Source organism: Coregonus lavaretus (genome assembly GCF_964263955.1).
Source record: "Coregonus lavaretus genome assembly, chromosome: 4".
Classification (NCBI taxonomy): Eukaryota; Metazoa; Chordata; class Actinopteri; order Salmoniformes; family Salmonidae; genus Coregonus; species Coregonus lavaretus.
In genome coordinates, this window is record NC_139991.1 from 8,211,824 (window position 1) to 8,356,002 (window position 144,179).

At 42.2% G+C, this 144,179-nt stretch overlaps 4 protein-coding genes and 1 pseudogene across 5 annotated transcripts in view; 3 read left to right on the plus strand and 2 right to left on the minus strand.

Moving 5' to 3' along the window:
- Positions 1 to 2,266, minus strand: part of LOC311128560 (transcription factor 12-like) — a gene marked incomplete at its 3' end in the record, with an annotated part of 82,697 nt that extends 80,431 nt beyond the window's left edge. Inside the window, exons 1-3 of the mRNA XM_084160747.1 lie at positions 2,104 to 2,266; positions 1,160 to 1,248; positions 874 to 946 (exon numbers count right to left, since the gene is read on the minus strand). Of these exons, the coding sequence (XP_084016873.1) occupies positions 874 to 946; positions 1,160 to 1,231 (145 nt within the window). The 5' untranslated portion in view covers positions 1,232 to 1,248; positions 2,104 to 2,266. The remainder of the gene's footprint in view (positions 1 to 873; positions 947 to 1,159; positions 1,249 to 2,103) is intronic.
- An 11,001-nt stretch (positions 2,267 to 13,267) lies between these two features.
- On the plus strand, positions 13,268 to 35,709 carry LOC311127336 (zinc finger protein 280C-like; the record flags this gene model as incomplete). Its single annotated transcript, XM_084159164.1, has 29 exons — positions 13,268 to 13,319; positions 13,444 to 13,616; positions 13,824 to 14,044; positions 14,234 to 14,333; positions 14,545 to 14,793; positions 14,947 to 15,015; positions 15,128 to 15,237; positions 16,900 to 17,099; positions 18,483 to 18,640; positions 19,201 to 19,301; positions 19,499 to 19,645; positions 20,313 to 20,447; positions 20,638 to 20,864; positions 22,008 to 22,148; positions 22,832 to 22,894; positions 23,089 to 23,207; positions 23,311 to 23,344; positions 24,171 to 24,213; positions 25,901 to 25,947; positions 26,065 to 26,137; positions 32,718 to 32,942; positions 33,071 to 33,198; positions 33,769 to 33,871; positions 33,979 to 34,208; positions 34,310 to 34,526; positions 34,675 to 34,782; positions 34,869 to 35,126; positions 35,299 to 35,424; positions 35,599 to 35,709. Exons 2-29 carry the CDS (start codon positions 13,451 to 13,453, stop codon positions 35,707 to 35,709), a joined length of 3,909 nt encoding a protein of 1,302 aa, XP_084015290.1. The 5' UTR covers positions 13,268 to 13,319; positions 13,444 to 13,450.
- A 449-nt stretch (positions 35,710 to 36,158) lies between these two features.
- On the minus strand, positions 36,159 to 43,804 carry LOC311127340 (testis-expressed protein 9-like; annotated as a pseudogene). Its single transcript has 13 exons — positions 43,761 to 43,804; positions 43,341 to 43,502; positions 42,369 to 42,493; positions 42,196 to 42,259; positions 41,976 to 42,061; positions 41,844 to 41,889; positions 41,487 to 41,560; positions 41,116 to 41,282; positions 40,793 to 40,875; positions 40,541 to 40,714; positions 36,654 to 36,788; positions 36,347 to 36,481; positions 36,159 to 36,252 (listed from the first exon to the last, which is right to left on the minus strand). The product of its transcript is annotated as a testis-expressed protein 9-like (transcript).
- Positions 43,805 to 45,319: 1,515 nt separating this feature from the next.
- Positions 45,320 to 81,342, plus strand: LOC311127341 (DNA-binding protein RFX7-like). Its single transcript, XM_084159168.1, has 10 exons — positions 45,320 to 45,743; positions 59,386 to 59,419; positions 69,115 to 69,197; positions 71,692 to 71,730; positions 71,880 to 72,005; positions 72,815 to 72,931; positions 74,377 to 74,461; positions 74,702 to 74,909; positions 76,856 to 77,154; positions 77,355 to 81,342. Exons 1-10 carry the CDS (start codon positions 45,613 to 45,615, stop codon positions 80,715 to 80,717), a joined length of 4,485 nt encoding a protein of 1,494 aa, XP_084015294.1. The 5' UTR covers positions 45,320 to 45,612; the 3' UTR covers positions 80,718 to 81,342.
- An 11,860-nt stretch (positions 81,343 to 93,202) lies between these two features.
- LOC311128140 (E3 ubiquitin-protein ligase NEDD4-like) lies at positions 93,203 to 138,494 on the plus strand. Its single transcript, XM_084160121.1, has 29 exons — positions 93,203 to 93,423; positions 94,638 to 94,711; positions 96,170 to 96,248; positions 96,343 to 96,381; positions 100,785 to 100,838; positions 124,818 to 124,868; positions 126,921 to 126,982; positions 127,453 to 127,549; positions 128,129 to 128,292; positions 128,603 to 128,723; positions 131,202 to 131,360; positions 131,808 to 131,897; positions 132,180 to 132,299; positions 132,506 to 132,709; positions 132,945 to 133,022; positions 133,178 to 133,232; positions 133,316 to 133,374; positions 133,506 to 133,571; positions 133,824 to 134,053; positions 134,232 to 134,353; positions 134,546 to 134,616; positions 134,758 to 134,853; positions 134,992 to 135,065; positions 135,308 to 135,368; positions 135,463 to 135,522; positions 135,619 to 135,726; positions 136,133 to 136,229; positions 136,394 to 136,466; positions 136,575 to 138,494. Exons 1-29 carry the CDS (start codon positions 93,376 to 93,378, stop codon positions 136,675 to 136,677), a joined length of 2,715 nt encoding a protein of 904 aa, XP_084016247.1. The 5' UTR covers positions 93,203 to 93,375; the 3' UTR covers positions 136,678 to 138,494.
- The last annotated feature ends 5,685 nt before the right edge of the window (positions 138,495 to 144,179 follow it).

Consider the following 144,179-nt stretch of genomic DNA (forward strand, 5'->3'; position numbering starts at 1 on the left):
AGCCCACTTCTGCATGAGAAATGCTCCCGGCTAAAGGTACACTACATCAGATCCTCTAGTCATTGAGCCTGTGAGATAGATGTTTGAAGGCCACATGAATGGCCAGGCCTTTAGGGACCTGGGGCTGAGGAACTCACTGCCTTTTTCAAACAGCTCAGCACTAGAAGACGGACACATGCATATGAAACACCACTTGATGAACAGGAAGTAACCCCATACCGTACTTACTACACAACTGATAGACATTGGATATCTTTGGTACAGCTTTTATATGGTGCACAAATCTAGGGAACATTGAATCACAAACGCAATCAATGCCCCACTGTCAATATGAGCAAAATTGATCTTGTGTCATAATCAATAGAAAATGGATATGCGAACAAGCCACCGAGATCTTTTTGCACACAAAACACAAGGAAGGGTTATAAAGTAGTGCTAATTACAATTGTATTACACTGTCAGAGCTGTTAGGTCAATAAGCATTATTTCACATATGTCAAATAAGCCTAAACCATTCCTTATTTCCACATCTTTACAGCAGTCAGTCTACGATAATTCCAGGTGGAGGTGGCATGTTTCAGACACCAGATGTGCAGAGTGCACACACACACAGACACACACACACACACACACCGCTGAGGTGGGAAATGAATAGTAATACTATGTTGAATATGAAACCCTCCTCCTTTGGCTTTTCACAAAATTAATAACCCAAATATCCAAAATACAGTGGAAAACATCAGGAACACTCGTATGAACTGATTTCAAACAGCTGTGGTTAGACAAGACACAACAGGGGGAGAGACAGGACCAGGGCTATAACAGAACAGAACAGAGGACATATTAAAATAGGTTTCTGGGATTAAATCCTACCTGGTGCACTGAACTGGCTGCTTCCAAGGGTGGTTGGCCTGTTTTTCCCACTATTTACAGGTGGAGAAAACATCTAACAGAAGAAAAGAAATGGTCTGAAAAATGTGAAGCTGAGACAAATTCATATTTTGCCTTTGATAATCATGCATCTGTTACAAGCTGTTAAGACTTCCTGTGTTTCATAATCAATTTCTTCACTGGAGAGACATTGACTGATAGAGAATAAACTGGGCTAAACAACAACAAATAAAATATTATAAAAAGATAGATAAGATAACTGTCCTACCGCGCTAAAATCCAGCAAGTCACTCAATTCCTTGTCTGTTCCGATAGCGCCAATCCGCTGTTGAGGATTCATCCTGCCAATCTTTACACCTAGAGAAGAAACAGATTGTTTGCTTAGGTCCAACTTTGATTTTTTTAAAATTGTCCTAATTCCTTGATTTAAATGTGTTTTTTTCTCCATTCAATAACGAACTTCAGTAAAGCGCAACCTCATTCTATAATCCTACTGGAGTTGACAAGGAATATTCCCAGAACACCTCGGTTCCGAAAATAAATCTGTACAGTGACCCTTGACATTGCTGTGCGAGTTATTTGATCAAAGGTAGGCTACTGCAACAACCGATGAAAGTAATTGTAAATTACCCCTTGTCATCCAAGGTTCCACGCTCCCTTTTAGAAAATGTTATTGTACATTATGACATCTGAACAGAATGAAAAGGAAAAGGTAGCCAATACGTGGTAAGGAAATTCCATCTAACGTTATTTGGAATGGTACAGGCACACTGAAAATTATTGGCGCTGCGTGTGACACTAGTGACACACTGAGACCTGCAGCATCGTTTTTCAACTGTATATCTGACTCCCCAAACGCTACATTTGTATCAATCTTCCGCGACAGACTTAGTTACAAAATAACTAGCCTACTGTAGATTTTCAACTCACGGACTAATGATAGGCTATGCAATATGTTGCTTTGCAATAGTCAATGATGAGCCACGAATTCGATGTGTCACTATTTAGAAAGTGTATAAGCATGGAAAACAAAAAGGAAGATCCACCAATATGCTATAGGCTACAGATTTAAGCTGAGTAAAACGCCCTTTCAAGTAAAAGTAGTAAAGCAAATGCCAACCCTTTACTCCATACCAGCTCCAGTCTCTTGTATCCCAACTTCTTTCACCCAGTCCGAAACCTTTTTTGATTAAACTCACTACAATATTTTACCTTTTCCCCTTTAAAATTCCAACTAGGGCGATCGGGTGTGGCAGTATGGAGCCTCGTTTTCCTGTAACGCGTCTCAAATACTGTAAAATAGTGGTTTAGATTGTAATAGTTAGTAAAATATCCCCTATATGTCACTTGCGAGTTAACCTTAGGCAGACAGACATTTTTGCTTCGCAAAAACCTCAGCACCACAATGGCATTCGGTGTTATATCCTTCCGCTGAAAACAGTGAAACGATATCCCCGGCCTAGCCTACTACAGACACCACGCGGAGTGGTAGGAGATGACAGTCGTTGAGAGGACCCATCATATTACATTTAGCCTATCTTAATCAATCATTAGGCAAAATTATGTGAGACTAGTAAAAAGAGATCGAATCCAGATTTTGTATGTTGTGTCAATCAGAGCATTGGTGTAATGAAAGGTATTGGTGGAGGAGTCTGGGGATATTTGAGACCTCTGAATTCGCTACACTGGTGTCAGAAGTGGGATAATGAATAAATGAGTAGCCTTTGAATGCATATGGACCGAGACATGCATATATATATATATATATATATATATATATATATATATATATATATATATATAGAGAGAGAGAGAGAGAGAGAGAGAGAGAGAGAGAGAGAGATCACTTTAAGGTGGTTGCAACTAATTGGAATTCTGGCCCAGAGTAGGCCTAGTTTCTTTAAAAATACTTTTGAGTATCACAGTTATAACCTGTTTGTCCCTATGTAGGCTAGCCTTATGAATTGAGTCCGTCTAAAAGACAGCGAGCATTGTGTGCTGCAGTGTCATGTCTATCATGGTTTGAGCACACTCAAAAAGAAATCAAACTGTTCAATCTATTTTTCTCGTGGCGAACATATTTTTATGAACAGCACAATATGTCGGGACTACTTTTTCCTCCGCTCCGCTAAGGCAACAGGAAAAAAGGAAAGAAAGTGGTGTGAAAAAATGTATCGACATTATATATAATTATTCAAAAACAGCTTGATCGGATTTGGTAAAATGTTAATAGTGGTAATATCCTACCACTTCGGCTGCATGCTTCTTCAGCCATCGGTGTCGAATGGGCTCAGAAAACAATAGAGTTGGGCAAGGGCCAAAACTCTAATGCAGGGGTTCTCAAAGTGCGGTCCGAGGTACTGCAGAGGGTCTGCGGCCAGATAAAACATTTATAAAAAATGTATACATAATAGTTTTTACATACGTTTTTTAACATTACTATTACTAACAAAAACAGATTTAACTAATTTTGGCCAAGGGATCCATGGAATAGGTTTAGTGTGAAGTACAATAAAATGTAATATTATTCAGCTACAATTTATGTACTTAACCCTGGGCAACATGGGCCTGGGAGGCTCACAGGGATATTGGTATCCACCAATTATAAATGTTTCAACTCAATACTTCTTGTATTTTTTATATAAATGGACTGTAATTTAAGCTTTTAAAATGCAACGTTTTCTCTCTGCCTTATGGAACAATGTGTTAGAATTGCAGGATATTAGAAGATGCAACAACAAAAAATATCTCTGCCCAATGACAAAATGTGTAGAATTACAGGAAATTAGCTTGAAAACTGCAATATATTTTCTCTGATGCCAAGAGGCGGGCCTTTAAAATACTACTTCCCAGGGCCCGAGACTTGGTTCATCCATCCATGCATGCACTGCAGAAGTCATAGTAAAACTCCTTGTATGCTATTATTTTCTCATTCGAGTTGTGTTCTGATTATGAATGGGTCCCTGATGAATTTGCTATCACAAAAGGGGTCCCCGGCCACAAAAAGTTTGAGAACCCCACTTCTAATGAACAAAGGTTTGGTGTGGGATCAAAATGATTTCCAACAGTAAGAAAAGTCAAGAGAAGAGACATGACACTTATGGATAATAGAAAATATTGATGAATATTGAAAATATCAAATCTCTGTAGCCAGTGATCATCAGTAGCATATGCATACTGGATGTACAGTTGAAGTCGGAAGTTTACATACACCTTAGCCAAATACATTTAAACTCAGTTTTTCACAATTCCTTACATTTAATCCTAGTAAAAATTCCCTGTCTTAGGTCAGTTAGGATCACCACTTTATTTTAAGAATGTGAAATGTCAGAATAATAGTAGTGAGAATGAATTATTTCAGCTTTTATTTCTTTCATCACATTCCCAGTGGGTCAGAAGTTTACATACACTCAATTAGTATTTGGTAGCATTGCCTTTCAATTGTTTAACTTGGGTCAAACATTTCAGTTAGCCTTCCACAAGCTTCCCACAATAAGTTGGGTGAATTTTGGCCCATTCCTCCTGACAGAGCTGGTGTAACTGAGTCAAGTTTGTAGGCCTCCTTGCTCGCACACACTTTTTCAGTTCTGCCCACAAATGTTCTATAGGGCTTTGTGATGGCCACTCCAATACCTTGACTTTGTTGTCCTTAAGCCATTTTGCCACAACTTTGGAAGTATGCTTGGGGTCATTGTCCATTTGGAAGACCCATTTGCGACCAAGCTTTAACTTCCTGACTGATGTCTTGAGATGTTGCTTCAATATATCCACATAATCTTCCTTCCTCATGATGCCATCTATTTTGTGAAGTGCACCAGTCCCTCCTGCAGCAAAGTACCCCCACAGCATGATGCTGCCACCCCCGTGCTTCACGGTTGGGATGGTGTTCTTCGGCTTGCAAGGAACCCCCTTTTTCCTCCAAACATAACGATGGTCATTATGGCCAAACAGTTCTATTTTTGTTTCATCAGACCAGAGGACATTTCTCCAAAAAGTACGATCTTTGTCCCCATGTGCAGTTGCAAACCGTAGTCTGGCTTTTTTATGGCGGTTTTGGAGCAGTGGCTTCTTCCTTGCTGAGCGGTCCTTCAGGTTATGTTGATGTAGGACTCGTTTTACTGTGGATATAGATACTTTTGTACCTGTTTCCTCCAGCATCTTCACAAGGTCCTTTGCTGTTGTTCTGGGATTAATTTGAACTTTTCGCACCAAAGTATGTTCATCACTAGGAGACAGAACGCGTCTCCTTCCTGTGCGGTATGACAGCTGTGTGGTCCCATGGTGTTTATACTTGCGTACTATTGTTTGTACAGATGAACGTGGTACGTTCAGGCGTTTGGAAATTGCTCCCAAGGATGAACCAGACTTGGCTGATTTCTTTTGATTTTCCCATGATGTCAAGCAAAGAGGCACTGAGTTTGAAGGAAGGCCTTGAAATACATCCACATGTACATCTCCAATTGACTCAAATGATGTCAATTAGCCTATCAGAAGCTTCTAAAGCCATGACATCATTTTCAGGAATTTTCCAAGCTGTTTAAAGGCACAGTCAACTTAGTGTATGTACATTTCTGACCAACTGGAATTGTGATACAGTGAATTATAAGTGAAATAATCTGTCTGTAAAAAATTGTTGGAAAAATAACTTGTGTCATGCACAAGAAATTGTTAACAATAAATTTGTGGAGTGGTTGAAAAACGAATTTTAATGACTCCAACCTAAGTGTATGTAAACTTCCGACTTCAACTTCTACTTTGGTATTATACAGTTGAACATATTTATGCAATTTTGTACATTTTGTGAATCCTTCTACGCTTACATTTTTTCCCGGTAGAATAGTAGTATTTGCCTGGCTGCAGTCTGATAGGCCTACATCACCAGGTATATCTATATAGTTATATATCTTATCTATATAATCACAGTGAAATCATGTTGGGAAAATGCATACATTTTTGTGCAGTTTGGTAAGACACTGCATCTAGGTTTAAAAATACCCCCAAACAAGGCAAACACTACTTGTTTGGATATGGCCATTGTCCACTCAATGGGCCTCTACTGTAATCCACTTATGACTTTTCTGAAATCCAGACTGCCACCTGTTGGACAAACTAACCATAGTCGACTATGCTACTCATCTCCAATGTGTATAATGTATAATTGAATGTAGCTCTCATTAATGACGTTTGTAGACCTATTTAATGGGCCTACGTGGCAACTGGCAATATGTGTGAATATTTTATAAAAATAACAGGAAACCCAAAGTTTATAAGAGGCTAAAATGGATAATGTCAGAGTGTTGTTGTTGCTAATCCATACCTTGTCATAGATCATATTCAGACCTTGAGATTTTTCACCTACCAGTGCGTCAATGCAAACTTGCATGGAGTGCATCAATTCTTGTTTTATGTCAATTAGATTATAAATATGGGACCCCATCATGCTTGCCTCAGAACCAGAGAAACCTGGGTTGGAGCCCCAGCTGGGTTAACCCCGGATGTGCTACACTAGTGGGCGGCAGGCCTAATGAAAACAATCATGCATCACATTACCAGATATTCTTTGGTATTATGCAGAAAGCATCCATTAACCCATTAAATGAGTGCTCTGACATTCAATTGGACATTAGTTTTGACATATTCTGCAACTATTCATACAATATACCACTTTGAGACCCCGAACTGTTATGATATTTGAACATGCAGATTTAATGTAGCCTAGCCCATTCAAACCACGGGTTATAGGCCCATTTATATGGAAACAGTCAGTCACAAAATGTGAAATAAGTCAAGGGGAATGAAGTCACAGTGCCTTCAGAAAGTATTTATACCCCTTGACTTATTCCACATTTTGTTGTGTTACAGCCTGAATTCAAAATATTTTTTCTCTCACCCATCTACACACAATACCCCATAATGACAAAGTGAAAACATGTTTTTAGAAATTGTAGTAAATTAATTGAAAATGAAATACAGAAATATTTCATTTACATAAGTATTCACACACCTTTGCTATGCCACTCCAAATTGAGCTCAGGTGCATCCAATTTCCTTTGATCATCCTTGAGATGTCGCTACAACTTGATTGGAGTCCACCTGTGGCCAATTCAATTGTTTGGACATGATTTAGAAAGAAACACACCTGTCTATATAAAGGTCCCACAGTTAATGTCAGAAGGAGATAGTTTGGATCATCAGATGATCCAGCAGAGGAGCAAGTGTGGGAACACAGGGGGAAGTGTTGAGATGGCGGAAGCAGAAGTGTTGTTTGAAGATGAAAGCACGTTGAGTACGGTTAGTGAGAAAGATGAGTGGACAACAGTTTAGCCCAAGGATGGAACAAAAAGGGCTAAAAATGTTGTGGAAAATGAGTCTGATGAATCGTTGATTGTTGGAATAGGTTTTTTGGATTACGATGTTCATTTGGGAAACTCTTTTGAAGTCACGAGGATGGTGAAGAAGGTGTTGGGAAAAGTGGATGCAGTCAAAGTAACCAGGAGTGGTATGGTGTTGATATCAAAGTAACCAGGAGTGGTATGGTGTTGATATCAAAGTAACCAGGAGTGGTATGGTGTTGATATCAAAGTAACCAGGAGTGGTATGGTGTTGATATCAAAGTAACCAGGAGTGGTATGGTGTTGATATCAAAGTAACCAGGAGTGGTATGGTGTTGATATCAAAGTAACCAGGAGTGGTATGGTGTTGATATCGTGTGTATCTAAAGAGCAAAAAGGAGTGTGCATTGTGGCTCATGAAATTATCGACGCATGAAGTGGACAGCTTTGATTTTTAAAGCAGGGCACCGGTAAAAGGTGTTATCTCTGGCGTTCCTTTGGACATTGATAGTCAATATCTTCGGCAAAAGAAATCCAGGAGTAGTTAATGGATGTCGCTTGACCCATATGGAGGATGGGGAAAAAGGAGCAAAGTTGATCTGTATTATTGATGTTTGATGAAGAGTATCTACCACCCTATGTAACGCTGTGATATATAAGAGCGTTCGTGCAAAACCCGATGCAAGAAATGTAAAAAGTTTGGCCACGTGTCAAGTGTTTGCAGACGGAAGGAATACGTTTTTGAAGAGTCTGTGAATGTAAAATGTTACAACTGTGGTGGGGATCATATTTCCGAATTCCCAGAGTGCCCTGTTACGGTGAAAGATTTTGAGGTGTCAAGGATCAGGGCTGTACAGCAAATCTCGAATGTGGAGAAGGTGAAGAGAGTTGAAGGGGCAAGAGGCCACAGTTCTGAAGAAGATATGGCGGTGGATGCACCGCAACCAGTTGCAAATGTTATACGTCAATCAAGTGATCTGGATGCACTTATTGTGAAGAAGGTGGATTTTGTAGCATTTATAGCCACAGTAATTAATTGTACTGCACAAGTGTCCAAGAAGTCCAAGAAGCTGGACATCATATCTGTAGCTGAGAAGTTTTTGGGCCTCCAAGACTTCATGGGAGAAGCACTGCAAGGACTACTGTCACCAGAAAATGTCAGACCCTCACAGGATCCTTCTGAGCCTGTGTAGGGACCTGATTAGAACAGAAAAGAAGACTGATTTAGTTTAATAACATTTTTGTTATTGATAGTTTGTATAGATTATTTTTTTTATATGTATTTTATTTTTACCCCACATTATTTCCTTTTTGGGATCTTTACTATCCACCTGTAAAGTAGGTTGCGGAATGCACATATAACTGCTGCAAACACAATTATACAGAAGAAGAAGTGCAGGTCAGAAAGCATGTGAATGGTTTGTGTCTGGAGTGTATGGTCGATAAAACGGTGGAGCATGTGTTGTTATATTGTTGTAAGTATATTGAAGAGAGGGAAAGATTGAAGCGTAGGGTTATTGAGGTTGGATGGGTTTGGAAGGGATTTTGGGGAGGGTCTATTAGAAGTTAGTAGGGCTCTTTTTAAATTTTCACAGAAGTACTGAGTTAGGTAGGAGGGTTTATACATATTGTAAACTGTGATTGACCACACACTCCAGCACAGTAGGTGGCGGCATGCACCTTTAACGTTTGTTTGCGGACCGTCATTACATCATAGAAGACGAAGAAGAAGAAGAAGAAGAAGAAGAAGAAGAAGTGCATGTCAGAGCAGAAACTATACCATGAAGTCCAAGGAACTGTCCGTAGATCTTCGAGATAGAATTGTGATGAGACATATCTGGGGAAGGGTATTAAATAATTTCTAGAGTGTTGAAAGTTTCCAAGAGCACAGTGGTCTCCATCATTGGGAAATTGAAAAAATATGGAACTACCCAGACTCTGCCTGGAGCTGGTTGTCTGACATAACTGAGCAAGAAGGACCTTGGTCAGGGAGGTGACCAAGAACCAAATGACCACTGACAGAACTACAGAGTTCCTTGGCTGAGATTGGAGAACCTTCCAGAAGGACAACGGTCTCTACAGCACTTTACCAATCTGGGCTTCATGTGAGAGTTGTCAGATGGAAGCCACTCCTGAGAAAAAGGCACATGACAGCATGCAAAAAGGCACATGAAAGACTGTATTGAACTATTTGGCCTGAATGCAAAGCGCTATGTTTGGAGAAAACCAGGCACAGCTCATCACCCGTCTAACACCATCCCTACCGTGAAGCATGGTGGTGGTAGCATCATGCTATGTGGATGCTTTTCAGCGGCAGGGACTGGGAGACTGGTAAGGATAGAGGGAACAATGAAGCCAAATACAGGCAAATCCTTGATGAGAACCTGCTTCAGAGTGCAAACGACCTTAGACTTGGGGCAAATATTTACGTTCCAACAGAACAATAACCCCAAGCATACAGTCAAAGCAACACTGGAATGGCTTCAGCACAAGAATTTGAAAGTCCTTGAGTGGCCCAGCCAAAGCCCAGACTTGAATCCCATTGAAAATCTGTGGAAGACTTGAAGATTGCTGTTCACCACCCCTCCCTATCTAACTTAACAGAGCTTGAGAAAATCTGCAAGGAAAAATGGGAGAAAATCCTCAAATCCAGATGTGCAAAGCTGATACAGACATACCCAACATAACTCAAAGCTGAAATCGCTGCCAAAGGTGCATCTACAAAGTATTGACTCAGGGGTATGAATACTTATGTAAATGAAATTTCTGTATTTCATTTTCAATTCATTTGCAAACATTTCTAAACTTGTTTTCACTTTGTCATTATGGGGTATTTTGTATAGATTGGTGAGAAAAAAATATTTTGAATATAGGCTGTAACACAACAAAATGTGTTATAAGTCCAGGGGTATGAATACTTTCCGAAGGCACTGTGTATATAGAAATATAAACGCAACATGCAACAATTTCAAAGATTTTACTGAGTTACAGTTCATAGAACGAAATCAGTTAATTTAAATAAGTTCATTAGACCCTAATTTATGGATTTCACATGACTGGGCAGGGGCGCAGCCATGGGTGGGCCTGGGAGGACATAAGCCCACCCACTGGGGAGCCAGGCCCAGCCAATCAAAATGAGTTTTTTCCCACTAAAGGGCTTTATTACAGACAGAAATGCCTGTAATGCCAGGAGAACGCTACCTTCCCCAATGCATAGTGTCAACTGTAAAGTTTGTTGGAGGAGGAATAATGATCTGGGGCTGTTTTTCATGGTTCAGTCTAGGCCCCTTAATTCCAGTGAAGGGAAATCTTAACGCTACAGCATACAATGTGTTTCCAACTTTGTGGCAACAGTTTGGGGAAGGCCCTTTCCTGTTTCAGCATGACAATGCCCCCATGCACAAAGCGAGGGCCATACATAAATGGTTTGTCGAGATCGGTGAGGAAGAACTTGATTGGCCTGCACAGAGCCCTGACCTCAACCACATCAAACACCTTTGGGATTAATTGGAACGTTGATTGCGAGCCAGGTGTAATCGCCCAACATCAGTGCCCGACCTCACTAAGGCACTTGTGGCTGAATGGAAGAGTGAAAGCTGTTATAGCATCAAAGGGGGGACCAACTCCATATTAATGCCCATGATTTTGGAATGAGATGTTCGACGAGCAGGTGTCCACATACTTTTGGTCATGTAGTGTGTGTGTATGTATATATATATTAGTGCCTTTGGAAAGTATTCAGACCCCTTGACTTTTTCCACATTTTGTTACGTTACAGCCTTTTTCTAAAATGGATTAAATTGTTTTTTCCCCCCCCTCATCAATCTACACACAATACCCCATAATGACAAAGCAAAAAGTGGTTTTTAGAAATGTTTGCAAATGTATTACAAATAAAAAACTGATATTACATTTACATAAGTATTCAGACCCTTTACTCAGTACTTTGTTGAAGCACCTTTGGCAGCGATTACAGCATCGAGTCTTCTTGAGTATGACGCTACAAGCTTGGCACACCTGTATTTGGGGAGTTTCTTCCATTCTTCTCTGCAGATCCTCTCAAGCTCTGTCAGGTTGGATGGGGAGCGTTGCTGCAAAGCTATTTTCAGGTCTCTCCAGAGATGTTAGATCGGGTTCAAGTCTGGGCTCTGGCTGGGCCACTCTAGGACATTCAGAGACTTGTTCCGAAGCCACTCCTACGTTGTCTTGGCTGTGTGCTTAGGGTTGTTGTCCTGTTGGAAGGTGAACCTTCGGCCCCGTCTGAGGTCCTGAGCACTTTGGAGCAGGTTTTCATCAAGGATCTCTCTGTACTTTGATCCGTTTTTCTTTCCCTCGATCCTGGCTAGTCTTCCAGTCCCTGCCGCTGAAAAACATCCCCACAGCATGATGCTGCCATCACCATGCTTCACCATAGGGATGGTGCCAGGTTTCCTCCAGATTTACAATTGGCATTCAGGCCAAAGAGTTCAATCTTGGTTTCATCAGACCAGAGAATCTTGTTTCTCCTGGTCTGAGAGTCTTTAGGTACCATAAAGGCCTGATTGGTGGAGTGCTGCAGAGATGGTCGTCCTTCTGGAAGTTTGTCCCATCTCCACAGAGGAACTCTAGAGCTCTGTCAGAGTGACCATCGGGTCCTTGGTCACCTCCCTGACCAAGGCCCTTCTCCCCCGATTGCTCTAGAGCGGCCAGCTCTGGGAAGAGCCTTGGTGGTTCCAATCTTCTTCCATTTAAGAATGATGAAGGCCACTGTGTTCTTGACGTCAGTTTAATAATACTTTCCTGTGGATATTTTGTCTCAAATTTCTACCCACAAAAGGACAAAATCAGTGGACAACAGGTAGAGTAAGTGAAATAACATTTGAATTCAATATTCGCGACAGACAGGGGACGTATAGGTTTTCGTCAATACAAATATAATAATAATAATAATAATAATATGCCATTTAGCAGACGCTTTTATCCAAAGCGACATACAGTCATATATGTGACTTAGTTGTCAAAGGGACAGCATAGGAACGTCGGGACTAAGTGCTACAGTGCTTTCACAGGCTTTGTTAGGTAGTTGCCGACCGAGTTCACAACTGACCAAAAGTATGTGACCAAAAGTAGTGTAAAAGTGGTAAAGTTTTAATGGGTGTAGGGTTAGTTGGTAGGCGGAAACACAGGGCTAGATAAGATAAATAGATGGCCTCACACTCCAGTACAGTAGGTGGCGGTGTATGCACCTTTCACTTGGTTGCGATCCGCCAATGCACATTTCAAGAAGAAGAATTAAGCCGATCTGCTTAAAACGTGGACAGATTTTGGGCGGTGTTTGTTTGCGGACCGCCATTATACCAGAGAAGAAGAAGACGATTTTGGGCGGAGTAAACCCTTTCGCTTCGCCTCTTCCTCAGTTCGTCACTAGTTACCACTTCCACAAAGTCATAAAGCCTGCCTATTTCTACTATTGACCTTATTAAAATGTGATAAACATAACCACACTGCTAACCCTAACTAATTGTTGTTTTCACGATGTAGCTAATTTTTATTTTGTGCTGTCGTAACCTTCCTCTCAGTAAACCCCACATTTCCCATCAGCCACCACGATATTCACAGGCGCTCCATAGAAGGTATCTTTAATTTTGTACTAAGGACTAATCACCCAGTTAAACGTTAGATTAAAAGGTAAGTGGACTCTGAACTTGACCACTGGTATACTTTGAATGTTTGTATTGTTGAATAGCATTCAAACATCCCTTAGTACTACTGCATCAGGGAAAATGAAGTTGGAACAAAGAGATCGATGTTGTGTTGTCGCGCCAGACGCCATGATTGGTTGTTCACACTGTAATGGCTGGCTAGCAGAGTTAGCTAGCTACTGTAGTGAGCTAAAATAAATGGCAACTGGACGTTTTGTAGATAACGTTAGTATAGCTAGCTAACTATGTGGTGTTCTGCATTGCATTTCCAGCCTTTTGATATAGCTAGCTATGGTTTTTCGACGGGATATAAGCAAGAGGTCCATTAACTAAATAGTCGCGTGGGCGCACGGTGATGAGGAAGCAACGTTTCCAATTTCCGAGCTTTTCCTACTAACGTTAGCTAGTTAGCCAGGTATGCAAAACATGGTAGCTAACGTTAGCTACGTTTTCAGTTAGCTGCGGGATAACTTATTTTGACTAGTTAACACATAGTTTGTTTCTAGCGAACATTAACGTACCTCTCATCCATTTTTCAGCTTCACGATGTCCGAGCTTTTTATGGAATGTGAGGAAGAGGAGCTGGAGCCATGGCAGAGACAGACACCAGAAGTTAATTTGTTGGACGACGGTAATCATGATGACGACGACGATGAACCTATATTTGTTGGGGAGCTTAGTACTTCAAAGGGCACCATTAACACCAGATCAAGTATGTTTTCTTCTCTTGGTTAATATTACGTCTCCCAGACTGTTGGCTGTTTTCTCTCGTTTGGATAGTTTGCTTACACAAGATATTCTTCCATTGGAGGCTTTCACCTTAGTTGCTCTACAAAGTTGGTAAATATGGTTATCAATATATATTTTATTGCTTTGATAATTAACCACTCTTGTTTATGTACATGTCCTGTCTTTGAAGCGAACAACCAAAGAAATGTCAAGACCACCCCAGTTCAGAGTGGTGGAGTTGGAAGACCAGCAGCCCCTAGGATGACAATGACACAACACTCCCCCCAAGCTCATCTCACTAACGTTAGGGGTCCAGTTCCCCAAAACATCATAATTCCTGGGAAAGGGTTGAACAATGCACCTCGAACCTTAACAGCAGTACCTCCACAGCCCATCATTATCAACAACCAGGTATATTGTTTTGCTTTAGCTATATCCCTTATTTCTCTTTGCTATACATTGCAAAGAACACACATTACATTTTAGTCATTTAGCAGACACTCTTATCCAGAGCATCTGTTTAGTTATAGCGATGTAACTTTTGGCTGTAATGGTGTTGGAGCGATGTTTTAAGAAAAAACTGTTTGCCTTTTTTCTTAGGGTTACATTATGACCTCACCACAGTTATCGGCCAACTCAGCTTTCCTCGCTTCCCTTGGGAAACAGTATCCCCCTGGGACATCTTTCACTGTGGTTCCAGGTAAAAATAGAAATATTACGTCGTAACTTGATACCAGGCAAGCAACAAACCGAAACATAAGACACATTTTTATATTTCAGAGCAGACATATAATTGGAAATTCATTTAGTGAATCTATGCTCTCAAGTAAACGTATGGATTCCCTATACAACTACAGCGCACACATACTGCTGTTTTCCATGTTTCATATTTGTGATGTGTGTTTTTTCAGCAGGCCAGCAGCACATTCTGCAGCAGATGACTCCAGCAGCAGGCCAGCAGCACATTCTACAGCAGGTGACTCCAAGGAAGCCTTTACCTGGGGTTATCCACAGGCCTCAAGTGCACATGATACACAACAACGTAGTGACCTTGTCCAATGTGCAGGGCCCCGCTGCATTGTCTTCCCAGCCCAACCGCTCAAATTCTACCAACCTCCAGATTGTGTCCCCAGTTATTCAAGCCAAAGGCAACAGCTGGGGTAAGCCAAAATATCTTACTTGTTTGGCCCAGAGATATTCCTGGCCAGGTCACGTGGTCAGGAAAACTCCTGGCCGTCTGTGTGGCCTCATTATCTGAAGATTGCATGTGACTTGTGATAATAAGTATTCATCTATTTTCTCCCCTCTAACAGACTATGGCAAACGAGGTTTACCTCAAGACCAAAACAACAGCACAGCTAAAAAAGCAAAGAATGATATAGGTAGGGGTTTCCTTACATCAGTTGCATGTTGTGTTATTAGCTAGATTCATTAGCACTGTTACTTTGTTATTTTTAAAGCTGAAATTTAGTTTTTTTTCTTTCGTTTTTGCAGGATCTCCCCACGCCCAGGAGATATTAGAAAATGGGGCACGTTTTTGTAAAAAATGTCCAAAGTGTAAATTTGATTTCTACCAACAAGTTGTCATGAAAGATCACATGGGGGTGAGTTTACTTCAGTCATTCAAAAAATTAATGCCTTTAGCTGTGCCAATTGTTTTACATAAATATTCTATAACGTTACTATTCAGGGCTTGACATTACTTTTTTTTTGCCATTTGTCCTTCGGACAAGTAGGACAGATTATTATTTTGATTTTTTTACTTGTCCAAAAGCTCAAGTCACTTGTCCAAAAAAAAAGGCTAACACCATTTTTACACCATTGTATGATGCAAGGAACCACTTTGCAAAATATATATATATATATTTTAAAACAATTTTAAGAAATCAGATTAAAATGTAGCTAGGCTACACTCTGCCTATTGGCTTCTTTGCATATTCATGCCTGTCTCAAAATACAACACTGCCCCTTTAAGGCTCTCCTGGAGGATAGTTGGCCACCCTTGGTAGCCTATAAAATATTGCAACATTACAAATACAACCAAATACTTTTTGTCTTTATATATTAAAGGGCGTCCCGTCGTCCCTGGGACGATAAAACATGTATACGGTTCAAAACAGACTCTGGGACAGTTCTGAGATCTAAAGATGTATAAACTGGCATGGTTTACTAATATGACTAATATTATGCCTTTGGCTGTTGGACAGTTAAATTATTGTTGAGTTTTGAAAACCAATGGAACATGAGAAAATTGCTGGTTTCAATGGCAATTTAAGTGTTCATAAAATAATTCCCTTTTCTATGGTCATATTTTGCTTAGGCTAGACTACTTTGAAACATGGTAAGACATGCTTAACTGTTTAAAACCTGGACATGAAACTTCCAGGTTTTAAACAATTAAGTTTACATTTACATTTTTACATTTTTAGTCATTTAGCAGACGCTCTTATCCAGAGCGACTTACAGGAGCAATTAGGGTTAAGTGCCTTGCTCAAGGGCACATCGACAGATTTTTCACCTAGTCGGCTCTGGGATTAGAACCAGCGACCTTTCGGTTACTGGCACAACGCTCTTACCCACTAAGCTACCTGCCGCCCGTATTAAATCGTTTCAAAATGTTGACCGCCTTCGCTCAGATTCAAGGTGGGTGATGTGCGGTGTGCAACAGGCACTGTCCTTCACTCTCCGGTCTTGTGACCATTTGATCTGAACGAAGCGTGCCTTGAGTATGTCGACAGAATCAAGCCTTTAGACGTTAATGTTAATTATCCTTCATTATATTTGTCAAAAATGACTGGCGTTTAGCCTATTTATGTAATTAAAATTCTCATTGATGTTTGGCTACATTTTCTGCCGCCTCACTCATGTCAGCAACAGTTTGGACATGAGGCTGTTGCCAATATGCATATCACCTACACTTTGACGTGCATGCTTTTTTATTTATGAACTTGAATAATAGATTTAAATATTATTTCAGTGTTGGCTTCTAAGATCCAATTCTGATGGGAGTAATTGTTTGATATTTTTAGTTATTTTGTAAAAAAAAAAAAAATTACTTGTCCATTAGGACAACTTACATCTATATTCTTCTTGTCCAAATATTTGTGTTACTTGTCCCGGACAAGAGGACAAGCGTTAATGTTGAGCCTTGCTATTAGTGCATGTATGAACCAGAGCCTAATATAGAGGCACTTTATGCAATACAATATCAACTCTGCAGGTTGTAATTTGTCAGCCTATTTTAATTTAAATTACTTTAATTCCAGAAATGTTGTCCTCACCTGTTGGAGTGTGTCTTCCCCTCAACCCCAAAGTCTACTTACCTTTTTGCAAGCAAGCGCATCATGCTTGTCACAGACTTCTACTATGGTAGATTTGAGGGAGACAAACCGAAATCGCAGCAGCAGAAGACCCCATTTACCTATAAGTGCCAGAGCTGTTTGAAAGTACTCAAGAACAACGTCAGGTAACTACAGCAGGCTTTGCTTGCTATGCAGCTCTGCTTTTGTTGTTTTCTATAAGCCACTGTATTCCTGAATAATACTATTATTTGTGGTGAAAAAAGGGTGTCAAGTGTGTACTGCACAAAATGTGTTAGTTTAAACAGAAGGTCATTTTCTAATCTAAAGAACTAATCTATATCCTATTTGTCCAGTGGCATAATGAAAACAATACATTTTGCATTTAACATGTTTACATAATGCACACACAACACAATTACTGCCACCAATAAGCAGATTGGTGGACATATCTTCTATATTTATATAAACGGCTCAATGTTATTGGTAATGGATGGATACATCAACCAGCCTTTCGTCAATACGTCACCCCAAGTGGAAATGGTGTTCATGAACAAGTGTTAAATGAGCCCTCTGCCCATGGAGAGTGATTAACTTCGATGTGAAGAGGCAATCCAACATGTTTCAGCCCTCATCACAGTTTTCTCCCCCAGATGGATGACGTTATCAACCCATATTCCCACTTGGGGCCAGAGATGAATAATGGCTGCTAGTTTGGATGGTGTAAGAACTGCTCCTTTGATTAAATAACTTTGCTTCAGAACGTTGCAAGAAAAGCCTCTGTAAGCTTCTTTTAATGGGCAGATGCGTTTGTACTGAACCCAGTCTGGCAGCAGAGGTCATAGTTTGTCTGCATAAAAATCCCTATTAGGGGAGCTGAGGTAACAGACTGCTGGCTGAAAAATGGGCCTTGCCTGCCTTGTCAGGGCAGCGGTTGCATGTAGAGGTAGTGCGGCTGCTGCAGCCGTGGAGCACCACATCATTAAGCAAAACAAAAAGTTGTGTGTAATTGGCGGTATTATAATGGCCATTATGCATGCTTAGGACGCGAGGTGCAAGAAGTGGTTGCTAATTTATCTTTTTTTAAACCATTGGGATCCGAAGCGCAGGTTTGGTGTTGCACATAGGCCACGATCTGTTGAAGTGTTATTGAATACGGCTTCACTGTAATTTGGCTCAATACATTAAGTTAGTTTTTCCAAATGGGGGTTAAAGCTGAAGTAGGGTAGTTAGTTATTTATGCATGTATGCATATATTTCTTTAATTATTTACAGAAACGTTTGACTAAAAAGCTAATTAGTTTTTTTACATGAACATAACATTTTTAATGAAATGTGCTTTGGTGGACTGGATTGTAGTTACACATTTTTCTCTTGTTTTTAATAGGTTGTTTAAAAATAACATCACAGTTTACCAACAAAAAAAGGCAAAAGAAATTGAAAAGATAAACGGCAAAGCTCACACCTATCTTCGTTGCGTTGGCATTTGTGGTTTCTGATGCTACATTGCTATTGATGTCTTATCTTGCACTTTGCGGTGACTCTTGTAGGTTCATGAACCACATGAAGCACCACCTGGAGCTGGAGAAGCAGAACAGTGAGAGCTGGGAAAGCCACACTACCTGCCAACACTGCTACCGGCAGTACTCAACCCCGTTCCAGCTGCAGTGCCACGTCGAGAGCGCCCACAGCATGGTCGAATCTTCAAGTAGGCATACCAGTCAATAGCAACCAACATGAAACTTCAATGTTCCACCTTAACGTATTGAACACTGTCTCAAGCGATCAAACATTATTGTACATAACTTTACGTGTATATATAACTACACTACCGGTTAAAAGTTTTAGAACACCTACTCATTCAAGGGTTTTTCTTTATTTTTACTATTTTCTACATTGTAGAATAATAGTGAAGACATCAAAAGTATGAAATACCACACATGGAATCATGTAGGAACCAAAAACGTGGTAAACAAATGCCAAGAGTGTGCAAAGCTGTCATCAAGGCAAAGGGTGGCTATTTGAAGAATCTCAAATATAACATGTATTTTGATTTGTTTAACACTTTTTTTGTTTACTACATGATTCCATATGTGTCATTTCATAGTTTTGATGTCTTCACTATTATTCTACAATATAGAAAATAGTAAAAATAAAGAAAACCCTTGAATGAGTAGGTGTTTTAAAACTTTTGACCGGTAGTGTATAATCAACCTGTCTTTAACAAGTTGGGCCCATTTTAGTAATTTGTTCTTGTTTGTTTTGTAGCCAATTGCAAGATATGTGAATTAGCCTTTGAGTCTGAGCAAGTGCTCCTGGAACACATGAAGGATAATCACAAGCCTGGGGAGATGCCTTATGTCTGCCAGGTACATTTTGTTTATTGTACATGTTTTTATATTAGTCTGTGTTCACAAAGAAAAGTTATTCAAAGTTGATAGTAGAGATGCCCTGGCACTACAATCAGGAATTGCAACATTTAATTCAAGTTATTGAAGAGATTTGAGTTGTACTCCTGACCCTTACTTTTATTATTCACACTAATACTTGAATTGTCTCCTTGCAGGTCTGCAACTACAGGTCTTCATTCTTTACCGATGTGGACACACACTTCCGTACGGTGCATGAAAACACAAAGGATCTCCTTTGTCCTTTCTGCCTTAAAGTTCTTAAAAGTGGTCATGTCTACATGCAGCACTATATGAAGCATCAGGTAAGAGGCGGAATTATATTGGAAACGTTTCTATTGTTAAATATGTGCAACAATCCATGATCCATAATTATGTTGATTGGGTCATTTTTAATTGATTGGGCTCATGTTCTGACTGACCTGGCACACATTGTATTTTCATGTCATTTTCCTGATGGTTCAACCTCTTAATAAAGCAGTGAATGCTGCAAATAGTTTTCTCTGAGTTTGAGTTTTAAAGCTAGCTGGCTGATTTCAATTCAGCAAAAAATTGAACACGCTTGTGAGTTGCCCTACTGGCTTTCATTCTGAGGTTGGATTGATTTGGTTGTCTGCTGAACACCTTGCTGTAATACATAACTGTCTTACAGTAATGTCTGCTTCCTTTCACCCTGCCTACCGGGCGCTCTCTGGCAAAAACTAACCAGATCAACTGCACAAATCACTGTATGTAGCCATAGAACAAAGCCAACAGAAATGTTAGTCCAATACCAAGCCAGCCAATGGTGTAAGAATAAAAAAGGACTCAATGACCCCATTAGCTGTGCCAACCAACAAAACACAGAAATTACCCCTTGTCCTGAAATCATACCTTTTACTAAGGATAGCTGAACCTATTATTTATCTATATGCAGTCTCTTGTTGTCTTGACTCTTGCTTTTCTATTGTACTCGTTTTGTCAATTCACCAGAAAAAAGGAATAAATCGTTGTGGGAAATGCAGGCTGAATTTCCTCACCTACAAGGAGAGAGTGGATCACAAGACTCAGCACCATAAGACTTTCCAAAAACCCAAAGCTCTGGAGGGCCTTCCTCCTGGAACCAAGGTTTGCTCTTCTTATTTAGTCTAGGCCTACATCTCAATACCACTGTGCCAATTATCTAGAATATAGAAAATCAAAAGCAACTGCAATAAACCCTACATTTAAAAGCATGTTCTAATACAAATGTTAAAATAACGGCATGAATTCAGAGAATCGTACGTTTATGATCTGTTTTTTTAAATACATATTTCAGGTGACTATCCGGGCCTCTCTGACCGGGCCATCACCCAGTTCCGCCCGTGCTGCTGACAAATCCAGTGTCAGTGTCATACCAGAGGTCTCAGGCAAAAAGGCAGCCAATGTAAAAGCTCAGAGCAGTACATCTGCCACACAGGGCAGCAGTGGGGGGAAAGGCAAGGCCACAGTGAGCAAGAAGCTCCTCAAGCAGCAGAAGAACAACCATGTGTTGCAGAGTCTCAGGTCGGTCCATCACTCAGTCAATTTGTTTGTTTCCACATGATGCAAACTACATATTTCTACATATTACAGGAACTAAACTATGGTCAGGGCTGATTTGTTAAATTATTGTTTTTTATATATATTTTTTTTCCCCTTGGTTGGTTATGAACAGGGCTCTAAATTCAAATGTTTCATTGGTAGCACTGGTGATCTCAACTTAAAGTTAGGAGATAATGAGGTTACATGACTGAACAACATGTAAACAAATGCCTGCGAGTGGTTTTGGAACAGCCTGTGAAATGGTTCATAAATGTATAACCAATTCGCAATAGGATATTGCGCAGGTAATATGGGTCATATCTTTTTACCAGTTTGTGCTAGAAACAATACGTTTTCGCTGTAGTGATGGTATAACCATGACAGTAATGAATCTGTGCTCGCTTTTATGTTTAGGGCACTCGAAAACAATGGTACAGCGAAGCCTAATCATTACAACAATTATTATCTGGGAAATTTGTTTTCATAGTCGCACAGTGCTCCCAAAATAAAATGTCAGGTCGCACAGCAAAATATTTAGGAGCATATGCGACCAAAATAGTCGCACTTCAGAGCCCTGGGCCCAGATTCACAAAACCTTCTTAAGAAGAAATGTCTGCTTAACTGACATTTTTTCCTTAACTATAGACTTAAGAAAGTTAAGCAAAGTTGCTATTCCTCATGAAGGTTCTTGGCAATGTTCTTGCGCTATTTCTTATGTTTCTCCTTAGGAAAAAGTTTTTGATTCTTGAAAATAAAGTTATTGGAAATGTTCTTAATTCCAAGATAGCTAAACCCTAATTAATGCAATTGAACATGTTTAATTCACTCACAAACTTCATCTGATAGCTAGCTAAAACGGTTGCCTAGCAACACATCTTCAGAAGATTTCTAAGAGTTATTTGAGATTTGTAAGAAAATCATTAAATCTTAAGATATTAATTTATTTTTCTTCTTAAGAAGCTTCTGAAGTTTTTCCGTAAAGTGGTTTGTGAATCTGGGCCCTGGTTATCAATAGATTACACCAATCAAGTAACTTGTATGTTTAATAATGCACCTCGGAAGTAATAGTACTTTAAATATAAAGGATGTAATGATGCTCTAATTTAGTTTTCTCTACCTTTTTAGTATTGGCGAAAGACGACACACCTGCATTGAGTGCTACTCAGAGATTGATGACTTCTATAGTCACTATCCTATGGTTGCAATTTGTGGTGCATGCAAGTATCGGACAAGTTGCAAAACATCATTTGGAAACCATATGATAAGGTAAAAGCTCCTTGAGTATCAGATTCATAACATATATATATATTTACACACACACACACTGTGTACAAAACTTTAGGAACACCCCTACAAGGTGTCAAACGATCCACAGGGACTCCAATGCTTCCCACAGTTGTGTGAAGTTGGCTGGATGTCCTTTGGGTGGTGGACCATTCTTGATACACACGGGAAACTGAGCGTGAAAAACCCAGCAGCATGCAGTTCTTGACACACTCAAACTGGTGCGCCTGGCACCTACTACCATACCCCGTTCAAAGGCACTTAAATCTTTTGTCTTGCCCGTTCACCCTCTGAATGGCACACATACACAATCCATGTCTCAATTGTCTAAGCTTAAAAGTCATTCTTTAACCCATCTCCTCCCCTTCATCTACACTGTTTGAAGTGGATTTAACAAGTGACATCAATAAGGGATCATAGCTTTCACCTGGATTTACATGGTCAGTCTGTCATGGAAAGAGCAGGTGTTCCTAATGTTTTGTACACAGTGTATATGCACATTTTTACAATTTAGTCATTTAGTAGACAGTCTTATTCAGAGCGACTTAAAGGAGCAATTAGGGGTACGTGCCTTGCTCGAGCACATCGGCAGATGTTTCACCTAGTCGGCTCAGGGAAGATGTTTTATTGTTCATATTAAATGTATAAAAAAATATATTTGTCAGGTTCCATAGTGCCATCTCAAAAGAGCGATTCCGGAAAATGAGGAAAATCCCAGTTGTCCTAAGGTAGGTGTCCCTAACTAAACAAATATGGTCTCAAATCAAGTATTTAATGTTGCCATTGTTCTGCACTGTAGTTTTTGGTAATTACTTATGTAGTGTTGCATTTTCACCAAACATGGATCATAATTAAGGACCATGCAAGTTTATTCTATTCCATTAGGTTCATTCTGAATCAAATTTAACCTACGGTCTTGCAGGAATTTAACCCTTGTCTGTCTGAACTGTGACTTCCTGGCGGATGCGCATGGAACTGACCTCATGAGCAAACATTTGATTGACAGACCACACCACGTCTGTAAGGTCATACTAGAGAAAGGTATGAGGTTTATCGCATTCTTCACAACCAGATGCTTGGGCGCCGCATTTTGTTTATATAATAATAAAACCTGTCTGCATGTCACGTATTTCTTCTCTTGCAGGAGAAGGTGGTGCTGTAGATGATGGCATTAGAGGGTGAGTAGCTACCCTCCCAATGCAGCAGATAACGAGAACATCCTAAAAGTAACATGTCTCATAGTGTTGTAATGAGAATCTCAGAATTTGATAAAGTACTTGTGAGACTTCCAACTCCCTGACCTATGAGGTGTTTGGAAGCATCCATTATTTAGAGAAATCTTTACCATATACTTTTTACATTAAGCTAATTGGGATGCATATTAAGTGGATTTTTTAAAAGACCTTGGCAAATGCAAATGGAAGCTTTGGCCTTAATACCAGAGAACATTGCTTAATTAATGTGTGCCAAAAGTAAAGGTCGTTTTGAGTCATTGGGAAGTTGCTGAAATGAAGGGTCATTGTAGAATCTCTTTTGCAAGAATACCTTCATGTCTTAATTTGTTGTATTCCTTTGAGAAGCCAAACACACTAATAATACACATGAGATCCCAAGTTCATATGTAATCATTTCATAAATGTTGTTCCTCCTGAGATTTTAATATGCACAATTCAATGCTAATTGATATTTGTGCTAAATGTCTGTTCTGTTTGAAGAATGATTGTCTGGACAAGGACATTGGTCCTTTTGCTTCATGATTTTAATATAACATTGTTTAAATTTTAAAAAAAAAATACTATTTGGATACTAATGCTGTGCTGATAACCAGCCTTAATTATGCTCTGAAAATGAATGTTAAATTAAGTTTCATTACCATATTCTAATGCTATTGGAGAATTTGTCTACATGCCATGTCAACAAGTAGTTGTATTAATAGTTTTATTAAAAGGGCTCTACGTTTGATGGATTTGTCGTGATTTTCTGTCTTTTGTTCTGTTCTTTCAGAAATAAGCAAGGGATGTCTGCTGTGATGTTCACTGATATCCAGGTATACTACTCTAGCCTGATTGTACCTGAGGAAAACACGACATACAGTGCCTTCGGGAAAGTATTCAGACCCCTTGACTTTTTCCACATTTTGTTACGTTACAGCCTTATTCTAAAATTGATTGAATTCAAATGTCACACAATACACACAATACCCTATAATGACAAAACGAAAACAGGTTTTTAGAAATGTTAGCAAATGTATTAAAAATAAAAACGGATACCTTATTTACATAAGTATTCAGACCTTTTGCGATGAGACTTGAAATTGAGCTCAGGCGCATCCTGTTTCCATTGATCATCCTTGAAATGTTTCTACAACTTGATTGGAGTCCACCTGTGGTCAATTTCAGTTGATTGGACATGATTTGGAAAGGCACACACCTGTCTATATAAGGTCCCACAGTTGACAGTGCATGTCAGAGCAAAAACTAAGCCATGAGGTTGAAGGAATTGTCCGTAGAGCTCCAAGACAGGATTGTGTCAAGGCACATATCTGGGGAAGGGTACCAAAACAGTTCTGCAGCATTGAAGGTCCCTAAGAACACAGTGGCCTCCATTATTCTTAAATGGAAGATGTTTGGAACCAACCAGACTCTTCCTAGAGCTGGCCGCCCAGCCAAACTGAGCAATCGGGGGAGAAGGGCCTTGGTCAGGAAGGTGACCAAGAACCCAATGGTCACTGACAGAGCTCAAGAGTTCCTCTGTGGAGATGGGAGAACCTTCCAGAAGGACAACCATCTCTGCAGCACTCCACTAATCAGGCCTTTATGGTAGAGTGGCCAGACGGAAGCCACTCCTCAGTAAAGGCACATGACAGCCCGGTTGGAGTTTGCCAAAAGACTCTCAGACCATGAGAAACACATTTTCTCTGGTCTGATGAAACCAAGATTGAACTCCTTTGGCCTGAATGCCAAGCATCACATCTGGAGGAAACCTGGCACCATCCCTACGGTGAAGCGTGGTGGCATCATCATGCTGTGGGAATGTTTATCAGTGGCAGGGACTGGGAGACTAGTCAGGATCGAGGAAAAGATGAACGGAGCAAAGTACAGAGAGATCCTTGATGAAAACCTGCTCCAGAGCACAAAGGACCTCAGACTGGGGCGAACATACACCTTCCAACAGGACAACCACCCTAAGCACACAGCCAAGACAACAGAGGAGTGGCTTCGGGACAAGTCTCTGAATGGCCCAGCCAGAGCCCGGACTTGAACCTGATTGAACATCTCTGGAGAGACCTGAAAATAGCTCTGCAGCGACGCTCCCCATCCAACTTGACAGAGCTTGAGGATCTGCAGAGAAGAATGGGAGAAACTCTCCAAATACAGGTGTGACATGCTTGTAGCGTCATACGCAAGAAGACTCAAAGCTGTAATCGCTGCCAAAGGTGCTTCAACAAAGTACTGAGTAAAGGGTCTGGATACTTATGTAAATGTGATATTTCCTGTTTTTTTTATGTGTGTGTGTGCAACATTTTATAAACCTGTTTTTGCTTTGTCATTATGGGGTATTGTGTGTACATTGAGGGGGGGAAAAAAACGATTTAATCCATTTTAGAATAAGGCTATAACATAACATGTGGAAAAGGTCAAGGGGTCTGAATACTTTCCGAAGGCACTGTATGTTTGATTTTGAACTGTTTGCTCAACTCAGCACCTTTTTTTTATTACTCTTTTTTTACATAGAATGTTGAAACTGCCACTGTGAGTGGAGCTTTTGACCAATTCCACAGGTAATTAAGGGATGTTCCATACAAAATAGAACCTAAAAATATGTTTTCCCTCTTGGATGGAGTCGATTTAGATTTGATTTGGTACGTTTTTTTCTTCTTCTCCCTTTTAATTCACAGCGTTCCTAGATTGGAGGAGACCTCCGATGTCTTGTGTATCACCTCAGTTGCTGAAAGGGAGGATGGGCCAGAGGTAATGCATGTTCAGACCCAAGAGTCAGGAAGAGGTGACATTATTCGACTAGACAACGATGATGCAGCCGTTAACCAGCTAGGAGAGGCAGAAGTGCAAGAGCTTCCACAGATATCTTTAGTGGATCAGAGCCAGGGAGTCACACAGGCTACAGAGCTAGAAACACCCATGGAACGTTCAGTCGAGGAAGACCAGTCTTTGCAGTCAGCGCCCATGGATAGAGAAACAACCTTAGGAAGCTCAGTCGAAGGGGAGTGGAGAGAGGAGCAGTCTTTGCAGTCAGGCCCCATGGAAAGCTCAGTCGAGGGGGAGCTGAGGGAGGAGCGGTCTTTGCAGTCAGTGACCAGGTCCCCCTCTAGTTCTGTGGCCTGTGAGTTAGATGGGGAGGCAGCGCGTTTGCATGAGTCATTAAGCAAACCGGAATCTGTGAGCTGTGACGACAGTGAGCAGGTCTGCGTTTCCCTGGAGACCATCCCCTTAAAGGTTGTAGACCAAGAGGTGAAATATATTGTGGCATCAAAGGACATCTCCTCGTCTTCTCAAAGTCCAGCTGAAGGTCCGCATCAGAGGGCAGACGACAACGACATTCCCTCCAGTCCTGAAACACTGAAGGAATCGGCAGCCTCGGAGTAGAGGAGAAAAGTGTACCGAATGTATTTTTAAGAATACTGCATACTATTGAAATGTATTTCTCTTCCCCATTTTCTTAGTTTACTGTCCTTGACCAGATTGAGATAAAATTAGATGTGTTATGTGTTTATTAGATTTGGCAATTGGAAAAACATGTATCATTTTTTTCTAACATCAGTGCAAGATTTTACTTCTGTCAAACTTCCAATTTGGTTGTAAGCTTTCAATGAAAGTGAAAATAGTACACAATGTGAATAATTTGACTTTCTGTAGTTTGTAAGAAAAAATATATACAAAATCTGAATGTTTATGCTTTCCTTGATCTATGAACCTGTACTCAAGTGTGAAAAATCCTTGAAATATCTTCTTGACTATCCTTCCACTAGTAGATATAGGCCTTTGTTTATTTTGGATACCTCCTCTACATCCATTGACATTTCATAGGTGCTTTTGTGTATTTTTAATATACTATAATCCATCACTTTCTCTTTGATAAGCTGTATGTGTCTGTAGTTTGATAGCAAGCCAATGGACTTGAATCATTGAGGGAGTTTGATTCAAATGAACCGCGGTGCACCGGGCTATGGCCCGTCACGTGAACGGGCAAAAGCAGTGATGGCGGAGCGCCCTTCTCAAATCGAACAGTAGTTTGCGCCACTCGGTCATGTTGTCAACAGGGCAGCATGGTGCATCCTCCAGAAACACTTTGCCATAAAATGTTTGAATTTTCAAACTAGTTTTCATTGGGAAGGCAGATAAAGCGTTTTGATCAAAAGCAATCACCTTTTCATTTGAAACCAGAATCCTACTCATTACTCCACTTGCTTAACCTACGTCACTTTTGTTTCGAGCCGACTTTGCCGTCAGCCAGAGTGGGGCACCTGGCTCAAAAATTAATGCAATCATTTTCACCCGGCGCAAACTCCTCCCACCGGGGGCAACTGGGCCAGGTAATCGAATCCCCTCAGTGTTTCCATTGCAGTTGTGCTAACATGTAAATAAACTTTGGTAATACAGCATGAAATCTGCTATTGAGACTTGATTAAGAACTGACTATCCATGTTCATTATGGTTGAGAGAGGTGATCAGCTGTGTGTAGGCTCATCACTGCCCATCTTTCATTGATTACCCACTTACCTCACAAATAGTTGTCATAGATTACAAGCATCTTGATAGGAGTGTTGCTTGGCACTGAAATGTCTTTACCTTTGCAATGAATGTGATCATTGTGCCATCTTGTGTTAGTTTAGTGCATTTTCATCTGATGGGGAGCTTGAGAATCCAAAAAGCTTGAGGGAGAATGGTGACATCAGTTGATGCATAAACAAGCTAGAGATGGATTGAATTTTTTTGACAGGTGACAGCAAATGTGTCGCTCTTGGCCAGCATGTGCAGATAATACATACAGAATTAGCCCAAGCAGTAAAGCTAGACTGTTTTCTTGCATCCTTAAAATAGACAAGAACAGGGAAGTAATCATGTCTATCTAATGATTCTGTTTATTATATACTGTGTGTAACATCAATTCACCAGAATTGCTTGATAGTTTGTCTTGTGATCAATAGATTGTACTGTACCAGTAATAGAGGACATGACAGTGCAAAAAGGGTACACTACTACATTAATAGTAAACTAAAACCTAGATTTATCCATTGTTTCCTTTGTGGGATCCTCCAGACTGCATGTCACTGTTCAAAATCTTTATTCACATTCTTGAGAGGAAAATTAAAACAAAAGAAACAAAACAATGAGAGCAGAGACCAAATTCTGTCATATATATTTTTTTCAGCATCTCCTTTACTAGCGGGGCACAGTAGGCCTAAATACAATACTCAGTTGTCACCTCAGGCTAAGTCGTTTGAAGATTTACAGATGAGGTCACAGAGGGAGGCACACTTCTGTCAAGAAATTTCAGGGCACCTTGAGGAGCATTGCCACCTTGTGAAGTGAGAACACCTCACGTATGCACAGCCCCCACCCCCAGTCATTTCTATCTGTATTTGTTTGCAAGTGTTCCAAATGTCAGCTAATGATGCTCAATGGGAACAAGCTTCATAGAATGGCTGTCAACTATGGCTGACAGTGTGTGACAGTTTCAACCAAGGAGCATGAGACTTTGGAAAGTTAAACTCAAATATTGTGTCTCCCATTTGACTTCTATGCATATGCAAATCCTGTAAAACCTTCAAAGTCAAATCTGGAGGTCGAAGCCAGTTCCACTGCATTTTTTCATTGTTCCCCTCTAATCAGGGACTGATTTAGACCTGGGACACCAGGTGGGTGCAATTAATTATCAGGTAGAACAGAAAACCAACAGGCTCTGTTCCTCATAGAGTAAGAATTGAATACCCCTGCTGTAAAGGCAAGATTAAAAGAAAATGACAGGCTTCTGAGAGTTTGTGTTTGTTTATTATGGTCCCTGCATCATTGTGAAAGGGATCAAAATGAATTTTTTTTGCCTTTGGATCACCTGAAATCAAGTGATATCATGGCCCCATCATTTTTCAGGCTTCAAGGAGATGGTCCAATATACCTTCAGAAAGTATACCCCTTGACTTATTCCACATTTGGTTGTTTTACAGCCTGAATTCAAAATTGATTAAATACTTTTTTTTCTCACCCATCTACACACAATACTTAATAATGACAAAGTGAAAACATGTTTTTAGATTTTTTTGCATATTTATTAAATGAAATACAGAAATATCTCATTTACATGAGTAATCACACCCCTGAGTCAATACTTTGTAGAAGCACATTTGGCAGTGAGTACAGCTGTGAGCCTTTCTGGGTAAGTCTAAGAGCTTTCCACACCTGGATTGTGCAACATTTGCCCATTTATTATTTTCTAAATTCTTCAAGCTCTGTCAAATTGGTTGTTAATCATTGCTAGACAACCAATTTCAGGTCTTGCCATAGATTTTAAAGTAGATTTAAGTCAAAACTGTAACTCGGCCACTCAGGAACATTCACTGTCTTCTTGGTAAGCAACTCCAGTGTAAATCTGACTTTGTGTTTTAGATTATTGTCCTGCTGAAAGGTGAATTAATCTCCCAGTGTCTGGTGGAAAGCAGATTGAAGCAGGGTTTCTCTAGGATTTTGCCTGTGCTTAGCTCCATTCCGTTTCTTTTTTATCCTGAAAAACTCCCCAGTCCTTACCGATTACAAGCATACCCATAACATGGTGCAGCCACCACTATTCTTGAAAATATGGAGAGTGGTCCTCAGTAAAGTGTTGTATTTGATTTGCCCCAAACATAACACTTTGTATTCAGGATGAAAGTTAATTGCTCTGCCACATTTTTTGTAGTATTACTTTAGTGCCTTGTTGCAAACAGGATGCATGTTTTGGACTATTTGTATTCTGTACAGGCTTCCTTCTTTTCACTCTGTCAATTAGGTTAGTATTGTGGAGTAACTACAATGTTGTTGATCCATCCTCAGTTCTCATATCACAGCCATTCGACTCTGTAACTCTTTTAAAGTCACCACTGGCCTCATGGTGAAATCCCTGATCGGTTTCCTTCCTCTCCGTCAACTGAGTTAGGAAGGACGCCTGTATCTTTGTAGTGACTGGGTCTATTGATACACCATCCAAATTGTAATTAATAACTTCACCATGCTCAAAGGTATATTCAGTGTCTGTTTTTTTTACCCATCTACCAAAAGGTGCCCTTCTTTGCAAGGAATTGGAAAACATCCCTGGTATTTGTGGTTGAATCTGTTTTTGAAATTCACTGCTAGACTGAGGGACCTTACATATAATTGTATGTGTGTGAAGTACAGAGATAAGGTAGTGATTAAAAAATCACATTCAAACAAAAATCATGTTTAAACATTTTTATTGCACACAGAGTGAGGCCATGCAACTTATTATGTGACTTGTTAAGCATATTTTTACTCCTGAACTGGTTTAGTCTTGCCATAACAAAGGGATGGAATACTTATTGACTCAAGACCTTTTACCTTTTCATTTTTTATTAATTTGTAAAATTATCGAAAAACATAATTCCACTTTCATATTATGGGAAATTGTGTGTAGGCCAGTGACAAAAAAATCTAAATGTAATCTATTTTAAATTCAGGCTGTAACACAACAACATTTGGAAAAAGTCTAGGGGTGTGAATACTTTCTGAAGGCACTGTAATATAATACTTTCAGACAGCTTTACTGACAATATATCTGTCCCCAGCATCGATCAAAAGGGTCAAGTATCTATTATATACCGAAGAGTAAATTATAACTTTTATATACCAGTAATCTGAAATCAAGTAATATCAGTCCCACCCTTAGGGACCTGCCAATTGAATACTTTTCTAAGATAATTTTTCCAGTTTTTAACTGGACCGGGGTAGTCCTATTATTCATGTCCATCGTTTAAAAAAAATTTAAACTACAAAATACATAGATGTCCATTGTACAACAATATTGTATTTAGATATTTTGGAGGGGGTGTCATAGCATGGGAGGGAATTGGGAGTTGTAAACTATGTATGTGTGTGGATGGGTGGGTGATATGTTTTTGAATAACTATTGTGTCAATAACTGCTACTTATTCTGCGCAGCATCTGTACTTTGGGGAAGACGGGAGACCAAGCAGACTTTTTAACCAATTACATTCGAGTTTATTGTTAGGCACAAAAGGCGCGATGTTACCAAGACGACTGGAAGCAAAACAAATTGATCAAAGTGGCAGATGAAGAAGAAGCTTTCATTAAATTTCTTCCTGGTGAAACATACAAATCAACGAGAGGCTTGCAACAGCTCCACCCAATGATGGTAAATTACTCGGCTGTCGATTATGTTTAATTGTGTTTTCCATGAAAATGATCTAGCTATTCGGTGGTTAACGTCGTTAGCTCGTTTTCTCAGCTAGCTACTGACGTTAGTTAACTTTTAGTTAATTTACCTAGCTAGCGCAGAGGTTCCCAAACTTCAAACTTGTTTGCGTCGGGGACCACATTTGTGATAGCCCCCTCAGAATATCATAACACAACTCCTATTTAAAGTGCGAAAAAAAAAAAAAAAAAAAGGATACAAGCAGTTTTACTATGACTGCAGTGCACGGACGGACTACCCAAATATCGGGCACTGGGAAATAACATTTTAAAGGCTCTCTTGGCATCAGATAAAATGTTGACGTTTTAAAGTACATTTCCTGCAATTCTACACATTTTGCCTTGGGGCAGAGAGAATATTTCACAGTTTTAAAGCTTAAATTACATTTTACATTTACATTTTAGTCATTTAGCAGACGCTCTTATCCAGAGCGACATACAGTTAGTGAGTGCATACATTATTTTTATTTTATTTTTCATACTGGCCCCCCGTGGGAATCGAACCCACAACCCTGGCGTTGCAAACGCCATGCTCTACCAACTGAGCTACATCCCTGCCGGCCATTCCCTCCCCTACCCTGGACGACGCTGGGCCAATTGTGCGCCGCTCCATGGGTCTTCCGGTCGCGGCCAGCTACGACAGAGCCTGGAAATTACAGTGCATTATGTTCAAAACAACATTTTTGAGGAATACAAGAAGAATTCAGTTCAACAAATTGATCATTGATGGAGCACTCTGTGGATACCATATCCCTGTGCCTCCCAGGCACGTGCATCTGGTTTAAGAACATCAATAGCGATGAATGATATTACAGTGTATTGTATTGCACCCTCTAAACTTCCACAGATCCCTTGTCTAAAATTGGTTGATTCTGTTGGTGCTAGCAATATTCATAATAAAAAAATACTAAATTGTAATAATAATAATAATATTTTGATCGGGTCCGCAGACCCCACTTTGAAAACCCCTGACCTAGCTGTTAGTGCTAAGTAAACCAAGCTTGAGTGGTACTCCAGAGATTATTTATCTTTGATTATTCCCACTGGTAGTAACCGGTATGTATTTGCTTGATACATTGACCAAAATTAACTAATGCCGTCTTTCCTCAAGGCTTCAATGAGCCAGCGGCGCAACATGACGCACAGTCAGCAGCAGAGGGTGACCTCTGAATTTCGACAGCAGGAGGAGCAACGAGAAGACCAGACAAAACGCATCACTAAGGACAGACAGATGCAAGCCAATCTAATGAGTGAGGAGAGACTTGAAAAGAAGCGATACCTACGCAAGGTGCAAGACGAGCTGCACGAAAGCCAAATTGAGGATGCTCTCATCAAGGTATGCATGCAAGGTATCGCTTTCACACAACATTCATGAAAAGCACCTGCTTAAAGGACAACTAGGCTTCATCTGTGTCTGGGAAACGGGCCCTAAAAGTAATTGCTTGCTTCACCTGACTCTTACAGGCAGAGGAGGAGAGAATATACAAGGAAAAGCAACTAGAACAAGAGGAGAGAATGGCACAAGAACTGGCCCGCATCAGCTATGAAAAGCTTAGAGATGAAAAAATTAGGCAATATATAAAAGAGAACAGGTAAGTCTCAAAATGAGGGGGTTGGCAGGGATTCACATTAAGGGCTGCCCTCCTATTGCTTGGGTCAAGTGAACTGAACAGTCACACCTGCTCTGAGGTTGCCCCTGCTCTGAGGTTGCCCCATTGGGCAGGTAATTTAAAAACAAGAAGTGAAAATAACCAAACTGCAAAGAATTCCAGGAGCCTAAAACAGATTATTCTGGTTCTTTCCCATTGTTTAAGTGAAAGACAGTCAATTTATGGCAGTCAGACAAGTTGAGCCTGCTCTGAGATTATTTATTTGACTGATAACAACCAAAATACAACAAATTCCAGTACCGATCTTTCTGATTCCTTCCCTATGTGTAGATGAAAGACAGGCAATATATGGAACTGCTCATTTAAATTTTCAGGCAAGTGATCATAATCTTTGGGCAACCCAAAAATACTCCTGACTTGCCCGACGGGACGGGAAAATGCCTTTCAGACTTTAATATAAATCCCTGGGTTAGTGTATCAACAAGAACCTGTCCATAGTTGTTGCAGGATAGATGTTTTATGTTGCTGTTAATGTTTCCTTTGTCATTTTAGTGTTGAACTCCGTGAGTTAGAGGGGAAGCTCAAGTCTGCATACCTAAACCGGGAGAGGGCCGCACAGATTGCTGAAAAGGAGTCTATGAGATATGAGACAGTGGTAAGTTCATAAATGTCCTTTCCCGGGGTAGAAGGGACATCTGAGACTTGAACCAAAACACTTGTTGGTTGTGCTTTTTGTTAATCCATATTTTTCTCTGACATTAGCGGCAGGAGGCTGATATTGCTCGTAAGATGAAGAGCGAGCATGAGCGGGCCTCTGTGGAGCAGGAGAAGCAAGACCATAAGCGCTACGAGGAGGTGGTGCAGTACCAGCAGGAGCTGGAGCAGCAGCTGGAGGATAAAGAGCACAAGAGACAGGAGGCTTATGAGGAGTTCCTCAAGGAGAAACTCATGGTCGACGAAATCGTCAGGAAGATCTATGAGGAGGATCAAATGTGAGTGGACAGTGGCAGTGTGTTTTCACAATTTGTCTAAGTTTCCTGCTTGATCAAGTGATCAGCATATAATTAAATCTAATGACCTTTCTTATTTGCAGGGAGAGGCAGTTAAGACTGGAGAAGATAACAGCCACTCAAAGGTACATAGAGGAGTTCAAAAGCCAGCAGACGGAGTGGAGACTGATGGAGCGGGAGAAGATGGAGGCTGAGAACAGACGCATCCTGGAATTTGCCAGTTACCAGCAGCTTAAGGAGAAGAACAGAATGGAGAAAGTCAGAGAACGAGAGCAGGCAAAAGAACATCTTCACCAGATGGTAAGAGGGAGAAAACTCACTTTGCAAAACTCTTGGCTATATTCATAGTTAAGAATATGTTTGTCTTTTTTTGTGTACAAAGTGAGAAATTATTTCAACAATATTGATGGCTGTTGAGGAAGTATGTATGTATGTGTCTTTCTTCTAGCTCACTGAGAAGATTGAAATGGAGAGGCAGCAGCGTGACGAGATGGAGCGTGTTCGTGAAGAGCTTTGTCTGGAGGAGCAAGCCGAGGCTGCAAGGCAGAAACAAATCGTAATCAAGCATACCCTTATTTTAAAATTTCCAAAACACCTTTAGAGGATTCAACCCTTTTTTAAATGTTTTAAATGGCTTAACAGGAGGAGATGGAGAAGAGAATCAGACAGAGGCTGGAGTTGCAGCAGACCTGCCAAGAGCAAATAGCCTTCAAGGAAATGCGGAGGCAGGCTGAGAAGGAGGAGGAGGAGGCCTTCAGGCAGATGATGATGGCCAAGTTTGCTGAGGACGACCGCATAGAGCAGATGAATGCCCAGAAACGCCGCATGAAGCAGCTTGAGCACAAGAGGGCTGTGGAGAAACTGCTGGAGGACAGGAGACAGCAGTACCTGGCTGACAAGGTACAGTATATTGCTCTCATCATGAACACACTTGTGCACTCTTTATCAACATCAAAGTGGTGTTATTGTAACTGAAGCTTTTCTGTTTAACACGGTTTTGTCTGCCTCAGAGGTATTCTGTAGGTACCTTAAGGAACATTTGTTGAATGTAAGTTTGACCTCTCTTCCCAAGGAACGTGAGGCTGAAGAAAGAGCAATTGAACAGGAGAGGGAGGCATTGCGTCGACAGATCATTGAGGAGGAAAGGCAAAGACTTCTCAAACTCCATGCCACAAAACTGCTGGGCTATCTACCTAAGGTAAGGGAGAAGAGGTTGCCTTAGTTTTTAGTTCTACTGCAAGTGCTTTCTTTGTGTTTTTCTTTAAACTCTTGTCATTGGCTGTCCAAATTCTTTAAAAAAAAACTTTTGATGCAATGTTGCTCCAGCAAGATCCCACTTTTGAAACTGACTATATTATTCTCAAATGTTAAGGGCATATTCCGGGAAGATGACCTTGAACACTTTGATGAGGACTTCAGAAGCAATTTCCAAAAGCGACAGGCCGACATCTTTGATGAAGAGAGCTGGGGAGATGATGAATAACCACTTTCTATACTACACCACTAGATGGCAGTATTGGGTAGATGCCGTGTAGTGTTTGTTTTGTTGTATCAAATGATGGATTTCTTATGGCGATGGTGTACTCAAAAATGTATTAAGTTGCAATGACACATTTGTATTCCACTAGCTGCATATCACATATAAATCCTATCATGGAGGTGCATCAATTTTCAGGTGAAGTCATTTGGTAATTTAAAAAACTACACAATTTCCTTTATTAGGTGATGATGCAACTACAGTTTAAATTGTTTTAACCCATTATTCTAATAAAATGCTAAACTTTTCAAATCCAACTGCATTACAAATATATTCTGTATAAATGAAAAATGCATACAGACTATATAACGTCCACACAATGTTAAAGGCCACATAATCAATGTTGTAGCTAACCATAAGAATAAATTCAAGGCAAGCAGGATTGTATTACATACATTTTTCAGCATTGCTTTATGATTTCCCCCAGTCAAGAGCTTTCATGAATTCCTCTTCTGTAAACGACAACATCTTGGCAGCTTCAAAATGCATCTGCTCAAGCAAGGGGAAAAATGTCAGTTTAAGGAGAAATATCAGTAATGATACAGTCTTTTAATAATTACTTGCATTTAATATGAAGACTTACTTTTTGCCTTTTCAGTATATCAATCAGTTTGAGCTGTTTTTTAAAACCCACTATCAGTTCTGCTTTTTGCTTTTCCAGCTTCTTGTTTTCGGCTTTTAAGGTTTCTATTTTTTTATGCGCCTGGTCCGCTGTGTCCTTATGGAAAGGATAGACATAAAACAAGTCTATTTAACCTGGGTTATACAACAAGTGACAGAAGCCTAACTTGAATACCAAAATCTGAACTATACTAATAGCATGGCACTATTTGTAGTGTAAATGATGATTGATGTGATCACTAAATGCACTGATAGGTGGTTTAATTTACCTTGCTCATCTGCTTGATCTTGCTCAGTTGTGTCTTGGACCTCTCAACTTCCTCCAAGGCTCTGTTCAGTCTTACCTCTACGGCACTGTGATTGGTTGCTGCCTGTTTTTGTGCTCTCTTCAAACCCTCGATTTCCTTTGTTAAACACACGGGGGGCAAGCTAATTCAGTAAAAGCATTTTGTGTAATGTTTTTATACCGCACCTACACACATTTTCAAAGGCACTGTAATGATAATGGTAATATTTGATTAGATAGCTACAACAACTGACTGTCATCACAGTTACTTATTAACTTCATATTTCTGAAATGAAATGCTAATAGTTATTCATTTAAACAAATAATTGTGACTACTAAGCATTAGGAAGCCATCAACCATTAATTTGTATTTTCTTTGGGTGTGGACATACACTGAGTGTACAAAACATTAGGAACACCTGCTCTTTCCATGACAGACTAACCAGGTGAATCCATGTGAAAGCTATGATCCCTAATTAATGTAACTTGTTAAATCCACTTCAATCAGTGTAGATGAAGGGGAGGAGACCGGTTAAAGAAGGATTTTTAAGCCTTGCGACAATAGAGACATTGAAAGCGTGAATGGGAAAGACAAAATATGTAAGTGCTTTTGGACAGGGTCTGGTAGTAGGTGCCAGGCGCACCGGTTTGACTGTGTCAAGAACTGCAACGCTGCTGGGTTTTACACGCTCAACAGTTTCCCGTGTGTATCAAGAATGGTCCACCAGCCAAAGGATATCCAGCCAACTTGACACAACTGTGGGAAGCATTGGCGTCAACATGGGCCAGCATCCCTGTGGAACGTATTTCGACACCTTGTAGAGTCCATGCCCTGACGAGTTGAGGCTGTTCTGAGGGCAAAAGGGGGAGCAACTCAATATTAGGAAGGTGCTCCTAATATTTTGTACACTCAGTGTATGTCTCTGTTGTGATCCCTCCCAGTGGGAAATATTATACAACCATGTTTCACCCCACCCCTGGTCAAGGCGAGGGCAATGTCGCTGGGGGATTTCTCTGAATTCCAAAGATATCTGTCACATGGGCGCCGCACAACCACCAGCTGCAGGAGAGGTTCACCTTACAGGCTAATCATGTTAATGAGGCCATGCCAGGCATTCCCCTGTTGAGGGGTTGATTTCATCCTTTATTAACCTCTTAAGGATCTGACCCTTTTTTTAAATTTTGGCCTAAAATGACATACCCAAATCTAACTGCCTGTAGCTCAGGACCTGAAGCAAGGATACAGTGGGGGAAAAAAGTATTTAGTCAGCCACCAATTGTGCAAGTTCTCCCACTTAAAAAGATGAGAGAGGCCTGTAATTTTCATCATAGGTACACGTCAACTATGACAGACAAATTGAGGTAAAAAAATCCAGAAAATCACATTGTAGGATTTTTAATTTATTTATTTGCAAATTATGGTGGAAAATAAGTATTTGGTCACCTACAAACAAGCAAGATTTATGGCTCTCACAGACCTGTAACTTCTTCTTTAAGAGGCTCCTCTGTCCTCCACTCGTTACCTGTATTAATGGCACCTGTTTGAACTTGTTATCAGTATAAAAGACACCTGTCCACAACCTCAAACAGTCACACTCCAAACTCCACTATGGCCAAGACCAAAGAGCTGTCAAAGGACACCAGAAACAAAATTGTAGACCTGCACCAGGCTGGGAAGACTGAATCTGCAATAGGTAAGCAGCTTGGTTTGAAGAAATCAACTGTGGGAGCAATTATTAGGAAATGGAAGACATACAAGACCACTGATAATCTCCCTCGATCTGGGGCTCCACGCAAGATCTCACCCCGTGGGGTCAAAATGATCACAAGAACGGTGAGCAAAAATCCCAGAACCACACGGGGGGGACCTAGTGAATGACCTGCAGAGAGCTGGGACCAAAGTAACAAAGCCTACCATCAGTAACACACTACGCCGCCAGGGACTCAAATCCTGCAGTGCCAGACGTGTACCCCTGCTTAAGCCAGTACATGTCCAGGCCCGTCTGAAGTTTGCTAGAGTGCATTTGGATGATCCAGAAGAGGATTGGGAGAATGTCATATGGTCAGATGAAACCAAAATATAACTTTTTGGTAAAAACTCAACTCGTCGTGTTTGGAGGACAAAGAATTCTGAGTTGCATCCAAAGAACACCATGCTTTGGGGCTGTTTTTCTGCAAAGGGACCAGGACGACTGATCCGTGTAAAGGAAAGAATGAATGGGGCCATGTATCGTGAGATTTTGAGTGAAAACCTCCTTCCATCAGCAAGGGCATTGAAGATGAAACGTGGCTGGGTCTTTCAGCATGACAATGATCCCAAACACACCGCCCGGGCAACGAAGGAGTGGCTTCGTAAGAAGCATTTCAAGGTCCTGGAGTGGCCTAGCCAGTCTCCAGATCTCAACCCCATAGAAAATCTTTGGAGGGAGTTGAAAGTCCGTGTTGCCCAGCGACAGCCCCAAAACATCACTGCTCTAGAGGAGATCTGCATGGAGGAATGGGCCAAAATACCAGCAACAGTGTGTGAAAACCTTGTGAAGACTTACAGAAAACGTTTGACCTGTGTCATTGCCAACAAAGGGTATACAACAAAGTATTGAGAAACTTTTGTTATTGACCAAACACTTATTTTCCACCATAATTTGCAAATAAATTCATTAAAAATCCTACAATGTGATTTTCAGGATTTTTTTTCTCATTTTGTCTGTCATAGTTGACGTGTACCTATGATGAAAATTACAGGCCTCTCTCATCTTTTTAAGTGGGAGAACTTGCACAATTTGTGGCTGACTAAATACTTTTTTCCCCCACTGTATGCATATTCTTGATACCATTTGAAAGGAAAAACTGAAGTTTGTGGAAATATGAAATTAATGTAGGAGAATATATCACATTAGATAAAAGATAATACAAACAAAAAAACATGCGTTTTCTATTTTTTGTTTTGTTCCATCATCTTTGAAATGCAAGAAATGCCACAATATAATATTGCAGTTTAGGTGCAATCTAGATTTTGGCCACTAGATGGCAGCAGTGTGTGTGCAAAGTTTCAGATTGATCCAGTGAAGCATTGCAATACTGGACTATTTTGTATCAAGTCTGCCCAAATGTGCCGACTTGGTCAATCGATACATTTTCAAGTACATAACTATAGAGAACATACAAAAATGATATGGTAATACAAAATGTAAGTTTACACACTCCCAGGAATGTCATACATGATGGATTATTTGCTTATACACTAACTTTCACACATCTAGATGGCCGGGCGGGGTGGGTATGGAGCCAGAGACAGCAAGGGTTCAAACTGTAGAACCCAGTTCCAACATTTGAATATAAAAATTGATTTTATCAAACAAAACTGCTACATTTTATCTCTGGGACCCTCAGGTTGACAAATCAGAGCAAGATTACTGAATGTAAGTACATTATTTACCTTCAGAGGTGAATGTATCAAACCAGTTGCTGTAATAAGTTTGTTGTTGTGCACTCTCCTCAAACCATAGCATGGTATTTTTTCACTGTAATAGCTACTGTAAATTGGACGGTGCAGTTAGATTAACAAGAATTTAAGCTTTCTGCCCATATAAGACATGTTTATGTCCTGGAAAGTTTGCTGTTACTTACAACAGTCATGCTAATCACATTAGAGCACGTTAGCTCAACCATCCCATATACCGATCCCGTAGAGGTCTAAGCTGTACAATGCCCCCCTGCCCATTCAGCAATAAGACCGGTCTATAAACGTCTTGGTTTCTCTCAGTCACTGTTCATGGACTTCATGATTACAATATGTGCTGTTTATAATATTACCAAAAGACTAACTAGAAAGAGAATCAATGTAATAACTGTTTTATCCTTGACACCCACCTTCTGTAGAGCAGTTACTTCTTGCTGGAGCCCATCACATTTTCTGTTTGACTCCTCCGCTAAAGTTCTGTGTTTCTCTATCTGGGTTTGCTGAATGTTTGTGGTCTTCTGTAGTCTGGTTCGATCCTCCTCTATCCCCTTTATGTTGGTGCTTAAACTACTGTTTGCATCATCCTATAACAAATACATGTTTTATACTTGTTTCAATGTTACTCCAAAAATATACCTAATCTCTCATATTTCTATCATTACCTTCTTGTTGCACTCATATGCTAGCCGGTTTAATTCTTCTTGCATTACACAAAGTTTTGCTTTGAGAAAACGGATCTGAGCATCTAAAACACAGCACACAAAAAAAAGATACTATAGTTACATAAAGAATGATATAATTTTAAGGATATGCGAGAAGCTCGATGAACAGAAGGCTGAAACAATTGATATTCTGGAACTCTGATAAATAACTTAATTTTTTGTAATGTCATGTTTTTGCAAAGACCCATTCTTGTGCTCCAGATGTGATATTGTGAATGTGTGAGAATGCCACAGAAAGTGTAATACATGAAATCAGAATTCACCTGATCCCATCTCATCCCCAACACTGGGCATGACGTCTTCCATAAGATTGTCATGAGTATCTCCATCATCCAGCTTCCCCTCAATGTTACGTATTGTTTTAGTCAAGGAAAAATCCACAAAATCTTCAAGAACTGCAACATCCTCAACTGCAGATGCCTTTGTTGTTCTGAAATAAAATAACAAATAAACAAAATACAACTCAAACAAAAAGTTAAAAAAGTCATAACAAACATGAGGAACTGAAGATCCACAATGATGGACACTCATTAAGCCATAACCTTTCACATTAATCTTCCAGTGTTTCCAATAGATATTTGTGTGAACATTTGTGACAAGGATAAAAAAAAAAAAAAAAGGATAACATTCTTACTGTGCCTTTCTCAGGTTTGCAGGAGGTCTGTTTTGTGAATTGGATTTTGAAGTGACCCTTTTCTTTGTCACTACCTGAGCAAGGGAAATATGACTTAGGGAGAATTTCAATTGCATTTCCTTGATTCCTCACATCCACTCACCTCGCCTCCTTCTCAAAACCCATTGGATGAGAAGGTCAGAGGTACCTCCCCTCTGACCTTCTCATCCAATGGGTTTTGAAAAGGAGGTGAGGGGAGAGGACACAAGGACTCAAGGAAATGCAATTGAGATTCTCACCTAGTTTTACTAAGTGATTACATTACCTTTGCCTCTCTGAGATTACATTTTACATATCAAACTGAATTGAATACTGCACCTTAGCAGTGGGCTTCCTAACTGAAGATTCCAGCATGTTCACATTCCTAAAGACAAATACAAATACATATATTCTTATCCAGTCTACTACACTGAAATGGTATACGTTTTGAGCAATGCAATATTGTATTACCTGAAATCCTCCTCCTCATCCTCATCCTCAATGTCAACATCAAGGTGGAAAGAGATTGGCTTTGACAAGACTTCATTTTGGTCACTCTGAAAAAAAAGAAGAAAAAAAAACACTAATCAGGACAAAAAGTTTAAATAAAACAAATATGATGTCTAAAAATGAATGTTTTATGTTGTTCTGAAGAGTGTCAATTGGTCAGGTAGCTAGCTAAACCACTTACCATAACCTGTTCCGCTTGCCTTACTAGTTCAGCTGTTTTTGCCTCCAGCTCTGCATTTATACGTCTGGAATGGGAGAAATATGCTCTTTTTTTATGCTATCTTCATCTGGTTACAGCATCTCATATGATACAGTCTACATTGACTCAACAGATGTTTGGGCAAGGAACCTTACTTGTATTCCTCCTCTTTAGCAAGTAGGTCTATCGTGGATGGTTTCTTTGAGGGGACAGAGGCTGGACGTCTCACAGATCTTCCTCCTTGAGACCTTTCTGCCTTGGATAACATGGGTATTTTGGGCTAAATAAACAAATGTAGTAAGTTAGGTAGCTCATAAAAATACAGTAGTTGTTGGTTCTTTTAGCCAACAGGCATATAACATTTCAAAGGAACAACACGTTCATTGAAAGTCAGTCTGCGTATAATGTACAGTTATTCACATAACCTACGATCTATCTCTGAGTTAGGCTAGTTTTAGCGATATCAAAGATATTGATAGGGTTTCCCCATAGACTTAAATAGACATCGCATCATTGTATCTGTCCTATTATGGCGTCTGTGAGAGCATGGGCAGAGCCATTTTGAAGTAGTCAAATGTCTTCTTCTACTAACGTTACTTCTATGAGTAACAAACAAACTGAAAGGGTGCACACTGCCACCTATAGTGTGTTGTTTGAACAGGTAAAAAGTTGGCGATTTACTGCCACCTGCAGTTATGGAATGTTTCCTCAAGAGTATAATTAATCGGCTGATCCCTCGTGACAACGGAATTATGTGATCCTCTGAAGTCCCGCGTTCTTTTATAGCTCAACGCTCCCACCCAGTTGACTACTTCACATTGGTGGAAGTCGTCAATGGCGCTACCCATGCGAAAACGGGTCCTCTATCTATCTCTATGGGTTTTCCCTATTTATCTGTGGCCATACATAACGTATACTAGCAGCTAACGTACTGTTTTAGCTAGCTAGCATGCTAACTATCTAGCTGGCAGTTAGCTAACTTAGATCTTAAACAGCGATATAGCTAGGACACATAAAGGTGACTATAGCTAGTTAGCTAGTTCTTCTTGTATTTGTGAATGGGTATGTTACAGTTTTTTAGCAGTATAATACTGTAGCCAGTTGTTTGAAACAATACATTGACTCACCTCATGCAGTCTTCTTTCAGACATTTTGTTGTGCTGAATCTGGCGGGTGGCGTTGCGGTTGCATAGCAACAAGTCGAGGCTAAATGATTTTCTCGACCGTGCAACCAAAGGCGGAGGAACACGCACTTTTGCTGTGTGAGTCTCTGTTTTTCACAATCTTGACTTTGATACATTTAGCAAAAATATGATGTTAGGTGCCGTTGTGGACTAATGAACACATTCATTTGAGTTGTTAGCTAAACATAAAATGTGTTGTAAGCTGAAATGTGCAAATGTGTAGGACAGCATGTGCTAAGGCTAACAGATTCGCTGCATGTCTACACATGGAGCATAATGCCATTATAGACATATTCATGTGTTTACCATTGATTGCAAATAATTGCATTTAAATGAAATAGCAATTTCAAAATGTTATTTTACAAACTCATTGGATTATTGAAGACCACGACCATAGTACTGCTCATTCATACATTTTTATAAAGCATTTTTACTGTGGACATTTAAGCCAAATCATGTTGCCATTAGGCACACAGTACTTTGCTGCTCACCACGGCGGTGTAAAAACCAAAAATAAAAAGCTGGTTATTCTTCCCTCGTGTACTGCGCCTGCGCCGCAGAAGCCTGACAGCAGCAGCAGGAGTAGCAGCAGCATATTACCGTTCTCTTAGCAGCAGGATATTATGCTGGCAGCACGATCGCGGATTTTCTATTTCAAAATAAGAGTTCTCCTGCAAAGACATGCTAAACTGGGAATGTAGATTTTTTTTGACGTATTTTGTATTTATACCGTTATTTATTTTGAACGTTTACACAAATACTGGAATGTTGAAAGCTATTCTGTAGGATATATTTAAAGAAATACACTTTTAATAAAATACAAATATATGTTACTGGAATTATTCAAAATATAATTTTCAAAACTTAAATGGGTCTCTTGTGCTGGGCAACGGGTTTAATACAGAGTACTGGTGACTCCTTACTCCACCCACTCCTTTCACTGCAACTCAATACACGGTGGGATACTTATTGGCTTGTAGAGAGATAACTTTTCTACCTGTCTCAGCTAAAGTGGGGTGGGAAATACTCAGTAGGATGTAGTTTTGGAGGGGGACTGTGTCGCACGGCCTGCTGCTGGCTTTTCACTCCGCCCCTCCATAGCCCCCAATGTAATACACTGTAATTGACTGTACATGGGATACATATTGGCTTGTAGAGAGAGAGAACGAGGACAGGAAAAAAACTTTTTGGTGAAAAAGTAACAAATTAAAAAAAATATGTAGAGGTAGCTCTACAGCTATATTGGTCTGCTAATACAGGACTAGTAAAGGCCCAGTGTACAACTTTTGTGAATTTTTTGCACCCCTACTTCCCACTCCCAAAACTAACCATATTTGGTTAGTAGAGACCCTACTGAGTCTTCCCCACCCCAGTTTAGCTGAGACAGGTAGTAAAGTTCTCTCTACAACCCAATATGTATCCCATATACAGTATATTACAGTGTATTGCATTGGGGACTATGGAGGGGGTGGAGAACGAAGTGCTGCTGGGTATGTACGACACAGTCCCTCTCCAAAACGACACATATTTGATTAGTAGAGACCCTACTGAGTATTTTCCACCCCACTTTAGCTGAGACAGGTAGAAAACTTCTCTCTACAGCCCAATATTCTCAACATACAGTACCAGTGTCAACATATTTTCATTATTGGTATTAAAAATTATATTTTTAAAAGCATATTTTTTATTTGTTGTCATAAATTATTGATTGCATTTTCTTGTTGTCACAATAGAAGTGGCCATTGATTAAAATGCAATATATTTTGAATGTGTTATCCACATTGCAATGTTTTGAAATGCGGGCTTTTATTTAGAAGGTGTCTACATTAACATACAAAATGACGTCATTGTTTGTGCTGCTGGCAGAATACTAGTCAGCATCACCAACACTTCCACCACTAGTGTTTGCAAACGCACGGGTCGCCCCAAGGCTGCGAAGGAATCCTGAGGAAAGCGTGCATTTTGTATTCCTCTGTACTTGTGATTTTTTAAAGTAATTTTTTTTCTTTTTTATATGTCTGTGCATGGTGTTCGAAATTAACCGTCTAACCATGTTTTCCCGGCACCGTTTCTACCCTGGAACTGAGTCCACGTACATCGCAAATGAGAACGGGTGGGTCTGTAATGTACAGTAGAAAAATAACTGATTTCTCGAGGTCCAGGTTGAGGCCTGCATGTTAAAGATCCCCTTCCTCCCATCCTGAATCTCATCGTGATGACTGAGGATCAACAACCTGATCAGCACCCGAAGCTGGGCTCTGGAATAAGCACGTTACCATCCCTAGTTCCTGGACTGCAAGGGACTGAGGCCAGTGCTTTGCAGCTCAAAATAAAGAATTCCATCTGGTAAGGAGGACCATTAGCTAGCATTTTGCTACTTTGCTTGCTAGCTAGTTCGCTTACGTTAGTTGAGCCAGCTTAATATGTTTTGCCATTATAGTGTTGCTACCTCTAGCTAGCTAGCCAGATATTTAATTAGCCAGCTCATTACTAACTAGCAGCTTCTGTGTGTAATTTAGCATCCCCCGCCCCCATTTCATCAACGTAAACATGTCAACATTTGTGTTTGGCGTTGACAATATGACATTTTTTACACTTTTTCGTACATTTCCTGGACCAAGAGCTAATAATGTTTACTATAAATTATTTTTTATATAAATTGTACGCACATTTTGTTATGAAATAGCGCGTGCGGCATGGCATGTTGGTCACGTATTCATGACGACAGCAGCAAGTTATCGGTGCCTTTTCGTGGTATTCGACAGGTCCTGACTAAAAGGGTCAAAATGGGTGATTTTATTAACAACCCGGGTGCTGCAAGAAACCTCGCCGTTGGTAACTAACATTAGCTAGCTGGACCCATTGAGGTATGTATGGGCTGGACCTGTGCATTGTGCATGGTTTCCGTATCCTCATTAGTGCAAGCGCTCTAGCCAATTTGCGTAATTTCGGGAAAACAGAATAATATGTAGCTAGTACGCTTGTCCGCGGTACAACTAAGTTAGCTAACGGGAGTTAGCCAGTGTTGCACGCCTGCGCTAACTGGGTTGAAAACCACTACCACCGTCATTGTTTTTGTTGCATGTCTCGACATGTATTTAAAAATCCATGGAGGTATGAATGGCTATGGTAATAATAGCACAGCCTTCCCTGCACCGTAGCATATATTGATACATAATCAATGACCTGCATGTTGTATCAGTACAAACCTGCAAAATATTATTCGGCTACATTCAACAATCTGTTCACAGATCTGTAGGTAAAGATTGTTGCACTCATACATCAGTCAGCTTCCAGAATTAAATGCTCCATTTGCACTGATATGCACGTTTCACCTGTTGTTGCCTTAACCTTTTTTTCATATAGAAACTGCCTACATTAATTATGAAGTATCATAAGGAACCATAATATGCTAATAGATGTGGGTATTTTTTTGTTGCGTTTGAACAGTTGTTGACTGATGTTTCAGATATTCAGACTTAAATGTTCATGGTCTAACTTAATACCACCGCATTATGTGGTGCACAATCATTCAGAACGACCTGTTATTTGTGATTTGTCTTGGTTGCAATATTGTGTGAATAGTTTATTAGATTATATATAGTGAAATGGCAGGAACTGAAACACACAGACTGTGGAATTACAACATTGGGGAAAGTCATGACTGGCACTTTTATAAACTTTTCTAATATAATGAACATCAGATAAAAAATATAAAACCACTTAGGTAACATGTAACCTTAGCCAAGTCATAAATTGCAAAATGCCACCACCTAGGCTTATATTAATCATATCGGAAAATATGCGACAGTATATTTGTTGATTCTCTGCACAGTAATCTGCTGTAAGGCTGGTGTCCCCTAGTGCTACCCCCAAACCAGTGTGAAGGAATTCGGCCCTGGATGACATGGATCCATACGTGGGATATCACTTCCCTACTTTGAAGGGTATCATTTCCATCATCAATACATTGACTTGATGTTTTATGGTCAACATCAGAAATTCTTATGGAATACATTTTTTCAACTATTTTCCATCCTAAAATTAGGAATAAGCAAAGGCTTTGATTTCTGGTCAAACAAAGGGGTCCCCTCTGTTTCCATTTACTGTAACCAGCGTCCTCAACTGACTCACTGAGCACCGACCGACACCAGACGTGCATGGACGTTGAAAAGTAGTTTCACAAGTTTAGACGGCACATTACAGTACAGGAAAGAAAAGTAGAGTATATATCAGCACAGTACAATACAGCACTGTACAGTAGAGTAAAGCACACTAGAGTACAGTATAATGTACTGAACTCTACTTTGCTGTACTTTACTCTGCTCTACTATGATGTCCAAACTTGAGAAACAGACTTCTATGATTGGTTCAGATTTGGTCAGGTCCGTACCAACCAAATGTGGTCGTGTTTGGGGGGGAGCACATTAGAATAATAGCCAATGTGTAGAATAATACCCAAACATGCAAAGAAGGATATTGCATTTTTCTACTTTTGTGTACCTATTCAGGATACATCACAATGAATACATCACATATCCATAATTATTAGGGATTTGCATCTTTCCCTTTCAAGACGAGTCGATACGTATCTAGATACTTTTGTATATATAGTGTATGTGGACACCCCTTCAAATTAGTGGATTCGGCTATTTCAGCCACAACCGTTGCTGACAGTTCGAGCACACAGCCATGCAATCTCCATAGACAAACATTAGCAGTAGAATGGCCTTACTGAAGAGCTCAGTGACTTTCAACGTGGCACCGTCATAGGATTCCACCTTTCCAACAAGTCAGTTAGTCAAATTTCTGCCCTGCTAAAGCTTCCCCGGTCAACTGTAAGTGCTGTTATTGTGAAGTGGAAACATCTAGGAGCAACAATAGCTCAGCCGCGAAGTGGTAGGCCACACAAGCTCACAGAACGGGTTCGGGCTAGGCCGCTTAGTTCCAGTGAAGGGAAATCTTAACACTACTGCATACAATGACATTCTAGACGATTCTGTGCATCCACATTTGTGGCAACAGTTTAGGGAAGTCCCTTTCCTGTTTCAGCATGACAATGCCCCTGTGCACAAGGCGAGGTCCATACAGAAATGGTTTGTCGAGATCGGTGTGGAAGAATTTGACTGGCCTGCGCAGAGCCCAGACCTCAACCCCATCGAACACCTTTGGGATCAATTGGAACGGCGACTGCGAGCTAGGCCTAATTGCCCAACATCAGTGCCCGACCTCACTAATGCTCTTGTGGCTGAATAGAAGCAAGTCCCCGCAGCAATGTTCCAACACCTAGTGGAAAGCCTTTCCAGAAGAGTGGAGGCTGTTATAGCAGCAAAGGGGGGACCAACTCCATATTCATTCCCATGATTTTGGAACTTTTGGTCATGTGGTGTACATGGTCACAAAGCATAATACCCATAAAAACATATGGTTCCAATGGTTTTTCCACCATTAATTTTTCACATTGTGAATAAGCTTACCTTGGCATGACGTTTTGATAGCCATGTAATTCTCTCTCAGACAAGGTGAGTTTTATTAATATATTCACCTCAATTGCTATGATAATTATTGATAAAAGTTACCTTGTCCAAGAGAGATTTGTGCGGTTATCAAAACGTCACGCCAGGGTAAGCCTACACGAAACACAGACCTTGTATGAAAAATGAATGGTGAACGATTGGAACCATTTCCAGGTTTTATGACTCTATATCTGCCTTCCATATCAGCGGCGGAAGGTGGCCGAGATACAGCGGTGTTCGTCAGACCATGAGACATCCCGAAAAATCATTATTCTGATGAAAGGGGAGACTCATGAACCCTATGGTGTTCTCCATTTTGCTCTACGACCCCCACAAGTGTCACGGGACTTGTCTGAAGTAACCCATACAAATGAATGGCAGTATGGAGGTAGTTTTGTGCCAACAAAAATAAGATGTTAAGTATGTGTCCAAATTTTTTTTATAGGACAGACACTTCAAAACCTTATTCCTTATGATTTATTTTTTGACTGTTGTTTTTGCAGTTTATGAATTTGTTATTCAATGCATTTCTATGGGCTATAGTAGTAAAGGCCAAATTCAATATTTTATTAAATCATATAAAAAATAAATGTGATACCTAAAGGGGTCCTAAAATTCAAACTCAATTAGCTAACGGGTTAGACTTTTAGAGGTTAACTTTCATTCTGAAACAACTTCATATTTCCGAGTTATTCATATATTAGTTTAGAAAAACTTGAAATTGGCATGGAAGCTAGATAGCTAGCTAGCAAAGCTACCAGCTAGCTATAGCTAGCTACTGTAGCTGCTTATCAAAGGTAGATAGCTAACTGGTTAATTTAACAAATAAATGTACAAGGTATTTCTTAATGTTTCTTTAGCTGGCAAATTTATTTGATCATGCTTTGTGATACACGCTGTTTAATCCAAACATATCACCCACTCCCCTACAGTAGAACCTAATAAACAGCATCAGGCGGAAACAATAAAATTTGGCGGCACTTTTTGTCCTACCAGATCTGCGACGAGAAGGTTCTAGCTAGTGTATCCCTCTGTCTTTTGACTCTTGTTGGATGTAGTTGTCCTGTTTATCATGTCCCAGGCTCCCATGGCTCTTATGATTATTTATTTACAAGTTAATTACAATTTGCTTTTTGCTGTACTTGATAGAGCAGACCTAGTCTCATGTGCAGAAGTAAGCCTTCTGGCGCGAGAGATTCATAGGGAGGAGGAGACTAGAGCATACTCGGAACGTCTGACTGAACGGACGCACATTTGAGCACCCCAGTACGGTCCATTTACTTTGTGGTGTTATAATTTATGCTATGAAATCCTGCGATTTCATTGGAGCAGTTCTCCCTCTTAGCAAATAGCTGGCAAAACAATCGAAGCAATGTTCGCTTGACCTTGAACGCAGAGCTGGCAGTCACTGAGGGGCAGAGTAGTAAGTAACTGAACAGCTTGTTTTGAACAATATATTTTTGAAACCGGAACATGTACACATTTACCCCAGTTTTATGAGCATTTAAAACATAATCCATATATTTGTTTTTATATACTATAATTTTTTATTGCCAATCAAAGGTGGGGTGCCGTCCCTAACGATGAGCCGCCACTGGTTTACAGAGATCTCTTCTCCTCACTTCGGCCATGCATTATGCCTCGCAAAACTGATTGCTCGTTACCCTGTATATCTAAAAATGACCATATACACACTGATTGTTTTAAAGCAAAACTTCCAAAAACTATTGCTGATGGTGAACCTGAACAATCAAAATAAAATATATTGTAAACCCCGTTCAGCAGGTATAGCCAGATGAGACTTGTCTCCGGTAGCATACTTTATTCTGGTAAAACACAATTTTCAACAACGCATAGATAACAATAACCTAGCAAATTACATAGGTTGTCACTCAACTAATATCATGCAAGCCATTTTAGCATTTGAAAGCTGAAGTTGCCATGCAGATGTGTAAGATCAGGAACAGGCCGCCTACCTCACGTTGGTCAGCACGCAAAACTGGGCACAGTGCGCAGTTTGACTAGGCTACTGATATTGCCTGGGGTTGTCCGGCTCGCGTGCAAAATGACTTGTAGATCAATGACTGTCCACGCAGTTACATGTAGTTCGACACTGAAAGAGAGGACACATCAGTTGTCACAAAATATGAGGTATTTTCTTTTCGGAAGGTAGAAAGAATGTAATATGAGCAAAACAAATGTGTGAACAGTTGATTTGTAACATTTAAATCAGTTTTATGACCGATGCATGCTACATTTGGATCGGTTTGTGGTCGAGGACCGATGCATTCATCTTAAACATTTGAATATACATATCGGTGAATCGTTACATCCCTAATAATTATGCATTTCTGTATAGTACAGATCAGGGACCCATGATGTAATTCTGTTATCAGGTGTTGATCCACTTCACTTACTGTAGTTCAATAACCAAAGTAGATTATTTTTTTTTTAACTCAAGGTGTCATATCATAGTTGAGACCCCATTCTTTCTGCTGACATCTTTTGAATCGTAATTCAGAAGAGATAGTTTTTGGAAAACTGAGGGAGATTTTACTGTCATTCTGTTACAAAACTTTACATCTGTTCTTCAAGTAAATGTGTTTTTGTAACATTGTCAGTGGAAATTGTTGAACGTAGTCCTTGTGCATCGAGTTGTATGGTTTGTTTAACTTTGCATTCAAAATCGGAGTCTCGTCATTCTGTTACCATGGTATTGCCCTGATGTTACCTATAGCATAGAGTCCTGAATGGTGCACATTACACTTGACTGGGTGAGTGCAGCTAAATGTTAGTATAGCCTGAGTGATAGACGATACCTATGATCTACATTTGGAGAGCTGGCACACAAGCAAATGCTGCCTCCCATGGAAAATATCTGTCCTTGGCTTGGTTCTGGTGGTGCTGGACTGCCCTTTGGAAAGTTACGATGAGAGCTTTACATGTCTCTCGAGTCCGTGGGAGACTGAAGATTGATTAGGCAGTTCTTTCACTGAATAAAAATATAAACGCAACAATATAAATGTAAAGTGTTGGTCCAATGTTTCATGAGCTGAAATAAAAGATCACAGAAATGTTCCATACTCACAAAAAACCTGTTTCTCTGAAATGTTGTGCACAAATTTGTTTATATCCCAGTTAGAGCATTTCTCCTTTGCCAAGATAATTCATCCACCTGACAGGTGTGGCATATCAAGAAGCTGATTAAACAGCATGATCATTACACAGGTGCACCTCGTGCTGGGGACAATAATAGGCAACTCTAAAATGTGCAGTTTTGTCACACAACTCAATGCCACAATGTCTCAAGTTTTGAGGGAGTGTGCAATTGGCATGGTAACTTCAAGAATAGGCATGGTAACTTCAGGAATGTCCACCAGAGCATTTGCCAGAGAATTGAATGATCATTTCTCTACCATAAGCAGCCTCCAACTTCGCTTTAGTGTTGCCATACACCGCAGACCACGTGTATTGCATTGTGTGGGCGAGCGGTTTGCTAATGTCAACGTTGTAAACAGAGTGCCCCATGGTGGGGTTATGGTATGGGCAGGCATAAGCTACGGACAACGAACACAATTGCATTTTATTGATGGCAATTTGAATGCACAGAGATACCGTGACGAGCTCCTGAGGCCCATTGTGAGGCTCATATTTGTAAAGGTATCTTTGACCAACCGATGCATATCTGTATTCCCAGTCATGTGAAATCCGTAGATTAGGGCCTAATAAATGTATTTCAGTTGACTGATTTCCTTCTATGAACTGTAATTCAGTAAAATCTTTGAAATTGTTGCATGTTGCGTTTCTATTTTTATTCAGTATATTTACCTCAATTACAGATTGTCACATCTTTAGGCTTTGGCGTTGTTTTGCTCACACATATAGGCTAGAGATGCTTGCTTTTCCATGACTCTTGTCTCCTTTTAGGCCAGAAATACAACATCTTAGGAGAAAGAGAGTGAGATTTTAATATTTTGTCATTTCAAGACTCTTGTCAAATTTTCCCCGTGAACCAGCAGATGGGGTTGTCTGAGTAAAATACAGTACATCGGATTAAAATTTAGGCAAGTAAGTCTGTAATACATTAGATTAGGTAAATCTGCCCTTTAATTGACCTTTTACTGATTCACATTCAGTGTGTCTGTTATGCTGTGTGATTGAGTGTTCTGATAGTACGTTTGAGCATGACATGTTTAGCTCACTACATTGGAATAGCCAATAGTCTTGTCGCATGATTTATGCAAACACATTGTGGCATTAAAAATGTACCATCTTGCGTCTGTTAATGGAATGAAAATGGAGCTGAATGTAGCGTTTGAATTGATTCCACCGTTGTCTTCTCTCTCTCTGTCTGTAAGGACTGGGGAGGCAGTGTTTATCAGAATAGGAGGGGAAACAGGATAGAATAGGAAGGAGGGGATGAAATACCAACACAATGAGGATGATCGTCTTCAAAGAGAATTGAAAATGAGCTTCACCATGGCAAACATGAGGCGGTTTTCAGGAGTGCAGAATTCAATAGAAATTTTCACCGCTACTGTCGTGGTTAGAATTTCTTTGTAGTCTTGGAGGTCATTTAATTGCGTTTGGTGCTGTTTCTATATCTTGAGTGACATTTCCTGTCAATTTTTGTAGGGAATGCCATCGTAACAAAATGCCTGTAGATGTTTTTCAATTTTTACACTGGTCAGCATTTTATCAGATTTGTTTTTGCCAGATTACTGAATGACTGTCTTTGCATGGGTCACAAACAATCCCCTGCATTTTGGTCAGCCCTTAATTTCAATTAAACTAACAAATAAAGGAGGAAATTGAGCTATGTGAGAAGGACCCCTTAATGGATTCACTCCCTCCAAGCATGATCAGATACTGTATGTTTCTATTCCCTCTCTCGTTCTCACCTTCCTCTCTCAAGGAACTTTTGGAATTCAGTTTAGAATTGTTTTGTGCTTGGAGTGAATCTGATACAAACCTGCGACGCAACAGAACAAGCATTGTGGCTTGATTTGAATATTAGATAGGCCTGTAAATTCAAAGGGAACAGTAGAACATTAACTAATGTCAGGAATGTCAACTGAAAATGAGTTAAGGATCATTTTCGTTTCTGGCTCTGTGCTTGATGGACATTTTATTAGTTTAAGTGCATTCACATTGAGGGGAGGTAGGCCTACTATCTAGAGAAAAGGAGAAAATACAGGAGGGAAACTAGTTTTTATTCGTTTTATGTGTGTACACCTTTTCCTGTTGCACACATTCTACCCTTTCCTTGTTGTTGAACTTGTTGTTACATTTTTTATGCAATCTTGCTAGGGCTGTCCCCGACTAAAACAATTCTTCGTCGACCGAGAGTCGTCTGTTCTTTTGACCAATCGATCTTTTGGCCTGTCATTTCTAACTGAAAAGTTATTTTACTGAAATCTCTAATTTGTTTAGGAAAAACATTCCCTATTCCCTTAACCCTTGCTCTCTTTACGTGACACATGTATGCATTGCATGCACGTGACCAATAGGGCCTGACCTATAGCATATCATAATCACATCAATAAATTGGTTATAACAAACTCTGATCACCGTAACACATGTGAAAGAAAAATGGATGCAGAGGACGTGACAAACTCGAAACGGGGGAATGTTTGTTTACTGGTTGCTCAGGAGGTAAAGGGGAAGTCAGATGTGTGGAATACATTTGACTAGTTGTGGAAAATACTGGAGATCAAGAAAAATAAAGTAAGGAGAAAGCACTGCGTGTGCCAAACAGGGGCTGTTAGATTACAATCAATTTTTTTTGACCATTTGGAACAATGTAAACAACACAAAATAAATTCTAAGTGTACCAGAGAGTATGTTGTAATGTTTTAATTTTTAATTTTTTTGTAAAGCCTTTATTACAGCAAAAAAAAAACAGTTGCATGCATTCGTGAATGCAATTGCCGAAATGGAACGGTTTATTTATTGTTTGCAGCTAAGGGTCGCTTTGTTATTTTATTTTAGAACTAAAATGCTTGTTTGCATTTCAAATTATGAATGACCCGTATGCTGTGTGATGACATGAACGAATGAATGATTGATTGATACAGTAGCTTATAAGTATTGAAATATAGGCATAAGCATAAGGAAGTTACGGTATTAAGACTAAACAGGAGGCTCTCTTAGACCTACAGCTCGATCGATGATGGTTATACAAGGCTGCTATACTAAGCCTTCTAATGATAATGACATGACTTATTATAATGATGATCATAATAGGGATAATAACAATAAGAACATCAAGAAAAAGGAGGGTTATTATCATTTTTCAGACAATTTGGAACAGTGTAAACAACACAAAATAAATGATAAGTAATACTAGAGAGGCTGTTCTAACGAGAGAGAAACAAAGTGTAAAGCCTTTATAACAGCATAGCAAAGATTAAAAACAGCTGAATTTGTGAAACTGTTTATCCGACATGTTGTGGTTGCGTGAGGCTTGGTGCTCACGGAATCCGTAGGCTATTAAACAAACACTCAAACATGCAACAGAAGCAGGATCTGTCTTATTTTTGTAGATATATAGTGCCTTTGGAAAGTATTCATACCCCTTGACTTCTTTCACATTTTGTTATGTTACAGCTTTATTCTAAAATTGAGTCTGGCCACTCTACCATAAAGGCCTGATTGGTGGAGTGCTCCAGAGATGGTTGTCCTTCTGGAAGGTTCTCCCATCTCCACAGAGGAACTCTGGAGCTCTGTCAGCGTGACCATCGAGTTCTTGGTCACCTCCCTGACCAAGGCCCTTCTCCCCCGATTGCTCAGTTTGGCCAGGTGGCCAGCTCTAGGAAGAGTCTTGGTGGTTCCAAATTTCTTCCATTTACGAATGATGGAGGCCACTGTGTTCTTGGGGACCTTCAATGCTGCAGACATTTTTTGGTACCCTTCCCCAGGTCTGTGCCTCGACGCAATTCCTTCGACCTCATGGCTTGGCTTTTGCTCTGACATGCACTGTCAACTGTGGGACCTTATATAGACAGGTGTGTGCCTTTCCAAATCATGTCCAATCAATTGCATTTACCACAGGTGGACTCCAATCAAGTTGTAGAAACATCTCAAGGATGATCAATGGAAACAGGATGCACCTGAGCTCAATTTCAAGTCTCATAGCGAAGGGTCTGAATACTTATGTAAATAAGGTATTTCTGTTTTTTAATACATTTGCAAAAATGTCTAAACCTGTTTTTGTGAGACAGTCTGTGTACTGAAAAAACCTCTGTGGGTAAATGGTGGCTTTCAACGTTTGACTGACTCTTGAGTGGAGAGAGGGGATGTCATGTCTTTGGTGTTAGCTCCATTTAACAGTTGACCTACTGTATTTAAACCTCTGTGAAAGGTATGTTAGAACTGATTATAGTCCAATTGTCTACTTATCAACTTTTACCCCCAATTGTCCTATTCAGTTGAAACACTTTGAACTGTAGTGGGCTGTATCTGCTCCACACTCAATGTGGTGGCTGTTCAGATGGTATGTCAGGCTTCAGTTTAAAAGGTTCACCATCCCCACTCTAGCGTAAGAATATGAGATCCGAGAGGTTCAACGGGGTTGGATGTCTGCTCGCCGGGAGAGAAGTCAGCAATGTCCCGTCCCCCCGGTCTCCCCACGTTGATCATTCAGAATAACACAGCTTTGGTGCTCCAGCCTTCCCCAGTGTCATGCTACTGTCTGCGGTCGCTGGGGTTTAGAGGTGAATGTCAGGCAATCCTCTTTCTCCCTGAAGCAGCCATATTGAGGGAGGTTGGCAGACAGTGAGCAGCCAGGGCTGCCCCTTCCTGCCGGCTCTGACTGTTTACGTTCAATAGGGGGAGTTCAGGAGGGGCCAGCTGGGGGGGTGGGGAGAGTCTGCTCTGCTGCCTTTGGAAATCAGGGCACTCTTCAGGAAAAAAACATACACAGTCCCTATTAATGTAACATTTTAGGTTTAGTGTTTATTATTTCATAAGATGTGGATTATTTGCACATGTCAGGTCATATTACCAGTTATCTTTTTCGAATGTTGTTGATTTGTGTTTTGACTTTAGGCTCTTATATCTCAACGTTTCAGAATGATTTATTGAAATGCTGAAATAAGACCTGTTGTGTGGTAGATGTAGGCACATTAGTTGATGTTCATTCAAGGGTTTCTGAACCAATATGCAGCAGTTAGCTGCTTAGTGCAGAAAGGTTTTTGTGAGAGACAAAATCCAGCAAATATATACAATCAATCATGTAAATCTCAAGCTGTGGCGGTTGGTGCATTACACTAAATAAAGTAAAATAATTAGAACAGACATGTTCAAGTTTACCTCAGTGACCTGGTGCAGCTTGGATATAGATGAATGAGGCCAACATAGGCAGGGTGAGTGGGTTCATCACTCCGAGCTGAACTCCACTACTGCCAGCCCAGGGTTCAACAGGATGTGTTTAGAAACCAGACTTCCTCAGTCTTAATGTACGTACAGCCCTGCATGGCAATGGGTCCATGTTTCACATGAAAATCACCAAACTCAGCATTTAGGGACAGGTAGAGATACAAACTCATAGACTCCACTCTGACCCACAGGAATGTTTTTATTTCATTTTTTAAATCAAAATGTCAGAGGAATCTGTGCCATTTTTATACTGCAGGTTGATTTACCCCTAAACCCCCTTTGTAATGCCAGTCATCAATATTATTGTGTACCCTGCCCAGTGAGGTTATAGTCCTGACTAAGTGATTATAGGCAGAGCTTGTTAAGTAATGCTGTGTGGCCAGAACGGGGGTATAATTGCTGCAGAACATTTTAAAACTGGAGTGATGTGCAGTAAGGATCCGGCAGGGAGAATCTAAATCCTGTCTTTCCCTTTCGCAATCCCCTCCCAGCTCTCCACAGCAACAATGGCTTAACGAGGCGCTCTCTCTGTACCTGCCTGGCCTTACCTAGAAACAGCTTAATGAGAGGAACCTGGCAGACCTGCTTATTATCAACACTGAGAAATCCTGGCCTCACCTAGTAACAGTCCATTAAAGCTTACTTTCTCTGTCACAGCTAATAACAGTCTCCTGATTCTGACCTGCCCTGAGTAACCTAGTAACAGCCCCTCAGTCTGACCTGGCCCCATATCACACAGCAGCAACCTGACATTTGAACCTGACCTGTACTTTTACTTAATAACAAATAAGTCCTAGGTTCTGCCCCTTCATTGTAATAGATGATCAAATAGGAGCTGCCTGCCTCATTATGACCAGTTCTTGTATTGATTCTTAGTAGTGTGAGAGGCCATTGCATGAGAGCCAAGTGGCGCAGTGGTCTAAGGCACTGCATCGCAGTGCTAGCTGTGCCACTAGAGATCCTGGTTCGAATTCAGGCTCTGTCGTAGCCGGCCGCGACCGGGAGACCCATGGGGCGGCGCACAATTGGCCCAGCGTCGTCCAGGGTAGCGGAGGGAATGGTTGGTAGAGCATGGCGTTTGCAACGCCAGGGTTGTGGGTTCGATTCCCACGGGGGGCCAGTATGAGAAAAAAAAAGATAATGTAAGTCGCTCTGGATAAGAGCGTCTGCTAAATGACTAAAAATGTAAATGTTATCAAAGTAAACTGACTTGAAAGCGAGCTGTGCCACAGAGAGGGATTTACCATGTGGTTCAATTGGAGAAGTGTCATGGACCACTCACCTCTTGAGCTGCAGAATGTGGATGCACGCACGCACACACACACAGAGTGAGAGAAAGTGTTTACAATTCTGCATCTCTCAATTAACCTTTTGAGTTGTGTTGTGGTTCACACCAATATCCAGGACTGGCCTCACGTGATGTTTCTGAAGGCTATGGAGAGGAAATTGGGTCAATTCAGGCTATGGGAGTAGATGTGTGTTGTTTTTGAGTGGGCGGACTCAGCAAGGGGCCACAAGAGTCTCTGACTGTGAAAGCATTAGCGACCTCTCCACTCACTTCACTGTGAGGAACTGTAGCAGGCTGTCTGTGAACGATTGTAACCAACAGTCAGTGAGTCCGTTATCTCTTTGATTTTAACTGGCTGTCTGAGAGAGCGTGTGTGTGGCTTTTAGGTCCTTTGACTAATATGCTGTGGGATGAATTAATGATAGGTTGACTTTCCTTTCTGTGTTTCTAGCAGTATGACATTGCCGTGAGGTCAAGTCAGATCTTACAGTACCTTTTTATATGGATTAGGCCTAGATACCGGTTTGTACTGGATTGAAGTCCCCTCAATGACCGTCAAGGACTTTCTGAGGGAGGTATTATTAATAGGCATTGAGTGCTATAGGACATTTATGTAGTGTCTATCTCCATTTTTACATATGACAACATGTTCCTGGGATATATTGGTTATGACCAGGGAGAAGCGGGTGGGAGGGTTGTCTCATGCCTTACGTTCCACAGATTTATTAATACATCCGGTTTATGCATGGTGCTCACATTACACTTGCGTCATACTAATTTGTCTTATGTTTCCCTTCTTTTTCAGCAAATCTGTACAGTCAAATGTGGACAATATTTTGGTGAGTCTTCCTTGTCATAAAGCCTTTAACCACAATGCATGCTCTGTTCACAATTGTTAAACTTTTCCCCCCAATATTTAAGGTATGTTTTTGACTTGAATAAGGTAAGGTACATTTTAGGTTTCTGAAATGTAATCTCTGTGCTTCTCACCTCCTCGCCAGTGTCGTGAGACTATGTTAAAGGATGCAGCATTGAGATCTACTCTGTCTGTAGTATTTAAGCAGGTGGTCCCATGTTTGACTTATTTATACCACACTTGATATCAGAGCTGAAAGTAGCCCCGTTATGAAACAGTTTGCTGACAGCCATTGCTGACCAAAAAATACTGCTCAGTCCTGTTGAATGATCTCACTGAAACTCCACTAACCCATTTCATCTTACATAATGAGTCCTATAGTTATACTACACAGTATTAGGCTCGTAATGGTCTCCAGAAGATGGGATGAAATTATTTACCTCGTTGTGCTTGGTGTTGTAATGAAAACAGTGGTCATGTCCCTTTGTCGTGTAGGCCGTCATTGTAAATAAGAATTTGTTCTTAACTGACTTGCCTAGTTAAATAAAGGTTAAATAGAGGTTAAATAAACAAATAAACAATTGTCATCACTTGATCTTTTTAGACCTTTGTGTTTTTGCTCATAGGTTCTGGCCTTCAACTGAAATTCAATCAACCACGGTGTGATTGAACATTAATAATAATAATATGCCATTTATCAGACGCTTTTATCCAAAGCGACTTAGTCTATCATCTAAAACTCAACTTGAGATACTTGAACATAACTCAGTCAAACGTTCACACAAATCTCCTATTGACATCTGCAGCACATGGTTTACCTGAAAGTTCAAGATGTTTACGTGTGTTCATGTGAGGATTTGGCCCTATGTACTGTAATTGACCAAGTATAGAAATATTATGCCCGTCAATAGAGATGGGTGCTATACAACACTGAGGTAAGATCCAGTGCATTGCCATTCCCAGCAGGAGAGGCAGGAGACTGAGCAGAGGTCAAGGCTACACTCTAGTTACTCTGGGAAACCTGCTGTGTTTACTTTATTCAATACTGCAGGCTGGGCTTCAGCTTGTCAGAGGTGTATCTTACCAAGAGGTATGTTGAGGATAGACGGCTAGACCTGTCAAAGCAATCAAATCACCCACCACCACTGCCACATTGTAGCCTATGTTTTGCACTCAGGCTACACGTATAAGGAGGTCAACGAGTGTTTGTCCTCATTGACCTGCCTTGTCCCTCTCTCCTCCTCAGTGAAAGGGGACCACAATCCCAGTGGTTAAAGTCTTGTCTCGTGTACTGTTAAGTGCAGAGTACAGAATCCCTGGAGCCCCAAAGTTTCACACAAATCTCCATGTTCGTGGCAGGTGCCAGAGTCAGCAATACACGCATGAGCTCCCGTACTCCAGTCAGCTTTACAGTGCTAAATGTTGCAATCTCACACGCCACCTTGCATCAGCTGCACTCATTAAAGGTTTATGCCTTCAGTTGTATTCCACAAGGGTCTCTGTTCTCTTACGTTGTTCAATTCCGACAGACTTTATTTTATTTTCCTCTTAAGGATTTCTAGAGGACATGGGAAAGCACTAGCGTCTAATATTAACCCCACTATCTCCCTCTGTTTTAATTTACAGATGTTGAACATGTCAGCGGTGGTGATAAGTAGAACACACATCAATAATGAAACTTGTGTTGATACTGTGGTTGTTTCCTGCCTCAGACTGTGTCTTATGGAGATGGGAGAATGCTCTCTGGGGAGAGATGGCCGTTTTAGTCTTTCAGTGGAGTGAGTGGTATAACCCATCTGTGTGTTTGCTGAATCACTAATGCCCACGCTCCACTAGTAATGTCTTAATAATATTACTAGTCTTCCACGATCAGGGTCTGCATGAGGCATCTCTTTCTGGTGTCTGGCCTCATCTCAAACTGATTCTGTTCAGATGTCCTCAGTTAGCTGCCCTTTGTGTGAATATTCATTCGCCATAGAGCTTTGGGTTTAGTTGGAAGACTCAGAGACAGGTCAGTGGTTCTTGTGATGTGAGAGAGAGGTCGTCTGCCAGGTGGTTGAGACAGAGTAGATAACGTACAGTAACAAGCCAATGTAACCAGAGGCTTAACCCGTTTCCTCTAACAGCTTTCAGTTTCTCTGAGACTCATCACAACCAATCAGGTTTTCCCTTCATGTCTAGCTCATTCTCCTAAATGGTATCAGACTCGGTAATAATGTTGTCGGGTTGACGCCATAGCTCAGTTTTGCCGACGCATAGCATAGCATAGCTAGTTGTGTAACTGCCATCATTTCTGAACTTGTCTTTCATCCAAAAGAAGCTATAGTAGTTGGCGCCAGAATACAACCAGTCTATAAATGTTCTGTTGATGTTGTTGGTACCGAGGGGACTGATATACGATTAGGGATGGTGGTGGATGGGTATTTAACATTGGCCGTGTGAAGGTGCAGGGGAGTGTAGACTGTCTGCTGACACTGACTCATTTAGGATTGTCATCCGAGTGTGTACACTTGCCCCTGCCAAGGGTGCTGTTTGCTGTAGTTTGTAGGGTCTTCAGACTCAGGCCAGTCAAAGTGCAAATGGAGTTCAGAGATGTAAGGTCTATGAGTGGCTGAAGTTGAATGACTGCAGAAGTAGGGCTGGGCGATATGGAACTAATTTGAATGTGTGTTTTAGTGCGATGTTCCAAATGCCTGTATCACAAGAATCGAGATTTATATATTTTTCAGTTTTTATGAGCATTTTGTCTTTTTGGTCTCGTCTCCTTCGCTCCTTCTCTGCGTGTGCACTGTGCACCTTCCCACTCCCACACAGACACCAAGCCCCTCCTCCTTCTCTGCGTGTACACTGTGCACCTTCCCACTCCCACACAGACACCAAGCCCCTCCTCCTTCTCTGCGTGTGCACTGTGCACCTTCCCACTCCCACACAGACACCAAGCCCCTCCTCCTTCTGTGCTGTGTGCACTGTGCACCTTCCCACTCCCACACAGACACCAAGCCCCTCCTCCTTCTGTGCTGTGTGCACTGTGCACCTTCCCACTCCCACACAGACACCAAGCCCCTCCTCCTTCTGTGCTGTGTGTACCGAAAGATCTCTTCAACCTCTCTGACAACAAGCAGTTTCAACTTGCTATTTGCGTTTGAGGTTTGGTCCAACAGAATTGGTCGATTCCCCTTCTAACGATGACCTTTTGTCTCAACTCCCAAAATGTAGAACAGAGCAGACCCTACTAAAACTTTGATACTGAACTAATTACCAGTGGTAATGAAAGTAAACCATGGCCAACAGTGAGGGATCTTGGACACCCAAGCAGTGATGACTACTGGTATCCATATACAGTAACAGTCAAAAGTTTGGACACACCTACTCATTCCATGGTTTCTCTTTATCTTTACTATTTTCTACATTGTAGAATAATAGTGAAGACATCAAAACGATGAAATAACACATATGGAATCATGTAGTAACCCAAAAAGTGTTAAACAAATCAAAATATATTTTGGATTCTTCAAAGTAGCCACCCTTTGCCTTGACAGCTTTGCACACTCTTGGCATTCTCTCAACCAGCTTCACCTGGAATGCTTTTCCAACAGTCTTGAAGGAGTTCCCACATATGCTGAGCACTTGTTGGCTGCTTGTCCTTCACTCTGCAGTCCAACTCATCCCAAACCATCTCAATTGGGTTGAGTTCAGGTGATTGTGGAGGCCAGGTCATCTGATGCAGCACTCCATCACTCTCCTTCTTGGTCAAATAGCCCTTACACAGCCTGGAGGTGTGTTTTGGGTCATTGTCCTGTTGAAAAACAAATCATAGTCCCACTAAGCGCAAACCAGATGGGATGGCATATCGCTGCAGAATTCTGTGGTAGCCATGCTGGTTAAGTGTGCCTTGAATTCTAAATAAATCACTGACAGTGTCACCAGCAAAGCACCCCAACACCACCTCCTCCATGCTTCACGGTGGGAACCACACATGTAGAGATCATCCGTTCACCTACTCTGCGTCTCACAAAGACACGGCGGTTGGAACCAAAAATCTCAAATTTGGATTCTTAAGACCAAAGGACAGATTTCCACCAGTCTAATGTTCATTGCTCGTGTTTCTTGGCCCAAGCAAGTCTCTTCTTCTTATTGGTGTCCTTTAGTAGTGGTTTCTTTGCAGAAATTCGACCATAAAGGCCTGATTCACGCAGTCAATCAATCAATCAATTTTATTTTATATAGCCCTTCTTACATCAGCTAATATCTCGAAGTGCTGTACAGAAACCCAGCCTAAAACCCCAAACAGCTAGTAATGCAGGTGTAGAAGCACGGTGGCTAGGAAAAACTCCCTAGAAAGGCAAAACCTAGGAAGAAACCTAGAGAGGAACCAGGCTATGAGGGGTGGCCAGTCCTCTTCTGGCTGTGCCGGGTGGAGATTATAACAGAACCATGCCAAGATGTTCAAAAATGTTCATAAGTGACAAGCATGGTCAAATAATAATCAGGAATAAATCTCAGTTGGCTTTTCATAGCCGATCATTAGAGTTTAAAACAGCAGGTCTGGGACAGGTAGGGGTTCCATAACCGCAGGCAGAACAGTTTAAACTGGAATAGCAGCAAGGCCAGGCGGACTGGGGATAGCAAGGAGTCACCACGGCCGGTAGTCCCGACGTATGGTCCTAGGGCTCAGGTCTCTCAGTTGGCTCCTCTGAACAGTCTCCTCTGAACAGTTGATGTTGAGATGTGTCTGTTACTTGAACTCTGTGAGGTGCAATCTGAGGTGCAGATAATTGCCTATTTCTGAGACTGGTAACTCTAATGAACTTATCCTCTGCAGCAGAGGTAACTCTGGGACTTCCTTTCCTGTGACAGTCCTCATGAGAGCCAGTTTCGGTATAGCGCTAGATGTTTTTTTCGACTGCACTTTAAGAAACTTTCAAAGATCTTTAAATTTTCCGTATTGACTGACCTTCATGTCTTAAAGTAATGATGGACTGTCGTTTCTTTGCTTATTTGAGCTGTTCTTGCCATAATATGGACTTGGTCTTTTACCAAATAGGGCTATCTTCTGTATACCACCCCTACCTTGTCACAACACAACTGATTGGCTCAAACGCATTAAGAAGGAAAGAAATTCCACAAATTAACTTTTAACAAGGCACACCTGTTAATTGAAATGCATTCCAGGTGACTACCTCATGAAGCTGGTTGAGAGAATGACAAGAGTGTGAAAAGCTGTCATCAAGGCAAAAGGTGGCTACTTTGAAGAATTTCAAATATAAAATATATTTTGATTTATTTTATACTATTTGGGTTACTACATGATTCCAAATGTATTATTTCATAGTTTTGAGGTCTTCACTATTATTCTACAATGTAGAAAATAGTAAAAATAAAGAGAAACCCTGGAATGAGTAGGTGTGTCAAACTTTTGACTGTTACTGTAAATATAGTTGAGAATCTGTGTTGGACTTTGATTATAGTCTGGTTTGTAGAGTATTTGGAAAACATTGACTTGCCTTTACTTCTACTTTGGAAGTGTGCTGTGTGAAGTAGTGGGGCTTGTCTGGCAGCAGCAGGGTGTGATGTCCTGTGCTCCGCAAGTGAAGGACCACTAGGAATCATCGCTCCTTTGTCTGACAGAGGGTGTGTAACGTAGCCCAGCGTGTCTGTTTACTCTCTTCCACTCCATCAGACTCTCGTTCTAAAAAGGAGAGTCCAGTTGGCTCCACGACGTCTGTCTGTCTGCGAGCCATTTTTATTTACCCCCCCATCACTAACGCTGCTCAGTGGCTGATAACTTTAGCCATTGGTGCGCTCCCATTCCCCTAGCAACAAAGAGGCGAATAGAAAAGACGGAGGGGCGAATGCGTCTATTCTTATAAACCAATTGAACAGGGGTGGGGAGCAGTGTGTTGGCAGTGTGTGTACGTACGCAGTGTGTGTACGCTGTGGCTATGTTCGGCGGGGGCTGCTGACCACTCCGCTAGCAGAGGCCAGTTCAGGGGAAAGGGTTAACGGCAGGGGATTTCAGTTTAGCTCACAGTCTGCCGGCGCTGCGCACAAACCGATCCCCCAGCTCCGCTGATGGCTGTCTGGCTCTGTGCACTCATGCTGTCAAGACACGCTTGTCAGCATCTCTGTGTGGTGTTTGTGTGTATGTGTGTGTTTGAGTGTTTGTCCCCTCCCTGCTATGGCACCCAGAGCTTCTCTTTATGATCATGTGTTGGGTGTTTAGCTCTTTTCCATAACGTTGGTGTCAGAGATGCTGCTCTGGAAATGTTGGCTGTCCACTGCAGTCTGCACCACAATGTAAACCACCGGTCTGGTGGTCTGATGTCCCCTAGCATTGGTCTCCTACAGCAGACACCATGAAAACAAAAGCTTGTTTACGTGAGCTTAACTGCCCGCTCTGCTAGCCCCCGGATTAGGTATTCCTCGGATTATTGCTACCTCCGATGACTTCCTCTATGGGGGGTTGGGTGGGTCATTAAAATTCCATGGGACTGTCTGTATCCCTTCTGCTTTTAGATGTTGTCGTTGTGGTCTGTCAATCGGTCTTGAAAGTAAATAAACATCATTATTAATTTGTGTTTGTCTCTGATTTTATTAAATTTTTTGAGATAACAAGTAGGTGCTAGAAAAAACAATCGCACCACATGTTGGTTACTGTTTTAAAACTGTGATTATTGTGTAGTAGACAGAGGCACCATGGCCCCTTCAGATGAGGATGTTGTTTTTGGGTGCTAAAGCTCTACTACGGTGCAGCTCTTCAAGAATCCAGAACGTGATGTGTGAGCCCCCTCCTCCCTGCAGGGCCCTCCCGCTCTGTGTTGGAGAGTTGTGCCTGGAGCCAAAGTCTCTCGTCTGCCGCCTTCTACTCCAGCAGAATTTAAATCACTCCTGCCCCGCCCTATCATCTTCCCTATTCCCTTTGAAGCAGCTAGTTGGAGAGGGTTGTTTGTCGTTTGTAGCTCTGGGCCCAGTCATCCTCCAAACACTGAACTGGGTTGGGTTCAACTAGCACCCACCATCCATTGTAGTACTGGGGTAGAGAGAGGGTGAGATATACAGATTGTGCTTTTATTTATTTTTCATGCCTGTGTATGAGCCAATGTGTTTCACAGCTGAGCTTAGCTGTGTGTGTGTGCGTGTGCATGCGTGCCAGCACGTTTCAAAGCTTGCCTATGTGTGATTGAGGGGGAGGTTTAAGCGAGAAACAGTGAGTAAGAGTGCAAGTGTGATCCAGTGCTTGCTTGTTTGTTTACTGTTGTAAGTTGTACTTATCTGTGGCATGTGTGGCCACTTGTCGTGCTGTTGTTGTGGCGCTAATGCACTGTCCAGGCGGTGAGTGGATGTGGTCACTGAGCTGTGGAGGTCAGATCAGATCATGGCGTGACACAACCCCAAAGACCCTATGTCATGACATCTGTGAGACCCAGTGCTGCACATGCCAGACCCTCTGCCCCCGTGCCAAAACCCTGCAAACACAAATACCAGATTTAGGCTACCTCATCATCTCCTCTGTTTTGGTGGGGACTTTTTGGCATGCTGTCCAGTCACTCAGTGAAATAGCTTCCAAATACTGAAACCATTCTCTCAGTTAATGTTTGTTGATGTGTTGTAAAACATTGGGTAGCTGGGCTACACCCCTAAGGCATCTGTGTGACACCCTAATCATCTGCATTCACATGGAAAAGTCTGCCTCCAGCATTATTTGGCTAACCGTAATGAACTGTCTAAAAGCAGTCTGTTTGTTAGGTTAGCAGGTATCAGTGCTTGTTAAAGTCATAACACTGACCCACGGTAGCTGTAACAACCCCCTCTGGATATTGCAGGGCTCCATCACCTCGTATTTATCCTAATGTTCCTTCATGGTATCTGTTAGGGTGTTTTCACATATAGTCCTCTTTAAAAGAACAGATATCATATGTCTCATGTTGTCTTCTCACACTATTCAAACCCCATAATCTAATTATGAAGCTCTCTTAGCCTATAGATCACACATTTCAAACAAATAATCTGAACTAAAAACTCCACACATATTTTGGTATTTCTGTGCATCCTTAACAATCGCTAAAATCAATATCCCAAAAATGGCACACGTTTTTCCCGCGAACCTGCACATCATCATCTTCTCTCTTTTGTGGCACCAATGTGAGAGGGTTTATTGCAATAGTCTAGTGTGTGGTGTGGGAATAATGACAAGTGAACCTGGGAACTTTAGTGTTCACATTGCCCTAAAAAAGGGAACCGGACAGTCGGAATTCTAGCGAACCGAACTCAGACCACCTTTCGAGATGGTCTCAGTTCGGTTCGCGTCAGGGACTCTTTTGAGGGGCCTGAGTTCCTTTGGAGTGTTCACACTGCACAAAAAATGTATTGAACTGCACTGAATTTCATTTTTTGCTGAAAGGGACCAAGTGTGAAAACATCCTTAGGAGCTCTCAGTGCAAACCACACACACACACACCAACCCTCTCCCCTCGATGGAAACATTTGTTTGATCTCATTAAGAGATTTCCTCATGGCTTTTGTCATTGCGGCAGGGATGAGGACCCCCTGTGTTGATCTTTAACACCCTGTGGTATTTACTGCACACACACAAATGTTTTAGAAATGTTCAGAATCCATGAGGTTGAGTGTTTCTGTGTAATTTTGTTTATCCTGACACTCGTCCACATTGATCTTAGCTCGAGCACTGTTTATCAGGATGCAGCCAGGATCCTTCTGAACAAGACCGCACAAAGATCAGTGGTTCTCTCTGCAGCAACTTCCAGCCCTTTCCCTATCTCTCTGATTTTATAATCTCTCCTTTACGTCCCTAATCTCATTTGCAGGATCATCCATGTTTTTGTTTTCTTGTGGCGGGGGGGGGGGTATTTGTTCCTGAACATTGTTTGTTGTCTTTTGGGGTTTTTTCACACACAGTTTTGAGCTATAGTTTGTATCAGAGTTTGAATATTTGTTACATTGTATTTTTTTCATTTGGTCCGGTTGGTTTCACATTACCAAATGTCAAATGAACTAAAACTCCTAAACAAAACCATGTGTCCATGCAAGTAATTTGTTTATTGGACAAAAATGCGTTGTTTCGTGCGCTCCCGGGTGCGGATAGTGTTCAAACTAGTCCAACCGAACTAAGGGGGTTGTTTGAAATGGTTGTTTTAGGTTTCACTGGAACTGAAGAGTCTTTGTCTTACATTTCATAATTGTTTAATTTACATCTTTACACTGATGGTGCCTCAACGAGTCCTACGTTGTACAACTAAACACTTAGCTTTCTGTGTTACTACAGCAGAAACAGAGAACACCTGACTTCACTCAGAGTAGACTAAGAATGGACCATTTAAAAAGGAAACGTTTCTGTATTATTCATGCTCTTCTAGCTGGAGTAGAAGGTAAACTGTCAACCTTTGTGGAACACATTTTAGTGGATTATTGAAGTAGTGAGAATTAAAAGAAGCATTTCCTTTCTCATGGACTGGACTGTGTTTGGCCTGAGAGAGACATCAGTCAAGCATGTTAAGTCAGTGGCGTGATAAAGACACTACCATGAATACTACTCCTCCTCCTCTTCCTCCTACCCTACTCATCACAGGGATGACAGAACAGAAGAAAAAAAATGGCACTTGAAAAAAAACCATGAACCTATTTGTTATCTCTCTTCTTCCCTGTGCTCCGCTTTTACAGCAAGATGTGGAGAAGTTTACAGACATCGAGAAACTCTACCTCTACCTTAAGTTGCCTTCTGGTCCCAGCAACAGTGAAAAAAGGTAATTGATAATTATTTCATTTGATTGAACAGCGTTTGTTTTGTGTCATGTCTGCATGCATGCAGTTCCGTGCCATATGCACATGACTTAGCCGAATGTTGATGATCTACCCCATTATCCATTAGCCTAGTAGCATAATATACAGTGCATTCGGAAAGTATTCAGACCCCTTGACTTTTCCCACATTTTGTTATGTTACAGCCTTATTCTAAAATTGATTACATTGATTAAAACAATCTACACACAATACCCCATAATGACAAAGCAAAAACAGGATTTTAGAAATGTTTGCTAATTTATTACAAATAAAAACGGAAATATAACATTTACATAAGTATTCAGACCCTTTACTCAGTACTTTGTTGAAGCACCTTCGGCAGCGATTACAGCCTCGAGTCTTATTGGGTATGACGCTACAAGTTTGGCACACCTGTATTTGGGGAGTTTCTCCCATTCTTCTCTGCAGATCCTCTCAAACTCTGTCAGGTTGGATGGGGAGCGTCGCTGCACAGCTATTTTCAGGTCTCTCCAGAGATGTTCGATCGGGTTCAAGTCCGGGCTCTGGCTAGGCCACTCAAGGACATTTAGAGACTTTTCCCGCAGCCACTGCTACATTGTCTTGGCTGTGTGCTTAGGGTCGTTGTCCTGTTGGAAGGTGAACCTTCGCCCCAGTCTGAGGTCCTAAGCGCTCTGGAGCAGGTTTTCATCAAGGATCTCTCTGTACTTTGCTCCGTTCATCTTTCCCTCGATCCTGACTAGTCTCCTAGTCCTTGCCGCTGAAAAACATCCCCACAGCATGATGCTGCCACCACCATTATTCACCATAGGGATGGTGCCAGGTTTCCTTCAGATGTGACGCTTGGCATTCAGGCCAAAGAGTTCAATCTTGGTTTCATCAGACCAGAGAATCTTGTTTCTCATGGTCTGAGAGTCCTTTAGGTGCCTTTTGGGCTGTCATGTGCCTTTTACTGAGGAGTGGCTTCCGTCTGGCCACACTACCATAAAGCCCTGATTGGTGGAGTGCTGCAGAGATGGTTGTCCTTCTGGAAGGTTCTCCCATCTCCACAGAGGAACTCTGGAGCTCTGTCAGAGTGACCATCGGGTTCTTGGTCACCTCCCTGACCAAGGCCCTTCTCCCCTGATTGCTCAGTTTGGCCGGGCGGCCAGCTCTAGGAAGAGTCTTGGTGATTGCAAACTTCTTCCATTTAAGAAGGATGGAAGCTGCTCTGCTCTTGGACCTTCAATGCTGCCTAAATGTTTTGGTACCCGTCCCCAGATCTGTGCCTTGACACAATCCTGTCTCGGAGCTCTACGGACAATTCCTTCGACCTCATGGCTTGGTTTTTGCTCTGACATGCACTGTCAACTGTGGGACCTTATATAGACAGGTGTGTGCCTGTCGATATATGAATTTACCACAGGTGGACTCCAATCAAGTTGTAGAAACATCTCAAGGATGATCAATGGAAACTGGATGCACCTGAGCTCAATGTCGAGTCTCATAGCAAAGGGGTCTGAATACTTATGTAAATAAGGTATTTATGTTTTTATTTTTAATACATTAGCAAACATTTCTAAAAATCTGTTTTCACTTTGTCATTATGGGGTATTGTGTGTAGATTGATGTTGTTATTTATTTAATTGATTTTAGAATAAGGCTGTAATGTAACGAAATGTGGAAAAAGTCAAGGGGTCTGTATACTTTCCGAATGCACTGTGGATGTTCTGCACCCTATACCATCCCCACATCTATTACAATGGCTGTCAACCTTAGCTTGGACTGTTTTTATGTAAAACTCTGCTCATTATGTTAAACTCTCTCCCTTAGAGAGCAAATAAGCTTTGGCAGTTTCTTTAATCATTGCATTGATTGATTTGATATTGATTTCCCACATAGGACTACAACGTGTGTGTGTGTGTGTGTGTGTGTGTGTTCTGATTGAAAGTCCTTACTTAATAACTTGTTAATAACGTCTTTCCTCAACCCTTCACATTTTACCTTTTTGCAAAATATGTGTAAATGTATGTCTTGTATTCTCTCTCGTGTATATTTGATCTGTAACACACACACACACACACACACACACACACACACACACACACACACACACACACACACACACACACACACACACGCTTAATTCCAAATCGACCGAAGCCCTTACTCCCTAGGAATGTGTGTAGATCTAAAAGGATTGGATATGTATTAGGCCTAAGGAATACTGTTATAGCTTTACCTTGCCTTCTGATAGGCTAAGAGGAATTTCCCTATATTACTTGAACTTATCCAATCCTCTCACATCTACAAAAGTGTCCAGGGGCCCGGGAAGTGGCTTGAAGTTAGTTTAGGATCAGGTGACACACACTGCTCATTGATGTTGTCATTATCATACCTTGATTGAAAAGCAATGATCAATTCCTACTTGTTCTCCACATCTAATCCTCATCACCTCCACCACCTCAATCCCCCAACACTGCACACGATGCCCATCAGGACTGAGAGAGGGTCTGCCAGTCCTGGAGAACTCTCATGGTACATAAACCTCTCTCACTTAAAACACAGAGACATGGGGGGGATTTGTGTTGGTTGGATTTGAAAAATGGGGCGGGAAAGGTAGATTCGGCAGTCATGTTTTTTTGTGATTGTACTGTAAATAACCTATTTTCTCCTGCTTTCTCTAGCAGTGATCAGAGCTCCATGTCATCAAGCCGCACTCAGCAGATGCACGCGTTCAACTGGATCCGCAATCACCTAGAGGAACACCCAGAAACCTCTCTGCCCAAACAGGAGGTCTATGACGAGTACAAGTGGGTATCTGACTGTGAGAAAGGGGACATAGGGAAGTGTGAAGCCAAGGGGACTTTGCCCAGCTCGGGTCATTTTCAAATCACTAGCACTGTTAAATACAAACAGAAAACACTGTCATCCTGTTTTGATGTTCTGGAAACGGACACCACACCAATTTAGAAACATATTGATAGCACTGTGTACAGCTATTATAGGGTGTTTGGAATACCTGACAGGTTAAATTCCATACCAGGTGGAAATGGATGGATTTACTTTTGAATTTGATTTCCATGAACACTTGACTTCTAAGAGGTTTCACAAGAACAAGGTACACATTTGTATGACCGTTTTATTTTATGACGTGAGATGCATGTTATGAAAGTACATAGCATTTGGCATTAAGCACTGTTACTAAAGAAATTATCCTTTACCGTACACTGCCAGCTATGAAGGATCTACATACTGCCAGCCAAAGCACCAATATAGATAGATGTAGAAAGCATGGGAAAAGATGTGCACCATGTGTTGGTAACACTAGAACGGAAAGTCTGAAACAGTCATTGAAATGCTATGTGACTGTTACGTAGCACACAGTTTGACGTCCTCATTCATTGCAAATGAAAGTACTAATAATGGTTCTGATTTCTTTGGGAACGTCTTCACCCAGATGTCACTGTTTTTATGTGACTCTTTATTTGATACTGTCTTTATTTGATATTTAACATTGTTTATTTGGTTTTACTGAGATTTCCAATGCCTTGTTTATCTGAACTTTACTTCCCCTGACGAACAAATGTTTACTCTCTGTTTGTCTGTCTGTCTGTTTCAGGAGCTATTGTGACAATCTCTGCTACCACCCACTGAGTGCGGCGGACTTTGGAAAGATCATGAAAAATGTATTTCCAAACATGAAGGCACGTCGACTTGGCATGAGAGGCAAATCAAAATATCCTTCACTGGAATGGTTTGTAGCGAACAATCTGGCCTCTCTGGACTCTGGTCGCAGAACATCTGTTGTCTCAGTTCATGGAGACTCTAAATATAGAACTGAAATTAAATCAAATAAAGCGGCCTCTGCCTGGAGAGCAGTAGAGTAGGACAGAGACACTTAGGGGAATCACTGTGTACTTGACCTTCAGGAAACAATTTGTGAAATGTCTTTTCAATGTCTTTTCCATGAGATCACGACTCTAGACTTGGCAAAGCTACAGTCTCCAATGAGATTAGTGTCCGTTAAATTAGTATAGTGACAAATGAGTTTATTCTTATTTTGTTGAGGTGGAGTAAAAAAAAAAAAAAGTATAATATACATTTACATTTTAGTCATTTAGCAGACGCTCTTATCCAGAGCGACTTAGTTAGTGAGTGCATACATTTTATATACTTATACTTGCATATGCATGCACTTTTTATTTTCAATGCGGAGCCTTTCTGAAATAGACCTTGTTTTTATATGGCGGTTGCAATAGCAACTGAAACTCAATATGAGCGCCCAAGTCAAATCAGACTAAGTCAGAACATCTTGAGCTGTGGCTTGCTTAGTAATCTATATCTCTCTTTTTAAATGAACTATTTTCTGTTTCCAAATGTAATACACACTCTACGAAGGTACAAGTTAATTCAAGATCACGCTCTTGGACCTATTTGTCTATATTTTATTATTTGTTTTGTGTGAGAGAAAGTGAGTCATTCATAACTGTGCTATAACTCTGAGTAGCTCTTTGCCTGGTTGCGTGAGACACCTCCTAAGTGTCTGGAAGTGTTCAGCAGGGAGCACCTGCTGTCACCCTCTCACACCAGCGTCTGATAAAAGGCTAGCTCTCACCACAAATCCACACCGCCTTATTTTGGGCAGTGGGGTTGGTCACAGCATGAAAGGTTGGAGGGGGAAGAGAAGGTTCAGTGGGAGTGTGAGAGGCCTGAGGGGCTAAGGGATTAGTAGTGGAGTGACTAGAAACTGATGCTGGCTGGGAGATAGCTGTTTTCAGCTTCGGGTGAGAAGGCTCTTCCTTAGATCCGTCTGTGGGTGACAACTGACCTTCTGCCCTGAGGCACTTTTCTTACCCTATCCTGTGGGGCAATCCCAGTCTCTCAGTGCTAGAATGGTCCCTGAAGCACTAATGCCCTGCTCTTTACAGACAAACAACCAACACATTTTAGCACATCCATAAATTAACTCTTAAATAATAATATAATAATAATATGCCATTTAGCAGACGCTTTTATCCAAAGCGACTTACAGTCATGCGTGCATACATTTTTTGTGTATGGGTGGTCCCGGGGATCGAACCCACTACCTTGGCGTTACAAGCGCCGTGCTCTACCAGCTGAGCTACATAGGACCACTAAATGTTTGACCGTTCAGTGTTTTTGACCTTAACCCCTGCTCACATACTGCTATAGTGGACTGAGGAAGAAAGCCTTTGTCCACATGCCATCTTTACCCAACCTGGAGTTACATAAAACAGGGGACGGGGTAAGTTATCTGTACGCCTTCCTCTCTCAAGGTCTTTACCTTACTTAAATAGATTTTCAAGAAAATAAATAAATAAGCATGAAAGGTTTGCCTAACTGTAGTCCAACCATAACATAACTTTATTTAATGTAATGTGTTAAATGACCACATTTTGAGGCTTCATATTGAACTGAAAATGATACAGGGATATATACGACTATAATTCCTAATACCTGTACATGTGTCTGTGTTGTGCTTCAGTGTGAGGTGCTGGAGCCCTCAGGTCAGCTGTGCAGTGCGGAGGAGGAGGTGCGCTCTGCGGCCTGTGGCCTGGTGTGTGAATGGGCCCAGAAGGTGCTGAGCCGCCAGTTTGATGCTGTGGAGGACCTGGCTCGCTTCCTCCTCAACAGCCACTACATCGGCACCAAATCTGTGGCAGCCCTCACGGTCATGACTGGTACACCAACAGGTGACAATACAGTGCATTCAGAAAGTATTCAGACCCCTTGACCTTTTCCACATTTTGTTACGTTAGCCTTATTTTGAAATTGATTAAATGTTTTTTCCCCCCTCATCAATCTACACACACTACCCCATAATGACAAAGCAAAAACGGGTTTTTAGACATTTTGCAAATGTATTAAAATTAAAAAACGGGTATCACATTTTACATAAGTATTCAAACCCTTTACTTAGTACTTTGTTGAAGCATCTTTTTTCAGCGATTACAGCCTTGAGTCTTCCTGGGTATGACTCTACAAGCTTGGCACACCTGTATTTGGGGAGTTTCTCCCATTCTTCTCTGCAGAGCCTCTCAAGCTCTGTCAGGTTGGATGGGGAGCGTCGCTGCAAAGCTATTTTCAGGTCTCTCCAGATATGTTAGATCGGTTTCAAGTCCGGGCTCTGGCTGGGCCACTCAAGGACATTCAGAGACTTGTCCCGAAGCCACTCCTGCGTTGTCTTGACTGTGTGCTTAGTGTTGTTGTCCTGTTGGAAGGTGAACCTTCGCCCCAGTCTGAAGTCCTGAGCGCTCTGGAGCAGGTTTTCATCAAGGATCTCTCTGTACTTTGCTCCGTTCATCTTTCCCTCGATCCTGACTAGTCTCCCAGTCCCTGCCGCTGATAAACATCCCCACAGCATGATGCTGCCACCACCATGATTCACCGTAAGGATGGTGCCAGGTTTCCTCCAGGCATGACGCTTGGCATTTAGGCCAAAGTGTTCAATCTTGGTTTCATCAGACCAGAGAATCTTGTTTCTCATGGTCTGAGAGTCCTTTAGGTGCCTTTTGGCAAACTCCAAGCGGGCTGTCATGTTCCTTTTACTGAGGAGTGGCTTCCGTCTGGCCACTCTACCATAAAGGCCTGATTGGTGGAGTGCTACAGAGATTGCTGTCCTTCTGGAAGGTTCTCCCATCTCCACAGAGGAACTCTGGAGCTCTTTCAGTGACCATCGGGTTCTTGGTCACCTCCCTGACCAAGGCCCTTCTCCCCCGATTGCTCAGTTTGGCCGGGCGGACAGCTCTAGGAAGAGTCTTGGTGGTTCTAAACTTCTTCCATTTAAGAATGATGGAGGCCACTGTGTTCTTGGGGACCTTCAATGCTGCAGAAATTTTTTTGTACCCTTCCCCAGATCTGTGTCTTGACACAATCCTGTCTCTGAGCTCTACGGACAATTCCTTCGACCTCATGGCTTGGTTTTTGCTCTGACATGCACTGTCAACTGTGGGACCTTATATAGACAGGTGTGTGCCTTTCCAAATCACGTCCAATCAATTTAATTTCCCCCAGGTGGACTCCAATCAAGTTGTAGAAACATCTCAAGGATGATCAATGGAAACAGGATGCACCTGAGCTCAATTTCGAGTCTCATAGCAAAGGGTCTGAATACTTATGTAAATAAGGTATTTCTGTTTTTTATTATTTTTAATACATTTGCAAAACCAGTTTTTGCTTTGTCATTGTGTAGATTGATGAGGAATTTTTTTTATTTAATCCATTTTAGAATAAGGCTGTAACAAAATGTGGAAAAAGTCAAGGCGTCTGAATACTGTCCGAATGCACTGTATGTGTTGATAGTCAAACTTCAGTCTCATGTATGATGAACAGTGAAAGGTTTCCATCTAGTGGCAGCTTCTTCTCAATGACCAGCTTTAGCATTTACATACCACCTCCTGTCAGTCCCTAAAAGCCATCACACTAGGCATAGACGTCAATTCAACATCTATTCCACATTGGTTCATCGTTATTTCATTGAAATGATGTGAAAACAATGTTTATTCAAGCAGTGTGTGCCCAGTGGGATTGTTATGCTTTCTGCAAAATAGAAGCTGCTCTGCCTAGGAGGACCATGGCAATTTGTTTACCCAAAACATGTGTTAACCTGTTTCGGTCTTCCTCTGTCTCCTCCCTTTAGGAGTTAAAATGCCGCTGCAATCCTCAGCATTCGCCCCCACAGCTGAAGCCCACTCCTTCCAGCCCCAAGTGAAGACCCTGCCCTCTCCCTCCATCGATGCCAAGCAGCAGCTCCAGCGGAAGATCCAGAAGAAGCAGCAGGAGCAGATGCTGCACTCCCCCCTCCCCGGAGAGGCTCAGGCCAGGCGGGCTGACGTGGGCACGCCTGGGGTTGGCTCCATTACCTGTAGAAGCCCAGCCCTGCTCTCCCCACATCCCACCATTGGCATTGTGGTAGCTGCAGTCCCCAGCCCCATCACGGTAAGCTAAGCTTGTATTCTACTTCTGTGTTTGTCTAAGCTTACTGTATATATCCCACTGTCTTTGCAATGTTCCTGTTACTCGTCTATACAAGCGATAACTTTGTGTTGCCTATATCACATGTGCAACAGAAGCTATTCATAACTTTTACATCTTGATAATACTTTTTTGTGTCTTGTTTTGCTTTGCTGTATATGCAGGTACAGAGGAGCAGGCAGCTGATGTCCCCCAGTCCTGTGGGAACATCGGAGGGCAAGATTCTGCCTGTCAACTTCCAGGTGGTGACCCAGTCAATGCAGCCTGTCAAGTGTCCCAAGACCCCTCAGAACATTTCAGCCAGCCCTGTCGGGGACCGCTCTGCCCGACACCGCTATGCCCAGATCCTGCCTAAACCCTCAGCTACCAGCGCCATCACCCTGAGCTCGCCCCCCACCCTGCTCATCACCAACAGCCCCATCAAGACGGTGATGCAGCCCACGCCCCACGTCACCTCTGTCAACGTGGTCAAGATGACCACCATATCACTGGCTCCCAACTGCAGCACTACAACCACCCTAACCAACACCACCTTACGGCCTGCCTCTGCTGGCATGGGCAGCACTGTGGCCCTGGAGGAGAGCAGGCCCAGCCCACGGGCCAGGAGTGGCTCTGCAGCCCCCATCCTGTCCCCCTTAGCCAGGTCAGGCCGGGCCACCACCACCCCTACCATCGACATCAAGATGATGGAGGGTGAAGCCATAAGTGAGGGCAGCCCGGCCCTGGTTGCTAGCCGGCTTACTATGACTGAGGAAGCTGCAGGGGGCCAGAGGGCTGGAGGGGCTGTACCAAGGGCTGCCAGTGTGCCCACACCTCACACTAAAGGCTCCCTGGGACTGGAGGCAATGGCTGGAACCAAATGCAACGGAAAGTCCTCTTTGAGCAACAACACTGTGGCAGCTACAGCTGGTAGCAATAACACCAATAACGAAAGCACTTTGTATTTGACGGTCTCCAATCAGAATATCAGCACCACTCTGTCACCCAATGGCAGCACTGTTGCCACATCACTCATCGCCTCCAAGAGCCCCAGGAAGCGCCCAGGCGTCGGCCCAGAGTCTTATCCCACGCCTGTCAAAAGGGTCTTCATCTCCCAGCAGCCTGTTGGGGGCTCCGATGGTTACAGACATGGGATTGGTGCAGGAGTGAAGAAACTCCCCAGGGCAGGAACCCCGGTCAGACCTGAAAGTGCACCAGCCATCGGCAAAGTTACTGTGAAACTGAACTCCACTGTCCCAACTCGAATCTTGTCACTCTCTGATTCCCCCATCGGAATCAGAGGCTTCCAGACTGTTGTCAAACCACAGAGCTCCGTGCAGAGAAGAAACACTCCGACCACCATGGACACTAGCAGCATCGGCAACGTTAGTGCCCCAGCTGGTCATGCACGAATTCAGCACCAGCAGCACATGACGGGTAACATGCAAGCCATGCCCAACAACTCTGCCCTACTGGAGCAGTCTGCTGTGAGTGACCTGAGGAACACCATGTGGGCTGGGGACCAGCTGGAGGGAGGTAAGCAACAGCAGCAGGCCTACGCCCAGCAGATCACAGAGCACAAGCAGGCATCCACCCCGATCATGGAGCCCCTGGCCATGATGGGCCAGGCCCCAGCCTCTAGCCAGGTCTCCATGCAGACAGACATGGACTACTTCCACTTCAATGATGACGATATGACCCAGGACAGCATTGTGGAGGAGCTGGTGCAGATGGAGGAGCAGATGAAGCTCAACAGCAGTCTGCAGGCCTTCGGAGCTGACGTGACGCTGCAAGGCCATCAGTCTATAATGCAGGGCAACATGATGTCGTCCAACCAGACAGTGACCTCTTACTACCAATCAGTACACAGCAGCACCACCCCCATCCACACCCCCACCCCTACCCCAACTCCCACATCCACCTCTGAGATGATGGGAGGAGGCCAGGGCCTGACCAGGGAGAGCCCCTGCTCCCGCATAGCCCCCACCACCCCGGTGGACAGTGCCCTGGGGAGCAGCCGACACACCCCCATCGGCACTCCACACTCCAACTGCAGCGGCAGCGTGCCCCCCAGCCCTGTGGAGTGCAGGAACCCCTTTGCCTTCACGCCCATTAACTCCAGCATTACAGGCTACCACGACGGCAGCCTCGTCTCCAGCAGCCCCGTCAAGCCCATGCAGAGGCCCATGGCTACTCACCCAGACAAGGCCAAACTGGAGTGGATGAACAATGGTTACAACAACAGCGGGGGGAACTCCATCAACGGCATCAGTATCCTCCCCAGCTATCAGGACCTGGTCGACGACCACTTCCGAAAGCCCCATGCCTTCGCCATCCCTGGCCAGTCCTATCAGTCTCAGACGAGGCACCATGATGGACACTACGGCCGTCTGACACCCATCTCTCCGGTGCAGCAGCAGGCAGCCACTATGGCCAACCTGAACAAGCAGGAGGGCTTTGCTGTGCCCGCCCCTCTGGACAACAAGGCCACCAGCACATCCTCAGCAGGCGGGACCTTCCGCTGTCGTAGTGTGAGCCCTGCTGTGCGCCAGCGAAACCTGAGTGGCAACCACGGCCTGCAGAACATCCCCCGAACAGTGGTGTCCCCCTTCACCTCCCCTGTGACCCCCGAGATGATCAACATCATCGCCAACAGCCATGGGGACGTTAGTGTCAGCAGCATGGCACAGAGGAGCCAGTCTGTGCCTGTCAACGTGATGATGCAGATGGAGGTGCTGCCCATGCAGGGCCAGAACAACAGCAAAAAGATCACCAACGTGCTCCTGAGCAAGATGGACGGGGACAGTGACGACGCGGTGCGGGGCCTTGGCATCAACAACCTGCCGTCCAACTACACAGCCCGCATGAACCTCACCCAGATCTTGGAGACCACGCCCAGCTTCCCCAGCAGTGCCAACCACCAGACTCTGACTTCCAATGCTCAGAATGCTTACGAATTTCAGAAGCCCGGTTACCTCATGAAGAACTCAAGGAATGAACAGATGATTCTCTCAGCAGGTGACAGCCAAGCACAATCAGCTCCTGGAGAACAGCAGCAGCTACAAGAGCAGCAGCAGCAGCAGAGCCAGCCTATGCTGCTGGCCCAGAACCTTCAGCAGCAACAACAACAACAACAACAACAACAACAACAACAACAACAACAACAACAACAACAACAACAACAACAACAACAACAACAACAACAACAGCAGCAGCAGCTAGATTTCAGCACCACCGTTAAAGACCTCTTAGCGGACGGCAGCCTTACTCCTGGCAATCAGCTCGTGGGACAGGTGTCAGAACTCAACGCTGTGGGGTCTGATTTTCGACTGACCTCTGACCTTTCCAGTAGCATCAATGACCTGAACAATTTGGACACAAACCTTCTGTTTGACCCCAATCAGCAGCAGGGACAATATGAAGACTCTACACTGGAGGAACTGAAGAATGATCCGCTGTTCCAGCAGATTTGCGGCGAGACTGCAAATTCCAATGGATTTGATTGGCTGGAAAGTAAAGACCAGCCCACAGTCGGGTTAATGGGTTAATATGGGCTTTGCTTTTATTTCATGAGGGTGAAATTGTTTATACGTATTGTTTTTTTAAAACCTTCTTTGTAATTATTCACATTGACATTGTATAGCACACTGCAACACTCTGGATACAATGACTTTTGTCCAGTCTAAGTGCCAGGCTGAACAGATATTATCACTCTTACAAATATGCTGGTTTTCTCTCTCACAGCTCATCGCTGGTGCTGACTCATCCATTTCTCCCTCTTCAGACGACATAAAGTCATTCAAGAGCATTTAAATCAAGACAGTAGAAGAACAAGTATTTGTACCTTTTCAGAAGGACACAGAGGATATGAAGAGATCTCTTAAAGATGACCAAACATCTATCTGTAGACTGTATCATTTTTTGTTCAGGAGCTGTTGACTAAATAGAGAGGTTTGGCAAATAATTGGCAACTGTTCCTCCCTCTGTAAATTGTTTTACTTCCATGGAAGTAGATCTGAAGATAGACTTTATCAGACAAATCATTTGGAACTGCTTTAGAAGCATACTGTTGTGCAAGAATGTTAAATGGGGTGTATGCTCACCTAATATGCCCCTGTACATCTCAATTAAGAGTTGAGATACCTAGGCTATTGTATGTACAGTACATGACCTTGAGAGGGCATTTACAGTAGCATGCACTAGTACTAATGTTTCTCATTGCCATTTCAAGTCTCCTTAAGGATTGCAGGTGCTTCCAGGTGCAAGACAAAAATATACCAAAATCAATCAATGGTTTAAAAATATTCCCCATAATCTGTAAATAAAAATGTATCATTGGTCTACTTACAGACCATCCATGTTTTATATATTTCCACTGAGCTTGGAATAATACTGTGAAAATTATGATAATGCCCTTTTTAGTGTAAAAGCTGTTTGAAAAGACCGCCTGAAATTTCAGCCTGTTTTGGTGGGATGGAGTTTTGGCCTGGCTGGTGACATCACCATCACATTAGTTAATAGACCAATAAGAAATAGTTCCAAACCTTCTGCCAAGAACAGCTAGTTTTTAGTTTCCCCCTCCCCACTCAGGCCTTGCAAAATTATTGCTTGAGAAATTGCTCTTTGCTAAGAAACTTTTTGACCATTTTTAATTTAAAACAATCACAGTAAGGTAGTTCATTTTTACCCAGAAATAAATTATGATATTGAGATAACTGCGTTGGACCTTTTTAACATTTAATTGTTTGCAATGATATTGAGGCAAACTAGTTCCATTCTCTCAGAATTTGAATTTTTAGTAGTAGGAAAAAGGCAGCAGTTTGAAAGAGAATGTGTGACTACAGAATATTATTCAAACTATAGATTTAAAGCTCAAGATTTACTATCTGTATACTAAACTTGTCAGAAGATGTCTGATTGTCAGTTTTGCTGAAACGTTATGCAAACTTTACAAATAAGATATTGACCACTCAAATTCAAGTGTGCATGGTACCAAAAATTTAGGCTAGGAATCGAGATTTGAAATTGATTGATATTACCATGGCTTTTCGCCTTTTCAAATGTCCTCTCAAGTCCCAGTAGTTAATGCACTTTTGAGTACAGTGAAACTGTGAGAGCAGGTAGCTGAGGAACAACAGATGTTATCTGTTAGTTGTCATTTTCCAGGCTTGCTTCACACATGATATTTTGCCCTGAATGCTGACATTCTTACTGTAGTTGAGCTCCCCAGTCCTTAGTGTCAAAAGGAAAGGAAAATGATTGCTTTGTTTGGAATAGTATGTGTTTATAAGACTTAAAACAATCATAATAGAGACCTGTAATGGGGATAGCTTGCACTTTTGTGTCTGCAGAACTAAAGGAAATGGGCTTTAAGATGGAGCTCAAAGGACAGTTAAATATTGTATTAAACAGTATGTAATACAGAAGATTACCTTTCTCACCTCTATCAAGCTTTTTAAGACTTGTGTAGGGCATTGGTGGTTTTTTATTTATTTACGGTCTTTGACTATTTGGCAGGTATCATTTTAATTAACAGAAATATATTGATTTAAGTAAGGAAGTGAAGGAATATATTAATAGGAATTTAACCTTATGACACCCCTATACCAAAGTGTATTGACTGGAGGAGACCCTGCCCTGTTTCAGTCGTGTATCTATTTGGGGAAAAATGACTTTATCCTGGTTCTGATTTATTTTAAAACTATGCATTTTTTTACTTATCAAAGCGGCTGCTACTGTCAAAGTAGGTTACTGCAGGTTTATGTAAATGTATGTGGTTTTTCCCTTCTCTTTTTATTTGTTTCATATGTGTTACATACATTCAGTTAACAATGTGATGGATATTAAGTAATTTAGATTAAATTAAATCTGATAGTTTTCCTTCTATGGTAAATCCAAAAAGTTTCTCCCAAGGATTTGGAAAAAAATATTATGCCATTGGATATTCAAAGTCATTCCTATAAAAAGGCACTAAAGTGCATAATTTACTGTCATACATTGAAAGCTATTCCCCTTACATTAATCTAGATCCAGTAGAAAATAGAATATTTGAAGGAATGCGGTAATACAGAATTACAAAAACATTTGTATAAATTGTAATTTTCTTCCCCATGAATAATGTTCTTGTTGAGTTCATTAATGCACTGCGTTTTATTCTAACAGTGAAGGGACGTGTTTCACCTGGAGACATAAAAAGGCATTTAGTGGTAAAGTACGGGTCATCTACTACAGGTTTAAATAGCTTATTGTATAGTGAAGAACAGTGTGTGAATAAGGCATGCAACCTATGAAGGGAATAGTGAATTTGCCAGATCCTGTGGTGGTTATGGACTTTTAATCTTCTGAGCCTTATATCCATACCAAAGAAACTAATTAGTGAGAGAAAAAAAAACATTTAAATAGGATTTTTTAGAAGAACCCACAAATTCCCAGTCTTTTGCCTATTTGCCTGACAAAAGTCAAATACCTTTTATATGGCCATTTGGAATTGTCCTTCTTTCAGGTGGGATGGTTGAAACTAATATGAGGAAATGTTGAAACTGACAACTGATCTGTAGCACTGGAAAACATGCTGAAAACCACACTACTGTTCTGGTTTATAAAAACCAATGTAGCAGGACAATATTGGGGTTAATTCAGTTGACTGTTGTAAGTGTTCCTCTCATTTTTAACCCCACAGTTTGTAAATATCAAAGCTCTGACACTGTTATAATCTATACTGGTTCTGTGCACCTGCACCCTCTGAAATGCTATATTGGTGATTTTGGATCAGGAGCCAGCTAAACTGTGCTTGTGTGTTTGGCCGCTGGCGCCCTTTCTTGTACAGATAATGCCGTTTTTTTCTTAGCTTGGTGTTTGTATTTTGTTTGCTTCCTGAGATTTATATTGGTTGGCTTTTTGCTTCGAGTGAGAAAATAGCATGGGTATTTAAAAAAAAGTATTATGTATTAGCAGGTTGCATAGCTATCTTTCTCTGACAAATTTTGTGTCCAGAACATTGCAATGGACACTGGAATGTCATGGTTAAAATTTCAACAAGCTTTGAAGGTTCATGTTATTGCACTAAACGTTTAATGAACCAAGGCTTTGGCACCTCTGATAGGACATGCATCAATTGAAGCCTCCTAAATATTTTTTTAAAGAGCTTAACTAAGTGAAAAAATAATTTAGAGAAGTGTCAATCAAGAAATATGAGAACGCTAATTGTCTTGTGTAGCAATGTACATTAATCTCAATGAGATACAGTTTTTACTTCATTCTCATACATGAGAATATGAAACTCAATTTAAAGAAACATTTTAAAAGAAAATATTCTGAAATAAATCTTTCACCATGTTAATAAATGATATGTGTGCATGTTTGTAGAATTCTATTGTACAGAGTATTTGTAACCACTTTGCTGTAATTCAGGATTGGTCCTGTCAATCGGAACAGAAAGGTATAGCGACTCACAAGTTACTTGCATTGTTTGATGTTTACTAATTCAGATTCATATTTGTTCTGTATGTTCAGGTTTTGAATCCGTTCTGTTTATCTGGATGTTTTTACTTTTTATGTATCTGTGAAAAGTTTTTTTCAGAAACCATTGAAAATAAGCACTGATGTTTGTACTTAAATGAAGACAAACCCTGTCTGTTCTTCTTTAAGTGCACAGGGGCAGCTGAGTCCTGTGCTGTACATTTCACAGACCTGGTATAAAGTCCCTTTAACCCTCTTCTTCATCTATACCTGTAGAAAACCCTGTGCCGTGTTGTTGTCTAGTGTACAGCAGACCGTACAGTAATTTGATAAAGTTGCTATAGCATTTCAGCAAAGTTTCTTCTTTCTTTTTTAATTGAAAGTGCTCACTGGTGTTGAGATTTTTTTTAAGGGTTTTAAAAACCAATAAACTTTTTTTTAAGTACTTGAATATCTTGGTTTCAATCGTTGTTTTCCCCCCCCTCTACATGCATTGTCATTCCCTTCACTCTGCTAGAATCTTCTGGTTTGGTCCCACAAAGGTTTCATCCCCAGAGCTGACTAAATATTTATTTACTTTACTGTTAAATCACACTTTTGGTATTCATTGTCATTTTCCTCACCATAGCTTATTACGTTATTCAATATGAAGCTAAAAAGATATGGTGTGCCAAACAACACATTCCATAGATCCTGTATCTATTCTAGTTGATTAAGTCACATGAGTGTGGAAGACTGGTTTGAACTGATCTTCTCGAATCCTGTTCCATAGGGGTTATAGAAAATGTTGCAGTACCACAAAATGAATGGAACCACACTTGTGGGAAGTGTATTCCCAATTATGGTTTTTGTACGTTTTAGCATTTTAGATGTGAATGTGGTGGTAATGTTCCAGAGTGGCTAATCTGTAAACAGTCTGATGCAGCTCATGATAGGGAAACGATGGCCATTTGGCATCACTCGCACCCTCTGTCTGATAGATTTCAAGCCTCTGCTGATGAGTTGGCTAGTAGAAGAGCAGGAAAAAATGTCTGCTTCTAGTCTTTGTAAACTGCTTATTGCCCCTATGCTAAGTTATATACACTGAGTGTACAAAACATGACAGACTGACCAGGTGAATCCAGGTGAAAGTTATGATCCCTTATTGATGTCACTTGTTAAATCCACTTAAATCAGTGTAGATGAAGGGGAGGAGACAGGTTAAAGGATTTTTAAGCCTTGAGACGGATTGTGTATGTGTGCCATTCAGAGGGTGAATCGGCAAGACAAAATATTTAAGTGCCTTTGAACGGGGTATGGTAGTAGGTTCCAGGCGCACCGGTTTGAGTGTGTCAAGAACTGCAACACTGCTGGGGTTTTTCCCACTCAACAGTTTCCCGTGTGTATCAAGAATGGTCCACCACCCAAAGGACATCCAGCCAACTTGACACAACTGTGGGAAGCATTGGAGACAACATGGGCCAGCATCCCTGTAGAATGCTTTGGACACCTTGTAGAGTCCATGCCCTGATGAATTGAGGCTGTCCTGAGGGCAAAAGGGGGTGCAACTCAATATTAGGAAGGTGTTCCTAATGTTTTGTACACTCAGTGTAGTTCTGTTGTAAAAATGGCGAGAGGAGAGATTACCATTTGGCTTAAAGAGTTTGTCTGCAAAAACATGCTCCAAATTAGAATGGTCCGCTGGTGAGAATGTTCCATTACGTAATGAACCAACTTGAACAGACTACTGTGCAACAGCAAACTGTGTAATTGGTCTGGTAAATACTGTCCCACTCCATTGTCTGTTTTTGGAGTTGTCAGCTAGCTGATACTGAACTAAGAATAATAAAACATTCCCAGTGATGTGGTAGTTCAGTGATTTTGTAAATGCTTGGTAATTGAGGGAGAACAGCTGAATCAAGGTTTGAACCCAGGGCAAGTAAACTACCTTCCAAAAAGGTCAATATCTTTTGGTAGAGGACATATTCTCCCAATTATTATACAGTGCACTCATCGTACTCCTTTATAAACCGAAACTGGCTAAAGGTGAGCTAGCTAATGTTACATTTTACAATGCTATCGCCTTGATTTGATCAAGATGACCCTTGCTGAACACTATTACTGAATAAAAAAATTATAGTCCAAGTCCAATCAAATTTCACTCTTTTTTACTGATTTTAATTTCTTGACTTTTTATACAGGTTCCAGAGACCGACGGCATGAACGAAAATACTTCTAAGCAAGGTCAGTTGGATCAAGTATCTATGAATGTGAACAATATAGGTTGAAGGTAGTTTAATGCACGCCTAGTGCTCCTTTCCCCCATCTCATGGGATGTGAATTAGCCTGTGTGTCATTCAACCGGTTTCCTAAATTATGATAAGTAATGCTTGTCTCAAGGTAACCCATTCATAGACGCTAACTACTTTTAGCTCCTATTGACGATAGTATCTTCTGACCAGGGGAGGTTTGTTAAGAGCCCAGACGCTCGTTCTGATTGTTAAAACGCATCGCTTGCGGTACAGTTTTGGAAACATAAGGAACGTATCTTTTCATATCGGCGAGAAATAATAATATATATTTTTTAAAGGTTAAATTACTATACACTTTTTATAGAGTTAGTGTTCCCACACGGCCATATTTGCATGTTACAGCGCTTGTTTACGGAAAACAAATCAACATGTATTTGTCACATGCGCCGAATACAACAGGTGTAGACTTTACCGTGAAATGCTTACTTACATGTTCTTTCCCAACAATGCAAAGTTAAAAAGTAAGAAAAATGTGCCAAATCAAATATAGTAACACAATAAAATGACAATAACGAGGCTATATACAAGGAGTACCGGTACCGAGTCAATGTGCAGTGGTACGAGGTAGTTGAGGTAATATGTACATGTAGTCTGCTAAATGACTAAAATGTAATGTAAATGTAGGTAGGGGTAAACGCAATCAGGATAGATAATAAACAGAGTAGCAGCAGCGTGTGTGGTGTCAATATGCATGTGTGTTTTGTGTGTTGGGAGTGTCAGTGTAGTGTGTGTAAGTTTGTGGGTAGAGTCCAGTGTGTGTGTGCATAGAGCAAGTGCAAGAGAGTAATTGCACACAAAAAAGGGGGGGATGCAAATAGTCTGGGTAGCCATTTGATTAACTGTTCAGCAGTCTTATGGCTTGGGGGTAGAAGCTGTTCAGGAGCCTTTTTGTTCCCAGACTTGGCTCTGCGGTTCTGCTTGCCGTGCGGTAGCAGATGGAACAGTCTGACACTTGCCTGGAGTCTTTGACCATTTTTAGGGCCTTCCTCTGACACCGCCTGGTATAGAGGTCCTAGATGGCAGGGAGCTCAGCCCCAGTGATGTACGCACTACCCTCCTTTAGCGCCTTACGGTCGGATGCCAAGCAGTTGCCATACCAAACGGGGATGCAGCCAGTCAAGATGCTCACAATGGTGCAGCTTTAGAACTTTTTTAGGAACTGCGGGCCCATGCCAAATCTTTTCAGCCTTCTGAGGGGGAAGAGGTGTTGTGCACTCTTCAGGACAAAAAAGTACCCAATTGTCATACTTGAGTAAAAGTAAAGATACCTTAATGGAATAATACTCATGTAAAAGTGAAAGTCACCCAGTAAAATACTAAAGTCGAAAAGTATTTTAAAAATATATATATATATATATAAATATACACTGCTCAAAAAAATAAAGGGAACACTTAAACAACACATCCTAGATCTGAATGAATGAAATAATCTTAATTAAATACTTTTTTCTTTACATAGTTGAATGTGCTGACAACAAAATCACACACAAATGATCAATGGAAATCAAATGTATCAACCCATGGAGGTCTGGATTTGGAGTCACCCTCAAAATTAAAGTGGAAAACCACACTACAGGCTGATCCAACTTTGATGTAATGTCCTTAAAACAAGTCAAAATGAGGCTCCCAGTAGTGTGTGGCCTCCACGTGCCTGTATGACCTCCCTACAACGCCTGGGCATGCTCCTGATGAGGTGGCGGATGGTCTCCTGAGGGATCTCCTTCCAGACATGGACTAAAGCATCCGCCAACTCCTGGACAGTCTGTGGTGCAACGTGGCGTTGGTGGATGGAGCGAGACATGATGTCCCAGATGTGCTCAATTGGATTCAGGTCTGGGGAACGGGCGGGCCAGTCCATAGCATCAATACCTTCCTCTTGCAGGAATTGCTGACACACTCCAGCCACATGAGGTCTAGCATTGTCTTGCATTAGGAGGAACCCAGGGCCAACCGCACTAGCATATGGTCTCACAAGGGATCTGAGGATCTCATCTCGGTACCTAATGGCAGTCAGGCTACCTCTGGCGAGCACATGGAGGGCTGTGCGGCCCCCCAAAGAAATGCCACCCCACACCATGACTGACCTACCGCCAAACCGGTCATGCTGGAGGATGTTGCAGGCAGCAGAACGTTCTCCACGGCGTCTCCAGACTCTGTCACGTCTGTCACATGTGCTCAGTGTGAACCTGCTTTCATCTGTGAAGAGCACAGGGCGCCAGTGGCGAATTTGCCAATCTTGGTGTTCTCTGGCAAATGCCAAACGTCCTGCACGGTGTTGGGCTGTAAGCACAACCCCCACCTGTGGACGTCGGGCCCTCATACCACCCTCATGGAGTCTGTTTCTGACCGTTTGAGCAGACACATGCACATTTGTGGCCTGCTGGAGGTCATTTTGCAGGGCTCTGGCAGTGCTCCTCCTGCTCCTCCTTGCACAAAGGCGGAGATAGCGGTCCTGCTGCTGGGTTGTTGCCCTCCTACGGCCTCCTCCACGTCTCCTGATGTACTGGCCTGTCTCCTGGTAGCGCCTCCATGCTCTGGACACTACACTGACAGACACAGCAAACCTTCTTGCCACAGCTCGCATTGATGTGCCATCCTGGATGAGCTGCACTACTTGAGCCACTTGTGTGGGTTGTAGACTCCGTCTCATGCTACCACTAGAGTGAAAGCACCGCCAGCATTCAAAAGTGACCAAAACATCAGCCAGGAAGCATAGGAACTGAGAAGTGGTCTGTGGTCACCACCTGCAGAACTACTTCTTTATTGGGGGTGTCTTGCTAATTGCCTATAATTTCCACCTGTTGTCTATTCCATTTTCACAACAGCATGTGAAATGTATTGTCAATCAGTGTTGCTTCTTAAGTGGACAGTTTGATTTCACAGAAGTGTGATTGACTTGGAGTTACATTGTGTTGTTTAAGTGTTCCCTTTATTTTTTTGAGCAGTGTGTGTATATATATATATATATATACACATACATACACACACACAGATCTGTGGATCTGTTGGGGCGGTATGCAAATTGGAGTGGGTGTCTGGGATGATTGTGTTGATGTGAGCCATGACCAGCCTTTCAAAGCATTTCATGGCTACAGATGTGAGTGCTATGGGGTGATAGATATTTAGACTGGTTACCTTGGCGTTCTTGGGTACAGGGTGGTCTGCTTGAAACATGTAGGTATTACAGACTGGGTCAGGGAGAGGTTGAAAATGTCAGTGAAGACACTTGCCAGCTGGTCAGCGCATGCTCTGAGTACGAGTCCTGGTAATCCGTCTGGCCCTGCAACCTTGTAAATGTTAACCTGTTTAAAGGTCTTACTCACATCAGCTACGGAGAGAGTGATCACACAGTCATCTGGAACAGCTGGTGCTCTCATGCATGGTTCAGTCTAGCCCTTGATCATGACTCTGTTCCATTACATTACACAGTCATTGGACAAAGGCGTCTTCTTTAGGGGGGAGTTTTGAACATTAACACCCATCGCTTGCGGTACGGTTTTGGAAGCATAACGACCTTATCTTTCATATCGAAAAAAATTAATAATAATATGTTAAATTGATACACACCTTCATAGGGTTAGTGTTCCCACACTGCCATATTTCCATGTTACAGCGCTTGTAAAGTGGACTGCCTGTGCTAATTAGCTACATTATCTGCATCTCTGAACACCTGTGTGTAAACTGAAGACAGACGCCACAAACGTGTTGTCACTGAAAAATACTGTCGGCAGCAACGATGTTAAAACCGGTTAAACCAGTAAGTTTATATTTTGCATTTGTGAAATTATATTGATGTGATATGAAAGTAGAGGGATTTATGTTTCTAGAACTGTATCACAATTGAGAATCGATACACGTTTAGATGGAGTATTTGGCTGTTTTGGCTTCCAGAGCCAATTCGCCCTTTAAACAGAACATGTAAGGTCCTTGGACTAAGCAGTAACGTTAGGCTCCTTTAGTCCAATATTGGGCTAGGTTCAGTGTTGCTTGCCTCGAAGTGAGCATAAAAGGCATTTAGCCCATCTAGTAGGCTCGCATCACTGGGCAGCTCGCGGCTGGGTTTCCCTTTTTAATCTGTGATAGTTTGCAAGCCCTGCCACATCCGACGAGCATCAGAGCCGGTGTAGTAGAATTCAATCTTAGTCCTGTATTGACGTTTTGCCCATTTGATGGTTTGTCTAAGGCCATAGCGGGATTGTTAAGCGTCCAGATTAGTGTCCCGCTCTTTGAAAGCGGCAGCTCTAGCCTTTAGCTCGGTGCGGATGTTGCCATGGCTTCTGGTTGGGATATGTACGTACGGTCACTGTGGGGACGACGTCGTCGATGCACTTATTGATGAAGCCGGTGACTGAGGTATACTCCTCAATGCCATTGGATGAATCCCGGAACATATTCCAGTCTGTACTAGCAAAGTCCTGTAGAGTAGCATCCGCATCATCTGACCACTTCCATATTGAGCGAGTCACTGGTACTTCCTGCTTTAGTTTTTGCTTGTAAGCAGGAATCAGAAGGATAGAATTATGGTCATATTTTCCAAATGGAGGGCAAGGGAGAGCTTTGTACGCGTCTCTGTGTGTGGAGTAAAGGTGGTCTAGAGTTTTTTTTTCTTCTTCTGGTTGCACATGTGACATGCTGGTAGAAATTAGGTCAAACTGATTTAAGTTTGCCGGCATTAAAGTCTAGGAGCGCCACTTCTGGATGAGCATTTTCTTGTTTTCTTATGGCCTTATACAGCTCGTTGAGTGCGGTCTTCGTGCCAGCGTCGGTTTGTGGTGGTAAATAGACTGCTACGAAAAATATAGATAAACTCTCTCGGTAGATAGTGTGGTCTACAGCTTATCATGAGGTACTCTACCTCAGGCGAGCAATAACTCGAGACTACCTTAATATTAGACATTGCGCACCAGCTGTTATTGACAAATACACACACCCCCACCCCTCGTCTTACCGGACATAGCTGTTCTGTCCTGCCAATGCATGGAAAACCCAGCTAACTGTATATTATCCGTGTCGTCGTTCAGCCACGACTCGTGAAACATAAGATATTACAGTTTTTAATGTCCCGTTGGTAGGATAGTCTCGAACGGAGCTCATCCAGTTTATTCTCCAGTGATTGCACGTTGGCCAATAGAATGGATGGTAGAGGCGGGTTACCCACTCGCCGACTAATTCTCACAAGTCACCCTGATCTCCGCCCCCTGTATTTCCTTATTCTTCATGCGAATGACTGGGATTTGGGCCTTGTCTGGGAGCAACATTATATCCTTCGCGCCAGACTCATTAAAGAAAACATCTTTGTCCAGTTTGAGGTGAGTAATCGCTGTACTGATATCCAGAAGCTGTTTTCTGTCATAAGAGACGGTAGCATCAACATTATGTACAAAATAGCACAATTGGTTAGGAGCCCGTAAAACGCAGCCATCCAGTCCTGCATCATTCTAAGAAGACAGAGGGGCATACTTATGCTAATTAGCTATCTGTGTCTCAGAACACCTGGGTGTAAACAGAAGATGAACGCCACAAAGGTGTTGTTGTGAGACCCCTGAAAGGGGGCAATATATAAATAAATCACACAGAGATGTAGCTTCGGCTTCAAGTCCCTTGTAATGAGTGAGCTGGGAAGCACCGTGCGCCCCATAGGAATTCCTAGGTATAACCAATCAAACTCAGATCAGACATCAATAGAGCACACAGATCGTATAATCAACATTTAGATAAATTAATAGCTTATTACTTACTGGTACACATTATGATTCTGTGTTATTATTAAGGCACTTTTAATTCTATCAAATTGTCACACAAAAATACTGTTGGCTGTAACTGTTAAAACGGTGTACAGTAAGTGTATATTATGGATTTGTGAAATTATTTTGATGTGATATGAAAGAGAGCTTAATGTTTATAGAACCGTAATGCAATTGACAATCAACTCACGTTTAGATGGAGTATTTGGCTGTTTTTGCTGCCAGAGCCAATTCGCCTCTGAACAGAACATGTAAGGTCCTTGGACTATAAGGACTAAAGTTAGGCTCCTTTAGTCCATTATTGGGCTGGTCTCAGAGGTTTGTAAAATGATGCACTATTACAATATTTGAAATGGGTACATTATTTGTCCTGGTCTGCAATGGAAGTGAAGATGCAAAACTATTCATTACAACCATTTCCACTAACTACTGGACGTTTTGTTGATAACTACTTTGTATCTACTTTTTTGATACATTGTACATCACGATCTCGTGAAATTACTACGTAGGAGGTGGAGGCGTGGTAGCAGAGGAGTCAGGATCCTGGTGGTGGAGAACGACGCACGACACGTTTGAACATTTAACTAGCTATTGTGTCTGGTACAGTTCATTACTTATTGAAAGGTGAATTGGTGGAAGACCACCTACAGTGTTATCATTCGGTATATTTTACTTTAATCGACCTACAGGACATAAGCTACGGCGCTGAGGATATGAGTATGGCTGCACTTCCCGAGGTCCGCGGACTTCAGACTGATGAGGTAAATATTTAGCTAACAAGCTAGCCAATTAACTAACTGGCTACCTGGGCAGATAAATGCCGTTATATCCAAGTGTTTTAGCTAAAGTGTCTTTACATTTCTTTGGGTATTTATTGTCAGCTGTCAGAGTTGGACAGTCAAGTCCCACCATACCAATATCCATTTTATCGATGCAACGTTAGCCAGCCAGCTAGCTAGCTAGTTAGCATGTGTAACAATTGATGGTCACTCAGACTACGTCATCAGCTGTCTGTCAGCTGTCATCGTTGAATAGGCCTACTGTTGATCAGTTAGCTAGCAAACACACAATTTTTAGACAACCTATAGATAATACAATATATTAACTTAAGGATCATTAACTAATCTCTGAAGCTGGAGACTCTGATCTCCCTCACTAACTTTAAGCATCAGTTGTCAGAGCAGCTTACCGATCACTGCACCTGTACACAGCCCATCTGTAATTAGCCCACCCAACTACCTCATCCCCATATTGTTATTTATTTTGCTCATTTGCACCCCAGTATCTCTATTTGCACATCATCTTCTGCACATCTATCATTCCAGTGTTAATACTAAATTGTAATTATTTTGCACTATGGCCTATTTATTGCCTTACCTCCATAACTTACTACATTTGCACACACTGTATATAGATTTTCTATTGTGTTATTGACTGTATGTTTTGTTTTATCCCATATGTAACTCTGTTGTTGTTTTTATCGCACTGCTTTGCTTTATCTTGGCCAGGTCGCAGTTGTAAATGAGAACTTGTTCTCAACTGGCTTACCTGGTTAAATAAAGGTTAAATAAAAATAAAATAAAATAACCATGCCAGTTGGCTAAAAAGCTAGGCAGGCAAGTGGCTAAACTCAGAGAGCAGTGGAAAGGAAAGGGGTATACCTAGTCAGTTGTACAACTGAATGCGTTGAACTGAAATGTGTCTTCCGCATTTAACCCAACCCCTCTGACCCAAAGGAGTCACGCGAGTTATTATCACGTCATTATTAGTGTGGCCTAAGTAGATCTTGAATGTTTGAGATCAAATAAGTATCCACATGGAAAAACACCTACACATTTTATTTCCCTGTGAGTCATTTACTGTAAGTGACATTCATGTAGCTAACATCATTAACCTGATATTTACAGTGTGTAGTGTGTGTTTATATAAGCAGCTAATAATGTGATTTATGTCCTTATTGTGTTTTTTTTTCCAGGATGAGGCTAGAATTCTGAGAGTGAAAGTCATAGCTGGAATTGGATTGGCCAAGAAAGATATCCTTGGAGCCAGGTCAGTCTTGATTTTGAGGAAAATATGTCTTCAAATGGATAATCCAATCTATCGGTATCATTTAAACAAATTCAGGACAGAGAAGTGAACCTCCTATTAGTGAGGATCGCTTCACTGCCCCCTCCGAACGTAAAAGCACGTCCCTGTGCTTCGACCCCTCACACTTCCGGCCTTGCATTCCGATGCAATCCCACTTCTGACACCAATTTAACGAACAGCGGTACAGGGAAGCGAACCCGGGTCGTTGGTGTGAAATGCAAAGACCTTATGCATTGCACCCATAGGGTTAACCCACTTGGTGGGAATTGTTACCAGGCTCATATTAGCGAGGTTTGCTTCAGTATCTCTGAATAATTCTGGTGTCTCGTGTTACCAAAATACAGTGTCCTATCTTTGATACACTACTTTTTAGGAAACTCATGCTTTTGGCCATGTTATACCATAAAATACTAAATTCTGATTCTACACGTTCCTTAGTGTGGACTGTGGACCCTTCCTAACTTATTGGACTCCTAAATCATCTATTAGAGTTCTGTGTGCTTCTTGTGCTGTTTTGCCCAAAACACATCTAGAGTTCATAAGCAGGTCTATTGCCCCAATCATTTTAGGATGAAACCTTACACATCTACCCACTTCATAATAAACAGCAAACTGATTGTCAGTTTATACTGTAAACACTTGGTAATGAGCCCATATTTGTTGAACTTTTTTATTTTGTCAACATTGTGGACCTAGTGGTGTGCGTGCGTACTATACTATATGGTGGTTGAATGCTCTGTGCATTTAGAAATATAAATGTATTCGCCTGATACTTATTGAATACTATTAATCAAACTTGAGCGCAAAAGTCTGAGATTTGCAAAATCATCTTCAAAATGTGCTTTTCCACAGACGGAAAATGGTTGCTGTGGTCCTGTTTTGCCTTGTTGAATGGAAAGTTCAGCACCATAGCAGTGGGTTGAAAGATGGCCTTGTGTTGTCCTGCTTTGAAGAAACCTTGTGTACCCACTTCAAAATAAGAAAAGATTCTTATTCATATTAAGTAGGCTTATGTCATCTTCCAAGCGTTTCTTAAATTGTCAACTCTCTGTAGACCGTACTGTAACTGTCCTGTGCAACCTTTAGATGGCGCTATTATCAGGAGTTCTCTGCCCTTGCATACAGTAGATGCTTCAGAATCTCCAGGCTCCTTTCCCCTAAATAGCCCTCCATCATTTCCAGTCAAGTCAACACAGTACCGAATAAACACTATTTTTCTACACATGTCCATTGTAAAATATCAGTATTTCTTTCAGTGCAACTATTTATGGTTCTGATGATGACATTGGTTTGTGCTCCATATGGCCTGTGGGAGAAAACTGTTACATGCTATCCAGAGATGTTCCCTCGTTTGATCTTTGCACACCAAGGGACAGATAGACATCAAGTTGAGCTTTGTCTTTTCATTTTCTATCACAGTGATCCATATACAAGAGTGTCCCTTTATGACCCTGTCAATGGAGAACTAACAAGTCTTCAGACTAAAACAATTAAAAAGGTGAGTAACTGCGCTATCTGAGTAAGTACAGAGCATTTATTTGTTTATGTTTTGTAAGTATCCTATTTACATTTAAATACATTGTCATTTCCAGACATTGGACCCGAAGTGGAATGAGGAATTCTTTTTCAAGGTAAGTCAAATGTATGATAAAAAGAGCATTGTGAATATGTGTGTGTGTAGTTTCTTTTTTACCCAGGGCTCTGAGGACATTTAAGACTCAACCCTTCCTTGACCTTTCTCTCTATTTTTCTCTCTTTATTTCATCTCTTTTTGCTGCATGCCTCCATGTCTGAATCGTAATGGCCCAGTAATATGTTCCCTATTAGTGTTTGAAGCTGCTCCAGATTCTCACTGGGAGGTTAACATTTCACAAACAGCAAGTTAAAAGTCAGAACGCAAAAACATTTTTGTCTGTGGACATGGGATGTTTTTTTTTGTACAATGTTTACGGGTGTCTGTACATAATGAGGACCAACAGGAAGTCCTCCACTATGTTGGGCGTTGTGATTGGTCAATAAGATCCACCCAGCATCCTGTGAGATTGTTGCCCCTGGCTCCTATCTTGGGCATGTAAACACAGCGTGATTAAATGTTGAACTGGGGGTGTGAAACAGAGCCTCAGTGAGTTAGCTGGTGTTGACGTGAGTCCTTGCTCTGAGGTTTTTGTGTGGAGAGCTGCTTATGTCCTTCTGTCCTGATTGTTTTTCATTAGGTTGACCCTCTATGGTGGAGGAGTAGACATAAATATTCCCAACCCTTTAGTAGCTATGGGAGCACCGATATGAATTTGAATTGTTGTTAGTGTACCTTGAGACCTGAAGTTCAAGAGCACATTTCAAAAGCTGGAACTTTTGCTGACTGAGGTTGAATTCGTTATTTCAACAAAAATACTTTGAAAAATAGTAGGCTTTTAGGATGGTGGTTTCCTAAGCTTATTGTGGTTGCAAAAATTTAATTTTTATGTCTTGCATCTTGATGGAGAAAACCACATTCTTTTATGCATGTGGAGAAAAAGCAGAGAGGGGGTAACTTCTACCGGCATCTGGTTGTACCACATACACTACCGGTAAAAAGTTTTAGAACACCTACTCATTCAAGGGTTTTTCTTTATTTTTACTATTTTCTACATTGTAGAATAATAGTGAAGACATCAAAACTATGCACACTCTTGGCATTTTCTCAACCAGCTTCATGAGGTAGTCACCTGGAATGCATTTAAATTATCAGGTGTGCCTTCTTAAAAGTTAATTTGTGGAATTTCTTTCCTTCTTAATGTGTTTGAGCCAATCAGTTGTGTTGTGACAAGATAGGGGGGTATACAGAAGATAGCCCTATTTGGTAAAAGACCAAGTCCATATTATGGCAAGAACAGCTCAAATAAGCAAAGAGAAACTACAGTCCATCATTACTTTAAGACATGAAGGTCAGTCAATACGGAAAATGTCAAGCGTTATGATGAAACTGGCTCTCATGAGGACCGCCACAGGATTGGAAGACCCAGAGTTACCTCTGCTGCAGAGAATAAGTTCATTAGAGTTACCAGCCTTAGAAATTGCAGTCCAAATAAATGCTTCACAGAGTTCAAGTAATAGACACAGCTCAACATCAACTGTTCAGAGGAGACTCTGTGAATCAGGCCTTCATGGTCGAATTGCTGCAAAGGAAACCACTACTAAAGGACACCAATAATAAGAAGAGACTTGCTTGGGCCAAGAAACACGAGCAATGGACATTAGACCGCTGGAAATTTGTCCTTTGGTCTGATGAGTCCAAATTTGAGATTTTTGGTTCCAACCGCCGTGTCTTTGTGAGACGCGGTGTGGGTGAACGGATGAATCTGTGCATGTGTATTTCCCAACGTAAAGCATGGAGGAGGAGTTGTTGGGGTACTTTGCTGGTGACATTGTCTGTGATTTATTTAGAATTCAAGGCACACTTGAACACCAGCATGGCTACCACAGCATTCTGCAGCGATTCGCCATCCCATCTGGTTTGGGCTTAGTGGGACTATCATTTGTTTTTCAACAGGACAATGACCCAATACACCTCCAGGCTGTGTAAGGGCTATTTGACCAAGAAGGAGAGTGATGGAGTGCTGCATCAGATGACCTGGCCTCCACAATCCCCCGACCTCAAGCAAATTGAGATGGTTTGGGATGAGTCGGACCGCAGAGTGAATGAAAAGCAGCCAACAAGTGCTCAGCATATGTGGGAACTCCTTCAAGACTGTTGGAAAAGCATTCCAGGTGAAGCTGGTTGAGAGAATGCCAAGAGTGTGCAAAGCTGTCATCAAGGCAAAGGGTGGCTATTTGAAGAATCTCAAATATAAAATATATTTTGATTTGTTTAACACTTTTTTGGTTACTACATGATTCCATATGTGTTATTTCGTAGTGTTGATGTCTTCACTATTATTCTACAATGTAGAAAATAGTAAAAATAAAGAAAAACCCTTGAATGAGTAGGTGTTCTAAAACTTTTGACCGGTAGTGTAGCAGTGGACTAGGCCCATCTCGCCAGTAGACCGAGGGAAATATTTGAAATGTTTTAATTTCTCTGGCCATTGACATTGAGCAGGAAGCTTTTGTGTATATATAGTTGCACACATTCAGTAATATATCCACTATGTTTAAGCCTTAGACACTCATTACCCATGTCTAGAAACTATGGCAGTGCTGCACAATGTCCCATTGCCCTGGACAATGATTCAACACTCCCCCCAGTCAATCTGAAATGAGAAAAAAATCACGTCACCATGCCAGTTGAGATTTCTGTCTCCTACAGTCTTTTCAGGGATTTTCTCCATCATGGTTTCTTGGTACAGTAAATCAGTACTCAGTGGATTCTCCTTAGACGGACACAGCTGTTGTAACACTTACAGCTCCCTGCACCTTGTAGTACTTGTCCCAATTGTGAATGTTATTATGTTTATACCTGCCCTGGAAAGCTTTTGAACCTGTTTGATAAAATAACACGCGTTCAAACGAATATCAAAAGATCTTTTAAAACACCTGACCCCCTAGCCTATCTCTTATCTGTATCTTTTGATTGTTCTTTTGACGTTAATCATATATCATAAAGTAAACAAGTTATATTTGACGACCGCACTCTCCCTTTATGGTCTACAGGAGTTGCGGCCGATTTGGCCCACCTTATCAAAGTGGCAGTGTTAATAATGGCTTCACTTAGCAAGAGGGCCCATTTTGACAGAAACACATTTCATTTTCCAGTGGTCATGAGATGGCCTGGGGGCGGTGGCTTTAGTTACAATGCCCCTGAGAAGGTGGTGGCTGTCTTTCACTGTGCGTCTCTTCCCAGCTCTGTCAAATGGTTTCTGATGTTTTTTAGTTATAGATCATTCTCACTCTGTTTTAAGCATTGAGAGGAAATACACCTACGTTCAAAGATATTTCGGAGAAATATATTTATGTACATTTTTAAAAACTATGCATTGTTAGTTCTCCGTGTCAAATGGGATGGGTTTTGTAATTAAAGCTGGAAGATCCAATTAGCTTTCATTAGCGATGGATTGAAATAATAGCCATGTTTGGTGCGAAGCCTACTAGTTTTCAAGGACCTGTTTGTGCTTTGTGTTAGTCAGCCAGCCAGAATACAACAGGGCTATCTTTGCTTATGAGTGGAGCTTGATTTTAGCTTCACAGCCGACATTGGTCACCTCCATTTGTGGTGCTGAGGACTGTGCTACTGGGGAGTGGGCCTCCCTCCAAATAGTAATCAGAAGCTGGAAGCTAGCCTGAGTTTATCCGCATAGACGACTCATGTTTTACAGACCCTTCAAATCATGGGTGGGCTCGCTCTTGCTAAAATCTAGTCATGACTCAATGCACAAACACTCACCTTATTTACAGTAGGAAGTGCTTGGGATGTTTTCGCTAGTACAAATATATTTTCTTGTCCGCCTTAGCCATTTTAAAAATAATGAATACAAAGAAGCTCCATATGCAGTCTGGTGTGCCAATGTCTGGTCCACTGAGCAATGGCCCACCTTTCCCTTTGTCCTATTTTACCTTAATTTTGTCTAGACGATGTCGCCGGTGTTGATGTTCTTTTTCTCTGAGGATTTTCTTTTGACTTTGTAATCAGTTTGCTCTGAATGTCATCTTCACCTGGTTGTGAGACCTCTTAGGAAATTGCTTAGGGGAAGTTTCCACTACCTCTCTGTGGGTTTACAGAACTTGCTATGCTGTGTAGCCTAACTGTTTTCATGGTATGTGAGCTCTGAGCAACATGAGGTCAAATGTCATGTTTCCACATACCAACGCTTTGTGTTAGCCACAACAGAGATTTTTAGAGGGTACACCCAATTCTAAAGAAACATTCAATTGGAACTTAGAAACCAATAGTAAACTCGTCCAGTTCTATACCTAATGAAGGTAAAGGATTTGTTGTGATTGACAAGAGACTGGTGGTCTTCGGACTATAGCATGTTGGAGAGATTAAGGAGGGGATTGTTGTTGATTTTAGTTTGATGTTCTTGGACCCATTGGTTGAAGTCTATCTTTTCTCTTTCAGGTTCATCCCAGGAAGCATCGGCTGTTGCTGGAGGTGTTCGATGAGAATCGTCTAGTAAGTCATTACGATATTCCTTCAGTATGTCCAGGCCTGTGGCTTTGACACTGCCACCACTACTGCTGACTCACTTTAGTAAAAGTGGAAGTGACCTTGAAGGCACAGATATAGTGATAGTTATTATAATCCTGTGCATATTTATATCTGTTTTACCCTTTAGCACTTTATGTATCTACCCCCCCCATTTGAAGGTTCATAAGTATTTGGACAAATTCACATATGTGTATTAATGTAGTCAGAAGTTAAGTATTTGGCCCCATATTCCTAGCACTCAATAACAACATCAAGCTTGTGACTCTACAAACGTTTTGGATGCATTTGCAGTTAGTTTTGGTTGTGTTTCAGATTATGTTGTGCCCAATAGAAATGAATGGTAAATAATGTATTGTCATTTTGGAGTCACTTTTATTGTAAATAAGAATAGAATAGGTTTCTGAACACTTCTACATTAACCTGTTACTCGTGGAAATTGGCCTATATGGAAAGGGCCAAATTGAAATGAAGAACAATAAAAAGCATGTTATCAATTGAAAGAGAACATTTTGGAGATTATGGGGAAATGATCAAGCCAAAGGTGAGGACACAACAATTCACCTGATACAAGACTGAATCCAAACATTACACTGTTGATTTTTATGTGAATTTTACATTTACTGTACTTTTCACAGCATTTGTCAATAACGAAATCTGAAAATACTGTGAATACATTTAGTCAGATAATAAGAATATTCATTGACATTTTGGAGTAGGTGCAAGATAAGAGTGAACGGTCAAACTGGTGTTTCCAAGTGGCCACACACCTCTCCAAACTGCACAGTTCCTAAGTAATTTCAATGCACTTTTATGGTATAGTTGAAGGAAAGAGCCCTCAACTATAAGGTTATTTTTTGAGCTCTCCTGGCTTTGCCATTGAGGAACTGAAGCAAGCACACTTGTAGTTTTTTGTTTGGAACAAAGCCATGTGTCCCCACCATCACACATTACTGTTGTTGTATACGAAATCCAAAAACGTTCCATTTATAAATCGCAATCTGGGTCAGGGGGGCATAATTTGAGCTGATTCTATTGCCAACATGGCTAGCAAAGTTATAAAATATGATCTTAATGTTAGGCTTTCAAAAGGCACTTCAGACAGATTATAATTTTGGTGCACATAGAATGGAGTCATGAGTGCATTCAAGTGTGTGTTCTGCGGCAAATCTTCTTCACAATATGACAAACAGGCTCATTCTGTTCAGGACAACCCAGGGTATAACGCATGTCATCCTTGTTACTGAGGATCAAACATAGCGATCATGAACGTTGATAATGTAAATTACATGAGTTTTCAAATATGGACATGTGAAGTGCACATTTGGACTGTTGAGTGTGTGGTTTGCTTGTATGACTTCAAAGTGGTATTCATTATAAACCTCAATGGCTCATCTTTCAGAACACATCGACTCCTCCTGATTTACAGCATTTTCCTCACTCAGACAACAAATGTGCAAAAGTAGCCCAATTACCGGGAGGGACTGGGGCATCTTGTCGCACGGGGTTCTCAAGTTTATAACGTCTGTCAGTCAAAACCCATACAGCCCTGTGAACTGGACAACCGGAGCTCTAACGTCATGTATAACATGTTACTGTACAGCCACTGGTTACCAATTTCGGCGCTTATCAATGACATAATCTGCCATTTTCAGCGACTAGAAAGGGTTCATGTGGATGCCACCATGATTATGGATAATCATGAATAAATCGTGAATGATGAGTGAGAAAGTTAAAGGCATAAATATAATACCCCCCCCTAAAAATGCTAACCTCCCCATTTATTGGTAATGATGAGAGATTAGTATGTCTTGGGGGTATGATGTTTGTGCCTCTAACGTTCTCACTCATCATTATTCATGATTAATTCATGATTATCCATGATTATGGAACCATCCACATTAATGTTGAAGTGTTCAGAAACATATTCTATTCTTATTTACAATAAAAGTGACTCCAGAATGACACAATACATTAATTACAATTCATTTCTATTGGGCACAACATAATCTGAAACACAACCAAAACAAATTACAAATGCATCCAAAAAGTTGGAAGAGTTACAAGCGTGATGTAGTCATTGCGTGCTAGGAATATGGGACCAAATATTACACGTTTCACTACTTTAATACACATAAGTGAATTTGTCCAAATACTTGTCACTTTCAAATGGGGGGACTAGATACAGTGAGGGGAAAAAAGTATTTGATCCCCTGCTGATTTTGTACGTTTGCCCACTGACAAAGACATGATCAGTCTATAATTTTAATGGTAGGTTTATTTGAACAGTGAGAGACAGAATAACAACAACAAAATGCAGAAAAACGCATGTCAAAAATGTTATAAATTTATTTGCATTTTAATGAGGGAAATAAGTATTTGACCCCTCTGCAAAACATGACTTAGTACTTGGTGGCAAAACCCTTGTTGGCAATCACAGAGGTCAGACGTTTCTTGTGGTTGGCCACCAGGTTTGCACACATCTCAGGAGGGATTTTGTCCCACTCCTCTTTGCAGATCTTCTCCAAGTCATTAAGGTTTCGAGGCTGACGTTTGGCAACTCGAACCTTCAGCTCCCTCCACAGATTTTCTATGGGATTAAGGTCTGGAGACTGGCTAGGCCACTCCAGGACCTTAATGTGCCTCTTGAGCCACTTCTTTGTTGCCTTGGCCGTCTGTTTTGGGTCATTGTCATGCTGGAATACCCATCCACGACCCATTTTCAATGCCCTGGCTGAGGGAAGGTTCTCACTCAAGATTTGACGGTACATGGCCCCGTCCATCGTCCCTTTGATGCGTTGAAGTTGTCCTGTCCCCTTAGCAGAAAAACACCCCCAAAGCATAATGTTTCCACCTCCATGTTTGACGGTGGGGATGGTGTTCTTGGGGTCATAGGCAGCATTCCTCCTCCTCCAAACACAGCGAGTTGAGTTGATGCCAAAGAGCTCGATTTTGGTCTCATCTGACCACAACACTTTCACCCAGTTCTCCTCTGAATCATTCAGATGTTCATTGGCAAACTTCAGACGGGCCTGTATATGTGCTTTCTTGAGCAGGGGGACCTTGCGGGCGCTGCAGGATTTCAGTCCTTCACGGCGTAGTGTGTTACCAATTGTTTTTTTGGTGACTATGGTCCCAGCTGCCTTGAGATCATTGACAAGATCCTCCCGTGTTGTTCTGGGCTGATTCTTCACCGTTGTCATTATCATTGCAACTCCACGAGGTGAGATCTTGCATGGAGCCCCAGGCCGAGGGAGATTGACAGTTATTTTGTGTTTCTTCCATTTGCGAATAATCGCACCAACTGTTGTCACCTTCTCACCAAGCTGCTTGGCGATGGTCTTGTAGCCCATTCCAGCCTTGTGTAGGTCTACAATCTTGTCCCTGACATCCTTGGAGAGCTCTTTGGTCTTGGCCATGGTGGAGAGTTTGGAATCTGATTGATTGCTTCTGTGGACAGGTGTCTTTTATACAGGTAACAAGCTGAGATTAGGACTCCCCCCTTTAAGAGTGTGCTCCTAATCTCAGCTCGTTACCTGTATAAAAGACACCTGGGAGCCAGAAATCTTTCTGATTGAGATGGGGTCAAATACTTATTTCCCTCATTAAAATGCAAATCAATGTATAACATTTTTTACATGCGTTTTTCTGGATTTTTTTGTTGTTATTCTGTCTCTCACTGTTCAAATAAACCTGCCATTAAAATTATAGACTGTTCATTTCTTTGTCAGTGGGCAAACGTACAAAATCAGCAGGGGATCAAATACTTTTTTCCCTCACTGTACATAAAGTGCTTTTATTTCTAAACGGTAAAACATATGTATGAAAATAACATCAAATAAAAGGTGACATTTTGTACTGTCGCCTCAAATAAAACATTTGATCTCAAATCCAAAATGCTGGAGTTATAGAGCCAAATTAAAAGTTATAGCTTCACTGTCCAAATAAATACGTAGGGGAGTGTAAATGTGGCGTGTTATAACTTGATTAATTCTGACAATGGTCAGAATAACTTTAACTCCATGACTAGACCTAGTTTATATTCAAGTACGGCAACACTATGAGTAGGCCTACCTGTTTGTATCGCTACCTTCCAGGTGTGTTTGGCTTTCATTTGGTTATTTCTGGTCTCTGTAATTGTCACATACACATATTTTGAATGACCCAGTTCCCTCTATTTCATGAGGTGTACTGACCAATATCAAGCAGTGAATGCCAGTTGCATGTATGACCTACAATACTTAAAGGTGTGTGTGTGTGTGTGTATGTTGCTGCCTCAGTAACATTTAGTCTAGGCCTAGGTTGTTAACATTGGTGTTTTGCCCAAAAGTACAGACATATGTTTTAACTGGTCATGTATACCAGTATACCTTTTTATAGCAATTTGTCTCAATTAAATCCAGGTATGGGAAATAGAATATCCCCTTAGGTCTTATTAAGAGTGAAAGGTAGGCTAACTGGTTCTGAACACATTAAACTAACTCAAGTATGACCAAGCAGTGATTGTTTTTGTAGCTTTATGATTTGCCAACGACCACATAGCTGAATACTTATGTTGGGCTAACTAGCTACAGCTCTGGCCTAGTTGCTGTTGATGGAATGGAGTGACAGGAGTACTGCTGTCACTGAGACCTAGTATAGTCTCCCTTTGAGTTCTAAGTGTGTAAAGTTGTGCAAACATGAAGCCTCGTCCAAACTTAAGACACGCCATGTAGGCCTGACTTTCATGTAAATTATAATGAATTGATATCAATAGAAGATTTGCGCAGAGCTCAACCTACTGTACATGTACACAATAAATCAGTGTTGATACTTTAGTGGTTACTGAGATTTCCTGATACCCCCATGCCCATCACGGGTTGTTGTGGGAATAGTCACTATGTGGCACGTGGTGTGACGTGGGCGCCCTGACTGCGTCAGTCTCAACTGGTGAGTCATTATCACACCCAGCCTGTGCCACTTTCATAGCATTACAGTATGGAACTGACCTGCTGCAGGCCAGGCTGACAGTAATGCCCCAGAATAGCCCCAGCCTAACACAATAGCTTTTGGTTGATATGGAGTGGAATGTCAATGACAGCATAGCAGGAATTAAACCAGCTACTGGCTGTTACATGAGGTGTCGAATGACAGGTGATGCCGCCTATATCCCTTTATGCTTTTCAAAGCTGCTTTATACATTAAATTAAGCTCTCTATAGTAGCCTACTTATGTGCCGAGCTACTGTAGGAGTGAAGTTTGTTTGTAGTAGGTGTGAATGTTTAAACGTTGAAACGAAGTTGGGATTGTTCATGTTAAGAAAAATCCCTAGCTGATAAACATGATTTTTTGTTCTTTCCCCCCCCCACAAAATTTAAATCACAGTGCAGTTACCAGAAAACATATTATTTTCTGTAGACGGTAGGCTATAAAGGCCTGGGGAAAGTTGTGTAAGTTAAATAAAACCAAATAGGAAGAGGCAAACTTGATGAATTTTTGTTATCGTTTTAACGGAAGAAGTTAATGTTTTCCATTTGTCACATCCCTAGTTTGTAGATGATCTTTATTACATTTTCCAGCCCCTTGTTCTTTTTCAATTCTTTGTTTATGTAAGTGCCATCAGCTGAAGCTTTCATGGCTTTATCCAAGCGTCAAAGAGCTGCCGATGGACTCAAGCATTCAGTTTATGAGCTTGCTGACTTTTGCAGTTTGTAATAACTATTAGTAGCTTCCCTACATATTTCCCCGGCCACGGTGGTTTCCCAGTACGGATGCTATTAGTTTTTCTGCACCTTACATGTGGAACAATCTCCAATACACCCTGAAATTGGGGGAATTGGTGCCTCTAGGGCTTTTCAGACTGCTGTTAGGGGACCCTTCATTAATTAACTTATGAGTTTGTTATGAGTGCATTGTGTGGATGATTGTTTTGTGTGGATGCGTTTTTCAATGTTTTTTTGTGTATATTAAGTGCTTTTATTGTATAGATGTGTATTTTTGTATCTACAGGGCTTACCTGTCAAAATAATAATAAAATCAAAAAGTGTGTGTATGTATGTATGTATGTATGTATGTATATATATATACACACACACACACACACACACACATACAGTAGTACGCAAGTATAAACACCATGGGACCACGCAGCCGTCATACCGCTAAGGAAGGAGACGCGTTCTGTCTCCTAGAGATGAACGTACTTTGGTGCAAAAAGTACAAATCAATCCCAGAACAACTGCAAAGGACCTTGTGAAGACGCTGAAGGAAACAGGTACAAAAGTATCTATATCCACAGTAAAACAAGTCCTATATCGACATAACCTGAAAGGCCGCTCAGCAAGGAAGAAGCCACTGCTCCAAAACCGCCATTAAAAAGCCAGACTACGGTTTGCAACTGCACATTGGGACAAAGATCGTACTTTTTGGAGAAATGTCCTCTGGTCTGATGAAACAAAAATAGAACTGTTTGGCCATAATGACCATTGTTACGTTTGGAGGAAAAAGGGGAACGCTTGTAAGCCAAAGAACACCATCCCAACCGTGAAGCACGGGGGTGGCAGCGTCATGCTGTGGGGGTGCTTTGCTGCAGGATGGACTGGTGCACTTCACAAAATAGATGGCATCATGAGGAAGGAAAATTATGTGGATATATTGAAGCAACATCTCAAGACATCAGTCAGGAAGTTAAAGCTTGGTCGCAAATGGGTCTTCCAAATGGACAATGACCCCAAGCATACTTCCAAAGTTGTGCCAAAATGGCTTAAGGACAACAAAGTCAAGGTATTGTAGTGGCCATCACAAAGCTCTGACCTCAATCCTGTAGGAAATGTGTGGGCAGAACTGAAAAAGCGTGTGCGAACAAGGAGGCCTACAAACTTGACTCCCTGTCAGGAGGAATGGGCCAAAATTCACCCAACTTATTGTGGGAAGCTTGTGGAAGGCTACCCGAACCGCTTGACCCAAGTTAAACAATTTAAAGGCAATGCTACCAAATACTAATTGAGTGTATGTAAACTTCTGACCCACTGGGAATGTGATGAAATAAATAAAAGCTGAAATAAATCATTCTCTCTACTATTATTCTGACATTTCACATTCTTAAAATAAAGTGGTGATCCTAACTGACCTAAGACAGGGAATTTATACTAGGATTAATTGTGAAAAACTGAGTTGAAATGTATTTGGCTAAGGTGTATGTAAACTTCCGACTTCAACTGTATATATACGTGTGTGTGTGTGTGTGTGTGTGTGTGTGTGTGTATATATATATATATATATATATATATATGTGTATATATACGTGTGTATATATGTGTATATATACGTGTGTATGTATATGTATATATGTATGTGTATATATACACGTGTGTGTGTGTATGTGTATATATATAAGTTAAATAATCTGTCTGCAAACAAAAAATAAGTCTTAACCGACTTGCCAAAACAAATTTAACAAGAAATGTGTTATTGTTGTGTATATATGTATGTGTCTGTGTGTGTGTGTATGTATGTGTATATATATATATATATATATATACACACTGCTCAAAAAAATTAAGGGAACACTTAAACAACACAATGTAACTCCAAGTCAATCACACTTCTGTGAAATCAAACTGTCCACTTAGGAAGCAACACTGATTGACAATACATTTCACATGCTGTTGTGCAAATGGAATAGACAACAGGTGGAAATTATAGGCAATTAGCAAGACACCCCCAATAAAGAAGTGGTTCTACAGGTGGTGACCACAGACCACTTCTCAGTTCCTATGCTTCCTGGCTGATGTTTTGGTCACTTTTGAATGCTGGCAGTGCTTTCACTCTAGTGGTAGCATGAGACGGAGTCTACAACCCACACAAGTGGCTCAGGTAGTGCAGCTCATCCAGGATGGCACATCAATGCGAGCTGTGGCAAGAAGGTTTGCTGTGTCTGTCAGCGTAGTGTCCAGTGCATGGAGGCGCTACCAGGAGACAGGCCAGTACATCAGGAGACGTGGAGGAGGCCGTAGGAGGGCAACAACCCAGCAGCAGGACCGCTACCTCCGCCTTTGTGCAAGGAGGAGCAGGAGAAGCACTGCCAGAGCCCTGCAAAATGACCTCCAGCAGGCCACAAATGTGCATGTGTCTGCTCAAACGGTCAGAAACAGACTCCATGAGGGTGGTATGAGGGCCCGGCGTCCACAGGTGGGGGTTGTGCTTACAGCCCAACACCGTGCAGGACGTTTGGCATTTGCCAGAGAACACCAAGATTGGCAAATTCGCCACTGGCGCCCTGTGCTCTTCACAGATGAAAGCAGGTTCACACTGAGCACATGTGACAGAGTCTGGAGACGCCGTGGAGAACGTTCTGCTGCCTGCAACATCCTCCAGCATGACCGGTTTGGCGGTGGGTCAGTCATGGTGTGGCATTTCTTTGGGGGGCCGCACAGCCCTCCATGTGCTCGCCAGAGGTAGCCTGACTGCCATTAGGTGCCGAGATGAGATCCTCAGACCCCTTGTGAGACCATATGCTGGTGCGGTTGGCCCTGGGTTCCTCCTAATGCAAGACAATGCTAGACCTCATGTGGCTGGAGTGTGTCAGCAGTTCCTGCAAGAGGAAGGCATTGATGCTATGGACTGGCCCGCCCGTTCCCCAGACCTGAATCCAATTGAGCACATCTGGGACATCATATCTCGCTCCATCCACCAACGCCACGTTGCACCACAGACTGTCCAGGAGTTGGCGGATGCTTTAGTCCAGGTCTGGGAGGAGATCCCTCAGGAGACCATCCACCACCTCATCAGGAGCATGCCCAGGCGTTGTAGGGAGGTCATACAGGCACGTGGAGGCCACACACACTACTGAGCCTAATTTTGACTTGTTTTAAGGACATTACATCAAAGTTGGATCAGCCTGTAGTGTGGTTTTCCACTTTAATTTTGAGGGTGACTCCAAATCCAGACCTCCATGGGTTGATACATTTGATTTCCATTGATAATTTTTGTGTTGATTTTGTTGTCAGCACATTCAACTATGTAAAGAAAAAAGTATTTAATAAGATTATTTCATTCATTCAGATCTAGGATGTGTTGTTTAAGTGTTCCCTTAATTTTTTTGAGCAGTATATATATGTGTGTATGTATGTGTATATATATATATATATATATATATATATATATATACACACACACACACAGTGGGGAAAACAAGTATTTAGTCAGCCACCAATTGTGCAAGTTCTCCCACTTAAAAAGATGAGAGGCCTGTAATTTTCATCATAGGTACACGTCAACTATGACCGACAAATTGAGGAAAAAAATCCAGAAAATCACATTGTAGGATTGTTAATGAATTTATTTGCAAATTATGGTGGAAAATAAGTATTTGGTCACCTACAAACAAGCAAGATTTCTGGCTCTCACAGACCTGTAACTTCTTCTTTAAGAGGCTCCTCTGTCCTCCACCTGTATTAATGGCACCTGTTTGAACTTATCAGTATAAAAGACACCTGTCCACAACCTCAAACAGCCACACTCCAAACTCCACTATGGCCAAGACCAAAGAGCTGTCAAAGGACACCAGAAACTAAATTGTAGACCTGCACCAGGCTGGGAAGACTGAATCTGCAATAGGTAAGCAGCTTGGTTTGAAGAAATCAACTGTGGGAGCAATTATTAGGAAATGGAAGACATACAAGACTATTGATAATCTCCCTCGATCTGGGGCTCCACGCAAGATCTTACCCCGTGGGGTCAAAATGATCACAAGAACGGTGTTCAAAAATCCCAGAACCACACGGGGGGACCTAGTGAATGACCTGCAGAGAGCTGTGACCAAAGCCTACCATCAGTAACACACTACGCCGCCAGGGACTCAAATCCTGCAGTGCAGACGTGTCCCCCTGCTTAAGCCAGTACATGTCCAGGCCCGTCTGAAGTTTGCTAGAGTGCATTTGGATGATCCAGAAGAGGATTGGGAGAATGTCATATGGTCAGATGAAACCAAAATAGAACCTTTTGGTAAAAACTCAACTCGTCGTGTTTGGAGGACAAAGAATGCTGAGTTGCATCCAAAGAACACCATACCTACTGTGAAGCATGGGGGTGGAAACATCATGCTTTGGGGCTGTTTTTCTGCAAAGGGACCAGGACGACTGATCCGTGTAAAGGAAAGAATGAATGGGGCCATGTATTGTGAGATTTTGAGTGAAAACCTCCTTCCATCAGCAAGGGCATTGAAGATGAAACGTGGCTGGGTCTTTCAGCATGACAATGATCCCAAACACACCGCCCGGGCAACGAAGGAGTGGCTTCGTAAGAAGCATTTCAAGGTCCTGGAGTGGCCTAGCCAGTCTCCAGATCTCAACCCCATAGAAAATCTTTGGAGGGAGTTGAAAGTCCGTGTTTCCCAGCGACAGCCCCAAAATATCACTGCTCTAGAGGAGATCTGCATGGAGGAATGGGCCAAAATACCAGCAACAGTGTGTGAAAACCTTGTGAAGACTTACAGAAAACGTTTGACCTGTGTCATTGCCAACAAAGGGTATATAACAAAGTATTGAGAAACTTTTGTTATTGACCAAATACTTATTTTCCACCATAATTTGCAAATCAATTCATAAAAAATCCTACAATGTGATTTTCTGGATTTTTTTTCTCTCATTTTGTCTGTCATAGTTGACGTGTACCTATGATGAAAATTACAGGCCTCTCATCTTTTTAAGTGGGAGAACTTGCACAATTGGTGGCTGACTAAATACTTTTTTTCCCCACTGTATATATATACACATACATATATATGTATGTAATATATATGTATATATAATATATTATGTGTATGTATATATGTATATATATATATATATGTATATGTATGTATATATGTATATATGTATATATATATATATATATGTATATGTATGTATGTGTATATGTGTGTGTGTGTGTGTTAGGACACCCATTCCTCAGTTTCATATAGAATTATGCCGGAACTCATTCCTCTTGATTTCCTGTAATTCTATACCAGTGGGTAAAAATATGTGTAGGGGCACAGCGCAGGAGAAACATTAGAATCATAGCTGCTGCTGGGAGCCAGTAGCGCCAGAGTCTTGAGTGAGTGGCCTGAAACAGAAATGAACAATTCTCCTGACAGACCTCCAGTCTGAGATGCCGAAGAGACTCCTGTGTTCTTTTTTCTAGTGAGGCGACCAGGAGGAGTGAGGCTTTTGGAAGAGGCAGGGAGGTGTTGTACACGGTCTGTCTATCTTTCAGAAGGCACAGTTGCAACAAGGCTGAGGTTTGGCTGGAATGGGAGTTCTGCCCTTTAAAACCTTGGTGCAGCTCTCTGTGACTGTGTTGAGTTCAGCTTCTTAAAGAGGCGGACCACTGGGGTTACTTCATTCTAAGGGGCTTGTGCGTTTGGGTTGTGCCTCCACAGAAGAGCGCCTGACCTCCCCTGACTACTAGCCTCACAGAGCAGCCAGAGAGGAATGTAGGTTGTCACCAGAGCTATTTTGTGCAGCCGCTAATGATTGTAATCACAGAGCAGAACGGGACTCGGAGAAGTTGCCTTGCCGCCGTTAGTTTTTCATCCCAAGCAGGTCTCTTGCCATGCCATGCTCACTACTGGCTCCCAGGGATTAGAGAGTTAGACGAATGGCACGCCGGCTCCGCTTGCATTTTGCGTCGAGAAGAAGCAACACAGATCCTCTGTCAGAGAGCCTGAGCAGCCATGGTGAGGAGAGCGGTCTCTGTGTGTCAGTCCGCAGCCCCACAGAGAGCCTAGCGCACAGCTCTGTCCACATGAAGGTGACTCCAGGGCAGCTAGCTCTGGCTTTGCCTCCCCTGTCACCGGAGTACGGTAATTTACAGCGCTACTCATCCGTATTTATACCCAAGGTGAACACAGGCAGCGGCAGCAAGAAGAGTACTCTGCAGATCTCCCTGCAGCCCCGTGGCAAGCTGAATGGAGAGCTGGAGAACAGCATTGAGGGTGGGGAGCCAGGGGTCGGCGAGCTGGGAGCGGGCAGTGGCTCAGACGGGGGATCCTGTAGCAGCAGCATGGCCAGCGACGCAGGCTACTGCAGCAGCAGCAGCAGCAGCAGCATCTTTGAGCCAGAGCTCCCAGATCAGCGTAGGGCAGCCCAGGAGAGAAGTCTGCCCCGTAGGAAAGCCAGGGTCCCCCTGAGACGCTGCTCCTCCTTGGTTATATTTCCACGGAGCCCCTGTAATACACCACCAGCCTCCCCGGTCAGCCCTGTGGCTCTACCCTCCCTGCCTCCAGCCAGGGGCTCCTACCAGACTTCTCACCAGCTCCAGTTGTCCCCCAGTGAGACCCCGCAGGAGGACGAGACGGGTACCTCGAAAGCGTCCATTGCCACGGCGATGAACGGCCTGCGACTCTCTAAGAGCAGCTTTCCGTCAGCGGAGTTCAGAGACGCCAGGCCCATGGTGCATTTTAACGTTCCGCTACCAGATAAACCTAAAGACAAAATGGAGGAGAGTGAGAAGACTGACCGCTCGGCTACCTTAGCTCGACTGTGTCGCGACAAGGCTGACCGCTCTGCAAATTTAGACAGACACTCCAGTGTGCTGCTGCACTTTGCCCACCAGCGACCAATGTCTGGGAAGGCATCTACAAACAGAACAACAGTCAATGTTGAATGTCCTGACTCTCCAACCCAGGTCCCTCAGTCGCAGGGTGAATGTGGCCCTCGCCACATTAAGCTGTTTCGCAGCACCTCTGCTTGCTTACTCCCCTCAGCTAAACTTTCAGAGAGCAGCCACAGTGCCGGTCGGGCAGACAATGGAAATGGAAAGGAAATGCCTGAGGAAAACCATTGTCATCACGCCTTACAAAGGAGCTTTTCTCTGGAAGTCCCCTACCATAATACTGGTATTTCATGTGATGTTTCCAACCAAAAACTAGCTAACTCTCCACATGTACACATCCATGTGTCCCACGGCTCTGGGGCAAGGTTCTCTAGCCCTGTCATTGATGTAAACACTAATCACAAAAGGGATCACATACAAAAGAGCCCTACAAGAAAGACCACGGTGAGTTTTTTTTCCTTCACTGGGTAGGATAGGAGCAAGACTGAGAATAGAGAAATCAGGCCTATGCTTTGGCAAAATGTAGTAGAATGGGTGGTACATTTATTGGTTAACTTATGGAATTGATGTTTTCAGCTGTGTAGTATTATAGTGGATTGCCTCATTGTGATTGGTCTGTATTTGTACCATTCACATTCACTTCTAACCTCAATAAATAGAGATTGTGGTGTTCATTAAGTGGTGTATTTATGTTGTACTTGTTATGTCTGTCACCCTTAAGATGGCCTATCTGAAATGCTCCATTTGTTTCCATTTTAAAGATATTGTGCTGTACCCTACATGTTGCTCTGTTTACTCAGCCTTTGGGCTCCCTGCGAGCAAGCAGGAGCTAAGTTCAGTAACTGAGAAGACGGCTACAGCTAAGTCATGCAATTAACAAGCCCAATGTGGACAAACATTCAAAGGTATTCAGTTGTATAACAGTAAACCAGTAACATACTTGCAACCAGCAAAATGCTAAAAGAGAAAGAAAAGAAAGCCTCCCTCATGCGATAATTGTCTGCGGGGGCCTTGTGAGTGTGTGTGTGTTTGAGTGTTTGTGTACACACGTGCTTTGGTTAAGAGGGGTTCTCAGTTTTTATTATTCTATTAACGCTTTGAGTAATCACTTTAAGTATTTACCCCTGGCTAAATTTAGTTGCGAGAAAAGCAGCCCCCCCTTGCTATAAATAAAGCGCCACTGAAATATTCTCCCCGACTCCAGATAGTCTGGCCCGTTGTAGTACTGGCCAGTCCTATGATTTCAGATTGAACAACGTGATACTAGAGTAGCGTTCAGACATGCCAGCCATCCGCAGGCCTGGGGATCATGTTATGTAGGTAGGGGGTGTTTGGAGACGGAGCCTTTTACAGTAAAAGGATGGTGTGTTCCCTTCCTCGCGTGTCCCCCTGCTAGACCATGTTTGTAAAGCATCATGTGTCAGTCCTTCTCCCCCTCTTTATCGCTCATCCTCCCTCGCTCCATCTCCCTCTCTGCATTTAGCAGCTTGTCAAGTAAGACCTGCACCAGCAATTAGCCAGAGCTGCTACCTTTATAACAGCTGAACTCTTATATAACCTCGTTTAGGACATGAGATATCCTCCGCTGCATACCTCTTGCTTAAGCCCAGCAGGTCATAAGCATCTGTACTCCTGGTTTATGATTTATTTGAATCCAGTGATAGAGCCTTTTAGAGAAGCTCCTCTGGAAACCTAATCTGATTAACAGTTGTAAAACATGTTTATTACATTTATTCCACAGGACACCTTTGTTGACATTTTTGACTGGTATATTCTGGTTTTATTAGCTCCAATCAGTGCTTTTGCCTGGCAATAGCTTGTGCCATTTCAAGAGGACTGACTGATGCCATATGTTCCTCTATTTTGATGCTGTTCGTCTCAAAGTAAGAGTTATCTCTGATGTAGGGGAAACTAGATACTTGAAATGCTGGTGTATGTGTAGCCTGTCAGTGGAGCGTGAAGAGAAGGTAGAAAAAGGCATGCTGCCAGAATTGTGCCTGAATTGTCCCAGTGTGGTTTAGCCACGCGGAGAGAGCTTTGTTGTTGGAATCAGAGGCGAGCCCTCATGGCCTCCCCTGTGGCTACATCTCCTCCCCCCTTACTTTCTCTCTCTTTCATTTACATTTACATTTTACATTTTAGTCATTTAGCAGACGCTCTTAACCAGAGCGACTTACAGGAGCAATTAGGGTTAAGTGCCTTGCTCAAGGGCACATTAACGTCATTTAGCAGACGCTCTTAGCCAGAGCGACTCACAAATTGGTGCGTTCACCCTATAGCCAGTGGGATAACCACTTTACAATTTGGGGGGGGGGGGGGGGGGTTAGAAGGAATACTTTATCCTATCCCAGGTATTCCTTAAAGAGGTGGGGTTTCAAATGTCTCCGGAAGGTGGTGAGTGACTCCGCTGTCCTGGCGTCGTGAGGAAGCTTGTTCCACCATTGGGGTGCCAGAGCAGCGAACAGTTTTGACTGGGCTGAGCGGGAGCTGTGCTTCCGCAGAGGAAGGGGAGCCAGCAGGCCAGAGGTGGATGAACGCAATGTCCTCGTTTGGGTGTAGGGACTGATCAGAGCCTGAAGGTACAGAGGTGCCGTTCCCCTCACTGCTCCATAGGCAAGCACCATGGTCTTGTAGCGGATGCGAGCTTCAACTGGAAGCCAGTGGAGTGTGCGGAGGAGGGGGGTGACGTGAGAGAACTTGGGAAGGTTGAACACCAGACGGGCTGCGGCATTCTGGATGAGTTGTAGGGGTTTAATGGCACAGGCAGGGAGCCCAGCCAACAGCGAGTTGCAGTAGTCCAGACGGGAGATGACAAGTGCCTGGACCAGGACCTGCGCCGCTTCCTGTGTAAGGCAGGGTCGCACTCTCCGAATGTTGTAGAGCATGAACCTGCAGGAGCGGGTCACCGCCTTGATGTTGGCGGAGAACGACAGGGTGTTGTCCAGGGTCACGCCTAGGCTCTTCGCACTCTGGGAGGAGGACACAGCGGAGTTGTCAACCGTGATGGCGAGATCATGGAACGGGCAGTCCTTCCCCGGGAGGAAGAGCAGCTCCGTCTTGCCAGGGTTCAGCTTGAGGTGGTGATCCGTCATCCATACTGATATGTCTGCCAGACATGCAGAGATGCGATTCGCCACCTGGTTATCAGAAGGGGGAAAGGAGAAGATTAGTTGTGTATCGTCAGCGTAGCAATGATAGGAGAGACCATGTGAGGATATGACAGAGCCAAGTGACTTGGTGTATAGGGAGAAAAGGAGAGGGCCCAGAACCGATCCCTGGGGGACACCAGTGGTGAGAGCACGTGGTGCGGAGACAGCTTCCCGCCACGCCACTTGGTAGGAGCGACCGGTCAGGTAGGACGCAATCCAGGAGTGAGCCGCGCCGGAGATGCCCATCTCGGAGAGGGTGGAGAGGAGGATCTGATGGTTCACAGTATCAAAGGCAGCAGACAGGTCTAGAAGGACAAGAGCAGAGGAGAGAGAGTTAGCTTTAGCAGTGCGGAGAGTCTCCGTGACACAGAGAAGAGCAGTCTCAGTTGAATGACCAGTCCTGAAACCTGATTGGTTTGGATCAAGAAGGTCATTCTGAGAGAGATAGCAAGAGAGTTGGCTAAAGACGGCACGCTCAATAGTTTTGGAAAGAAAAGAAAGAAGGGATACTGGTCTGTAGTTGTTGACATCAGTGGGGTCGAGTGTTGGTTTTTTGAGGAGGGGAGCAACTCTCGCTCTCTTGAAGACGGAAGGGACATGGCCAGCGGTCAAGGATGAGTTGATCAGCGAGGTGAGGTAGGGGAGAAGGTCACCGGAGATGGTCTGGAGAAGGGAGGAGGGGATGGGGTCAAGCGGGCAGGTTGTTGGGCGGCCTGCAGTCACAAGTCGCAGGATTTTATCTGGAGAGAGAGGGGAGAAAGAAGTCAAAGCATAGGGTAGGGCAGTGTGAGCAGGACCAGCAGTGTTATTAGACTTAACAAACGAGGATCGGATGTCGTCAACCTTCTTTTCAAAGTGGTTGACGAAGTCATCCACAGAGAGAGAGGAGGGGGGGGGGGGGGGAGGAGGATTCAGGAGGGAGGAAAATGTGGCAAAGAGCTTCCTAGGGTTAGAGGCAGATGCTTGGAATTTAGAGTGGTAGAAGGTGGCCTTAGCAGCAGAAACAGATGAAGAAAATGTAGAGAGGAGGGAGTGAAAAGATGCCAGGTCGGTAGGGAGTTTAGTTTTCTTCCATTTCCTCTCCGCTGCCCGGAGCTCTGTTCTGTGAGCTCGCAGTGAGTCATCAAGCCACGGAGCTGGGGGGGAGGACCGAGCCGGCCGGGAGGATAGGGGACACAGAGAGTCAAAGGATGCAGAAAGGGAGGAGAGGAGGGTTGAGGAGGCAGAATCAGGAGATTGGAGGGAGAAGGATTGAGCAGAGGGAAGAGATGATAGGATGGAAGAGGAGAGAGTAGTGGGAGAGAGAGAGCGAAGGTTGCGGCGGCGCATTACCATCTGTGTAGGGGCAGAGTGAGTAGTGTGGGAGGAGAGCGAGAGAGAAAAGGAAACAAAGTAGTGGTCGGAGACTTGGAGGGGAGTTGCAGTGAGATTAGTAGAGGAGCAGCATCTAGTGAAGATGAGGTCAAGCGTATTGCCTGCCTTGTGAGTAGGGGGGGACGGTGAGAGGGTGAGGTCAAAAGAGGAGAGGAGTGGAAAGAAGGAGGCAGAGAGAAATGAGTCAAACGTGGACATAGGGAGGTTGAAATCCCCCAAAACTGTGAGGGGTGAGCCATCCTCAGGAAAGGAACTTATCAAGGCGTCAAGCTCGTTGATGAACTCTCCAAGGGAACCTGGAGGGCGATAGATGACAAGGATATTAAGCTTAAATGGGTTAGTGACTGTGACAGCATGGAATTCAAATGAGGAGATAGACAGATGGGTTAGGGGAAAAATTGAGAATGTCCACTTGGGAGAGATGAGGATTCCTGTACCACCACCCCTCTGACCAGATGCTCTCGGGGTATGCGAGAACACATGGTCAGACGAGGAGAGAGCAGTAGGAGTAGCCGTGTTTTCAGTGGTGATCCATGTTTCCGTCAGCGCCAGGAAGTCGAGGGACTGGAGGTTGGCATAGGCTGGGATGAAGTCAGCTTTGTTGGCAGCAGAACGGCAGTTCCAGAGGCTGCCTGCGACCTGGAACTCCAGGTGAGGGGTGCGAGCAGGGACCACCAGGTTGGAGAGGCAGCAGCCGCGCGGTGTTGTGCGTTGTTTGTGTAGCCTGTGCAGAGACGAGAGAACAGGGATAGGCAGAGGCATAGTTGACAGGCTGTAGCAAATGGCTTCCCACTCTCTCTTCTTCTGTCTGCCTCTCAGGGTCTCTTGCCCAACTCTCGCGAGCTGACCAGATGCCTTTTGGACATTGACAAGGCTAAGCACCATGTTGATTTGAGCCCTGATACCTCACTGAGCCTGATAAGAGACCATTTCTCCTGGTCAGTCGATGCACCTTAATTCCTGTTAAGGTCTTTGGCTGTTTAAAGAGCCCAAGAGTAGCAGCCCCAGAATCATGATCAGCTCAGTGTTGTGGCCAAACACCAAGTGTAAACAAGACACCAAGAATGAAGGAAAGGAGAATGAGATGAATGACAGTCTCCTAATGGAAACATTGAATCTCCCTAATCATGACTATCAGTCCCCAGGCACTGAAGTTCAACAGAGCTCAAAGGTCATGCTCGTTATATGCATCCCATCTGAGTGTTGTCCTGGATGATGCAAGAATTAACTGCTTTTCCTTTCAAGGTTATGTGTACAGATACTGTACAGTAGCAGAGCTGTTGGCACGCAACACTGTTTTCCAGGCTGGTTAACTACAGTAATCAGACTCTACTGAAAATGCATAGCAGGTGACCACATGCAATGTTCCCTAAAAAAGAATTAGCCACTAAGCTAATTTCAGGTCTGCTGAGCTCAAACATGAACATTGTGAAACTTCTGTGCAACTTCCGACGCGCGCGTTTACTGTGAACACTGGGGCTGTACCCACTTTAATTTACTGTTTTAACAGTGGCCAAGTAGGCTACTGTGACTGTGACCATAATGTAGGCCTACCAGAGTGGCCTACCATTTTAAAAAAACAATGGAGACAATGCGTCGCATAACATTTTAACATGGAAATAGCGGTTCTATCATTCAGCCCACAGAAGCAGCCAATGTGTGGTGTTCAATGTAGGCCTGCATTCCATGAGACTTTTGAAAATAAACATGCAGGTCTTGACATTGACCTGTTTATCCACTTGTCCATCAGTTAAGGAGGTGACTGAACATGTTGTTGTTTGATGCAAGAAACCACTTTACAAAATAAAATGCATTATTATTCCCATACCATTATTACAGAGAATCAGACAAATTATGCTACCCTCTGCCTATTGGCTACTTAGCTTATTCAAGCCTGTCTCAAAATACAACACTGCCCCTTTAAGACTCTTTACCTGGCTAGAAATGTTCATGTTTTGTGCTCTTGTAGGAAGCAATCAGTCCCAGGTACCAGCTATAACTGGGCTAATAACTCACTAACTAGCAAAGAATATGAACAAATGTACCCACGTGGCTACTGGCAGTTCTCGCTTTGATCTCAAAAGAAGCGCATAATAATCGTGACCGCTCATGCTGTAAAACAGTCCAGTTCAAAGTGAACGGCACAAATCCATATATGGCAATGGTCGATTTGCCTACTGCAGCTCTGATTGCACACCGGTCTGTGTAGAGTACGGGCCTGAGTCGTGCCAGTCAATGTAATAGAAATCCTACTCCGATGCGCTCTGCCTACAAGAAAATCTCTTGCGTAGTTTTGCATACTAATTATTGCGTAGTTCGTTTTGTTTCGGTATGTTGCATTGAAAATGACTATTGCATTGATTCGATCACAATTCCTACATTAAAGGGAAACGTTGATAGTGTTAAATAACGGGGAAAACTCTAGAAAGTTGAGTGAAGTTCTATCTCGTGCTTCTCTGCGCATGCTGATATTTCTTCTGCGTGGCAGCTTAGAGGGAACATTGACCGCATGTATGTTTTTGTGTTATTTGTTGGTGCATCAGAGCACCAGAACAGATTATTTTTCTAAATTGCCTTAATAAACCAAAATGATCTGTCAGAATTGTGTAATTTGTTCCCCCTGAACTCTTTTTTTTTTATCTGGCCTGTGATCTTATCGAGATCTGAGGCAAAAATTCAAGAATGTATACAAGACCACTTGTCTTGATGGATTTAGTTTCAGTAGAGAGAATAAATACAAAGTGAGTAGAGGGTATGGAAACAGTTTTTAAGATGAGAAAGGATTATGGGATTCGTCATGTTTTCCATGTTGAGAGGCACTCATAACGTCCATGGATACGTGTATGGAAGTTTGAGCAGTACAGTATGCCTGGCTGACCCCGTTTTTCAGCCAGCTGTGGTTTTGGGAGCTGCTACTGTAAGCGGCTTTGTTTTGTGGCTGAGTGGCTGCAGAGCAGGTGCGTCCAGACCAGAGGACCCCACATGCAGGCCCAGCTCTGTCCCCCTCTGAGGTGGTTTGTTGGTAGGCTGACTCCCTCCTTGGAGCAGAAAATTGTCGTCTTCTCCTGCACAGACCATTAACTAACTCCTTGCAGTTGAAACACTTGGCCAAGGCCATCCTTTCCCTTACATTACCATCACAACTGAGGCTTAAAAACAGAGGCTAATTGCAAAGCATTCTTCTACCTTTTTTTTCTTTTCTTTTTTTAAGATACCGGTAAGTGGATGTTTTATCTGATAACCCTCATCAAAACTAATCACTCTGGCCTTTCTCTACCCCATAATGGCAAAGGTCTGTTCAGTAGGACCTGCACTTATTCAGAATTCTACACAACGTTTTCATTGTTTTCTATTTTCATTATTGAACTTTTCTTTTTTTAAAGGACATTCTTTATGAGAAGATAATATATCCACCACACTGGGGTTCCAAAGACTGTGTGAGAGAGAGAATTCCTCTACTTTGTGGTTTGACGTTCATTTTCAACATTTGCTGTGTTTTCCTTAGAGAACCAGGGCATGGAGGAAGACGATGAGTAATATAGTCTAGTACTTTCACATTTTGGATGGACTGTTTACTGCTCTGTTTGTGTAGAGGCCTTCCATACATTTGCGTTGTTAGAAAACCAGTTCAGACGTTAAGTAATCTACATTTAGAAACACTATACCTTTGAGGTGGACTAAATGTTTGCCTCTGCACATATGAACTTTGTTACACCTCACCAGTTATAGTAATTGTTTTATCCTTTATGTATCCCATTAAATGTTGAGATATTTTAATGTCTGGAGTGTATTTGAGCCTAGCTAGGTAATGGCAATAACAAATGTTCATGTTTTATATTGTTGAGTGAAGAAATCCGTGCTCTTACTTGAAAGTTACCCATTTAAAATCCAGACTTATTTCACCAGCTGGAAACAGTTTAAAAAATGTTTTTGTTCCAACAACAAAACTTGTAAGTTTGCCTGCTTTTGTCTGGTGGCTTTGAATCTATCATACACATACACTTCCTCTCGTTTTCAATACAATTACAATGCTGTACATCCAATATTTGGAAATAGAATAATGATGATGACTATTCGTATAGATTTGGAAACTTTAAGAAAAGAACAGTATCATTGCTATGACCTGGTCAGAAATACACAATATATACAAAAGTATGTGGACACCCCTTCAAGTTAGTGGATTCGGCTATTTTAGCCACACCCGTTGCTGACAGGTGTATAAAATCGAGCACACAGCCATGCAATCTCCATAGACAAACATTGGCAGTATATGGCCTTACTGAAGAGCTCAGGGACTTTCAACGTGGCACCGTCATAGGATGCCACCTTTCCAACAAGTCAGTTTGTCAAATTTTCTGCCATGCTAGAGCTGCCCCGGTCAACTGTAAGTGCTGTTATTGTGAAGTCGGAAACTGGGTTTGGTGAATGCCAGGTGAACGCTACCTGCCCCAATGCATAGTGCCAACTGTAAAGTTTGGTGGAGGAGGAATAATGGTCTGGGGCTGTTTTTCATGGTTCGGGCTAGGCCCCTTAGTTCCAGTGAAGGGAAATCTTAACACTACAGCATACAATAACATTCTAGATTATTCTGTGCTTCCAACTTTGTGGCAACAGTTTGGGGAAGGCCATTTCCTGTTTCAGCATGACAATGCCCCCGTGCACAAACCGAGGTCCATACAGAAATAGTTTGTCGATCGGTGTGGAAGAACTTGACTGGCCTGCACAGAGCCCTGACCTCAATCCTATCGAATACCTTTGGGATGAATTGGAACACCGATTGCGAGCCAGGCCTAATCGCCCAACATCAGTGCCCGACCGCACTATTGCTCTTGTGGCTGAATGGAAGCAAGTCCCCGCAGCAATGTTCTAACATCTAGTGGAAAACCTTCCCAGAAGAGTGGAGGCTGTTATAACAGCAAAGGGGGGACCAACTCCATATTAATGTCCATGACTTTGGAATGAGATGTTCGATGAGCAGGTATCCACATACTTTTGGGCATGTGTAGTGTATTTAAAACCATTTTGGGAATGGGTAGCTAGATTTACATGGAAATTAAGTTTATTTCCACCAGAAACCAATCTTGCTCCCATACACCTCTGACTTGATCAATCACACACTCCACTCTTGATAATTTTAATATGGCTGGTTTGACAGTTCGTTGAGCGATGTAAGTAAGCATGTGATTAATCCCTTAATGAGTCCCCTCTGTGATGTTCCTGAGAGAATGTCACAGAGCTCAGAGTAGCACCTTCACAAGGCTGTACATTGTGTCCCTCAACCTGGACTCCCCAAAGCCTGCTTGTCTTGGCTTCACCGCCAAGGAAAGGCATGGGGAAGGAATGAGAGGAGGAGGGGCACGGTCTATATCGGTTCATATGAACTGTCTCCATACCACTGCTGGGCAGTTTGATGTGCCGAGGGTGTTTATTTGGTCATGAAGCCGACCCGCACAACAGTGTTTTCAGTTGTTGTTGATGTTGGGAGGTGGGTGATGCATGTTGCATAGGAACATGTTTCAGTAACTGCATAATAGCAGTGGTCACATTGGAGCCTGTCTCTAGACACGTCACTCAGTCAGAATCACCTTTTCTAGAAAGGACACTGCTCCACAACTACATATTAAGACATGTAATGCTCTAGCTATACTGTGGGCTGATAATCCCTGAATTATTCAGTACACATGTCTAATACAGTGGGTTCAAAACTTGGGGTTGGGTCCCCTGAAATTGAAATGGGGTCCCCTGAGAATCTGCAATCTTATCCAACAAATTAATAACTTTTTTTCTCTTCAAATAGGTGTAGAATACAACGTTTGTGTCAACCTCTTACAATAACTTCTTACACTATTAGAATGTGATTTAATGTAATTATGTGTTTTATGCGGGATGTAAAATGTAGTGAATATGAATACACAGCATTAAAGGGATACTTTGGGATTTTGGCAATGAAGCCCTTTATCTACTTCTCCAGAGTCGCATTAAGTCATTGATACCATTTTTATGTCTCTGCATCCAGTATAAATGAAGTTATAGGTAGTTTCGAGAGCCAATGACATCTAGCATTAGCGCAATGACTGGAAGTCTATGGTATATACTAGCATGCTAGCACTGCAGTTACATAGACTTCCAGTCATTGCGCAAACGCTAGTTAGCAATTGCGCAAACGCTAGTTAGCAATTGCGCAAAACGCTAGTTAGCAATTGCGCAAAACGCTAGTTAGCAACTTCCTTCAAACTGCACGCAGACACAGACAAATGCTATCCATGAGTTCATCTGACTCTGAAGAAGTAGATGAAGGGCTTCATTGCCAGAATCCTGAAGTATCCCTTCAACTAGATATGATTTTTCCAAGTTGGGTTCCCAGCATTTTCTAATGTCAGTTTACAACTAAATCATCCATGAGGGCTGATGGCACATACTGTAGTGGTGATGTAAAGGTGACTGGATCATGGAAAAGTATTTATCTATCTAGGCCAGTCATGTGGTATACTCTGTGACTCATACCTTTTGAGCTTGAGAGGTGTGTGTGCGCGCACGAGTCCGCAAACATACCCATTACATTGTAACCACTCCCTTTTTAAAATCGACTGACTCATGAATGACTACTGTATATGACTCCCCACCAAACCAGCAGGGCGGCAGGTAGCTTAGTGGGTAAGAGCGTTGTGCCAGTAACCGAAAGGTCGCTGGTTCTAATCCCCTAGGTGTAAAATCTGTCGATGTACCCTTGAGCAAGGTACTTAACCCTGAATGCTCATGTAAGTCGCTCTGGATAAGAGCGTCTGCTAAATGAGTAAAATGTAAAAATGTAAAATGTAAATTTACAATCTCTTATTTCCTTACACAGACACGTGATGACTTTCTGGGGCAGGTGGACGTACCTTTACACCAGATACCGGTGAGCCTAGTGCAAGGAAATACTTTATTTAGCACTTGCATAATGTATGTGGAAATCAATTCTCCTAAATCAACATTTCCAATCCCACGTCTAAAGGAGTAGGCTAGTCTGTGCTGTTTGGTGTTCCATGTTCTCCTTTAGATACAGTGGGGGAAAAAAGTATTTAGTCAGCCACCAATTGTGCAAGTTCTCCCACTTAAAAAGATGAGAGAGGCCTGTCATTTTCATCATAGGTACACGTCAACTATGACAGACAAAATGAGGGAAAAAAATCCAGAAAATCACATTGTAGGATTTTTAATGAATGTATTTGCAAATTATGGTGGAAAATAAGTCTTTGGTCAATAACAAAAGTTTCTCAATACTTTGTTATATACCCTTTGTTGGCAATGACACAGGTCAAACGTTTTCTGTAAGTCTTCACAAGGTTTTCACACACTGTTGCTGGTATTTTGGCCCATTCCTCCATGCAGATCTCCTCTAGAGCAGTGATATTTTGGGGCTGTCGCTGGGAAACACGGACTTTCAACTCCCTCCAAAGATTTTCTATGGGGTTGAGATCTGGAGACTGGCTAGGCCACTCCAGGACCTTGAAATGCTTTTTACGAAGCCACTCCTTCGTTGCCCGGGCGGTGTGTTTGGGATCATTGTCATGCTGAAAGACCCAGCCACGTTTCATCTTCAATGCCCTTGCTGATGGAAGGAGGTTTTCACTCAAAATCTCACGATACATGGCCCCATTCATTCTTTCCTTTACACGGATCAGTCGTCCTGGTCCCTTTGCAGAAAAACAGCCCCAAAGCATGATGTTTCCACCCCCATGCTTCACAGTAGGTATGGTGTTCTTTGGATGCAACTCAGCACTCTTTGTCCTCCAAACACGACGAATTGAGTTTTTACCCAAAAGTTCTATTTTGGTTTCATCTGACCATATGACATTCTCCCAATCCTCTTCTGGATCATCCAAATGAACTCTAGCAAACTTCAGACGGGCCTGGACATGTACTGGCTTAAGCAGGGGGACACGTCTGGCACTGCAGGATTTGAGTCCCTGGCGGCGTAGTGTGTTACTGATGGTAGGCTTTGGTCCCAGCTCTCTGCAGGTCATTCACTAGGTCCCCCCGTGTAGTTCTGGGATTTTTGCTCACCGTTCTTGTGATCATTTTGACCCCACGGGGTAAGATCTTGCGTGGAGCCCCAGATCGAGGGAGATTATCAGTGGTCTTGTATGTCTTCCATTTCCTAATAATTGCTCCCACAGTTGATTTCTTCAAACCAAGCTGCTTACCTATTGCAGATTCAGTCTTCCCAGCCTGGTGCAGGTCTACAATTTAGTTTCTGGTGTCCTTTGACAGCTCTTTGGTCTTGGCCATAGTGGAGTTTGGAGTGTGACTGTTTGAGGTTGTGGACAGGTGTCTTTTATACTGATAACAAGTTCAAACAGGTGCCATTAATACAGGTAACGAGTGGAGGACAGAGGAGCCTCTTAAAGAAGAAGTTACAGGTCTGTGAGAGCCAGAAATCTTGCTTGTTTGTAGGTGACCAAATACTTATTTTCCACCATAATTTGCAAATAAATTCATTAAAAATCCTATAATGTGATTTTCTGGAGAAAAAAAATCTCAATTTGTCTGTCATAGTTGACGTGTACCTATGATGAAAATTACAGGCCTCTCTCATCTTTTTAAGTGGTGGCTGACTAAATACTTTTTTTCCCCACTGTATAATTTGTTGGAGATCTGTACACTTTACATAGATACCTTCACCCTTGAACTGTCATAGGCGCACTCATGTAAACATAAACACCCTCATGTCAGAGTCTGTTCCACAACGTTGTCCATAGTTATGGAAATACAGTCCACAATGTTTGTTACTTTTTCCTATCTTTACATGGCATTTAAATTAGACCTACTATACATCTGTCCACTGTCTATACAGGGCTTGTTTACTGTTGATATATTATACAGTTACTGCATGCGTATATGTTATTCAGCAAACATCTTTATAGAGCATTTCAGCTGTTAAAATACTTTTTATTTATTTTTATTTCAGACAGAAAATCCTAACATTGAAAGGCCATACACATTCAAGGATTTTCTACTTCACCCGAGAAGGTTGGCATTATTTAATGATTATTCAAGCCGCTTATCCTTCCTGGTGTAACATGGATTTACTTTGTGACATTTTCCTTAACATTTTTATTACATTCAGTCTCTTGGCATTGCATAAATCTATTTGAATAATATCTTGAGTTCCATTCCAGTGAGTTTGCCTAACGTTCAATACCTTTCTTTCCTGAGGTGTATAAATTAAGCTCAAATAGCTACATAAAGTAACTGTAAGTCGCTCTGGATAAGAGAGTCTGCTAAATGACTAAAATGTGAATGTAAAATATTGATTTTACCTTGGAGAAAGCTCAAGTTCATGTTTAAGTCAGTCACAATGATAGATTGTTAGTATGACATTTATTGTGTAACTGATATTTGATACACCTAAGAGGCTCACATTACTCTCATTTAGAAAGTGCACTGTTTTCCATGTATATTTTTTGGGGGGTAAGTGTTAACTTTTTTTTTTGATGCAGTCACAAATCCAGGGTCAAAGGTCATCTCCGGCTGAAGATGACCTACCTACCCAAAAACAGTTCAGAGGGTGCTGCAGAACAGACTGAAGACATGGATGTAAGACCGCCACCCACCCAACCTACCCCTGTCCTCCTGCCCTCTGTCCCCCCTGACCCCCTGATATTGAATATTCCCACGCCGTCACCCCCCTCCTCCTTTGATTATACAGTGTCTAATCTACGTGCCTTGGCTGTTGCTCAGCCGGCGTGCTTCAGTATATACATGTAACAGCATATTGGTGCTCAGAGCCAGGAGAAAAGACACCAGGCTCGTTTTACCAGTGTCAAGCCAAGATGGCTGATTGCCTGCGATTTCCCTCCTGATGTAGTTATTGATAAAACCAGCCAGTCATCATTCTTGAACATGCTTAATGTAAGCACTGGCTAGGAACACCATGTCCAAAAGGCAAATCTATATTTGTCTCACCATGGGTCCATGGCCTTTGAGGAATATGCTGACATCTTCCTTAGAATGACTTGAATCCAAGCTTCAGTACAGTATGAGTCCCTATGCTTGCTACTGAATATTCTGAGTAGTGGCCAAGACATTGTTTGACTTGAACAAACATGTAGAGGATTTGGGCAATTTTGACGTCTGCGTGTGCCGTGTTGTGTAACAGCTGTTTTTGTTGTGCAGCCTAGCTGGGAGTTTCTAGAGGGCCAGGACATGTCTGGTCCCAGGCACAATCACCTGCTGCCTGCAATGCCCCCTGGCTGGGAGGAGAGGCAGGACAACCTGGGCAGGACCTACTATGTCAACCACGAGACCAGGACCACACAGTGGCACAGGCCCATAGTACAGTAAGTCTGGGGTTATCCTGTCATGTCCTTATTCTGACAGCTTGAACTTAATCTATTTTAACACATTGGTAGTATTGGAATACGATAACACCCGGTTGGAATACGATAACACCCGGTTGGAATACGATAACACCCGGTTGGAATACGATAACACCCGGTTGGAATACGATAACACCCGGTTGGAATACGATAACACCCGGTTGGAATACAATAACACCCGGTTGGAATACAATAACACCCGGTTGGTCAAGAGATGAAAAGTTGACTGTGATCTCAGGTTGACAGAGTGTGTGTGTGTTTCCCTGTATAGAGACAGCCAGGTGGAGGCAGAGCAGAGGCAGAACATCCACATGGAGGCCCAGCACGCCTTCACCGCCCGCAGGCAGATCTCCGACCAAGAGGACTCCGACAGACAACAAGAGTCTCCTGAGGTAACTTTCAAGTCAATCGAAATTCAATTCATGTATTGAAAAATTCACATTGAAGTTAAATTACACTTTAAATTCATAAATGTAATTACAATTCTCCTGAATTGGCTATTGAAATGGAGACGAGACTGTTGTATCCTTTTGCGGTCTCTGGTACGATTATGAAACAACCGTACATGGTGTGCGGTCTAATTATACGACCTGTCCTATAAGATATATACAGTGGGCTCCAAAATTACTTGCACCCCTGACTGGCAATGCACAAACAATACTTAAAAAAATATAAACAATATAATTATAGAGAAACTCAAAGTACCAATGTGAGAAATACTGTGCTATATTAATCTTCCAATGGAACCCACCAAAATTATTTATTGATTTAATTAAAAATCAATGTCCTCCAAATCAAGGTTTCACAATTAATGGCACCCTTAAAGATTATTGTAAATAACATCTACCAAAATTAATCCATTAATTAAATTCCACTTATTTAAGTCTTAAGGAACTATATTGAGCCATTACATCACTTCCTGTTTCACTAGGGTATAAAAATGAGGTAACGCATGCAATATCCCTTTGTCGTCCAACACCATGAAGAAAACAAAAGAACTGGCAGTTCAAAAGAGACAGATGGTTATAGACCTTCATAAATCTGGTAATGGCTACAAGAAGATCCACAAACGATTGAATATACCACTGAGCCCTGTCAGGGCAATTATTAAAACATTTAAAATAAATGGAACAGTTGAAAACCTCACGGGTAGAAGGACGCAAATGCATTTTGCCCCGCAGGATAGGGAGGAGTATGGTGAGAGAAGCAACAAAATCCCCAAGAATCACTGTGAAAGAATTGCAGGCCTTGGTGGCGTCTATGTTTCAAAAGGCACCATCAGACGCCACCTCCACAACCACGGGCTCTTTGGAAGGGTTGCCAGAAGAAAGCCCTTTCTGACCCCAAGACACAGACGCAAGCACTTGCAGTTTGCCAAACGTCATTTAAATGATGACTGGAAGAAGGTGCTCTGGTCAGATGAGACCAAAATGGAATGTTTTGGTCAGATACAGCATCGGCATGTTTGGCGTCGAAACAGAGATGCGTACAAGGAGAGGCACCTCATACCCACAGTGAAATATGGTGGTGGGTCAGTGATGTTTTGGGCCTGTTTTAATTCCAGAGGTCCAGGGGCACTGGTTAAGATTGATGGCATAATGAATTCCACCAAGTATCAGGCAATTTTGGCTGACAATCTAGTTGCCTCTGCCAGAAGGCTGGGACTTGGCCGTAGGTGGACTTTCCAACAACACAATGACCCAACACATCCAGATCCACGCAGAAATGGTTCTGTGACAACAACATTTACATTTACGTCATTTAGCAGACGTCTTATCCAGAGCGACTTACAGTTAGTTATTATTATTATTATTTTTTTTTTTTCATACTGGACCCCCGTGTGAATCGAACCCACAACCCTGGCGTTGCAAACGCCATGCTCTACCAACTGAGCTACATCCCTGCCGGCCATTCCCTCCCCTACCCTGGACGACGCTGGGCCAATTGTGCCCCGCCCCATGGGTCTCCCGGTCGCGGCCGGCTACGACAGAGCCTGGATCTCTAGTGGCACAGCTAGCACTGCGATGCAGTGCCTTAGACCACTGCGCCACTCGGGAGGTTTAAATCAATGTTCTGCCATGGCCATCTCAGTCGCCGGACCTCGCCGGACCTCAATCCAATCAAAAATCTGTGGACTGAGTTGAAGAGGGCAGTTGATGAGCGCAAACCCAAGAATGTGAGGGATCTTGAAAGGATCTACATAGAGGAATGGTCCAAAATCCCTCCAAATGTGTTCCTTAACCTTGTCAAACATTACAGGAAAATAATCCATGCTCTTGTCCTTGCCTGAGGTACTAAATGAGGAGTGCCAATAATTATGAAACCTTGATTTTGGTGACATTTATTTTGTATTAAATAATTGTATGATTTTGGTTGGTTCCATTGAAACATTAATAAAGTACAGTATTTTTCACATGTTGGTATTTTGAGTTTATCTCTATAATTATATTGTTTATAATTTTTAAAGTATTGTTTGTGCATTGCCAGTCAGGGGTGCCAGTAATTTTGGAGCCCACTGTAGGCCCAGACCTATTAGGACCATATCTTACGACCATGTGGTCTGGTCCTAGCCCCTCTTTAGAAGCTGCTAGCCGAGCAAATGACTAAATGTCAGGATAGTCCAGAGTGGCCCTTAACAAGTTCAAGTTCAGGATCAGGGTGTTCCTCGAAGTGCAAAAAAAAAAGTTGCCCTACTGAAACCATATCACATGTCAGTTTTGGGTAATAACGTCACTCCATGCCAGAACAAGCAGGCCAGAACTGTTTTCTTAGTTTATAGCCAGATGAGAAAACAATGACGGAACACTATCAAGACATCCTTCAGAACAGATGGAAAACTCTTCATGTGTCTTGTTTCCTGTCTGCTCCAGAGCTGGGAGATCATAACAGAGGATGAGTCCACCTTGTACAACAGCCAGCGCTCCCCCCCTCCACCCCACTCCCCCCTGGAGTTTCACAACTTCTGTGATGAGCTGAGTCGCCTCCAGGCCTCGGGGGTCACATCCAGCAACCGACGCACCTCCCTCCAGGTGAATAATTTACTGGCCAGCGCTGACCGGGCTCCCGTTACCAATTGACCGACACCCAAAGCCAGACTGGGGATACGCTTCCTGAACAGGTTCCTTCCACAGTTCCAGGAAGGGACTGAAACACACGTTATATCTTGTGTTATAACAACACAGCTATAATCAGTCCCAGGTTTCCGCTGTGATTTTTTGTGATATGCAAAAATTGATTTTGCTACATTAATTCTGACATTTTACATGGCAATATGCATGGTTTTATCTGTGTGGCTTGATTGGTTGAAATTGCAAGCCCTCGCATAATATTGTTGATAAAAATGCAATTGCGGAATCCTGGAAGAACTGTAATATATTAGTATTAGATGGGTATTAGTGCCTGTCTAGAGCTGGAGAGTATGTGCCTATTAACACGTGTATCGGTAATGACTGTGGTTTCTGTCTTGCTCTCTTCAGCTGCAGGGCCCTTCCAGTCATTCAAGTCACTCCAGCCGCAGAGGCAGTGCCCAGACTCTGACAGTAGAGGAGCACCCTGTTCATCCTGTGGTGTGTTACATTCTGTGAATCCCCTCCGCCCTCACACAAACACACACCGCAGCACAGGGAAGCACAACACTCCTGTATTACAGCAGTATTTGTGGGATAGGGTCATCTGAGCTTTAACATGTAAGCGTGGCTTGATGTAAGGACGGTGTGAGAATACGGTCATCAGGTTTGAGCACGTAGCTCAGCGATTCAGAGGGATGTTGTTCTATTCACAGACCTTGAGGTATTGTTGTATGGATTGTTTGATGCCTCCTCTCTCTCTCTCTTTCTGTTGTTCAATAGTTGTTAGCAACATCAGCGGGGCTGCCTCCAGGCTGGGAGGAGAAGCAGGATAGTAAGAGCAGACCCTACTACGTCAATCACAACAGCAGGATAACCACTTGGACACGGCCACTCATCCAGGTAGGCTCCATTCCTCCTCTCTCGCTCGCTCTTTCTCTCGCTCTATCTCAAACCACAGTGCACTAAAGAAGTATTCAAAGGGATGTGAAAAGCCCATCAGGACCCACTTAACTTGTGTAGATAGATAATGTTGATGTAGGATCCAGTCCACCCTCCTATTGACCATATCAATAGTGTTATTCTTCATCTCTCCTTCCATGGTCCAGATAACGTCAGAGGCAGCAGCTCAGGCTGTTCTGTCCCAGAGCTCCACGGTGTACCAGCCCCCCATGCTGTCTCCTGAGGGCTCCCCCCAGCACTCCCCCGGCTCACAGAGGGAGTGTGGCTTAATGCCGGCAGGCTGGGAGGTCCGCAGCGCCCCTAACGGAAAACCCTTCTTCATCGACCACAACACTAAGACCACTTCCTGGGTGAGAGAGCAAGCATCTGCATACCGCCCCTCTTAAAAGGACATATATGTTGTTTTTCTTGATCAGGTCACATGATCATGTCAAATGGTCAAGAAATACCCCCAGGCCCTACCTATAGGGTCTAGTCACGCATCATCATGGCCAGAATGACCAGTTATCCACTGGACAATACTGCCATTCTCACTGCTCCTTCCTGTTTGTGTGACTTATTTCCTGTTTATCTGGCTGTGAACAGGAAGACCCCAGGTTGAAGATTCCTGTGCACATGAGGAGGAGACCTTCGCTAGACCCAACTGACCTCGGGCCAATGCCGGTAAGCGTTACAATGACATCATACCCAATAATAGCATTCTAGGAAGGCAATTAGCAGCCCAATGTGATGAGCCTCTTAAAGTTGAAGATTGCTGAGTGAATGGTTGATTTTAAGGGGGGAATGATGGTGTGAGTAATGTTTGTGCTATCCCTTAGCCTGGCTGGGAGGAGAGGGTCCACAGTGATGGGAGGATATTCTACATAGATCACAGTATGTATGACATGTACTACAATTCGTCAAAATGAGTGAAAAACGCCTCCTACCAATACTGAATAAATCTGATGTATTTTCAGACACGAAGAACACACAATGGGAAGACCCCAGACTGCAGAATTCAGCCATAACTGGACCAGTAAGTACAGATTATATATTTAAAAAGGGGGGGGGGGTCAGGTTCTCCAGGTTGTCCATAAAACCGCACAATTGGTCATGTGTTCATAATTTATTTCCGGACATTGGATCTCCCATCCTTGTCTATTCTAGGCGGTGCCTTACTCCAGAGACTATAAACAGAAGTATGAATACTTCCGGAAGAAGCTGAAGAAACCGGTAAGCATGGGTTTTTCCCAAAACAGGGAATCATTGTAATTACTGAAGGCCTTATGCTCTTAATGTTCTGTAATTACAGCAAACCTCACAAATAGGTCAAATATACAGCACATTCACACTGTAAAAACCTATCTTGTCTTTCTCTCAATCATCCTCACAATATCTTCTATGTCATTTAGTCCAGCGACATCCCCTGACCTGATGTCACCTCAGGAAGTCCACTCACTCAGCATGCTCTATTTCCATTTCCAGGCTGACATCCCCAACCGCTTTGAGATGAAGCTCAGGCGGAACGCCGTGCTGGAGGACTCCTACAGACGTATCCTGTCAATCAAGAGGGCCGACTTCCTGAAGGCGCGGCTATGGGTGGAGTTTGAGGGAGAGAAGGGCCTGGATTACGGGGGCGTGGCCAGGGAGTGGTTCTTCCTCATCTCCAAGGAGATGTTCAACCCCTATTATGGGTTGTTTGAATATTCTGCCACGTGAGTCTATTTGAATGTGTTAGAATTCCATTTTCAGGCACTCAATGGGGCCTTTAGTGAATAACATCTCTGACAGCATTATGAATCATTTTAATGATGGGATATGTTCTGGAATGGATCAGAGAAGGATTTGGACGAGCTGTATTGTTAAGTTTCTCCTCTGCCTGTTCTGTGTCAGTGACAACTATACTCTGCAGATCAACCCCAACTCAGGCCTCTGCAATGAGGACCACCTGTCCTACTTCACGTTCATTGGCCGTGTGGCAGGCATGGCTGTCTACCATGGCAAGCTGCTGGACGGTGAGTCTCGCTGCTAGTGATTTCACTCATAAACTTTGTGTCTGTTTAATAGAGCATTCATTTGTCTAATAGTAGTGTGACATGAGTGTGTGTGTAGAGAAACTAAGAGCTGAGGACAGCTCTAGGCTAGTGCCACAAGGATTAGGTGTGTTATGTGTGTGTTGAACAGATCCTGACGTTATTTTTTTCTAGCCTTCTTCATCAGGCCTTTCTACAAGATGATGTTGCAGAAGCCCATTACTCTACAGGACATGGAGTCTGTGGTAGGTGCCTAATACTACTGTCTAGGTTACGTTCACATCTTCCCATCACCTAATCAGATCATAGAGACATTATACATCAGGCATCTGAAACAGCAGTGTTTCACCATAAGAGGTAATGGTGTTTGTGTTTTGTTATTTCAGGACAGTGAGTACTTCAACTCCCTGAAGTGGATATTGGAGAATGACCCAATAGACCTTGATCTGAGGTTCACCATAGACGAAGAGCTCTTTGGACAGGTGGGACCTGCTTCCAATTTGTTGTTTGACAGAAGTATTTTCTGCTCTTTCTTGTGCCTATTGAGTGAAGGGGTTAAAGTGGATGCTAAGTGGTACTTGGGTATCAGTCATGCTGACATCACATTTCTTCCTATTTAGACACACCAGCATGAGCTGAAGCCAGGAGGATCTGAAATAGTAGTCACAGACGACAACAAGAAGGAATACATCCAGTAAGCACCAGAGCCCTCTGCTGGTAGAAAGAGGAAACACGCCTCAAACCCACTGCCATGTAGGGCTGTTCCACTGGTTACCTGTAGGTGACCCACAAGTCACATATTTGGCCTTCGAAGGGTTTGCAAATTGACAGTGAAACCACCACCCACCACCACATAATGTCTGCATCATTAGATAAATTAGAAATGATTAGGGCTTTTGAATGCTTCCATTTCAAAGTAAACATTTTCTTTGTCAGTCTTGTCATGCAGTGGAGGTTCGTGAACAGGATACTGAAGCAGATGACCGCATTCAAGGAGGTAAACACTAGGTTTTAGCGATATGTTTTGATTGAGTTGTGATAAGATTTAAAGAAAAGGTTGACTTATTGCATGTTCCTCTCTCTTGTCTTAGGGATTCTATGAGTTGATACCCCAGGATCTCATCAAGATCTTCGACGAGAATGAGCTGGAGGTGGGTGTCATTCCTATCACTCTGAGATGTATGCATGACTGATACGCTGTCTTTCCAGAGCATTGTGTGATGTTCTATCTGCTTTTTTCTCTTTAGCTACTGATGTGTGGCCTGGGAGATGTGGATGTGAATGACTGGAGGGAGAACACCAAGTACAAGAATGGCTACTGTCCCAACCAGCCTGTCATCCTGTGGTTCTGGAAGGTAAGAGGATACTCTACCACTAGAGCAAAAGCCTCTGGACTCTGTAATGTTTTCGTTAGGGATGCACGATTTACCAGTGACCATATCGGTATCGGCCTGTGATTGGGGCTGAAATGTATCTGCTATTAGCTGCGGAGACAAACTGAGCGGTCTGTAGTGTTTTTTTTTTAATGGGTATCGCAACTTGACGAAAAACTCTTCCTATGAATTTGGCTTTAGCGGTCAAACGGTTTGAGTTATTAGCTATTATTAGCCCATTCCTGAAAGCGAAGACTCCCAGGAACACGTTGGATATCGGCAAATATCTGATATCGGCCCAGAATTTCCACGTCGGTGCATCCTTCGTTTTTTTGGTGAATTCTCAATATTCATTACAACTACTTGACTGATATTTTGTCTTTCTCAGACTGTTCTGCTGATGGATGCAGAGAAGCGTATCCGCCTGTTGCAGTTTGTGACTGGCACCTCCCGGGTCCCAATGAACGGCTTTGCAGAGCTCTACGGTGAGTCCTCTTCTCTACTTCTCTGTATGAAGACTATTTTGTATAATACAGTGTACAAAGATTGATATGAACTTTGAAACATGGATTCTGAGTTGTGACCAGAGGTGTTTTTGTTTGTATATGATTCTCTCCTCCTAATCTTGTTTTATGTTGTGAAATCACAGGGTCTAATGGACCACAGCTGTTTACCATTGAGCAGTGGGGAACACGAGACAAACTACCTAGAGCCCACACATGGTGAGTAACTAACAATACAGCAGTTTGGCTAATAGTCCTACCGGATTACTGCAACAAATGTTCATTTTAACTATTGTTGTTGATTTGGTTTTGCTTTACCATTTTCAGCTTCAACCGGCTGGACCTGCCTCCCTATGAGTCGTTTGAGGAGCTGAGGGAGAAGCTACACATCGCCATAGAGAATGCACAAGGCTTTGATGGAGTGGATTAGGGGAGTGGCGCAGATGTTAAAATGGCATTTACTGCCAGTGAACTGAGGGCTATTTCCAAGTTTTGTGCCGTAGTTCTGTTTGATGCTGATAAAACACATCATATTCAGGTCCAGACCTGAACTGCCAACAGCCTGAGAGGATGGAGAACAATCACAGAGAGGAAAGTATTTGGTGCTCCTCTCTCCTGCACAGTGGAAGGGATGGATGACGAGTGAAAATCACTTAAGTCATTCTTGGTCTGTGAAGTTTACAAATTGTGTTTTTTGTGTCTCGTAAATATGTATGTATACTTAAACCAGATCTATATACAATTTATCAAATGCATTATAGCATACAGATATTATTGTTCATCTATGATAAACATTCTATCATGAGGAGATTTAAATTGGACTTCGATATACATTACCGTATATACACTGGTGTCGAAAGCGTTCCACAGGGATGCTGGCCCATGTTGACTCCAATGCTTCCCACAGTTGTGTGAAGTTGGCTGGATGTCCTTTGAGTGGTGGACCACGGGAAACTGTTAAGCGTGAAAAACCAAGCAGCGTTGCAGTTCTTGAAACAAGCCGGTGCGCCTGGCACCTACTATCATACCCCGTTCAAAGGCAATTAAATATTTTGTTTTTCCCATTCACCCTCTGAATGGCACACATACACAATCCATGTCTGAATTGTCTCGAGGCTTAAAAATCCTTCTTTAACCTGTCTCCTCCTCTTCATCTACACTGATTGAAGTGGATTTAACAAGGGACATCAATAGGGGATCATAGCTTTCACATGGATTCACCTGGTCAGTCTGTCATGGAAAGAGCAGGTGTTCCTAATGTTTTGTACAATCAGTGTATGTGTCTGCGGAATGGACAGTGAATACACCTTTGGATAGCTTACTGAGGAAATCATAGAACTGACATTAGACTCCATTGAAAAAACATGTTGCCATTGCCCTCTCATTCTTGCGCGCACACACACACACACACACACACACTTGCAAAATATGCGTTTCTTCTGCTGTTTTTTATTCAGTGATGGATGTATAATTTTCTATTCCGCTATTCCAGGGCTCTCAACCCTGTTCCTGGAGAGCTTCCCTCCTGTAGGTTTTTGCCTCCAACCCCAGTTGTAACTAACCTGATTCAGTTTATCAAACAGCTAATTCATATAATCAGGAGCGCTAGACTATGGTTGGACTGAAAACCTACAGGATGGTAGGTCTCCAGAAAGAGGGTTGGAGAGCCCTGCTCTATTCATGGGTGTTAAAGAGCAGTACAGTACTCAATTTTTTGGAGTACATTTATTTTTTGCAAATTGCTCTATGTAATAACTGTTGAATTAATATCAAGAAATTGATGATACTATCGTTCTCAAAGATTTCTGCGAATGTCTTTCTTTTTGCCTTTGATTTTCTTGAGGGAATTGACTGTACATATGCAGTGGTGTGCTCTATCAAAGAATGTATTGTATGAATGGTAGAAAACATATGTTTACACTATCTGGTATGTTTACAGATATGGTATTTTTCATTTCTCTTAAATCAACATTTTATACTTGTGCTTTTATAAGGTAAAGCACTTTGTTAAAATAATTATAAAAGTCTTAGTGTCTTGATTTTGGCCAAACTATCAATTTCAGAATGCATACATTGAGTATGATTTCATGCTAAAAATCCTCTGCTTTTAAGTGACTTGAGTACATTTTACTTGCCCTGGAAGAAAAAAGCACAGTCTTTCCTTTCACTGGTAATTTAGACTTAAATTACAATGCCTTCATTTGTAATGCATCATAAATTTGATTGCAGAATAAATTTTGATTGCAGAATAAATCTTTTGAGATGTTCTTATCCTTTAGTTGAATGGATATACTGTTAACATCTGATACTGTATAATTCATTATTTTAAGATAGATACTTAATTTATATATTACAGTGGGGGAAAAAAGTATTTAGTCAGCCACCAATTGTGCAAGTTCTCCCACTTAAAAAGATGAGAGAGGCCTGTAATTTTCATCATAGGTACACGTCAACTATGACAGACAAATTGAGGGAAAAAATTCCAGAAAATCACATTGTAGGATTTCTAATGAATTTATTTGCAAATTATGGTGGAAAATAAGTATTTGGTCACCTATAAACAAGCAAGATTTCTGGCTCTCACAGACCTGTAACTTCTTCTTTAAGAGGCTCCTCTGTCCTCCACTCGTTACCTGTATTAATGGCACCTGTTTGAACTTGTTATCAGTATAAAAGACACCTGTCCACAACCTCAAACAGTCACACTCCAAACTCCACTATGGCCAAGACCAAAGAGCTGTCAAAGGACACCAGAAACAAAATTGTAGACCTGCACCAGGCTGGGAAGACTGAATCTGCAATAGGTAAGCAGCTTGGTTTGAAGAAATCAACTGTGGGAGCAATTATTAGGAAATGGAAGACATACAAGACCACTGATAATCTCCCTCGATCTGGGGCTCCACGCAAGATCTCACCCCGTGGGGTCAAAATGATCACAAGAACGGTGAGCAAAAATCCCAGAACCACACGGGGGGACCTAGTGAATGACCTGCAGAGAGCTGGGACCAAAGTAACAAAGCCTACCATCAGTAACACACTACGCCGCCAGGGACTCAAATCCTGCAGTGCCAGACGTGTCCCCCTGCTTAAGCCAGTACATGTCCAGGCCCGTCTGAAGTTTGCTAGAGTGCATTTGGATGATCCAGAAGAGGATTGGGAGAATGTCATATGGTCAGATGAAACCAAAATATAACTTTTTGGTAAAAACTCAACTCGTCGTGTTTGGAGGACAAAGAATGCTGAGTTGCATCCAAAGAACACCATGCTTTGGGGCTGTTTTTCTGCAAAGGGACCAGGACGACTGATCCGTGTAAAGGAAAGAATGAATGGGGCCATGTATCGTGAGATTTTGAGTGAAAACCTCCTTCCATCAGCAAGGGCATTGAAGATGAAACGTGGCTGGGTCTTTCAGCATGACAATGATCCCAAACACACCGCCCGGGCAACGAAGGAGTGGCTTCGTAAGAAGCATTTCAAGGTCCTGGAGTGGCCTAGCCAGTCTCCAGATCTCAACCCCATAGAAAATCTTTGGAGGGAGTTGAAAGTCCGTGTTGCCCAGCGACAGCCCCAAAACATCACTGCTCTAGAGGAGATCTGCATGGAGGAATGGGCCAAAATACCAGCAACAGTGTGTGAAAACGTTTGACCTGTGTCATTTCCAACAAAGGGTATATAACAAAGTATTGAGAAACTTTTGTTATTGACCAAATACTTATTTTCCACCATAATTTGCAAATAAATTCATTAAAAATCCTACAATGTGATTTTCTGGATTTTTTTTCCTCATTTTGTCTGTCATAGTTGACGTGTACCTATGATGAAAAGTACAGGCCTCTCTCATCTTTTTAAGTGGGAGAACTTGCACAATTGGTGGCTGACTAAATACTTTTTTTCCCCACTGTATATCAGCATGTCAGAACTGTAACTGCATTTTTTATCAACGATTTAATGAAAACTTCTGTATCTTGTTGAAAACATATTTTGATGTTTTGATTGTATGCCAAAGTAAATGGCGGCATATTTAGAAAAACAAATAAATGGAAAATGCCACCTAATGTTGTATTCTCCTTTCATATTATACTGAACAAAGATATAAACCCAACATGTAAAATGTTGGTCCCATGGTTCATGAGCTGCGCCCCTGCCCAGTCGTGAAATCCATAGATTAAGGCCTAATTTATTAATTTCAATTGACAGATTTCCTTATATGAGCTGTAACTCTGTAAAATCTTTGAAATTGTTGCGTGACGCATTTATATTTTTGTTCAGTATAGTTGTTCAATATCTACCAGCCAGAGGGTAACCTTTATTCTGCACCTTTTGAGGACAGAATTTGCCTATTTTAAGACTTGTTTAATTTCTCAAGACACGCAGCTCTTTACTATTCAGTATGTGCCATGGGATCTTTAAGTCAACTGTGCAATAAGCACATTTTTTTTATTATCCACCTTTAAAAATAGCTTTTTCCCGTCACTGGGATACAGAGATTTTGTTTGACCACAATTAACACTGCCTACATATTGGCTGTGTTCGAGCGCATCAAATCAGTGATGCATTGTTAGTCAATTCAGACTAATTCTAAACCCTAACTTCATGTCCACCTCCCAGTTCAACCCTAACCCTAGCCTTAATCCTAACCCTAGCTTTATGTCCGCACCCTGGCTCAACCATAACCCTAGCTATGACTTTATGTTCAACCCTAATCTTGGTATATCATATTTTTATCCTACTTTTCTCTTTGGACGTGTAAGGTGCTGGAGTTCGGCTCCGCCTAGCTCTCCCTTTGACCCAAAATGCAGGAGCCTGTCCTGTTAGCTCCGGCCCAAATTAACCACTGGCTGTAATGCAGATTCCTTCCAGTGGGTGGCATTGAAACACTTGACGGTTGATCATCACACTTGCACAGTTTACACATTGTTACAATGTTAGGATGCAGTTGTTACGTGGTGTCACAGAAGCTTGATCATTTTATAGACAGCTCATTGGTCTGATCATACATTAGGCTATTTGTTGATTCACATTAGTCTTTCAAGCAATCTGTAACTTTCAAGTAACTAACTTTCAAGTTCCCTCTACAAATTTTACAACCTTCACTTGGTAAAGCAGATAACTAGACGTAGATGCCAACTTATTACAAGCTTCTACTTCCCTTCTCTGTTTGTTTGCATCTCAAGTGAGTCAGTGGTGCAAATAATTATGCACGTTATGCATTAAATGTTGAGGTTTAGGCATTAACATAAGCGCTGTGATACACACTACTAGTTCCACAGATGAGAGCGCCAGCTGTTCCGGACGACTGTGTGATCACGCTCTCCATCCACAGATGACTCAATCGCACTCCACACTGCCCTTTCCCACCTGGACAAAAGGAATACCTATGTGAGAATGCTGTTCATGCTGACTACAGCTCAGTGTTCAACACCATAGTGACCACAAAGCTAATCACTAAGATAAGGACCCTGGGACTAAACACCTCCCTCTGCAACTGGATCCTGGACTTCCTGACGGGCTGCCCCCTGCCACGCTGATCCTCAACACTGGGGCCCCTCCTGTACTCCCTGTTCACCCACGACTGCATGGCCAAGCACAACTCCAACACCATCATTATGTTTACTGACTACACAACGGTGGTAGGCCTGATCACCGACAACGATGAGACAGCCTATAGGGAGGTCAGAGACCTGGTAGTGTGGTGCCAGGACAACAACCTGTCGCTCAACATGAGCAAGACAAAGGAGCTGATCGGGGACTACAGGAAAAGGAAAGCCGAACACGCCCCCATTCACATCAACGGGGTTGTAGACAACACCTTTTCCCCCTCAGGAGACTGAAAAGATTTGGCATAGGTCCCCAGGTCCTCAAAGTGTTCTACAGCTGCACCATCGAGAGCATCCTGACCGGTTGCATCACCGCCTGGTATGGCAACTGCGCGGCATCCAACCGTAAGGCGCTACAGAGGGTAGTGCGTACGGCCCAGTACATCACTGGGGCCAAGCTTCCTGCCATCCAGGACCTATATGCTTGGCAGTGTCAGAGGAAGGTCCAAAAAATTGTCAAAGACTACAGTCACCCAAGTCATAGACTGTTCTCTCTGCTACCGCACGGCAAGCGGTACCAGAGCGCCAAGTCTAGGTCCAAAAGGCTCCTTAACAGCTTCTACCCCAAAGCCATAAGCCTGCTGAACAATTAATCAAAAGGCCACCCAGACTATTTACGTTGACCCCCCCCCCCCCCCCCCCATTGACACTGCTGCTACTCGCTGTTTATTATCTATGCGTAGTCACTTTTCCCCTACCTACATGTACAAATTACCTTATTTTATTTTCAACTTTAGTTTATTTAGTAAATATTTAACTCTATTTCTTGAACTGCATTGTTGGTTAAGGGCTTGTAAGTAAGCATTTCACGGTAAGGTCTACACCTGTTGTATTCAGCGCTTGTGACAAATAAGATCGGATTTGATTTGAATAAGCTAAGAAGCTTTAAAATCTGTTCTCGGCAGTCAACACAAGTAAGTGAATGGAAAGCCTCCCCTCTAAAGCAGGCAGGGCCCATTCATATGATTCAGCTTAACCACAACTGTCCTGTTTTCCCCAACCCCCAAAGTGCTGGCCGAAGGGTCATGTGGTAGGTCACACTATTCAGGCCAGTCTTTTGGACGCTGCTGGGGTCGGTGAGGATGGGTCTGTATGGGAGCAGGATGACACTGGGCTTATCCAATAGCAGAAGCCCCCCCCCCCCCCCCTTTATTTCATTGATCTGGCCCCAGAGCTCGACCTCCGTCCATGTGCAGCTCTATCTTCACTCCACCCCCAAACAGTGTCATGTTGGCAGGTGCCCAAAACCAATTCTTAATCGAACACCCTCAAGAGACCACCCCCCCCCCCCCCCCCCCCCGTGAGCGGTCACCATAAATTAGGCTGCATATTCACTTTCACATGCTATGTAAGAGCAGAAGCCATAAGGTTAGCTTGGGCCACAAACAAACATTTTTCTTTCTAATACAATGATTTGTCAGGACACTACTGAAGTATATCTCTATGCAGCCTACTGGGTGTTAAAAGGTTGTCATGATGGATCACATGGTTGTAGTAATATCACATAAGAGGATCATAGTATGTCCACATTGATTGTTCAGATCAACAAACAATATTAGGCTGTGATTTTAGTTATTACACAGTCATAAGGCACTATACATTGTAAATTAATGTGTGTTCAAAATTAGCAGATCTTCAATTATATATTTTTTTTCCAGTGAAGAATCATAAGTCCTTGCACTTGCATTTTCATTTGAAATATTTCACGAGTTCAGTTATATTTCCTAAAGTAGCCATTGCATTTCCACTCCATGTTTTGTATCACCACTTTTACACCTTAACTTTCATCAATTTTCTCTGTGTTGAAGTGCACACCTTGATCCTTGACTGTGAGAATCAGCTTTTGGTTTGGTTATATTTTGTGCTGGGGGATTCTCAAGGAAACAACAGCTGGGCCTCGACCCTGCTGCTGAATGAGAGTCCGGAGCGGGGGAGGAAGGTCAAACTCACTCCATAATAAAACATGGACACTGGATCAATATCTGCATTTTCTGCATTTATGCAGCAGCTGTCCTGCTCCTACCAATGCTTTGTGGTAATTGCTGAGCCCAGTTCTCAGTGGTAGAGAGTGCCTCATTTCCATAAACAGTTTTTTCTCCTCCAGAGTGACCATTTGCAGTGCAGTTGCCCTCTTTGACATGGAGTGACTATTACCGGCCAACATATGTTGAAGCAAACACAAATGAATCTCTCTTTACCCATATGCCTTAATAAAGGTCTATGTGACCGAAACATTTTAATTTGTCAATTGTTTAATTATGAAAGTATTTTCAGTGTGTGAGTCCTTCTACCAGTTCTCTATCTCCATGTCATCACTTCAAAGTGGGAACATTAG

Coding starts and splice junctions, on each gene's coding strand:
- LOC311127341 (XM_084159168.1), top strand. CDS start 45,613: ATGACTGAGGATCAACAACCTGATCAGCACCCGAAGCTGGGCTCTGGA. Junction 59,420..69,114: donor CAAATGTGGACAATATTTTG/GTGAGTCTTCCT, acceptor CCGCTTTTACAG/CAAGATGTGGAGAAGTTTAC. Junction 71,731..71,879: donor AGTCCTGGAGAACTCTCATG/GTACATAAACCT, acceptor TGCTTTCTCTAG/CAGTGATCAGAGCTCCATGT.
- LOC311128140 (XM_084160121.1), top strand. CDS start 93,376: ATGAGTATGGCTGCACTTCCCGAGGTCCGCGGACTTCAGACTGATGAG. Junction 96,382..100,784: donor ATGAGGAATTCTTTTTCAAG/GTAAGTCAAATG, acceptor TTTCTCTTTCAG/GTTCATCCCAGGAAGCATCG. Junction 131,361..131,807: donor ACCGACGCACCTCCCTCCAG/GTGAATAATTTA, acceptor TGCTCTCTTCAG/CTGCAGGGCCCTTCCAGTCA.